Genomic DNA, 144,179 nt, shown 5'->3' with positions numbered 1-144,179 from the left:
ATGTGAGAGGGTTTTTAGAACAAAGCATATTTAAGCGTAAAAGCGATGTACATATGCAAACTAAAAACATCGGATTCCTTTCGCAATCTACTTCCAAGTGTAAAAAATCCAGCGACATTATCCAGTAAAACTAATTTTGTTAAAATAAAAAGGTTTACCGAATAAAGAGTGGGATACATAGAATAATAGATAAGTGTTGACTATAGATCAGGTTCATCATGCTCGGCACGAAAACAAAAAAGCACTCGCCAAGGCTTGTGCTTTTTGTTTTCTAGCCTCGCATGATAAACCTGATCTATAATCAACACTAACCTATATTCTCTATAATGGTATTCTACAAAGTATTTTCAAATCAGGACACTTGAGCACTTTCCGAGGGTGAACTAACTTGAAATTGTGTACTTAAGCATTGAAAAATCGCATCCGTAAACGTAAATGTTCAGAGTTTTTATAATTGGTATCTAATATAAGATAGAATAAATTGTGTTAAATTCACGCTTCTGGAGGTTTTCTTCAGAGTGTGAATCAATTTGACAATATTTTCTTGGAATACGAAATGATCATAGTTTTAAAAGTGGGTGTGCATGTTTTGCAGCGTTTGTTAAACTCCTGTACCCGGTATCAAAACTTTCTACGTCTCACATGTCACACCATGTCTATCTCATCATTTTAAACATCATTTTTCTCCTTGGACACCACAAGTAGCACAATGTTAATTGTGTGTGTTTAAAATATATTATGTAGCGGACCTAGTCAACTTTCATATCAGGTCAACGCCTCACCTTTTGGTTTTATTAAACATGTATACACCAAACATAAATAACTAAAACAATCTACACGCCTTAGAGCCTTATTGTGTGGTATGTTATATCAGGAAACATCATGCGCACAGTTTTGTCGAATCAAGGTCATAGGTCAAACTTGGTCAACCCCCTGGGGTCTCATTTTTATATAGATTTATTCAGCATTATGACTTTTTTAACAAAGGCCTACAGCTTTTATATATGGCCTATTACATAAGATAATGGAACTCTACAGTTATTTTTTCTAATCATGCCCATGAAGGCAATCTTGTTGGTATGATTCTTTTGGATTTTCAAAATGCCTTTGATACTGTAGACCACGGTATACTTTTAATAAAGATGGAAGCTTTAGGTGTCAGTAAAGATGTTTTGAGGTGGTTCTAATCGTGCCTTTCTGATCGACAACAACTGGTTGATGTTTCAGGAACGTTTTCCTCTTTTCTAATATTTCTTGTGGTGTTCCTCAGGGCTCAATCTTATGACTCCTTCTGTATTAAATCTATGTAAATGACATGTCAGTAATTAAAACAAAAACAAGCTTTTATTGTATGCTGATGATTCTGGCATCATGGTAACCGGTCAAAATAAATCTGATGTTGATAATGCCCTGGACGAGGAAATTAAGGTTGTTAGTAAATGGCTAATTGACAATAAATTGTCATTACACTAAGGTAAAACTGAGTCCATTATTTTTGGCTCTAAGCCCAAACCCAAGCCCAAATCGTTATCTAAATGTATCATGTAATGGCAAGGTTATTGAGCCAACCTCTTCTGATAATTATCGTGGTGAAACATTGCATCAAAATTTATTTTGTGATGGCTTTTTCAGGCATTAAAAAGGCAAACTCTAGATTAATATTTGTATACAGGAAACGTGAATATCTCACTTAACATACTAAGAAACTTTTTGTTATGTCACTTATTCAATGTCATGTTGACTATGCTGCTCCTGTTGGTACTATGGTTTGAACAAATCATGGATGAACAAGTTACAGGTAACTCAACATAAGTTGGTAAGGTTTGTTTTGAATCCAGACCCACGGTCGCAACTTGATACTGAGCAATTTAAACTATTAAATTGGCTCCCAGTATCCAAACGAGTTGATCAAAATATTCTTACTCAAGTATTTTAAATTGTTGCTGGTACAGCCCCGGATTATATGGTAGAGCATGTCATTCCGGTTAAGGAAACACATGGTCACAATACAATGTCCGTGAAAAAGGTTCTTTCACAATTCCCAAGTTCCGATATCAAATCCTTTGCGTCTGTGGGTTGTAAACTATGGAATGGGTTACCTCCTTCTATTACTAGTATAACTGAGTCACATAGGTTTAAGGTTGCCGTCAAAACCCACTTTTAAGTCAGATTTTATAATATTCTTTAACTTAGTAATCGGTATCATGTGTAACTTTTTTAATACATTCCGCTTCTTAATTACATTTCACTAGTCAGTTGTGATGTTAATGTTGTAATTATCTGTGATAAATTTTTATTTCCTATTACTATTGTAAATACTTAAGTCATTTATTAACTTCATATTGTATGTGCTCATTTTTACTGTGATATTCCTACAATAATGGCCACCAATTTAATTAGTATTAATGCTTAGTTTAAATCTGTGATATACTATTAAGCAACAATTAATGTCTTTCTATGTCATGCCACCATCAACAAGGACCACACTGGAAATACATGATCGCTCTCTTTTTTGTGCTATCCTTGGTACTGTGTTGCGTGACATTTTTAATTTTCATGTTTGTATTTTCATGTATTATTTTATGAATGCAACATGTTTGTTAATTGTGTTTGCACCATGATACCGATATCTATATATCTATCTATCTATCTATGAAGTGAAAACTGTCCACGCAAACAAGGGGTCTCTTAGAGAAATACATTTGTTAATTGTCTAAAAACAACAAGACCAATAAATTTAAGGGGTGTTGCTGCAGTTTTGCTGATTTTTTACATCTAATAGATTTCGTCCAAAATTTATATTTAAGATATATATACAAATACTATATGAAAAAAGAAATACAAACATAAGGTCACCGACCTTGTTTTGATTTTATTCACCATTATATAACATGAACTTTTTCAATAAAACTGAAAAAAAAACTCTAATTGCGTAAAAATAATTCATAACCTATGAAATTGGCAACATGTAGATATGATATAAGCAAAGATACATTATATACCATTTAATTAAACCACACACTACCAATAAAATGCAGTGCAGAAGTTAAATTTCAAGAAAATTATTTTTTATGATTTTATGTCACCCCAAAAAACGTCATTTTTTACTATTGTAACCACATAAATAGAATTTTGTTTCTTCTTTCTAATAGAATTCTGAGAAACTTCTCAAATATGTTCATCTGCGTATTGTCATCATAAAACACAAATAAAAAAGGGGGTCACCGAACTTTTAACAGAGACGTTTTGTTTTTACAAGCCCTACCGTATACGTCAAATTCCTTAAAATACAGCAATTAGGCGAAACCCAAGTTCCGGTACATAGAGTGTTAGAAATTTGCATAAACATAAGAAATTGTTAATAATCTTCACTGGGATCACAACAGCGTACCAAAATACATTAATAACAAGAAATATCTTTTTTAAGGTGTACGGCGCTGATTGTGGTAGGAGTTGATGAAAGGTAAAGAGTTCAATGAATGAGATCAAAGATAGCGAATGTCTTTTTCTGTGCAGTTCTTAGTGCATCACACGCAGTACGGGATGTTACGCGGAGTTTTCGCGGCTTATTTTACATTATTACATATTGCTAGTCATAAACCTATAGATACAAAACAGAAAACCAAAAGAAGAATGGAAGTGAAATTAAAACATATGAGTCAACCGGCCACACGCGAAGTATCCGTACATATTTTAAATATTTATGCGCGCGTTCTTCGAACAAACCTGTTTTAGTGGTTTGTCGGGCATTGCTATTTGATTCGATAATGAACAGTATCGAGAATCATCGCGCTCATGCTTAATAGATTAGTCAATATGGTGGAATAATTCTTGTTAAATTAAGCAAAAATAATATTTATCATGGTATTGTTGAAAACACATTAAGAATCTATTATTGACATACCATAATTATATCGCTGAATATCTTCATTTAACATATTTCTGGTCTAAAGAAAATTCCAGTTCACATAGTTCACGCGATAGCGTCTATATTATATAACGATTATTGTACTGGCCGCGAACTGACCCTGATACCTTGCGGGTTGGAATGCAATGCGATAAAGGGAGGCCACGCTTCCACTACTGGAACGACAGCTTGTTTAAACCTTTATACTTTTACATGTTAATTGTTCAATTTCGAAAACAATTTAAAATGGTTTGGCCATAACGGATATCAGGATAGGGAAAAACGATACTTTTATGAACTTAAATATCCTAGTACACAGACAGGAATATGGAAGTTATTACTAAATACAGGGAACTATACAAACAATATATAAGTCCCTGCTAAATATGAGAACATAGCCTTTAAGTACAAACGATCTGGTGCTGGTAATCCTCTGAAAATAAAAGGTGCACGCACAAACTGTATTGATGTCGAGAGTTGAGTGTACAACTGTTCTATCTATCAAGCCTTTTCATTAGAGATAAAATTGTTTCATGTTGAACTCGCAGTAAAACAGTGATACAAAGACGCGTTCAGCTTTCCAATGTTCTGGTGGTATGTTCAAATCAGCCAATTGAATACATGAATATTATTCATTTGTATCTAGCCTCGGGAAATTTTATTTGAATTTTATTGGACACTTACAAAGGTCAGATGAAGTGAAAAGCTGACTTATACAGCTACGCCGAAAAACAATATTTAATCACAAACATACGACCATACAGTATTAAACTCGCCTTAAGAATTTTTAACTTACATGTACTTGTTCACAGATTTCGGCATGTTTTAAAGTTTGTGATTAAATGCTTTAAATTGATAAATGTAAACAACAGGACTAATGAGCTCCAGTATAAAACGAGAATGAAATTATAGAAAACAAAACAGTATAAAAAAATTAACCCCACCCGGGATCGAACCACTGACAATTGTATTAAGAATCAATTCGGTCATTTCTGATGATACTGATATAAAAAATATTGAGCTGTGATAATAGCATCATTGGTGTTGCTATGAATATATCCTCGGTGAAATAAACTGCCGCAGCACCCCTTAATAGTTGACACAACAACAAATAGTCGCCCTCTAACAGTTTGTTTATATCATAGCCTTTGTCAAAAAATGTATCCGGCGGGTGGGTGTGGGAATAAAATGTTTAACATTGGCATAAACCGCATACTATTTTTAAAAAAAATTAACTCATACATAACAAAGTATTGCTATTAAGTATGTAGCACCAGGTTGTGGTCCTTAACATAGATTTTCCAAATCACTCGCATGTGTTTAAAAGGTCAGGCGCCATTACAAGGTAATCAAATGTTGACCATCTTAGCCAGTTTGTTTTATCTGTGATCACTAGCCATTTTAACGTGCGTGTGATGCCCGCGTATGGAAAGTTTGTATAATGTGTTATACAATATGTATTTTACCTATTTTTCAGGCGAAACAGGACGAGGAGTTTCAGAATACCGTGTACGTATAAAGACACGCGAAAAATAAGAACAATTATCACTTTATGCCAACAAAACATTTCGTATTGAGTGTATTGCAAACGGATGTTGAATGCGGTCGAATTGAAATGGTATATTTATATTACAGGTTAATACAGATCAAAAAAGCGGTAAGTTGAGTATTAATAAAATGTTGCATAAAGTTAAAACTTTTAAATTCTGAAATGCAAGATGCGTAATACTATTTTATGTAACCTAATTCGATACACATGTATTTGTGTATTGTTATGTTTGTTAAACGCTTAGACAAGGTATTATTAAATTGTAACAAACATAAGCCTTCTATAAAGTCACATTTCCTTGCAACCTAACTGGGTTTTGTGTGCCATTCAGTGTTATTGTGATTGTATCTATGCTATGAGATGTGATGAGTTAATGTTTATTTCAAATATAGTAGCAAAAAGGAAAATTTATTTACCTTATCAAAAGGCTGGAAATGTTAATGAGATAAACACTTCTTTGGTATAATTCGAAAAAATTATAATCATGATTTTCGTTGAAAATAAACATGTGTGCCAGACTGTTAAGGTTTATACATGGTTCCTTTGACTGTACCAGTTTCAAAATCGCTCGCTTGTTTTAAATTTGTGTTAATAATATTAGTTATTTAAGATCCTTTTTGTAACAGTTTATGTCAAGATGTAATTTCTTATGCCATTGAACTCAACGTGGTAATTATCAATTCAAATAGTTCAATCCTTTACGTTATACTTGTTGTTGGCATTTAGGCTCTAATTCATGTACACAATGATACAATGAATGTGCAGTTCATATATTAGTCACATTAACAAACCGACACTCTACCGATCAGGAATACTTTTCCTGCTAATGATGGCTATACAGTATAGTCAACGCGAAGGTTAACACTCTGATAATGTTGTCTTAAGTGCGAAGTAAAATATCCTGTACTGTATTGTTTACCAGAAGAAGGCCCATGCTCGTTACACTCAGTGGCTAGTCATGCGTATCGGTTTTGCCTGTCACCTAGCCTCAGGGTACCAATTCTCGAACAGAACCAAATCTCGATCGATTTTTATAAATTATAATATTTACTCACGGTGGAATCGTTTAATTTGAAATCGGGTCCCATTTTAAGTAAACCAAATATGAATACATTCCATAGGCAAGCTTTCAACTTGACAGCCTCGTCTTCGTAAACGCAACTGCAGACGATGATTCGTTGAACGAAGTAAAATTTTAATATTTGACCAGGTAAATGTGTGGTTAATTCAGTTAGATCATTATAAGTCCTCAAAATGTTTTGTTTTATAAGATTCTAACAATATGAGCGATGTTTTCATTCACCTTCAAGGCTTTTTACTACCTTTCACGTTGTTTACATCCATAAGGTTGCAAACAACATAGTTGTTTTATGGTAAATTCGCACTGAAGCCAACTCGTAACTCGGTAACATTCAACCACATTTATTGAGAATCATTTTATTAATAAATATAATACATCTATTTAGAGTTTCTTTTTCTTTCTTTGAGACAAATGACAAGAACAAATCAAATAAATACCCAGTCTGTGCTCTCCAAACAGCAGTTAGAGAAGTAAAAAATGGGAATGTTTGTCCAAAGTATCAACAGCGTTTGGAATACCAAAGCCCACACTGCACGATCACAGTCGGGGAAAGATAGAAGGGGTAATAAAAAAGCAAGGGATTGATCCTTCTTTAAATGAAGCCGAAGATCAGGGCCTTACTAACTATATGAAGTATATTGCCTCTAGGTGAATGTCTATCACCCTTTCTCTCATGAAATTTTTTTGAACGTGCCATAGTCAAACGTAGCGGCCGACCAACCCGTATGAATCTTGTACATGGATCCAGTAAGAAATGGTGTCGCAAGTTCTTTGCCCGCAACCCGCAATTGAAGAAAAGAAGGCCAGACCGTGCTGATTCAGGCAGGATGAATTTAAGCGCCCAAGCAGTTGCTGACTATTTTAAATTACTGTCAAGTACAATCGAGTCTCTCGGTCTTCAGAATCATCCTGATCAGATTTTCAATTGTGACGAAACTGGGAAACTGATGTCGAAGGAAAAAGTGATTGTTGTTGGTAATCAACACCCGTACCAAAGGCAAATGTTAACATCCATTGGCCATGTCACTCTCCACCTTGCAATTACAGGCGATGGAAGGTTCCTGCCACCAATGATCATATTTGCTAAAAATCTTCCCCGAGAGCTTCAACCTGTTCCTGAATCCTGGTCTGTAGTTAAATCCCCGAAAGGCTATATTGTTTGTGAAATGGCTGAAGGAATCTTTTATTCCCAACTGCGGCCGGTCAAGACCATTCCTCCTTATCATGGACAATCTTGGAGGACATCTCACTCCTGAGGCTATTGGTGTCGCAAGAACAAACCAGGTTGAACTAGTTTGTCTTCCACCCCATTCCACACACTTGCTGCAACCCTTGGATGTGAGGATTTTTCACCTTCTTGCCAAGGTGTCAGATAGACTTGGCTTCCAACTCAGCAATGTCTCCAGAGGTCAGCTACCCCTGCTCATCAAGTATGCCTTGAGCATGATGTCACAGTTTGACATTACTGAGTCCTTTCCTATTACTGGCATCATACCAGTTAACCCATCGGTCAGCAAAACATTTAAGCAGTCATTAAATTATGGGCCAAGAAACTCCTCTGCAGATGAAAGTCTGGTTGAATTTGGAATTATTCCAGCTGGGCTTAATGACATCCTTGTACCAGTACCAGATACCTCAGGTACAAGGCATAGGATTAGCGGGGCGCGACACATCACAGGAAACCAACCGTCTTCAGATGATGATGCAGAAGACATTTATTCTTCACTACAGAATAGACACAATCAAATCGACACTTCAGACACAGAACACCCAACTGATGGCATTTGTGTTGTGTGCATGACCAATCAACGAATGGCATTGGTCGGCTGTGACAAATACCCCAACTGGTTCCATTATCAATGCCTGAACTAGGAGAAAGAGACCCTTGTTTACTTGAGTATCGTCACAGGGGATCAGCGGTCATGTGGTTTCTGCAATGAAGAATAGAACTTACACATTGATAATCAAACATAAACTTTGAAAAACAGTAGAAGAAAATAGGATGTATTCAATGTGATTATAACTATAACGTAATTGTGAATAGTATGCATTCTTTTGATTAAATGAACTAAATATATTAGTAATGATTATTCACGTCAGTTGCAATGTAAATAAATATATTTTACCAGTTTATGTGCGTGTAGCAAATGTCTGATGGTTGCTTGAGTGAACGTTCGATAATTGGTTCCAAAACGGTTGCAAAATGTAAACAGAACCAACTTCATTTGACCAACGGTAAGGCCGAGTTATTAACGCTTGTTTTCTTTACGTTTTATAGTTTCAGAAAGTGAAGTATTTTACCTGAAATATCAGCTTAAATTATTTAAAAAAAACGTTAAACAGATTGACAAATTAAATAAAATCGGCAAAAAATCGTTCGAGAATTGGTACCCTGAGGCTAAATTATTATCCGTGATTGACAACGTTTAAATAATGATAATGTATTCGTAGTTGTATATTGTTTATATGGATTTTTAATTCTTCTCTTGATTGAGATTTTTAATTCTTCCCTTGATCGAGAAAATGTGCCACTTCTTTTACACATGCCAGATAGTGTAATGCTCCACATAAATTATCGACCATTCCTGCGCAAAAACGCCCGCCCGATCAAGCTCTCATATACAACAGACCAGCTTCAAACGGTCTAATACAAATAAATATGATTTACATGTTTATTATTTAGTATTTATTTGAATGTTATCAAATCATAAGTGTACAATATTATCATAACCATGATTAATGTTATACTCGAAGTTCAAGGATAAGCATACCTTTAGATGTTGGTGTTGAATTCGTTAAGTGTCAACATGAGATCCTGTTAAGTGTCAACATGTGATCCTGTTAAGTGTCAACATGTGATCTTGTTAAGTGTCAACAAGTGATCCTGTTAAGTATCAACATGTGTTCTAGTTTATTGACAATTTACAATGATTAAATCAAATTAATAATATGTGTATTTCGACTGTACAACCACGCTGTATTTATTATTGTTTCTAAATTTTAAAACCTTTTTTATTATTAAAGGCTGAGGAAGAGGACGAGTTTAGACGTCTGATGTACGTAGAATAATTGATTAATTTGTGTCGGGTATATCGGATAAATTTAGTATATGTCCATATCATTCGGTTGGTTTATGTATAATACAATAATATAAGACATTATAATGTATATGTAGTCGGCCATGCCTATTTTCAAACAGATATTTTAGGCTAAAAATTGTTTTAAATAGATGTATTGTTGTATTTATCGTTTAAAGTATGAGACGAACACAACATTTCGTGATTTGTATAACATTTTATTAAGTATATGGTCGGATATGCGATACGGCAATACATATACATCAACATGAATGTTGTATGCGGGTTGTAACTTACCTGAGCGCGAAATGCACATGGTAAGCTATGGTGGTAGCTGGCTGTACGGCGCCTCTCGTCTTGTGTCGAATAGCATATGTCGTCTTAATTTGCTTAAAACAACATCCTCTAAATCGAAAGTCAACAGATAACTTACCTTGATAGGTATTTGTATTCGGACACATTTTGTCAAATTAAAAACAAATTCCGGTCAATTACGTTTGTATATTACCAGAGCTAATATTATATTTTCAAATTGATAATTTAACAACAAATCTGCTGGTCTATATCCGCAAGGCTAGGTTTATATTTTCTATGCTTCGAAGTTTATTGGTCTTTTACAAAGTATGTTCGAATTATTCGCCGAGGTATTAAGTGCCCATGTTCTTAAAGTAAACTTATTCTATAGACGTATATAGTCAAAACATCTTGTTAAATTTGGCCCCGAAATTGGGATAACTATTTTTCTTACATGCATGTAGTGAAAACTTAAACATAACTCCTCTGAACCAACAATGTCCAGGGGTTTGGTATTTGTAATGCAAAATACAATAAAGGCTATATACCAAGTTTGTTCAAATCATATTCCTTTAGTTGAAATTGATTTTGTTGTGGGGTTAAAGTGATATTATGCGCATTTTTTCACTGTTGAATGGAGCTGAAAACAATTAACATGTCAAAAGAGTTAGTTTAAACGTGATAACGAACATTTGCATTATCTGCAACTCATCTTGCTACCAGTTGTTATAAAAATATATATTATATTCGATATGTTACGTGACTGTCCCAGTCTTCAAAACCGAGCGGAAATGTCTTCTTATTAGGATCGGAGTTAGTGTTCGTGTCGTATGAACGAATCTGCACTTAAACTAAATTTAGATTCACATTGTACATCGAATCATTTCTGTCGTCAGTTGTCAAAACGAAAGTACGGTTGATATTCAAATGCAATATTTTTCTCTTTCCGCGATATTGTTTAGTATATTGATGCTGCATTAACAAATTTGAGTGTATATGAAGTGCAAACACCAAACATAAACAACGGTTGCGATAGACACCTATAAACATAGCTTATACTGTTAGATGCGCATATCACTTTAAATTATGTTCCGTTCATATGCCTAGCGAAGACTTAACACAAATATTCAGAGCTATTGAGCTTTTATAATAAATGACGTGACTTTTTAATGTGAAAATGTGTTTTAGTAATGAACTTCCATGGAAAAAACTGTTTACAGCACAATGATAACAAAATACATTTATACTATCATAACAAAATCTTCTCTGAAACAACATGACCAAAGGTTATACATTTAACAACATAATTATGATCATGTTTGTTAATTTACAAAGTGAATGTTCACTCATTTTGAAAATATCCCTGCCAAGATCGTGCTGTCAGTTCAGATGAGCGATTAAGGGTTATTATGGCTCACAGAGAGATATCACTTTATAATATTTGTCATTTCAGGTTAAATGAGTTCAGGCAAATGAAAGCCAGTATCGCAGCTTTAAAGAAATAATAAGATGGAACCAAGGTAACGATGCATTATGAAAGGAATTGTGAATACATGAGTCATTTGCTAGTCAAAACAAGCATAGTAAGGGCTAAATGTGTTGACAACCGTTCCGGAATGTCACAAAAATTGTTTCTTTATATATACTTGCTTGAAATGTCTACGAAATAATCACATTTGATAGCTTTTTTACATTAAATAATAATTGCAAAACATGGGATCAAAAAGGGACCTTACGCTTGCAAGACAAAAGCTACCGTAAAGCTTTAAAACCTATTGTTCGTATCAAAAGGCAGTTAAGTGCCCCTTATAGTTCACCTCAATTAGGCATAATCATGTATCGGCGAAGCGTGGAAAAATAAGGTGATGTTTAAATAACCTACCACTGAATCCACAGGCGACCCATGTGTATAAATACAGTGTTGTTTAAATTGAAAGGTAGTGCGACGTATGGTGATATTTAAAATACAAAGAAGTGTCGACCAGACTTTGAAATTTCGGGTGTAATTTAAATAACATGTCACTTTCATAATGCGTAATGATTTTTTTTCCATTTAGAGGTCAGTGCTTAGAACTTCTCAGCTGTGGTCACATCAAGTTGGCACTTCTTAGGCCGTCTCATCCATGCAAAAGTCTTCATAAGTGTATATAAGTGTACATAAAGTATTTTATAAATGATGCGAACATGTGAGAATGCATATTAGTCTTGGACGCATTTTTTGCCATATATGAACATTGATAAATATCTTGGTTTTGATTTATCATGTAATATGTCTTAATTTGGATGTATGATGTGTTTTGTAATTGCATAATGTGGAAAATACCAAGAAAGTATCCATTACACATAATGAGTATTCCATGATATTTGTGTACATTACCAAGTGCGTGTGTGTAATGTTTGTGTGTCACAATCGTATTTTAAGTATGTTGCTCCCGACTACATATTTTACTTTCCATGAAATATTTTATTTCGGCTTGTACTTCAATACCTACTCTGGGCTATAGCATTTCCTGCTCAAGCGGTTTTGATAGTGTTTTTGTTTATTTTGTACTGAAAAAATATAGCTTTTTCATATGTATATAATGTTGTTTTTTTGCTTTTTTGTTAGTGAAAAATATATTGTTGCATATTCATTATTGGGATATACATTTCATGTTTGCGTTATTCATATTACAGTGTTAATAAACATTATTATGAGAAGTTATTTTTATGTAAGATGTGGCTTTTCAAATACTTAATATTTATTTTCACATTTCCACGCAAACTAAATTACCTTAAACGAGAAATCTTTATGGGTACTATAGCTGAGTTAGAATAGAATGTTTTTTTAAAGTTGACGTATTTGCGAACATGTTCAAAATGTAAATGTGATTAGTTTTTAGCGTACGTATGAATTTAAAGCATTGTTAATAATGACACAATGATATAACATACACACCGTGATTTTAGATAAATGTGTTTCGGTATAATAAATAGTTAATGTATATCTATTTGATTAAAACTAATATATGAATTTTCTTAGACTTGAATGTGACAGTAACACTTTTTTTGTCGGTTGATAGTCAACCGGGTTATTTGAAAAAGAAACACTTACCTTCAATGTTTAGCATTAAATACTCCAAGTCGGGATACCCGGTTTAATCATTTTGAACCCGGTTTAATCATGTTATGTTCGTAGTTAGTGTTATGTATTATAAGTAATGGATAAGAACTAGAATTACGTTCCTGAGAAAGTTTCGTTTTGATTATTTGCTTTATTATTATATAACTTATGTTATAAGTATGAGTGTAACGTTTGATTAATGAGATGTAACATATTAAAGGGATCTTTTCACGCTTTGGTAAATTGACAAAATTGAAAAAAGTTGTTTCAGATTCGCACATTTTCGTTTTAGTTATGATAATTGTGAGGAAACAGTAATACTGAACATTTACCATGGTCTAATATAGCCATTATATGCATCTTTTGACGATTTTAAAACCTTAAAATTATAAAGCGTTGCAACGCGAAACGATTGAATAATTTGGAGAGTTCTGTTTTTGTCGTTAAATTTTGTGAAACTACGAAGATTGCTTATATAAGGTATAAAATACGTCAAGTACGTATACTCGGCGGAATAGCTCAGTAGGCTAGAGCGTTTTTACTTCAGGACTCTGGCAGGACTCCAGGGGTCACTGGTTCGAAACCTGTTCCGGGCAATGTTCTTTTCCTTTTTTTAATTTTATTCTTGATTTTTTACTGGAGCTTTTACGATCCAATGTTTACATTTATCGATATAAAGCATTTAATGAATAAGTTAAAACATGCCAAAATCTGTGAAAAGGCCCCTTTAAGTAGTTCATAAAACACTAACTTCCATTGTATAGCATGATCAAAACATTGTCAGAAACATTAGGGGTTTAACTAACGTAATTAATTTAAGATTCTGCGTATAGTTATTTTGTGTGTTTCTTTCCGTTAACACCATGTATGCACTATTGACATGTCATCAAGCGTACGTGCGGTGTTTATACAACTGAAATGATGGTACATTTATCAAAACGAAACATCAATCAAGTGAATTACCAATGAATCTTTCCAGATGTATACAATTGAAATGCAAAAATTAAAAATCCCAACGAAACAGATCGAATCAAATTTTTGTTGACTGAAATACGCGTAGTGTTCTGATCAATATAGTGTTAATTTAAAGATATAGTAAATGAATACATAATTTAGCGAATTTAAATAAAAAACGCTTACACAAAGATATGCTTGTTTTGTAAAGATTTGTTACACACGACCCATTTAGCTTCATTTGACTATTCACACACAGTTAGTTTACACTATTTTTTTTGTTAATGTTCAATATTTTATAACATCATATAGTGTTCAAATAACAAAGTTTAATGTGCGTCTTCTGATACATTATAGAGATATAACTATCATCACATATGTCTGCATATATATATATATATATATATATATATATATATATATATATATATATATATATATATATATATATATATATATATATATATATATATATATATATAATTTGTGAAAGGCGTATATGTTATTTATGTTTAACTAACGTCTTCATGTAGTAGGTTTATTTGCAATTGTATTTTGATGTAAAAACTTGTAGAATTATATCTACAAACTATTGGTGGATTAATATCAGCATAGATATAGCGTGTTTACAATAAGAAGTGCTTATGTGTATACGTGCATTTCTGATTGAATGAACACTAACACATGAAATATTTATATAACTAAGTTGCAAAGCTGGGTTCATAGGAACAACATGTGTAGATATGTTTAAGTTTCAGAGTGCTTAAGAAATTCAAAACATTCATCGTATACACATACGACCCTAACTCAAGCTTCATGTGAGCAAATTTAAGACACGTATGGAAATTTTACATTTTTATGCCCATATTATATTGTCCTAAACGCATCCCGCGTCTGCTAACAGTGAAACATGGGTGTCTAATATCTGCTAGTTATCATACAGAGTGCGTTATATATTTTATATGTATCCATTTAACTTCTACGTTTATTGCTTTGTGAACCCTTTGCTTATTTATGTTTTTTTTTTTATTAAGAACATATTGCAACAGAAATGAGAGCATGTTTTTGTTTCTATTTAGCTAGATTTGTTTTGACTTACACAACTGCATGTTTTAGTTATGTTAAAAGATAAACCGAAAAATACGGATGTGGGCGATATGTTTGCTTTCATAAAATTGTGTTGGTCATTTTGCATGCTTAATCTTATTATATATTCTATATTTGTTTAATATGTGTTTGTTTGAAGACCCCATCTAAAACATGTAGGTATATTCAACATTGTTGGTAACGCCAACACACGCAACACTGTGATGTCATTTGGTTCATTATTACGACGTTGTTTGATGTTTAAGTGTCTTTTGTAGCCATTTATGTCGTTTACATTGGAATTAAAAGAGAACCAATTTGACGATGATGGGAATAATAGAATTTCAGAGAATTTCAGATAAATGTTGAACACAAATAAGTAAATCTTCTAGGAATACCAACCTTAATTATATTACTATATTTACTTTAACACGTTATGCCTTATGGTCAGATCTTTGAATTGTACTATAAAATGGACTTTTGACACTTTTCACGCACGTTTGCTGCACAGAGGTAACACATTGAGAATTAGTATATGCCGTCCCGTTAAGACAGCGTTCTGATTACGGGAAGTAAAGTCGAACATACTAAGGTAATTTTTCTGTATATGATAAACATATACCAAGGCGTGATTGTGTGATTAACATGAACTATCAAAAATGTAGCAAATGTTTTGTTTATTATTGTTATGTATTATATCGTTTACATTAGATGAAATTAGAAAACAGTTGTTCAAAAGTGTTTCATCTGTTTATTATAAAAGAGGTTATAAATGGATAATATGTGTAAAAATTGAATTGCATTGCATAGACCGTGCACATTTTACAATCACATATTGTGAATAACGTACATTCCTGATATCGTGTGTGTTCGGAATTACACACTTGCATGTCGTATTTGTGCGAAGATATGCAAATGTGTTAATACTATTTGCCATAATCCGATGTTGAAACAGCGGATACCCACCGATGTTGAACATCACATCTTTATGTGGCTGGGAACGAGATTTTGACCCATCTGGTCAAAAAATGACTTTTTTAGTTAGGCATATATTATGAAAGTGTTACATCTGACAAATCAAAATCTGTAATTTGAGCATCCAATTCCTACAAATGACGAAGTTATGTCATTTTTATGCCTCATGTCATAAACGCCAAAAAACGCCATTTTGAAAGAAATGACGTCTTAATTAAATAAGTATCAGTACATGTTATGTTGATCAATTCGTGTTGATAATAACTCATTTATTCACATATGTGTATGGACATAATTGATTACAAAATACATAATTAATTGTAGTATTATAAATCATAAATACTCGTGGTTGCCAGGGAAACAAAAATGTTCTTTTTTCATATTTATTACAATTTTAAAGAATTTAAGACAAAATCATAACAGCAAAAAAAAATGCCCTAGACAGATATGGGACATCATAAATATGTTTATAATTTTAAAAAAAATGTTCGCACATTTTCTTAAAATAGGTGTGTGTTCAGAAATTGAACAGTTTGTGTTGTGCATCTATACTGCCAGACATTTTTTTATTTAGCAATTCTATTTGATTCAACAATTGATAAACTTAATTAGACAAATTTAATTTAGTTACTTTACATTTGATATGGAAACAGTACATTTTCAATTGCATATACATGCTATGTGTTATCAACAATATACTTATAGTTTATATATTATTAAACTTAGTATTAGTGTTGATAGAAAACAAAATTCACTCATTTCATATGTAGAGGTTCAAAAACATGATTTTTAACTTAAACAAAATAATAGCAATCAGCAAGACCTATTTAATGGTACACATCATCATAGATTGAATGTTACACTCCACAATTTTTGTTTACCGGTAAAAATAATAGATATGTATACATAACATGACTACATATTTTTACATCACATATCTTGATGTCAATATGAACTACAACAGTATTGTGATTTTATTTTTAGAACACATACCAGGCATACAATACAATATATTTATTATACTGGAAAGAATATTTTATATTAACAACACAATATAGTGTCCATATTTTCATCTACACAATGTCCAAACTGACAGTAAGATGTAAACTTGGTAAGCTCAGGTTGCACCAGGATTGGCAAAATGCATTTTCGAAGATCTGCAATTATAAAAAATATATAAATAACTGATTACTTATAAGCAACCTTCTACGAACACATCAATAATACATCACACAATGGAGACAACATACTTGTCCACAATTTATTAAAATTATATTCAATATAACATGCAATATTTGTCAGTCTTCATCATTATTTTTATCTTTAAAATTAATCTTTGCGAAAACATCATTATTTTTATCTTTAAAATTAATCTTTGCGAAAACAGCATTACAAATTATAAATACATTAATATATTATCAAGATGAAATTATTCTTGTTTTGTACATAATTCTCTCTGAAATCTGCCTTTAATACATCATCAAAATTCAATTATGTATGCTTATATGTGTAAATATTTTTCCAAAACTGAACAAACACATTTATTTCTTCAAATCAGGCTGTTCACACTAATTTTGCCCGTTCTTAAATCAACCACATGTTAACACTCCCTTATTGAATTTACTATGCAATGTCCCTCCAGGATAAAACACTTAAAATTGAGGCATGTGAAATTAACAACTGGCCTGTAAAGTATTTCTCCTCATAGGCCAGTCTTGCCTGTAAATGGTGACGGTCTTTCGCCATGTCTGACAGACATGCACAGAGATAGTCAATGCTTTAAATTAAAACAAGAGATGTGTTCGTCAGAAACACAATGCCCCTACTGTGCCGCTTTGAAAAAAAAGATTACCTTTGACCTTGAAGGATGACCTTGACCTTGAACTACCACCACTCAAAATGTGCAGCTTCATGAAATACACATGCATGCCAAATATCAAGTTGCTATCTTCAATATTGCAAGAGTTATGGCCAACGTTAAAAAAAAAAATTCGGACGGACGGACAGACTGACATACTGACTGACTGACGGACAGTTCAACTGCTATATGCCCATACAGGGGGCATAAAAATAATACCAAGTATAATTCTTAATATTAATTACTTTATCATACATGTATTCATTGTTGTCACCAAAGTGTTGAAGACAAGGATGAACTTTGCTGGTTACATGCTCATCTCTTCCTTGGCATTACTGCTTTATCAAAAGCATAAACTGTTGTCCATCCTGTAACATAATACATTTTTCTTTAATAACATAATTTTCTGATTTTAACAAAACAGCCTTTGCATAAGATAATCCTTGTTTTATTACACATGAAAAAAACTGTTTAAAAGCTTAATACATATAAGGTAAAAATGCAGTTTTTAAGTCTTCTTTTACTTCCAATCCAGCACTCCCCCTGAATAGAAGAAGTGCTGGCGATTTTAGGCTATGGGTTGAAAACTGTACAAAGGTGCTCAGTTTGATGTTAATTTTATATTATTTACATGGTCATATCATACCTGATAATAATTAGCACATCTGTTGGTGTTCACACTGTTTCATTTCGCTGTTTTTGGCTGAAATAAATGAATGAAGATTTGCAGTATAAAACAAGAATGTAAATATTTTCGAATTGATTATGAACACAGCCATTTATATGGACATAAGCAACTAGAACATCTGACAAGAAAAGAAACATTAACATACTAATAATTATCATCAAATAGAATTAATAACACTGCTGACACATCGATTGTGTAGTCACTTCGAATCAAATTGTTATTGCTAACATGCTATTTGGTGATTGCATAAAGTTTTGCAAAGGAAATTTGAATATTGATTATACAACCCTATAGACCAGTTCATTGTTATTCATTGTTATTGTTTTGATTCTGGATTTTCGCGCATGCACTGGTAGGCAAAAGCACTGGTTACAGTAACGCATAACATTTGGATAACGACACTGGTAAAGTCAATAAATTAAAAGAAAATACGAAAAATCAAAACCTAACTAATATTTCAAAAATATAATATTTAGTGCCAAAGGAATGTATTAATACATGTTTTTGCAGCTTAAAAAATGCGTCATAAGCATCAAAGTAAAGAGTGTCTGAAGACTGAAAGACCGACAATTTGACACAACAAAAAGCTAAAAGCATTAGCCGTATACATTTTTGCAGAAAAGCTTCAATTAATTACAATAATAATACATCTTATTATAAAAGTATAATTATAAATGGCACGAAAACGCTGGTATGATAAACAAATGAGTGATAGCAAGTGCAAGGGGTGCATTGAAAATAATTAGTAACGTACTACAAAGCCCTTTTAAAAGCGAAGTGCATGACGATATTTACATGTAAAAAACACAACTTCACACGATGGAAACTGAACTGTGTTATCATGTATAATGAAAACTCGTTACTAGTGATTATGATCAAAGACCTAGAGAATATATATGTCTTTGGTATGAGTGACAATTATCTAACATTTTAACACACATATATCTATATATAGATATTTTGTAAACATTATATAACCCCGTTGCTGTCACTCATAATTTCTTGTTTTTATGATATCGTTCGTTTATTGTCGTAACATTATATCTTAATACGGAATGACGTCGTTTTAATTAACCGATACCCGCTAAATACGTTACCTGTTTTTTAAGGTAAATGTTATAATAATTCAATACTTATTTTTTTATAAATTAATCGGTCTAGCATCTTTACGGTGTACAATTTCGGATAATCTATATTGGACATGACTTTTAATTTGTTCTATATGTAACATATCTAATTTTAGAAACTGTTAAGTATGTCGGCGTTAATTATCCATCAAAATGACTGCTTAATACTACCAGAAAACATGCTGGCATCGTCATCAATTGTGTTTAATGACCAGACTGTTATCTGCCACCCAGTGTGGTTTATGACACCATGTTGTTAGTTAAGTCTAGACACTATCTGATCAAAACGAGATAATCGGTTTATCTTAAAATTGTGTAAGCTTTTGTATTCCAGTGTTTAGTTGCCCCTTTGCAAGTTAACACTGGAATACAAAGGCTTACACGATTTTAAGATTGATTCAAACAATCAAATGAAAAATATTGCTTTAAATTTATTTTAATGTTTATTTAAGGTATCAACGTGTTTTTTTCCCAGACCACGGAGCGTATATTGTCATCTAGAGTCCGTGCCCAGATAGATACATACGTACCATTATGGTTAATTTGTATATGTTGCATATTTGAAATTGATATATTTATTGATTGTTTTCAATCTTATTTGTTTCAGTAAAGTAAAACAACTTATTGGCATGTTGAAAAATACAATCTTTATATACACGATCACGCTCTATTTCTCCCCATTGATTGTGTCTTTCTTTTGCCTACCAATGCAGTCCGGATGTAAACACGCAGGTGCGCGTGTTTCAAAGTTTGTCTGCTGTCAACTGATCAACTGTTAAATAATTATCTTAAAGTACATACAGTGATAGAAGAATGCTGAAAGGGTAATATATGGACACAATTTTAAACGAAATGTCATTTCTTTCATTATAGAAAAGTTCAACAACAACTGTTAAATTGAGAAGTGTTTTAGATTTTGACAACTTTCGGGTAAAACACACACACTTGACATAGCAATATCGTCTAAATTCTTCATTGTGACACCCACAAGGCCACAACGGTTCATACACACACCATGATTGATGGAAGAGAATCAGTTTACAAACAATTTTGCAACTTGTTATATAAAAAAAATCAAAACGTAAGAAAAACGCACCTTTAAAAAAGCAGGAAGTTTATGAGAAAATGAACAATGTCTTACTGTGCCCTACTGTATTGATTGAATGTTAAATAATCTAAGGTTAATTTAAACCATATAAAAACCAAAAGAAAATACGGAAAAGTTTCATTACCTTAACTTAATTACCTTGGTTTAGGTTATTCTTCAAAATAAACTATTGTTTTATCTCAAGAAGTGTTTTGACAAAGTACGCGAAAAGGTCATCACAAGTTAAAGTCATAATTCTCGGAAACGACGTCAGCGCCAATTGGGTCAAAATCTCATTCCTAAACACATTTAACGTTTTACTCGTGGTGTATTGTCGTGGCATAGTGCTTAATTTAAACATTTTTTCAACTCATATATAAGCTTATTTTTGTGTTTGGTTCATGAAGGGACATGTTCACAGATTGACAAACGAAACAGTTTAAATGTTCAACAAATATAGCTTTAAAATTGAAAATTTAAAGTATGTATAGATGAGAGAAACGACACTACTAAAAACAGTGTTTCGTTAAAAACATAAGCAATCCTAAGTTGACATTGCTTCACTTAAAAATAACGCGAACCGATGGATTGATGGGGCGTGCGTTTCTTTTGTCCTCGTTAATAAGTATAATTTATGCATACATTGTACATTTGACAATCTATACATCGACATAGCTGAACGATTAACGAGTTCAAATCTAATCCGAAAATGTGAAAGTTCGATAGAAACAACATCTTTTCTCTTTCGTTATGTTTTCGTTTTCATTTCACATCATTCAAAGTGTCACGCCAAAGCTTTGAATCACACAGATACAAAACTCTGTGACCTAGTCCCGTTAATCAAATATAATCTTTTTAGACTGTATTTGTAAGTAGTATTTTGAGACTTAAATATAAATATATAATGTATGGTTCTAGGTTCAGTATGCAACAAATATATATACAAAACCTCTGGAAGGGGAATATCGATCATATATGCTTATCGGGTAAGCAAGCGAATTATACACTTGTTTCAACATTCGAGTGATAGTAATAACTAAATAATTTTACCAACAAAGCTGGTGCGAGCGCGAAAAGTACTAGTTGTATTAAAACTTCTTTAAAAAATGCGATATGATTCAGTGTTTGTTTTAATCCGACCAATTAGAACCGGATATCCAAACATGAGTTCGATATACGTATATATTCTCTTAACGATAATTGCAATACACAAATAATGATATAATTATTTTCAGAAAAAGAAAGATCACAATTGATTTTGTATGTATTTCAAATGGTGTCGATCTGCTTCTTTAGATCTGTTTACCAAATGTTTGTATATTGATAAAAACTGTAAATCATTTATATTTTTGAAGAAAAGAAAATATCAACAAGTATAAAAATCCCAGTCTTTGAAATTGATAATGTCGTTAATATGCCTAAAATTGCTTAAAAAAAACGCATAACGCAAAATGGCGGTGTTTAAATATGTTAGTATCTGTTCGAAAGTCTCAATATATCATACTGTTAAAATACTATATGAACGTATAATATGTTCAGCATTTACATTATTATAGCAATAAATATGGAAACAATGTTTGTGTTGTTTTTGTTTTTTTATATTTAAAGTGATATGTGCATGTGACACTTAAACGGCGTTGTGTTTCTGTTTTATTTAACAAAATGAATTGATTTTAGATAAATGTAGATTTATATATTTACGCAAATTAAATATAAGTGTAGGTGATTAAGGATCGAGCATGGCTTCAATTTTCAAAATCCCGTATGAATTCTGAATTCGTCTTATTGTCGATTACTTTGTCACTTAAATGATAAATTATATTTGAATGAGTAATTTTAATCATGTTTCCATAATTTAAATATGCGAACTTATAAGCCCATTTATCCATTAATTGTCATGTATGTATCAACTTTGCTGCGTTTAACCTAATTAAATAAAAGAGCAAGTGATCAATCTCAAACCGGGTTGTTGCATGCGATCAATACGTATTAACCCTAAAATGCATAATTATCCAGTAAACGGTATAACTAAATATGAATATCTAACTGTGATACGAAGTAAGTTCTGCGATTACTGAATAAGCTTTACCTAATTTCGTGTATGAAGTTCGTTCTTTTATGTTACGTATTACGTTATCTTACAACAACAATTCACACATCTTACGCACTTGTCAGTTGAGAAGTCATATTAGTTTTGGACACTTCTCTCAAGATGGTTGCAACAGTGCCGGAAATCGTTGATCTATATATTAAATTAAAAGGTAATAATTTAGACTATAATTACTGGGCTTTTTCATTTTTCAAGAACAGGGCCTGACATTTCATTTTGGATAATAAAGTTTCGACATAAGTGCGGATTATTTATGTATAATATACGGTAATTGTACATATGCTTTATTACTTATATGGCATTTAAACAAAATAATCGCCTTTAATACAATGCAACATTTTGATTTTATATTTTAACACGTCTTTGAACAAAAATGTTTTCGTTTGAGAGTAAAGCGTTCAAGTATGCAATATTCAAAAGGGAAAGACAAACTTCACTTACAACTGATTTCAACTACAACAGGCTGACTAACGACCCTCTTGTTAGATACTTGCTTTTGGCAGTGCAATTGTAACTTCCGGCCTCATCTCTATGTACAGAACCCACTATTAGACAACTGGTGTTGCTCACTTCCATTCATGACTTTCTTAACGAGTTCGTACATGGGTATGGTTGACAGTCGGCAAACCCTCGTAAATCAGACACTGTATGTCCTCAGTCTGAGAGTAATGTAGAGACGAAAGAGTGACACCGAGTCTGGACCATCTGTTCAGCGCTAAAATGTACACCTTTTTTCTTTCCTTCATTAATTAAAGGTTTTTTACTAAACGAAACGTCAATAACATTCAATACGTTTTTGTATAAATGCATGTTCTTTTGTAAACGTAGTATGAAAAGAAGCTTACATATGTACAATACCGAGCGAGAACGAACGACAAGTACATGTAGCGATGGGACATTTATGATATTATTCGTTCTTATGTCGTTGGAGTATTGCTTCTCTTCAAAACCGCTTACGAAGCAATACGACATAACGAAATCTGTCATAAATTGTATATCAAATATGGCGCGGATGTTTGCCATTCTGCTGTCGTTTTGGCGCGTTTCAAGCGGCCAAGATACCAGGCCGACTAATCAGTGGCGCCAAAATGCCGGAAAAGTGTTCACAAGAACGAGAAATGTATATGTCGTGTTGTAATTATAGTCGGTTAGATTTGATCGAACGAACAATCAGTTTTCGTAGCGGCACATTAATGTTTTCTCTAGTGTGCTACACTGTTTGTGGGTTGGCAATGCGCCACATCACTGAACATTTTATAGTGCGAAATTTAACAAGGTTCTTATACCTCCTACGTGAATTATTACGTAATTATTATCATTATTACTGTTACTATTATTATTATTATTATTATTATTATTATTATTATTATTTCATACGTTATATTTATACATATATTAAATCATTTATTGTTTAAACAATGGCAGAGTGACGTGGCCAGGGGACAAGCAGCGTTAATAATCATTTCCTGTTACGTCATTTCGATGGCGTCGGTTGGAGTTAGAGAGCCAGACTGGGTTACACTAGGTACGAAAAGACGATCATTTTACGTTACATGTGAAACGGATGTAAGCCTTTAAAGCGCTCACCATTTTGTAGATCATAAGCCGAAAGTATCATTGACTCGCATTTCTTACATTCTTTGAACTTCAAAACTTGTTTTGACCCTAGGTCCCTGCTGCTGAAAAAATGCGGGAATAATATATTTTCTTAGGCTACCCGAGCTACCTAGAAAAACAACACTTTCTTTTGGTTTCATTAATAGCTTTGCAATTAGGAGCGCATATTGACGGTATTTCTGCAAAGAAGTCTAATAAATAAAATTACATGTCACCTTCTTACAAACATATATGCATCTTATATAAATGCTATCTTGTTATGTATTTTTCTGATAATGCGCATGCGTAGAACGATACTGCATGTATTTTTCATCTATAGCGGTTTAACTTCTACCGGCACTGAATTCTAAAACTGTCTTGGATAGAACCTTTTCCTATTAAGCGTTTACGAGATATTCTAGTCAAGCAACCATTTATAATATAATAGAAAAAAACAACACATTTTTACCGTCTTTAAAAGGAAATATCATTTAAATTATGGTGGTCTCCGGTTCGGAGCAACATTTGCATTGTTTATAAGTCGTTAAACATTTAATTGTTTCCTTATATATAGGAAGATCAATGAAACCATATTAAACTTAAAATGGCGCGGCAAAGGCCGACGCGTATCCCCACACTGCATAGATGTTATATTAAAAGGCAATTTTGGGTGGGCAAGGCCTATGTTGTAGGGGCCCCGGGGTGGGTAATGTGGACATTGATGGTCGAGATAGACCGTGTTGTTATAAGAGATGCTCAGTATTAATTTGAAGTCAATTGGTGAATAAATGAAGAAGTTATGTTTGAACAAAACTTTGGGTTCGCGTGGTCTATGTAGGCGGGGCACCAGGGTTGGTAATGTGGCCATGCAAAGCTGTGATTGACCGTTTTGTCATAAGAGAAGTTCAGTATTAATTAGAAATGAATCGGTGTAGAAATGAAGAAGTACTAGTAACATTCATTTCTGGGTGGGTGTGGTCTAAGTGGGCAGGGCCCTGGGGTGGGTAATGTGGACATGGCTGGTCGAGATAGATTGTGTTGTCATAAGAGATGTTCAGTATTAATTAGAAGTAAATTTGTGAATTAATGAAGAGGTTATGTAAAAACAAAAATTTTGGTGGGCGTGGTCTATGTGGGCGGGTTGCCCCAGGGTTGGTAATGGGGTCATGCATAGTTGAGATGTTCAGTATAAAATTGAAGTATATGAAGAAGTTAATGTAAAATAACCTAAAAAAATGAGTGAAAATCTCTGACCGAGCCCCACCCCAACCCCCATAACTTTTTACCCAGGGGTCAGATCAAAATTCCTAATAGTGCACTGTCGCACACATGCTCATAGCTACCACGTGTGTAAGTTTCAAGGTTCTAGTGGTAATATTGTAGGAGGAGATAGTAGCCACGAGCGACGCGTATCCCCAGGCCGCATGTTGTTAGTAAAAGAGTGAAAATCTCTTACCCGGCCCTATCCAAACCCCCATAACTTTTGACCCAGGGGTCAGATCTAAATTCCAAATAGTGAACTTTCGCACAAACCGCCGTATTGGCTTTGATTTTCATTATGCAGAAATAGCTTCGGGGCTTTGACAACCAAACTGGCTTGGATTTTAAATTTGATGAAATAGCTCGGGGTCTTGACCACCAAACTGGCATGGATTTTAATTATGCTGAAATAGCTTGGAGTCTTGATCCCCAAACTGGCTTGGACTTTTATAATGCTGAAATAGCTCGGGTTCTTGACCCCCAAACTGGCTTTTGTACCCAAATTTTGTTCGTACCCAAATTTTTTGGGCATAATTTTATCGTACCCGAAATTGTCGTACCCACATTTTCTCGTACCCAATACGAAAACAATTTGGGTACGAACAATAATAAGTTACGTAAAAAAATTGGGTACAACAAATTTTGGGTACGATTTTTTTATTAGAAAAGATGGGGTACCTGTAAGTATACCGGGGTACCCAAAAGTATCATTTGAAAATCGGTGTACGTTGAATTATACTTCAAAGTACCCGGGGTACGGGGAAGTAGAACCCGTGGGGAACTTGACCCATTCAGCTTAATTTCACCGGTGAAAATAACAATTCGTTTATTTTCACTGCTGTTATTTCACTGCAGAAACGTCATATTTTATCATTAGGTATAAAAGAAATATAAATACAAGTTATATTAACACAATTTTTTGTCAGTATCGAATTATCGGTGTTGTCATCAATTCTTCAATACATTGTAAACATACATAAGCTGGTTGTGTTTTGTTAAGTTGCATTTAATTTAAAAAATATCAGTACTATGTTTGATACTGAAACTCGACTTGAAACAAATAAGGACACCGAGAGATATAATAATCTTGGCTCTGGTTTGTGGCGTCGTTCGACTACATAGGTATACATTGAACAAACGCAGTAGAGGAACATGCTCCGATGTTACCTACCAATAGTTTCATTTTACTGAAGAAATTGAGAAATTATGTTGCTATAATGTATAAGTTTATGTTAATCATGTAAGTCATGGGGCGTGGTCGGTTTTGACCCCATTGGCGTGGTGTGACTTTTTTGTCGGGTACCAAAGATAAAAACCTAGAGATATGATGTAAATACACTTTATTGGACCTAAAAATGATGGTACATTCCAAATATGAAAGCCACGGGTTTTCCGGTTTCACACAAATATATTTGAAATTACTTCAATATATGAGTGAATGTAAAATTGATGATACAAGGGGCTTGGCCAGTTTTAACTCAAGGTAGACAATCTGGACTAAGTTTGTAGAGGACCTCTAGAAGATTCTTCATATCAAATATGAAATACCTTGAGCTTTATCGTGTCGGACACGAAGATTTAAAATTCATTTCAGTGTAAACTCCATGGACTTAAATTGAACAAACTTGGCAGAAGAACACAATGCGATCTTACATACCAAATATAAAACATCCGGGTCTTGTGGTTTCAGAGGAGATTTGTTAAAAAATTTAAAAACACTCTTTTTGGAGCTCATGCTTTTATTAATTTATTCAACAAACTGGAATGGTTTCAACAATTTAAACAATTTTCATAGGCATACAACATAACTTTGTACTGTCGCAAAATACTGCAAATGTAATTTAATGAAGAAGATGGCATTTGAAGAAAAACAGGGATGATGAAAGCCGACTGCACAATTCGGTCATGTTCGGCGTCACATATGATTTAATTCGAGACAACTTGTCACTGTCGGAATCAACATTGACTAACGCGTCTAAACTGTGCAAAGCCAAACAAGCAAGTGACAAAATAAAATAAAACACCGGAAAAAGTCCCGAAACATAAGTAATACTTTTGTCTGAAAACATATTCAATCATATGTCATAAAAAAAAATACCATCATTAAATGATAACATTTTTTTGCATTACATGTGTATATACAGTGTATTCATTTTCAGTTTAAATTGATAAATAATGCATATTATATGTATGTATGTGCATTAACGCTAAAGAAAAAGCCACGAATACAAAGCGATAGACTGTATGAACGGCACATAGTATGGGCTCGAAACAAAAAACAAAACATTTACCACTTAGAAAAATATTTTATTTTTCAGATTTGTTTTTTGATTAAATGAATATTTTGATATTTCGCCAAAATGGTTTTTGCCAAGTCCGTTCATCATTGCCCTGATAACATATTAGAAAGAACATAAAATAAAAACTATTTAACTATTTAGCGTATTGCGCGTTAGTTTGCCTGGGAGTGGGTATGGCCCTGCAAGGGCCACTTTCGGACAAAAAAGAATTATCCACAAAAAGCGACCTAATGCACGGCTGACCAGCCGTCGACTGCCTATCGGGCAAAACTAGTTTCGGCCGAGACTTTTAATTAGGATCGGACGTGAATGCAGCATATTTAGCCTATTTCTCGTATGCATCGTGACCAGCCGTCAACTGCCGGTCTGGCTGACCTAGTTTTGGCCGGGACTTAATTAGGGTCGGAGTCAGGTGTAGCCTATTTAGCGTATTACGCGTTATTTTGCCTGTGAGTGGGTATGCCTTTTTAAGTGCCCCTTTCGGACGAACAAAAGTTTTCCCCCGGAAGTGACCTTGTGCACGCTGACCAGCCGTCGACGGCCTATCGGGCTGAACTAGTTTCGGCCGGATTTTTAAGTAAGGGTCGGCCGTGCATGCAGCCTATTTAGCTTATTTCTCGCATGCGTCATGTTCCAGTGAGCGGGTATGCCCCTCTAAGGGCCCCTTTCGGACACACAAGAGTTATTCCCAGGAAGCGACCTAGTGCACTCTGACCCGCCGTTGACTGCCTGTCGGAATGACCTAGTTTTGGCCGGGACTTTTAATTTATGGATGGGAATGTCCGCCAGTCCATTCATGTTGCCAAATGACAATTACATATTGCTATATGACAATTGCATTTTGCATTATTTTATTTGTAACAAAATAACTGCGTCTTTCTTGCGTCTTTATGCTTGTTTCTCTCAGTTAGTGAAATATTGATTGCATACTTCGTTATGATATTTACTCAATGTATGTTAATCATGTATTTTTGCGAGTAAATGACAAATAAATTATTTCTGTTAAAATGTTCATGTGGCTATCTTCTTGTTGCTGAACTACATAGTAATTCTAGAAAAGGCATATTGATTGTAAGTTCTACGAAGCGAAATGAATAAGCATACTGCAGCAGCTAAAATGAAGTGAGCCGAATGCCGAATGCATTAAGACGAATGCATTAGTAATACTGAATATATATACGACGGAGAACTAGAGTTTTCTGTAGTTTTCGGTAGTTTTCGTAAAAGGTTAACATTAAGAACGGGGTTGTGTTATATATTTACTTGATAAATTACTCTACCGCGTTGTTTCGAACGTATTTTCCACTGTTCCTTTCAAGGTTAAGTGTACTTGTTTATTATACTTGTTTATAAGGGAAATTTCATACGAATGTAATCCCCATTGTGAACGTTGAGTTGTCATTTGGTTTGTGCTTAAGGTCTAATTGATGTTAATTGACGTAATCGTGTTTTCATTTACACGTCAAACGTACCACTGAAAATACGTCCCATAGTATCATTGTGACAAAGATGAGTTACGATGATCAAAACGTCTAACTTTTGGATTGTTTAAATTTAACTTTTAATTTCATACTGTTTTCATCGCATGTCTTCGTAACACTGTCTTATCTAATCAAATCGTATATAGGTTGGTAAAATCCTATCTTATTCAAATGATTCATCTTAATTGTTTTTTTACTATCGATAGTTTATCATCAACACGGCATAGAAATGTATATAATTAATATGGAAAGCAATGTTAGAAAATAAGTATGCACAGTTACCTCATTTACAAACAAAAAAAAATATGTTTTCCGGAATTGTCATTTCAATTGTTTATATTTCTGATACTTTTTATAATATTATCAATATATGTTGACCATCTTACACCTATTGCTGTATATTGTGTACAAGATTACTTTGCATCGGTACCAGTTGACCAAAAAATAGGTATAAGTTGACCAAAATGGTTTGAGTTGACCACAGTACGGTTTAAACTGTTATGTAACAGGTGTCGTCAAACATACACCTTTTGATGAAGATTTTTCTTGTATAGACTTAACTGGTAGATCGATCTTGTTTGTATGTGCATCTAAAATGTGTAGATCAGTGACCCAGTTAATGTTTACGGTTTGTAACTCAGGGGTCTTGGATTCGATCCTCACATGCGGCGCTGATTTATTGCATGGGAGTTTCCTCTGGCAAGACTGCAGAGCCCTAGCCTAGTACGGGCATAAAAACCATACAAATACACATATCAAGATGTTAGTAGATGTAGGATAATGTGGGGTCGAATGAAGATTGCCCAAAAAGATGGTACTTAGATAATCAAAGCAGATTCTGTGAAAAAAATATAGAAACTTAGATCAGCAATACAATTTTGTAAATAAAAAATTATGTACATGAATACAGTTGCAGATATAAGCCAACAGCAAATAGCAGCTGCTCTTTTAAGGCATGCAGGCAGCAAATTTGTTGAATGTCAACACAAGTGACAGGAGTACACAATACCAGCACCTTCACCTGTAACCTCTGTCAGTAGCACTAGAGATGCAAAGGCAGGTGTTGCACCTGACAGTAAAAGTAAAAGAAGGAGACATGGACATGCGAATACAGGAACTGTGGCAGTGTCAGCACTGGACTATTATACCAAGGTGTAATCAGCTAGGCATCACTTACAAGGGCTGTGCAAGATATTTCGGAACTACATTTTATACCACACTAATTCTATTTTAATGTAAAGATTTCTAATGTTTCATAATATTCATGCATATACATCATATTTTACTGTGCAAACTTAAAGAAGTCATTTATTATTGAATACTTCCACATTATTGTTTACAGAACCTTCATGTACTTTCAATTTGTTCTGGAAACCCACTACATACATGTAATTAATGATGAGGAAAAACAACCTTTGAGCAGCTAAATCTACAAAGTTGTATGGTTTGAGTTCCATAGTTTAGGATATTTCAAACACTTTTGAATTAACAAAATAAATTCCCCTTTTCCCTGTACCCTTCCTTTTTCCACTCGGGAAAAAAAAATCTGCAATACAGACAATCAGTCCACAACACGGCACTTAAAAGTTTTGTATACAAATTAACATGTGTATCGAGTTGAGTCATGTCCAAACTGCAAAGGCAATACCAGTTACTCTGCCGGAATCCGTTATAGAATTAAAATGTTGTTTTGCCCTTACATCCAAGGCCAATAACTATTGTAAGTTATCAGTTATAAAATTGCATATACTCTACGTTTCTTAAAAAGTGCTAAGCTCTTGCATAAGTCAAGCTAAATGATTTCAACACCAACAAAACAAATGTATTGCATTGAATACCCTGCTGTAAATGCAAGTCCCTGGCTACAACTAATGACCACCTGTTGAAGGAGCTAGACGAGTCCCAGGAGAGATACCAGCACAGAGGTTAATCAGATTAATTGGAGCAACAAGCAGCTGAAGAAAACCCTTGAGGAACCAGTCTAAATGTTCTGTTAACAATATTAGAGTGTTCTATGTGTTTTATTGCTATGGATTTTTACTAATTTGTATCGAATATCCGAAGTGGTATTCTTTTAGGATTAAGAAAAAATAATGTCAACCTTAATAAGAAATAGTCTGCTAGTTAGAACATATTGAACTGTGTATTCAATCATGCAGCAATTTGTTGTTTTCCGTTTGAGCATTTGGCATGCTTAAGCTCAACATAATATTAGATGAATCGATTTATTTCACATTATTTTCATTATCTTGCGATGATTTTACAAGCATCTTGTTCACACATCTTGTTAATTGGTAAGAAGATATGTTATTGCTAGATTAAAATGGTGTAGTTTTAAGCTAAAATATCTTGCCTTTCTATTGTGTTGTGCTTACATTTAGACATTAGTTATGTTTTTGTACAGGGAACAACCTAGGTTAAGTAGACTTGGTATTTAGTAAAATTGAGCCGTGTTCTGGTGAAAATTTCTTTATGCATGTGCGTAAAGTGTCGTCCCAGATAAGCTTATGTGGTCCACAAATGTTTATCTGGCCAGGACAACACTTTCGGCCTAGACTGGATTTTCTTTTTGAAAATACTTTCTTTGAACGAAAAATATCATTAAAGTGATATTATGCGCATCTCACAGTATATGCTATATTAATAAGGTATCCATTGCAACCGTTGTTTATTTTTGGTGTTTTCACTTCATATTCACTTATATTTGTTAATGCAGCATCATCATACTTAAACAATATCCCGGAAAGAGAAAAATAATGCATTTGAATATCAACCGTACTTTCGTTTTAACAGCTGACGACATAAATGATTCGATAAATGATGTGAATCTAAATTTAGTTTTAGTGCAGATTTCATACGACACAAAGACACAATTTTGTTTTACGGATCATTTTAATTTCCTGCAATGATATCTATTCATACGACACACGAACACTCACTCCGATCCTAATAAAAAGACAGTTCCGCTCGGCTTAGAGGAATGGGAAAGTCATGTAAAATATCGAATATAATATATATTTTTATAAACAACTGGTAGAAAGATGAGTTGATATCTACCTGATATAACGTTGCCTGATATATTTTGGAGTTACGTGGCATTTGCAATAAAGTCAACAATTTCTATCTACATGAATCAGATTAAACACAATAAACAATTTGATACAAAGAACGTACCTATTTTATTATAGTTTAAAGTCATAAATCACAAAATGTTTTTTTAAATCACTACAGCCCGCATTAAAGAAGTTAAAAGACGTAATCAATGGGACAATAAATCTTAAATATCGATTCAGTCATTGCACTCGCAAGTGTTGCACAGAAAGTCAAGACAAATGATAACTGTATCCTAATCCTCGAGATTTTAAGCATACGATTTAACAATCTTATGTCAATACTGACACCATCATCAAAATGTTAATTTCAATACATATCTCCATAATGGCGTCTCCAAACTATTCGGTGAAGTGTGTTCTTCGATTAAATTTGTCGCTGCAGTCCATTCCTGATCATGAATTCAAGACGTTTATCTTCCCATTCGTAGTGCAAACAACATTTATTCTCAATACGATTTTAGAATAAGCGATTATTCGTGTCGTCTTTTCGAACGCCGTTGTCACATGTATGTCAACGTGTAAACGCCGGATCAGCAGAATCAGCGGGATCCGTAAATTTTAAATATAAAAAATGGATTGTTTTACAGATATTTAGGGAAATACGGTATGATAAACAGAAAAACAGTTAACTGTCCCATCGTTTTGTAATGTTTCTCGCTCGGCACAAAGAAAATAACGGCTCGGAAAGCCTCGCCGTTATATTATTCTAAGCCTCGCCTGATATTTTACAAAACGATGGGACAGTAACCTGTTTCTCTCTCTATATATATATATATATACAAACGTATTGTTATGCCATTCTAACGACATATACAGTTTTTCTAGTGTCATGCAATTGTGGTTAGGTTGTGCAATTACCCCGTAATTTATACTCTTCTGCTCCATCTCCGGTTGTCGCAATTAAAAACATGTGTGGACGTCTGTAAAGACAAATACATGTTCAACGTATTAGATATCGAACGTTTTAATTCGGTCAGTGGTTAAACATTAAGGCACTCTCTCGAGTTGCACTTGGTATATGATTATCTCAAATTGACTTCATTAATATAATATGAATCTATCCCATCGCAGATACTATGTATTTGGATATTTAGCTATAACCTTGGTTAAAACGACGTTTCAATAATTGTGAATCAGTAACTACACACGACTATCCAAAATGGTGTTTAAATTGGACACTCGCAGAGTTTTATATATTATCAATGCAGTTTGCAATGAGCCTTGAACATGCTTCTTCGTCAATGCTGATTCAAAATGATGTTGCCGTCGTGACACTAAACTACACTAGCATTGACGGTCGTCAATTTCGACCGTTTTTAAATTGTGTAGAAACATTTACACAAAAATATTTATATAAAAACAAATATGTGCTATTCTTCAAACACCACATGCGAGCTTAGTTGTGAATTAAGGAAACTAGATACAAAATGAAATTTGTTTACTTTATTGATGTGTGATATGGTATTGTTTTGCATGAATTTTATCACACATTCTATTAACGAATGTCACATAAAGAACGACTTTATACTAACCATTCAGTATGTTGTTGCCGGGGAGTTTGATTGTGCACAATAATACGATAATGCATTATGGAAATGTAGTGAGGTTATTCGAAATACGCGTTACTGCATAAAGCTGTCGTGATAAATAAAACTAATTTATTCTGCCATGATTCTGAGTCGTTTGTTAAGTATTTTGTCGTTGAGTAACACTGAATTATAGTAAGGCGATTCAAACTGATCGTATTGTACTTAACCAAAATGATCCAATGTTATTTACATAGCAAGGACTGACACTATCCAATAAATCATAATGATATCCATATTTGTAAATGTTGATGTTCTGAATGTAAAAAAACATCTTCGTTTAATGCAAAAGCAATAAAAACAGTTCGATTCGACTTAATTATTTATTATGTAACACGATGAAAATCGATAGTATAACAACGATCGTATAAACTTAAGCTTTATACTATCGCTATTATTAGTCTAAGATCAGATTTGTTTTTTCCCAAAATTGGACAATATGTTTTGTCAGTAATGGAAAAAGGGAGCAAATAATAGGATAAATAGACCACACGCTAACATGGTTGTAAGCCTCGCATGATAAACTTGATCTTTATCCAAAACTCACTTAATATTCTAACACTGCCATTGTAATGCTTAAAGATGTAACCAACATGTTACATCTTTTAATAGGACGTTTCAAACTCTGACATAGTACAATAATTAGTGCGTTGTCCAATGTTCCTGAATTGCAGTTACATTGGACATCGCACTAATTCTTATACTTCTTTAGAATTTAAAACGTCCAATTTAAAGTCGTAACATGTTGGTTGCATCTTAGAGAGTTACAGTGTTTACGTAAGTAACAAGATACACTTACTGCGCACGAACTTATGGTTGTTTTCTAAGACTATTTTAACAAAGCAACGGTATAATGGTGTTTTGCGCTTCAAAAAACAATTTTGCATATTGTATAAACACGCTATGTCTAAGAATCTGCCGGACGCACACACGTTCATTTTTTATAGACAACTTTGCATTAATTTAATAATGTTTAGATATAGTCGTTTAAAATCGAAACTTATTTTATTTGTATTAAACAACCACAATCAAAAGACGCATGTCTTTAAAATTTCAAACGGTTCGTCCTAGCAAGTAATACTTTTAAATATGTGTATTGACTTTCAAGGCATTTATTATATGTATTACTGTTCTAATGATACGAAGTTCAAATACAGTGACTTATCAACAAGAACATAACATAAAAACTAAGCTGTGGCTATCTTTTTATTAAATCAGTAATTTAGAACACTTACACAGTTGTATTACATTATCGAAATTGTTGTTTGCATTTGGAGAAAAATATATACATATAATAAACTATACAGTTTGACAAAATATAAGTGTTATTTTATATACAAGTACAGAAAATACGGTTAAACGGCGAAACCTTATAACATTTCTTTGGATCATTTTAACACTTGAACGCATTAAACTTCTGTTCATGTATTTGGTGTTTTATTCGCTCATAATAATACAAGCAAATACAAAAAAGGCTGATCGTCTTTAAAATTCTAAGAAAATGGACATATCTTTATATATTAAATAATATAATGTACAATTGAATAAATATTGAATACACGGAACCGGTAAAGGTTTAAAAACTTATCACAATTAAATAGTCAAGACGGAGATCAATGTTATTAACTTTATTTACAATTTAATTACACATGTTTTGTTTGTTTTCTTGTCCTGCTCATTCTGTACCGTCATTCTAGAGTTTTATTTTTATCAACGTTCGATCTGTTTTGACAAATATGCGTGTGTTATCGTTGGCTACTGAACATGCACACGTCATTTCATGAAACCATTTCAAAACAAACCATATGATGTTTCATATACAATTACCAACGAAGACATCCCATGAATGATTTATTTGCAGAAGGATATAGACATTATCAAACGTCATTCAAACGTTCGATCAAATTGTAGGACATATTTTATCATTCTTACATAATTTGCAATGGCATTTTGTCATAACCCCCATTTTGTGCCCATTGGTTATACTATTCTGACGTAAATTTTTTAATAACATTTGTCATAATTATAAAATGCATATTGCTTTTACAATAAATAAATATATATATATAAAGTATCGAATGTATAAATGCCAAAGATAGCTGAAATAGGAATTGCACTTACAAATGTTGATCCTGCTAGCTCAATTCTAGAGTTAGATTCACATTATGGCCAAATACATTTTGATAGGAGTGCGAAATTATATTTAAGTTTATTATCGCTCAAGCTCTGATTCAGGTAGGTCCATTGCGCAATTACTACAGATACTGTGTACTGGAAGTAAGTTTTGGTAACTGACAACCGTGCATTTACTTAAATAATGTTAGCAACATCCACACAGCTAACAGAAACGAGATGTTGATAATTGAACTTTAACTGAGAAATTGTAGCTCAGAGGTAAACATTTGATATTATTAGAAATAAATGCTTACCAAACATGCACATGGTAGTTTACATATGAGAAAATAAATACGTAATGCATGAGCGTTAATATTTGATGCAACACTATAGTGTATGGCAGTCAGGTATAGCCTATCCGGTACCTGGGATCGCAGAACTATTAAGGACATGTCAACGTGGCTGAATAATATTTAAGCCGATGCAACTGTGCCAGTATATGCTGGTTGTATAGGTTTATTCAGCTCGTATACAATGTTATGCTTATCTCCAAAAAATCATATACAAGGTATATAGATATACACTTTTGCCAAAGTAAGTTAACTCTTCATAAAATAAATTCTAATGCACACGTTATTTTATTTATACGAACATATATATATATATATATATATATATATATATATATATATATATATATATATAACATATAGTAGTATATATTGAATATAATAAGTAAATGCAAAACTTTGATGTTAACAGCTTTTGATGTTTACTGTTAACTCGTTTTCGTTTTATCGACACTATACATTATTATTAATATAGAGGTTCACATTAACTAAGAATTTAAAGAAGTTCTAGTTGTATTTTATGTTTCAATTGCATTTCTCAATCGTGTATGTTGTATTTTAGTCACACATCAATATAGTATATGTATTCTTACTGGATGTATTGGCGAGTTATCCATATACTTTAGACATAAGCACATGTTTTTTTCTCGAGTGCATACATTTTCTTATACCGTGTATGCATATTTGTGCGTGAATCATTGACATTCCACTGATCTATTTAAAATTAGGACAACCATACTCGTTTGTATCATTATAATCTCGGTCGTGCGTTTTAAATTATTTTACGATACGAATGGAAGTATGAAAGGGTGACAGGTACAAGGATCAATAGGTTGAGTCATGGATAATTTTGCATATAAATCATGTGTTCCATTTCGGTAAAGTGCCTGCAATTAAATGTGCTACTGTACATAGCATATACACAGCGAAATTGTATCGTTTTGATGTATCTTATTGTCTCGCAAAACTTGAAATTGTGTATATAATATTTAACTGCATAATTGCTTATTCAATCAATTACGGATATTACAAATTCACATTACTCAACAATGCTTCTCTTACATACTATATTCTCATGGAAACAGATAAAGTTGCAAAACTTGCATCACAGTTTTATTGTATGTTTTGACTTTCACTTTTTTCTCTTTTTTTTGTTTTCGTTACTTTGACGTATTCTTATGTGTTGGCATTTGTTTAATTGTTTTTGCGATGAACTATACAAATTGGACTTGCAAATAAACTGTATTTTTTCTGTTCTGATGTAGAAGATCTCCTCGTTATTCGCATCTTCTGGTGCATTCTAGACTGTCTTATAACAAACGGTTGTTTAAAAACATGTGATACTTGCGTTAATGTATCAACTGCATTGATGCCTCTAATTTAGTGGAAACTGTCTGATACGGAAGTACTATTTACGCGGATTATGCGATATTAATGGTCCACTGTATGCTACACTTTCCATTACTTAATTGAAAGCGTAAACCCTGCTATTTATCCCGATACCTCTTATTCTTGATAATAAAAAGTGATTTTAATTTTATTAAATGTTTTTAGCCAAGCTACAATTGCTAGTTTATATCAATCGTAAACCAAGCACTGTGTTAAACGTACATAAGAGCGCCGAACCTCAAACGCCCAGACTTAATCATTAAGCATCACGCTTAAAACATATTACTTTCATAGCATGGATGGTCACATAAAAAACAAGTCCACAAATTCCAATACGATAATATTGCAATATAATCACTCGTTTGTTTAATAGGCACTAAATCCTAATAATGCAAACGTTCTTGTGTATGATGAAAGAAAGAATTTTAAGACTAATTTAAAACCTCTTACTGTTATCAATGCCTTAGAACATACGCGCATAAATTACTTGTTTAAGATAATACTTTTACATCCCAATAAATAAGGGTAGTTATCAAATTCAATTATACTTGCCGAACAAGAATAAAGCTGCTCACATAACGTCTACTCGAACTATTTATAACGCCATAACTAACACGATTTAACTAGAAAACTAATTATAGATACATAATCAATAAGCAACACCCACACAATATATGTATACATTTAAAACAAATAAACATGACCAACTTCTCAAAGCACATACTACAGATTACTCCGAAACATATTCATTACAAAAATAAATACAATATACCATATTCATACATTAAAACAAATATTGTTTTGATTTGCATTCATCTTCCAGATGGAATCAATAACGTTGCATTTTCGACATATTGGAAACCTTTTCTATACAAAAAATATATCCTTTATATGCCAAAAAGTATATATAGGGATACATCCAACTATAGTTTTCATTAAACGATTTGAAATAAAACAATAATGACATTTACTTACAGTTGCGGGTAATGTTCAAACAAACTTCACATTTATATAGGTATCACCATCGAATATATGTTCGGTTACTGCGCCCTTCTGAAAAGCACATTAAAGCCACACACGTTAAAATGAAAGTTAATTTAAGTATTAATAAGAAAAATATTTTATCTATGCCAATTATAATATATCTGGTGGTTACAAGGTAAAAATCCGTCTATTTTGCGCTTTAAAACTTCAAAATAATTGCGTTTATTGAAATGAACGTATACGTCTAGAAATCCTTCTTTCGGTTTTAAAAGCGGTACCGTTTGAAAAATAATAAAGTACTTGCTAACTAGGCTATATATTTAATTTTATATATGCCAAATAGAATACATATGGTGGTAACAAGGTAGAAATTAGTATTTTTGCGCTTTAAAACTTAACAATAATCGCGTTTGTCGAAACGGACGTTAACGTATAGAAATCCTTCTTTCGGTTTTAAAATTTAAAAAAAAATACTGGCTAACTAGGCTATAAATTAAATTTTATCTATGCCAATTAGATTATGGTTATAACAAGATAAAAATACTTATTTTTTGCGCTTTAAAACTTAAAAATAATCGCGTTTGTTGAAATTAGCGTATACCTATAGAAATCCTACTTTCGGTATAAAACTTTAAAAATAAATAAATTATTTGCTAACTATGCTAAAGATTTAATGACAATTTTGCACACTTTCAAATTGCATCTATTGATTAACATGTATTTTATTTCAAGGTGTGATGCTTTAACTTACATTTCGTCTGTGCCACTTGAGAGCGTTGAAAATCGTTATTGCGGTTAATCCAGATTAAGTAATACTGTCTAGGAATAATACCGATTGTTCGGATTTAGGATTAAGTTGACACCGAAATTATACGAAAAACAGTAACAACTAAAAATACTAGTAAATGAACATCTTATCATAAACATTTAATAAGCATAAATAGTGAGGCTATTTTAGACATTATTCGTTTCAAATCACAATTATTTGCATTGACCACTTCAATAACCCCAACTTAAGTATGTATGTTATGCTCAATATGTTATCGTATGTACATGTATTGATTTGCATTATATAGGAAAATTATCAGTGTTATTAAATATCTAAACAATGGACAATTGTGTATCTCCTGGTAATACATCTTGAGTGTTAATACTTATGTACATGACTCAACTGGAGAAACATTAAATGCTTCTGCAAATTACTTTACCCATGTTTATTACCAACAGAACGTTCAAATAATGCACTCGAAACACAATTAACGTCATAAGTACCCAATAAGTTCGGCAAATATGTTGAATATAAATACGAATAACATTCTGTTATTCAAAAAATATATCACGTGGTAGCGAAACTACGGTTTTGGGAAGTAGCAACAGCGCACTCGCTTATTTATAGCGTATCCTGCAGCATTCAATCTTCGTACGTAATAATCATTTTTGATTGCCATATGAATACGTTTACTAACAAGAACTTTCAGATTGAAAGTACATTATACAGAAGTGTGCTGTATTTGGGGTTGATATCATTCAGACAAATAACTTAGTTGCGCCAGCAGAGAAAATATCCTATAAATACGGAGTCAATTATTTCTAAATATGCCTGCTAAAATCAGATGTGGACATTTAAAGACCTGACTTTTGGTCATTCGCGCAAAGGTCTGAAGTAAGTATATATGGTTATAAAACCATATGCACTGCTTGAATCACCGTGTTATAAGCTTCCTGATATTGGGAATCACTTGATATATATAGGCTATTGTAGAGAGTACAGGACATCATCATTTAATTTATGTCAATGTTTTTGAAGGACTTATTTTCGTCTGAGTTATCTGGTCGTCTAATTTTACACATGCGTTTATTATAGATCGCGGATACAATCATGACCTGATCTGATAAGGATCATTAGCCATTGGCATAATACATTGTGACACAGTATTGTTTTACAGTCCCATCCCCGAAACTGGGTTTAACAGCATCATTTGTTAATAATCCGTCAATCGAATAGCAAGCAATCATTTTTCTTCTAAGTCTGTTTTTGAGTAGAGGCTGCCTTCACAGATCTTCAGCCGTCGATATAATAGATACACGTGAATATCGATGTATTTCTATGCCTTGTCGACGATGAATGTTGTATGTCATATTGTTTTGATGAAAAAGAAAATCGAAAACATACCAGAATTACTATCCGAATAATTACACTGTAACCTGATGTTCTGATATCCGAATATTTTTGTATTACTTTATATTTGTAACGTGTGTTCATAAAAATCACCGTCATGTTTTATGCATGTAATAATTCAGAAAGGAAATATTATTAAATTATTTATGCACACATGTGAATATGGGTTATTTTTAGACACATCATGCGCTTACCAACATGCAAATATGCACACACTAATGAGTCATGAACGTTTTTTAAATATATGTTTGATATTCAAATAAGCACACTAAATGATGCAGCTGCTGCGTGGGCACAGGGGTTAAATAGGAAAGTCTGAGCTACTAATTTCATTTGATCTGACAAATATTTATTCGATGTAATGATAAACGACGTCATCACTTGACATTTGAAATGCAACACATGCAGAGCGATAATATCGTTTAACATTGCAAGAGTTACGTATTATGGGTTGAATTTACTTAGTCATATCTCCTTCCGAAATATAAATAACACAAATACTTTAAACATAGTTTGGTATTGTTCTTTTATCGCTTCATGAATGTACGTGTAAGACGAAAGTGTGTGCAATAAGCAAACTATTTTCATCCATTTTCTCGATTTGTTATATATGCTTTTTAAGATTGAATTATTAAAATTATTTATGTTTGACAAACTATCAAAATTGATAGAAAAGTTTACTTTAATCAAATAAGATATTTGATTTATACATCCATGTACATTTGGGCCATTATATTGTTACTAATCAAACAATTAAAAGAAGTTGACGCACATGAAAAGATTGTGATCTATGCCCCGAGAAAGTATAGGGAAATGGATTTGTATAATATAATTACAAATAAATTGAGACATCGCCTTTGATTTATTAATATTGTCAAGTTTCCCAAATATAAATCACTGGAAGTGATAATATTACTGCAATTAGATTTACTGAAAATAGACATTAACTCTTAATTATTGTTAACACATATGCTGCAAATATGTGCATTATGCGCATAATATAAATGTATCGTAAGAGCCTTCAAGGGGATATTCATTTGCACATACTTGAAACAGATTAATATAGCTTTAAAACCGATTATTTACCACATGTAGCGTAAAATCTCATTCGTTTTAGGTATATAGACACCTGCTATCTAGCATTTCTATCACTAGCTCAGATTCTTGAGAACAGATAACAAGGTAAGTCTTCTTTTTAACATACTTTACATAGTATAATGATGTTGTGTTATCATGGTTGTATGTCGAATAACCGACAGGAAGGGTAAAGATGCGAACGAACAAAGAACGTGTCATTTAATGTTAAGCACCTACACTACACATCGTGGGTAATTCGACAACAAAGTATGATAGTAAATGTATTCATCGGTATTTCAATTCTAACACGATCTTCGTGAATTAACTTTGGTGTATTGAATGTTTATTTAGATAGTAAAAAAATCGAAAGTAGCTGAACTATATTGAGTATAGTATATAATATAAAGAATAGTATATAGAGTATTTAATATTTAGTATTAAGTTATATAGTAGAATATTGTAATAATGAAATAAACACGATACAAAATAATTCACATATGTAGCATTGTTATTGTGTTGAGCTAAGACTTGTCTTCATTGTAAGGTGAAACTTTGGAAGATGACAACGGGACCTAAAAGGTTCGGCTACTCTGTAATTGTAGGTACAATGATGTGCTAAGCAACCTCATTTCTGCTCCTGGTGACGTTCTGCGGAACGGTGTCCTGTCTTTGGTATCCGTATGGGCCTGTCAAATCCACTTCATATCCTACTCAGCGACCTTGTTATGGCGTGAAGTGCCCTTGCACCTACTGCAAATATGGACAATTCACACCGCCAGGAAAATGCTGCCCGCAGTGCAAAGAAGGTATCGACATAAATATTTATGTCTTTTAATTAAAGCTAAATGATAAGAATACTACCCTTTCTTATCAAACATTTTTATTAGCTTTATGCACAATACAAACATTCCGCGTATCAGTGGATAAATGGTGCTATATAATATGTAGATGCAGTCCAGTGTCTTTTAACCGAAAAACGTTTGCAATGGCGTACTGCATTTGGTGTATATTTGCATTTATTGTTGTGGCTTTACTCTTTCCCGGGGGCTTGACAACGCCCCTTGACGATTACGTTTATAGGGAGGACCCGACATACAAATATGACGTCATACACACTTACCCAGGGGAGGGTTACACTATGTACATTGTCAATATGACGTCACAGACGTGGAAACCAGGTGATTACTTATCGTCTGTCATTAAATATTAAGAATAAAGAATGTATGTTGGACATAATAAATGCAACTTGGAACACAACAATGAGCCCGAGAGTACAATGTCGTTTTTATCCCTCATTTGGCTTTTATAAAAGGTAAACACATTCATATAATAATATATTTTTAGTAGCGTGTTCTTTTTACACTTGAATGTCGCCTTTTCAAACACAGTTTATTTATCGTTAAATCACATATATGTTGCAGCCGAACAAAAAAATCTATTATTTCCTCACTTCGAATTCCTTATCTCTTAGTCGTGTTTCAGATCTTCAGAGCCAGCCGGTGTGGTGGCACTACCTTGCTGTTACAGTCCCGGATTAGATCCTTATCAAGGGAGCTGGGTTCCTTTACATAAGCCTAGGGTCAAATGAAAATGAGTGAGCCATTAAAGTGCCTGCTACATTTTGATTTTCATAGTCCTATTATATTCATTCATAACATAAAATATATGACATATTATATGTGTTTCGTCAAAGTTAGCGATATGTCATAATATTGGTTATCGCAATAGAACTGTGTACAAGGTGTACACGCTGTTCAATGTTTTTCGAGTATTAATGATGTACATGTGTATTTTAATTTTAGGCTTTCATTTCATGCGAATATCTACGCAACATCCGACTGGACCGGGGCTCTACCGGCAATAGTGAGCCTTGGGCTTAAGTATTTGCCAGTGGATGATATTCGTTCATGTCGGATAAGCAACAATTATATGCCCCTATTGAAAAGTCGAAAATAAAACAACAACAACATCAAGACTAATGCATCACATGATATAACCTAACATACATCAAGGTAGCTCTGAAGTAATCAATTTGATTCAACACACATGATTTATTCCCCCCTCCTCCCCCAATATGCACATTTTTACATATCAATAATACAAGTAATAGTATTACTGTGCATTTCAAGTCATGCATAGATATGCATCGAAGCTCTTTCGACAAATAAAGTCTGGCTCTTAACTGTGACAAGGTCGCAAATATTTTAGGACGAACATGCATCTGTGATTATGGGATTATTAAACATTCGTGATAAAGGTTAACATGTTGTGTTTGTTGTTGTTGTGATTTGAGCAATACTTTATTTTCTCCATATAGTAATACTTGCATGCATGCTATATACACAGCTGGTCATGCATATGTACTTACAACTATATTAACATAGCAACTGAAGTATAATAAAAGCGTTTAACGTGTGAACATGTATATCTTGTTTCTATAAATAATATGCACAAAAGAAAGATGAAAAAATTGCTGAATTGCATTAAGTATATACTACAATTATAATGCAGACTTAACAAAATACGGATGTGATGAACAATATTTATAAAAGAAGTTATGATTAATAATGTAGTTGTTAAAGATGTCGTAATATTTTAAACAAGCGACCATTGTTTCAATTATTCTTCTGTTTTGATTGTAGTTTTGTATGTTTAAAATGTTTCATTAATGCTATTTACAAGTTAAAAGTTTTCAGGAATTCTATTGTCCTTCTCACAATCAAAAATATACAGGTTAATTTCAAGAAATACGATTGGTATATCAGTCATTTTTGAATATCCATAATTTCTTTTATACCTAATGATAAAATATGGCATTGTAGTGAAATAACAGCAGTAAAAATAAACAAATTGTTATTTTCACCGGTGAAAATGACAAATATTCGGAACTACTTTATTATATTTTTAGATTATCATATCAAGATTTACTTCAAGATTTATATATATATTTTATGAGCACGAGTGAATTAAAAACGATATTCAATCGAATCCAACAAATGTTCTTTTTTTTTTTTCACTGTTTATTTACATTTTAAAAGAGTTTAACCGGAGAATTTCGCTGGTATAATGGCGTCATTTTGTTTATTGAAATGTTTTGAAGCACGCCACGGGAGAAATGGTAACTTTTCAGCGAAAGGGAAACAGCTGTTAATTATTTTATTGAAAAAGGGTCATACAAGAAACAGAAAATGTGTACATGTCAGTGTTAGATCGTTTGTTATTTCACTCGTGATCATAGAGAAATTATATATTTTTTATGATCACTCGTGAAATAACAAACAAACGTACACTGACATAAACTAATATCCTCTATATTATCACTGTATAGTATTGGCAGCCGTTAAATATAAAATACATAGTTTTTTTTAAGAAATCGAGCCAATTTTTTTTCAGGTGTAAACATATTTTATCGGCATACAATTAACCAGTGTTAAAATTGTCTTACAATATCTTATCGATTTATTAAGTGAATAACAATTTCAGTCGCCTGACACTTAGCTCTTAAGCACATTTTAGTTTCATGTGTTTTCCAAAAGAAAATATATCTATCATAGTTAATCCACCCTCATTATATTCTTTCAAAATTACAGGAGATTTAAATTTACTTGGTCCTAGCCTAATGAAGAAATACTCTAATTGATTTATATGTTTCATGGTGTATATTTTTTATATTTGTTATATTTTCCAGTGGTGTAATATTTCTACGATTCCCATGACTTGTTGAACTTTTTATACATTCAATTTTGTTTTTATTTTTTATAACCATGTTTTGAAAGTTAATATGAAAAATTATCCCAAGATTTTTAAAAGCAGTAGCTCCCCATTTTAGTGTTTATTAATCTTTTATGGATCTAGAACTGAACTTCATAGAACATATAAAAGTTAAATTGGCTTTGTCATAGTTATTTGTAGGTCAAGATTATCTTGAACATTCGTTAAGCATTTCTAACTTACAATTATGGGATGATTCTGATCTGTCAATGATAAGAGAAGCATCATCGGCAAATGAAGATATTTTATATGCTTTGTCTTTTTTTTTTTTTTTTTATTTATTTGCTTTTCCTTATGTTATAGCAAGAATTACTTAACTTATGATAAAAATGTAAGCACGATTCGGGCCTCATTGGCAGCAATCCTTAAAAAAAAACAGGATATGTTTGACAATAATCCATATAGGTGTATTAAGGCCATACAATGCAAGATTATGGTTATCCATTTTTTTTTAAATAGGTCCGAAATTTGCAAAAAAAAAAACACATAAAAGATTGTGTTTACGAAATTGAAAGAAAAGGGTATCGAACGCCTTTTGGAAATCAAGCGTCATAATTTATCTAGGTATATTATTATTTTTAGTTTATTTTGTAAGTATCCTTTTTGTTTTTACCGATACGATTTATTAAACGAAACAAGTTTTATCTTTCAAGATTAAAATATCAAGTTCTGTTTTAAATCAATTTGCAACGGATCCGAATGTTATTTGTAAACAACATTTTATACTGTGAATTAGCTAAGATTTTTCAGATGACGCCTCTGTTGTTTTCTATTGGAATGAAAATTACAATTACATGTATTGTGTTATGGACAAGGATTTCGTTTTTTAAGCATAATTTATTCTTCTTACAAAAAAGTGACCTAACTTCTTCCAAAATACTTTAAATAATTCAGCAGTGGATCCATAAGAGTTTGGACTTTTGTTATGTTTATTTTTTTTATATACTTCTTTTAAATCAAGCATTCTTTCTTTTGAGTAACTTAAACTTTATTCAATGTTGGTATTTTTACATGAGATCAAACAGCGTTGATGTCATAGTTAATTGCGTTGTCGCTCTTTTCGTGAATTTCTTTATAGAGTAGGACAGCTTCGTTTACACTATCATTTTGATCTTGCAATTAAGCTCCGTTTTCAAGTTCAATAAAATGTATCGAGTATTTATATAACGATTTTAATCGAGCGAGCAAAAGTATTTGGACGCTTTTCCCTTCATTTTCAATCCATTTAGCACTAGTCCAAAAAGGCACCCTTTACGTTTATTTCTCTCACTGTTTCTAATTCATTGAGTATGTCAGGGAGTTTGTCTGATTTACTTTCATGTAATGATTGTTGAAGTCAATTACTTCCCTTTATTTTAAGATTCATGATTTTTGTTCAATTAAGCTTCATATGATGAGAATGAAATAGTTCTTTCTCTAATTTCCCTGAGAAATGTTAAAATCTTTCTCGAATTTGCATGAGTAATGTTATAAAGGTAAAAATGTTTATCACGGTAAACACATGTATACTTGTAAATAATTCTTTTCATATATTTTTTGTACAATCCATTCTAGAACATGCACCATTACTTTCGCTCATTGGGCGGCTGGACATTTGCTTTCGAAGATTATTACGCGGAAAATTTAACACAAGATCTCGACAGCCCTTACATCAAGGACATGGCGGCCATTAACGGCCACCGGAAAAACTTTGCGAAACCGAAATTTCGCAAACTTAAGTACCCTTTTTCTTAAAGATTTGCTACTTTGAGACATAGTATGCGATAAAAGTCTTATCGTTGATTAATAATTGGTTATTTTCACTCAAAAAACGCGTTTTCTTCACTATGAAATTTATAAGCAAAGTTGGGGTTCCCATGGGATTTTTGCATTTTCCCATGGGATTTTCGATTTTCCCATGGGATTTTTTCTCCCATGGGATTTTTTTTCTCCCATAATTTGCAAATGGGAGAAAAATCCCATGGGATTTTGAACATTTTAAAAAACGTGTTTTATTTGCGTTTGCAAGTATTTTAACGTTATTTAAGGACTGTATATTGGTTTTATGCCAATTATATATATAAATATATAATAATAAAAAAATCCCATTTTTAAATGGGAGAAAAAAAATCCCATGGGATTTTTTCTTATTTTGAGAGATTTATTCATGAAACTTTTAGAAACATCATATTTTATGAAATGATGAACAACTACGATATTTTAATGCGTTTAGTCGTGTTTAAAAAAAAACAAAAAATCCCATGGGATTTTTAAATCCCATGGGATTTTTTATCCCATGGGATTTTTTTCCAATGGGATTTTTCAGTTTCGTAAGCCGAATAAGTTTCTTAATGCGAAAAACAACAATAAAGGAAATAATAATTATAATTTTGAATAATAAATTGAATAATATAAATAACATGAATATTTTTAAAATGAGTTACAATTAAAGGTTTATGCTAGTAGAACTTATCATTTCTTGTTCGAGCAGATGGTTGAGTCCAATTGGTGAGTATGCCAGCTTAGAACCAGTATAAATGCATCGCAGACAGACAACGCTGTCATACTGTACACACCGCTGAGTAACAATCTTTATTGCATTTCATTTTGCAACAGAAAATGAACTCCGTAGTATAATTGATCTTATATATGCCCTCTGCTTTTGAAAGCGTGCAACACATTAACATAACAATAAGTCCATGCCAAAAACTATGTGCAAATTCCATTCAAAGCTATATACACATTATAAAGGTCAGATGACCCGCGTCATGCGAAAATGGGCCTTATGTCATATGCGGCCAAAGTTGGTCCATCCTAGCTTGTCCAACCGCGCAGTCTGGTCAGGTTCTACGCTGACTGATATATCAAGTCAAGCCATGATTCGTGGTCTCATATCCAAACTCGGTAGCTCCTGTGCGAAACTTTTACCTGAAACGACGGCACCGAGACGGGCGCTCGAACTTTGCGGATGCGCGTTATATGTTATATATAATAGCGCGATGTGTTTTTTCTTGCCTCAAATTAGTAAGCCCAATCAGCGTTTTATTGTGTTCTTTGCTTCTACTATTAACAAGAACTTCAACCGATACGAACATGAATTTTATTTTAATATGTTTATTTAATGCTCGGAAATCTCATTGTATATTTAGACTACTACTTATAAAACAAAGTCGGGTTTTCAACATCTGTTTTCGGCATATAAATTGTTATTCCAGATTTTACGCACTTTACTGTACAAAATACCGTTAGGGCCACCGTGGTTACTCATTAAAATCCAGAGGGCGAGAATGCGAGAACGCGAAAGTACGATGACGACAGTGCGACAATACGATGGCGACAATGCGTTCGTACGATTGCGAAAACGCGCTAGTACGATGACGACAATGCGACAGTGCGACAATACAATGGCGGCAGTACGATAGTACGGGGGCGACAATGCGATAGTCATATTGTACTTTCGCCGTGGTATCATCGCAATGTCGCCATCGTTCTATCGCATTGTCGCCATCGTATTGTCGCACTGTCGCCATCGCATTTTCGAATTGCCGCCATCATACTATCGCGTTATCGCATTGGCACCATCGTACTATCGCACTGTCGGCTATCGCCATCGTATTGTCGCACTGTCGTCATCGTATTTTCGCACTGTCGTCATCGTATTATCGCACTATCGAACTGTAGTATTGTCGCCATCGTACTATCTCACTGTCGCCATCGTATTGTCGCACTGTCGTCATCGCACTGTCTGATTGTCGTCATCGTATTATCGCGTTCTCGCATTGTCGCCATCGTACTATCGCATTGTCGCCATCGTATTGTCACCCTGTCATCATCGTATTGTCACATTGTCGCCATCGTACTATCGCGTTCTCGCGTTCTCGCCCTCTGGATTTTAATGTGTAACCACGATGGCACTAACGGTATTCCGCAATACTGCTAAAGCACAGTATGATTAGGTCACTCCCAATGCTCAAATCTCTATGTCTATTTTAGTAACAACACATGTCTATGGAAGGATATTTAGGTAAAAGTAACATCATTCGTGGTGAATATTTACATTATGACTAATGCTTATTCTAATTTGCTTTATGACAATTCCAACATGCTTGTTGTCTATTCGTTTATACTTGATGATTGCTGCAACATTACATCATTCATGATGAATATTTACATTATGCGTGATGTTTATTCTAACATGCTTCATGACAGTTCCAACATGCTTGTTCTCTATCGGTTATACTTGATGATTGTTTCAACATGCTTGGTGACTATCCAATGTTTGTGTGTTCATTATTCCTGAAACCAGTCATAATCGGTTTTGCCACTAAGCGTCATTAACAACGGCAGTTAGCAACAGGCAGTAAGCAGAATGCAAGTTACTAAATTATGACAACAGGTGGCGCGCGTTTATTTTCCGTATGTTGAATAAATTACTTTTCGGAAAAAAAAAGCGAAAACATCCGAATCATTTTGACTAGTAAACTGAATAAGCTGAATTAGTTCCCTTCGTTATATAATCTCCATTAAACTAAATACGTTCATTATTGCCATGAAGACCAGTAGGTTTACACAATAAATTGACTGCCGTGAATGTTTTTGATATTTGTAAGATGCAATTGGCACTCAAGAAATTATACATGTATTTAATTAAGGACATAACGGGGCTGATGTGTTGGAATTGTGGCCCTTCCCTAGTCCAAATAATTACGGTAGACGTAATCTACCGATGTGCATTGCATATCGACCTCATATTTATAAAGTAGCCCAAACCCCCATTGCCACAGACCTGTGCGTGAAACTTTCAGATTTCTCTAGTCTGTTTACCATGCTATAATTACAATTTCTATAAACACATATTTATCATTTTATGACTATATAATGTCTGTGGTATAAAGAGAAACCTGAAAGTTACAAGTACTCGTGTCTAGTACTGAACAACTATTGTACTCCTCGTTGAGAAAACAACTACTTCATCTACATGTATTAAAATATCATAAAACATAATTTTCAATCAAGTTGGAAAAAATCAATAAATAAATGTCATATAAACAGGTTTGTCATGAACGTTGACGTCGCTCTTGGTTACCAGAAAAATTCCCACGCACGGATTTCAACCGTCATTGTTTACAATCAATTAAGTACATAAGTACTTGAATTTGTATAGTGTTTTTTAAAAGTATCCAGCTACAGGTGGTAAGCGTGTGGCTATAATACTAATTAGTGAAAACATATTTTGGAATGATAAGTAATCATATTATAACGAAAAATCAACTTTTCTTAAAAAAAAATAAGTTAAATATATATTCAACAAGGTATCCAACTCGAAATCATCCGAAAACGGGATGCATCGTTTTAAACAGCCATTACTTCATCAATTTTGCAGCGATTTTCACGATCTTGGTCTTATTCAACGCAGAAATAAATTTCCTTTCTGGAAATGTATATGTCTTGCAATATTTTTACAAATACTGGGTCAACTTTTAAGAAATAACACGATACACAACTCGCGTGACCCAGCTGTGATCGATCAGACAGTATTCATGACTGAAATCTTCACGGGGAAAAGGGCATTTTCCCTGCAAAGTTCACGAACCTCGATACCATAATTCAATAAAACGTATGAAAAAAACATTCTTACCGTGCTTGCCGTAGCATTATGCATCAAAACTAACTGTCCAGCGCATTTTCAAACCTTTGTTTACATACATTTCAACCAACTGACATTTTAAACACAAGAGTGATTTCATTGCTCCAATGCGGAGTTGTGTCTTTACAACTGGAGATTTCATTCATAAATACGGTCTGATCGATCACAATTGGGTCAAGCGAATTATGTATAGCTTTATTTCTTAAAATTTGACCCAGCATGTGTAGAAATATAACAATATATATACATTTCCTAAAAGGAAATTCATTTCTGCGTTGAATAAGACCGGGTCATGAAAATCGCTGCAAAATTAATTTAGTAATGGCTGCTCAAAACGATGCACCCCGTTTTCGGATGATTTCGAGTTGGATACCTTGTTATATATAAAACGATAGTGATTTTTTTTTATAGAAAATTTGATTTTTCGTTTTAATATGATTATTTATCATTCAAAAAGATGTTTTCACTAATTATTATCATAGCCACACGCTAACCACCTGTGTGTCCAGCACGTGTGCCGGGAGAACAGGGCTTAATGTATTTTTTGTTAAACTCTATAATATTTATATCCAATCTGTATGAAAAAATGTCGGTGAACATTATTCCGGTGTTAATTTTTGAAAATATTGAGGCATTCGTTAATTATGGATCTAAAACGGAACATTAATCCGCAAAAAAAACACCGGGCATATTGCATATTAGATCGGACACATGAAATTATTTCGAAAGAAAGCAATAAGAGTTTCAATTCTACATGAGTAAGTCTCGCTGTGCACGATTACGCTCTTACTGCTCGTATATATTTGACTCTTGGCAAATACCTAGTGTTTTATTTTGCTTAATCTAAATTGTGTCATGCATCTATATGTACTTAAAGCAGCATGACCAACAGCTCTTTCATATGTGAAAGAGATTGACACGAAATACCTACCCATCTATAATAAAGTTTATATGTGCACTTCAATATTATAGTTTTATAGCATGTTATGTGGTGCAATATAAAAGTACTCTAGTAAATTTGAAATTATGTAATCGATTTCCTCTCAACATACATGCAAAGTTCCAGATAACTTTTTCAGCAAAATCTTGGTTTACACTCTATAATAATCCAGCCTTAAAGTCTGTTATTAATTCTTTTTTTTTCAGGTAAATATAATTTTTGGCACATCCGCATTAAGGTTTATAGTCTAAGAAGAGTTCATGACAATTGCCGGGTAAGCAGACTTTTTGCGATAAAAGGACCAGATAACGGAAAACGTTCGGCTTTTCGACTGTTGTAAAGATGGTCTGTTATTCATAATAACGTTAAAGTGCTGTTGATTTCATAATTGTAATGAGGGCCTAGACGAGTGGGAACTCATTGATAAAATGTTTACATTATATGCATTGATATTGAGTTTTACGCATGATCACAAATTTTGAATTCTTATTTTATTTTTCCAATGTGTAACCGTACGCACAGAATTTAAGTCTACTTTTTTACTAAATTTAATTCAATTTTTTACGACTTTAAGCGTCTTATCTGGAGCTCTGCATACATGCATTAGTAGCATATATTGAAATATATCCATAGACTTTCTTTGGTTATTGAAGGTAAATTACTGTACAAAAATTATGGTTAGTCATTAACCAAAAAAAAGTTAAGTCTACAAACACGCGGTTAATTTCGGTTCAGTAGCAAATATCTTACAAAGGTGCGCAACTTCTCCTAGAGTCCGTGCGTATTCGAACGAATCTGTCCCTACGCCTCCAACTCCCTTTAAATCTCATCGGACGTACATTGATCTCAAAATCTATCCTTGACGACTCAAATCATATTTCCTGAATAGTTTGGCCTATTGACGTCCCTGTAATTATAACAATGGTCTTTTGGATAAACAACGCTAAGTTGTTGCAATATAATAACCGTTTAAAATAGTTACCGGTTTTCATTTAATAAAATGATTAAGTCATATTCGAGCTTTCAGCGATTGCCAATATTTTGCTTTTGTTTCTCATAAGCATATGGTGCTTGGTATCTGCTATTGACTCCTATGTAGATTGCAAATATTACATAACCCTTACAGCGGCCGAGCGCAGATATCTGCACTTGGCCGCTAAAAAGAAAAATCTTTGCGCATTAATTTAATTCAAATCTCATTATCATTATCAAAATCATCATCATCGTTGTCGTCGTCACTACTACCACCACCATCATCATCATCATCTTCTTCTTCTTCTTCTTCCTCCTCCTCATCATCATCATCATTAACAACAACAGCAACACCAACTTAACATCATCATCAAACAACAATAAACATCGGTAGCATACAATGTGCTTCATCAACCATACATAATTATATGCGTTAAAACACCATAATAGAACAGCATGAATGAAGCTGTCTATTACTCTTTTATATTTCCTATACCAATATTTTTTTTTCGTTAATAGAAGGACTAGTTGAAATCTTCTATAAAAGCCCTCCCCCCCCCCAAATAAAAAAAATAAAAATAAAAAATAATAACCCTAGCAAACAACAATAAACATAGGTTAGTTAGTATACACTGTGCTTTAGCAACCATGCATAATGAATGTTTATGACTTCGGACCGTTGTGATCAAATTTAAAAAAGCAAGATGGTATGTATGCGGCACACAACACATAGATAATTATAGTTTTATACCTTAAACGTAGTTCATCAAAATAAAGATAAGTTATTATCTATGTAATACTTAATTTAGGTTTATAACGTATGCATATTTGTCTAAAACTTGTGAAATGTGATTCGTAAGCCGACGACAACAGTATCATTCGGACCCTTCTCCCCACCTAACAATCGAGATTAAACACCTGTGGAGATCCCGATCTTATCAATGAATAAACCGGTTCAATGGTGTCAAGTCAAATAAAACATACTATTACTATCCAAATAAATATCTATCAAAAAATGTAAATTGATATACCTACTTAACTAAAACTAAACGATTAGCAAGAAAAATTTATATAAAGAAGAAGCAGGCAAAGTAGACAAATTAATTGTAATATATGTTTTCTCAGTCTCCCACTGTTGAACAATATAAATAGTATTTATCGCCACCCCAAAAGGGATCTTTATCACACGTTTGGCTCAACTAATATATAATTGTGACAGGACAAACTGTCAACAAATACCTTGTTAATGTTTTATACATAACTCCAATCAAAGGTTAACTTCCAAGGAAACTGCGGCATGTTAAAACTGTTGATTATGACAAAATGTTGTTTAGTACAAATCAGTACAATAGCGTCTGTTATGTGGCCTATACTAATCCAGTTAAATAAAACTTTAATCGCAGAAAAGTTTAGATTCTTTACACCTTTAAGAAAATATATATAACAGTTCTTTCCTGTTTTAACAAAATGATACATTTAAAAATAAATTATGAAGCATCGCTAGCAATAGTAGAAAGAGAAGTAGAAGGAGAATTATTATCATTAGTAGCAGTAGCAGCAGCAGCAGCAGTAGCAGCAGCAGCAGCAGCAGTAGCAGTAGCAGAATCAGTAGCAGTAGCAGTAGCAGTAGCAGTAGCAGTAGCACTAGCAGTAGCAGTAGAAGTAGCAGTAGAAGTAGCAGTAGCAGTAGCCGTATCAGTAGCCGTATCAGTAGCAGTAACAGTAGCAGTAGCAACAGCAGCAGAAGCAGCAGAAGCAGCAGCAGCAGCAGTAGCAGTAGCACTATCAGTAGCAGCAGCAGCAGCGGCAGTGGCAGCGGCAGTGGCAGTAGCAGTGGCAGTAGCAGTAGCAGTAGTACTAGCAGTAGCAGCAGCAGCAGCACTGGCAGCGGCAGTGGCAGCGGCAGTGGCAGTGGCAGCGGCAGTGGCAGTGGCAGCGGCAGTGGCAGCGGCAGTGGCAGTGGCAGTGGCAGCGGCAGCGGCAGCAGTAGCAGTAGCAGTAAGAGTAGCCGAAGCAGTAGCAGTAGCGGCTTTTTGCTTTTTTGTTTTAGAAGTGTTTGTCGTATAAGAAGAACGCAAGGAAGACAAATTAATTGTAACATGTGTTATCTTAGTCTCCGTTGTAGTAGTATTTGTTGTATCTACACAGCCATTTTTCAGTCACCTGAGAGACATGTTTTTATAAAAGATTTAATTGTGGACCAATACATCGTGTATTAATATCAGTGTACCCACTGGGACACCACATGGGGCGAGGATTAACAGATAAACTAGGCCTTCAATTAATTATGCGCCTAGAGGCAAACAATACTATAACTTACTGATAATTTTAGGATTGGGATGTGTTTGTATCTTATTTGAAATTAGCTAGCTTAATTCAAAAACTAATTATAGCCTCAATATTATCACAAGAACATATTTATTGTGCAATATATAATCATATCTCCATCACAATATGCCAGAGCGTTAGTATTTATTGTGCATACATATCCTACAGCAACATTTACAAAACTTATTACAAACCAACCACTCAAGCTTTAATTAAGACTGATTTCAATTTATATTATGACATACATTAAAGATCACTGTCAATTAATTAAAAAATAGCTTGATGCTTCGTACTCAGCGATTTAAATAAAAGAAACGTTGCGTACACATTAATTGGGGTTAATAAAAAAAATCTGCAATTAAAATAATCAAATTTAAATAATACTAGCTTTAGTTTAAAATTTTCGCTCAAAAAATGTATCAGTTATATCAGTTACAAGGGAATCGATTTGTTTAATCTCCGCAATCCAATAATAATTATGGTGTTTGTATGACAAATTAATAGCTATTCGTCATTGAATGTATGATACTCATAAAAATATTGAAACAATAACCACAACAACAACAACATATGTGATTATGTATATATCTTCTTCAGATACTCTGTGTCATACTTTCAAAATTATCCTCATAAGATTCATAATAATAAAATAAACACTATTGCAATCTTAGTAAAAACCAACTTAGCCGTTATGCTAATGATTTTATGTTCAGTATGCGTGTACATTTCAATATTATATAACAACAAGTGTTCACAAATACCTATGTTTAATAAATATTAAAAACATGAGAACCAATGAAGGTATTGCATTTTAATAGACTAGTTTTACCGTGTGTGTACATTCATATAAAATCATTTGAAAATCACACTTGAGATAATGTCTTTAGGTTTTGCTATTTCTAATCGATTTAAACACCATAAAACCACCGTATTTTCTCTTACATTCTAAATTTTCTAACATTTCCTTTTTAAGCCAAAATATTTATGTTTTCATGATTCTAAATTTTCGGACATACGGATTTTCGTACAGTCAGCTAAACAGCGCTATTTTATCAGATTTTGGCCCTGTTTTTGCTTATCTGATGACCCTTCGGTCATGCATTTTTACAACCGGATTAAAGTAATAAAACAGAATCATGCCTAAGGGCAATCGACCATTACATTTGCGTACTTGGGTAAATTACCTTGTAAACCTCTAATAAGCAATGGTTCCTTCCAACAGCGTTTGAAATGATATCGTATTAAGAAAGCCAAACGTTTATTGTTTTTACTTTTTATATATTATTTCAGTTGATTGCAAAGCTGTTAAGTTGTATTTTTAAAGTAAAGAACGAAGGGAACAACACAATAAAATTATGTACACTGATGTATTATTTCTACTTCAATTAAATAATTGACAAACAAACATAACACACTTGTCTCTAAATATTTTTCGTATTTAAATTTTCCAACACGAAAAACAATATCTTTAAGTGAACGGAAACTTATAATTATTACGGCATATAGTAAAAGCAGAGTTGTCTGAACCATAAGTAAAATAAAAAATAAAAAATGACACAGCTTATTTTTCCCTCAAGTGTTAATGATAATATGGATAAACAATTAAAAATACATAAAGTCAATTGTGTTGATTACTCGTTATTGAAATATTGCAATGCCAATTATAAGACATCTGATTAAAAACAAAATGTATGGTGGAATACCTAATCTGGAAATACAAACTAATGATACTATTAATGCAACAACAACAATCACATCTTTTCAAGCGCAATCAGAAAACTGCTACAGCTTTGTATTAACAAACATAAATATGTTTGTGCTTATAGATTTAGATAAACTTCAAATCTTTAAGCGTGCTATGAATTGAATATAATTTATATTTAAAAGTTTTGCTACTCTGTTGATAACTAGCAACAGCAAAAAGGAAGATACCATTTTTTATCATCTAATTTTATTTATATTTCATTGTTTATTTGTTTATGATCACAAGGATTGTTTGGATAACAGAGTGTGTCTAGATATACCGGTACCCTTAAAAATATTTTTATGAATTGCAATGAAGCGTAGAAATTAAACAGGCCCTAATACAGACACCATTTTTATCGGAATGCGATTATAGTTTCAATAGCAACTCGTAACGCTTTTTGGATTGAATGTGTAATGAATACTTTTAGCGACAAATTGACTTGGTCAAATACTGCATTTTAAACGGATAAATAAATTGAAACCATTTATTTTCAATATTATCAACATTATTATTTAGTTATTAATACATTAAGCAGCAAACTCTATTAATCAAAAAGATTTGATATAACATCCGAATTCACTGCAAAAATGAGCTGAGCGATAGGTTTTACGGTTGTTGAAATTGTTTATGATGAGAATGACGATGACGACGATGATGACGATGACGACGACGAGGAGGAGAACAACGACGATAACAATGACGATGATGATGATGATGATGACACTGATGATGATGATCACGACGATGGCGACCATAACGATGTTGTTGGTGATAGTGACGATAATGCTGCTGCTGTTGCTGATGACGATGCTGCTGCTGATGATGCGGTGGAGGCGGAGGAGCAGGACGAGGACGAGGGCGACGACGACGAAGACGACGACGACGACGACGATGATGATGATGATGATGATGATGATGATGATGATGATGACGATGATGATGACGATGATGATGATGACGATGATGATGACGATGATGATGATGATGATGATGATGATGTTGATGATGATGATGATGATGATGATGATGATGATGATAATGATGATGATGATAATGATGAGATGATGACTATGTTGATGATGATGATGATGATAACGATGAAAACGATGATGTTGATGAAAATAACGATACTGTAAGTAGTAAATTAACTCATTAATTGTTATTATAATACACAAGCACATGCTAATGGATCTGTATCCGCAAGGCGGTCAAATGAAAACTCACTTTGTATAAATATGAAAAATTGAATCAAAATATCATAATGCGGAGTGTTAAAATGTGTTCAAATCTAGCGAAATTGTTGCAGTACTTTTCTACCGAAACCAATGCTTAGTCCAGTTATTTAAAAAATAATTTCAAAATACCACGATAAACGTCAATTGGCTAACAAATACATTTGTAAGTTTTACCTTACTCAAAAACAGTATTTATTGAAGACAGGGCGTCAACAATGTCCGAGTTTCTTCAACGTAGCTTAAGTACCTAAAGTACCTTTCCGTTTGATTTATCGCAGGATCCTGGGTCCGCACCCACAGTCTTTTAAAGTGTCTGCATTAAAAAAGATAATAATTGTTGTTTGTAATAATCTTTGACAGCTCATCAAAACATGTAAATCCTCAATTCGGAGAGTTTCAGTATGATTTCATTTATTTAAAAAATAAAGACGGTTAACATATTTTATACGCACATATATAAGTAGCTATACGCCATATAACATAGGACATAATGTATATTATAACTCAAAGCGCTGAAGGCACTGAAGTTGTTCGCTGTTGTCGTCCTTGATTAGCTTGTTCGCATTGCATATGCTTATCATTGTGCACAGGCTAATCTTATTTGACGTGCATTAAGCCTCGTTTTCCATGAAAGCAGCCAATATGTGCATATTTTAATGATAAACACTAGACTGGCCAATGGCGTTTACAAGCTGGTATATACATTCACTGCTAGAGCAGAATCATTTGTCGTCTGCTGCAGACAGGCAGTGGTAATCGTTCCTAGCAGAGTGAGTTGTGGTTCTTGCCGTACTTAAGTCTTCTAAGCACCTACTGATTTGCATTTATTACCCATTCTCTTGAAACGCCGACTAATAAAGTGCGATAAACCGCCTTTAAGCACTTGGCACATTAACAAATAAGAACATTCCACACCTAACCGAGAACCGACGTCTTTAATCGCGAAACTATTACCAGAAATTGAATACCGCCAGAAACAACAATGAGCTCACTTCGATTAAATATAAATACACTATATTCATTGCGCCCTAAGCAATCAAACATATCAACCGAAAATACCAGCGAATACAGTATTATATATGACATCGGTCTTATATATCGCCTCAGACATGCGAGAGCGCCACGATGAGTGAAGAGTGTGTGTATGAGAGTTTGTTTACAGGTCCTACTGGCCTCTTCACGAGATTTGTGTAGCCCGACCTGAATGTAAATGAAATGGATGTAGTAACAGTTATATGAACACGATATATCCGTACCAATATCCATGTGAGCACATACTAATAATAATTAATTTTTTAATCGCCATTAGCTTGAAAATAAACGTAAATAGATACAACAAAGACCAATTCGGAGACTTTAAATTTTTTAAATTACCTCCCCTGCAATAGAAAATATATATGGAGACTCGCATTCTATGGAATATCAAAATCTCAATATATCTTTCTCCGAAATTTTTTTCTGGTAAAAATCATCTTAAATTTAGCTGTATATTCCTAAGTAATTAATTAAACAAGAGTTATAAAAAAGGCATCGCAAAAAATATCGCGTTTTATTTGAATAAGTTACCTCCCTTAAGCCTATCGGAATATCAAAAATACGTATATAAACAAAACGCGTTCCTTGCATAAGTGATAATAAAGCGCGTGCCCGTGCCACTCGTCCTCCAAATACTTACTAAATATAGTACAACGTATCTACAATCATTGCGACTAACTCAAACCTCAGTAAATACGTAACCAGGATAAATATACGTTTAGGTAATTAAGATATAAAACATACATATACAAATTTACATGTTCCCTGTCTGCCGAACCCGATCCATGGCCTATAGCCACTAGAGGTTCCTATGTACCTATGTAGCCGGATTGCGCCCTCAGAGCGCCCAACACCGACACAGATCACGCTACTCTCCGGTCAAACACAATACTACATATGACTGCTGCCTTTGTCACCATATTATCAGAATCATTAACGTGCAAAACGGAAACTTTCAACTGTCCTTTCACTTCATACATAAGCCATTGCCGATCTTCAATGATCGCTTATTTCCGAGAGATGCATTTTATTTTTTTCAAACTTCGAATTTTGATATATGTTTAACTTATTCATTTAGATTACATTATTTTCACTATAAATATTGACTTTGATCCAATTATCATCTGAAAAATACGATTTCGCGATTTCTTCAAAGATCGAGCGAGCCTTTTTACCTGTTTACTTATACATATCTAATTTAAGGATACAGATGTGAAGTTGTCGTGGCCGAGTGGGTAAGGCGATGAATTAGAAATGTTTTGGGATTTTCCCGCGCAGGTTCGATTCCTGCCGACATCGCATACTTTTTGCGACGCGTTTTATTTCTTTTCTAACGTAATTTGATTTAATATAGCACATAAGCTATGTTTATTGTTAAATATGTTGAAAATTGTATGCACATCCTTCAATTTTAAAATTAAAACAACGTTATGGCTAAATTGATTAATTTACTGCTGAAAATACGAATGATGCATGTTGCATTTTTATTTTTATTTAAAAAAGTACACGGTAAATTTGTCTATTTTTTTGTATTTTTGCTGTATATAGTGTTTCTATAAAAACTTAGTTTAAAATATAACTTAAATGATACTATTTTGAATTTTATGACACTTTGTTTTTAACCGACCCAATTTTTACTTGGCTGAAATCACTTACATTTCATGGCGCTATTCCATAGATTAAAATTTGTAAAAAATAAATGTCTGTAAAAGAATACTTATTTCATCTTGTTTAAACTTTAAACACCTTTACTGCATCTGTACACACCAACTGCATGCCCATATTTGGAAATTTGAATGAATTATGGAACTTTTATATACCCCAGGGGTGAAAATAAACTGGACAAAAGCCGAGCGTGAGGGTGGTTTTGAAAAAATCGGTTTATTTTTTTTTAGCATGGAAAGCCTACCTACAAATTTGCATGTAGTTTAGTGAAATGATGCTGATTAGGAAAATAATTAATTAAATTATATTTGGATATGTGCCCATTAGAGGTGCGCAAGCTTAAAAAGGTAGAATTACCGAAATTCCCGTTCTTACACGTTGTAGCATGGATCGGGTATTGAACACGATACACGTGTGTATTAGCACCCTACTGTAGTCCCGGCGGGGTTATCAACTGCACCAATACACCGGTAAGCAACCAGGGGAATATCATATGAAAAAAGAACTATCATGCATGTTTGATTTGTTAAAGTGTGTCACAAAATTTCCCTAACTGCCGATGTCGGCTATAATTTCGGTATAAACATGCAAAGAAATTAACATATATATAATGTTATTGCCGGTATGTTATTGGACATTTTGTATGTCAAATGTTCATTATTTGTATTAAAATTAAGACGATGCTTATTCGCCAGAAAGCGTTTATTTCAAATTCATAACAAGCAATAATCATACATAATACCAAAATATAAAACTAACAAAATGACAACACTCTCGCTTAACGCAACGTTCAGAAGCACGCGCACTTAACAAAATTATTGCAACTAATGCAAGATGTAATTAATATGTGACTACATGTACTTGCTATACAACCAGTATCATGCGAAAATTGATCTTATTTAATTGTGGTTCCCTCTTTGAATTAATGTTGCCTGTCGACTTTTAGAATAATGTGTCAGTAAGAAATGTATTGCTTGCTCTACAACCAGCATCATGCGAAAATGGATCTTATTTAATTGTAAATCCCTCTTTGAACTTAAGTTGTCAGTCGACTTTTAGAATAATGTGTCAGTAATAAATGTTTTTCTTCAGTTTCACATGTTTTTCTAAGAAAATTTAGTGAAAGATGCAAATGTGTCTTATTTTAATTTTATCCATGTCTTAAATGTCGCTTATTTATATAAGATAAAATGATATACTGCCAGTGTCATGCAAAAAAGGATCTAATTTCTTAATATCCACATTCACGCTTTGTTCTTTATTAGCACCGTCTTTAATTAGGCTCTATTTAAAGTACAGATTACTGTGAACTTAATAATTGTGCAACGGTGATGTTGATCCATTATCGTTGTTAATTTAAAATGTAGACAACAAGTTAGCAATTAATGAAATCAGTTATTTTGGAAGTAAATCTAATTTTTTCTGTACAGTAGCCAGGTGGATGTGTATTGAGCGGATAAGATAGGGATCACCACAACTAGTTTCTAATACACAGTATAGACTTCCCCTATTATTGTATTTGTTATTTTCCTGACTGGAATAAATAAAGTGTTAAAGATCATTTCATGTGAAAAGCAGGATTTCTGACATAATAATACACAATTTCATGGAACAATGAATATATTGGCGCGATGGAACACAATTTATAAATCAAGCTGACAGTATAGTATCAGTTTTTAATTATGTGTAATTTAATTCGCATCTCTCCCTTAACTCGTTCAATGACACGTGAACTTATATCAATTATAAAACATCACGTGCATCATTAAATATTTTTTTTTAATTATGAAAACATATTATATGTTCTACATGGTTTTGTTTAGTTTTTTTTCTCAACCAGAGAGACATTATAAAACATTGTTATATATAAAGCGCTTTACTTTTCTACATTACATAAAGATATATCGATTTTTTTGTTAAGTGTACGTGCTTGACATATTTATAAAAAGGCAGTGTTCATTTTTGTAATAAAATCGAAAATTGACATTTAATTTGATGCAATCTACATTGTTTATCGGCCAAGCGCAGTATTCCGCTCTCGGCGGCCGATGGTGTATTGCAATATATACAATGAAAAGCTGGGTTTCTGACATAATTTCAATCTTTTTGTTGACGCGGAAGTGCTTTTTGGTGGCCAAAAATACTATTGTTCCCTTTATTTAAACCTAAATCAGTATTTTTTTTACACCTGAAGGTTTGTACAGCGGGGATTTCGGTACCGGCGCGGGTTTATGTGCTTGTTAAGAATTACCGAAATCCCCGCTAAGAGGCAACATATGCTGATTTATGCTTTGATTAAACATTGATAACTAAATTGCAAAAGTGTATAGCATATTGTAAATAAGGTAGTACGATATCATTTGTTTCATCAGATTTGTTTGGAAAATACTTTCTGAAGACTTATTATTACTATGTCATGTTATATTTACATATACTTTTGTGTAACCAATGTTTTAAATGTACATTTTACCTTTTTTACATTCGTTTACACATTTTTCACATTAATAAACTATTTAATAATGGAAAAAATATTCTGATAAGAGTGTTTAAATGATTAACACTAATATGATTGTGGACAAATCAACATTAATGCAAAGCCAAAACCCAAACATAATGACATATAGACCCTTTAAGGCGTAATATGGGGGATTGGCGTAAACATGGGTGATTTCGGCTCTGGGCGTACGAATGTAGCAGTACCGAAATCCCCGCTAATTATTTTCCAAAAGAAGTAACCGAATGGGAGATAATACATGTTACTGGTTGCTAATGAAAAAAAACACTATAATAATTTTGTTGACACTTGAAGGTTTGTACAGCAGGATTTCGGTACCGGCGCGCGTTTAAGTTCTAGTGTAGAATTACCGAAATCCCCACTGAGAGGCAACTTAATGCTGTCAAGAGTGCTTAATAATTAAAATTAATATAATTTTTTTGCACCTTAACATTCATGTGAAGTCAAAAACCATTCATACCGATGACCTATTGACCCTTTAAGGCGTAAATATGGGGATTTCGGTACTAGGCGGGCGAATGTAGAATTACCGAAATCCCCTTTTCATCATCGCACATTAGTGTAACATAAATTTTAACACAATATATGTAGGGAAACTCATATGATTCGCGTAATGTGAAAATGATTATTATGCTATAATTCGACCACGAAACTTGACGTGACTTAATACCGGACATTTTGGAATGGAGCTACGCTGGCCGTATTTGACATAAGACCCATTTTCGCATATTATCTTATCAATGCTTATATGAATTTGATTGCTATAATCTAATGCGTATTCGACACGGAATTATTGTCAAGGTTTTTCATTTTGTCAATATTTATCATAGCAGGGGACATTGCTGACATCAATATGGATACTGTTTTCATTTTCTGTCGAAAAATGATATGACTTATTATCAAGATTATTTTATAGAACGGTAGCGTTCTCTAAACAAGTGAGATTTATTTGTACTGGTAAATTGCTCTTATACTCACCATTCGGACTCGACGATCGGCTCGAATAAAAATGTTAGTCGCTTAAAAGTACAAATTCATCATATTGAGCACGATTATTATTATTATTATTATTATTATTATTATTATTATTATTATTATTATTATATAGCTTTTAGAAACTTATACCTTAAAAAAAATCCAATTGGAAAAAAATCCCATGGGAAAAAAAAATCCCATGGGACAAAAAAATCCCATGGGAAAAAAAATCCCATGGGATTTTTTTTATTTTTTTTAAACACGATTTAACGCGTTGAAATCGCGAGAAATGCTCATCATTTGTTAAAAGGTAGTGTTTCTGAAGGTTACATGAATGAATCTCTAAAAATCAGAAAAAAATCCCATGGGATTTTTTTTTCCCATAAAAAAATGGGATTTTTTTTCTATCAAAGTAAATTGAACGAAAATAAGCACAAATGCTTTAACAATGCTTAAAATCGATAACTAAGCACAAACGAACGTGTTTTATGTTTTTGAAAATCCCATGGGATTTTTTCTCCCATAAAAAAAGCTGGAGAAAAATCCCATGGGAGAAACCAAAATTCCCATGGGATAATGAAAAATCCCATGGGAAAATACAAAAATCCCATGGGAACCCCAACTTTGCAAATAAAGTTCATAGTGAAGAAAACGCATTTAACAAGCAAAAATAACCAATTATTAATCACAAGTTAGACTTTTATCTTATACTTTATCACAAATAAGCAAACCTTCAAGAAAAAGGGTACTTAAGTTTGCGAAATTTCGGTTTCGCAAAGTTTTTCCGGTGGCCGTTCATTGTGGACCCCGTATGTAAGCGCACCTCGCAATATGTAGTATATACGGAATACCGTTAGTGACATCGTGGTTACACATTAAAATCCAGAGGGCGCCAATGCGATAGTACGAAAGTACGATGGCGACAATGCGATCGTATGATGGCAAAAATGTGATAGTACGATGGCGACAATGCGACAACGCGATAGTACGATGGCGACAACGCGATAGTCATATCGTACTCTCGCTATCGTATCATCGCATTGTCGCCGTCGTACTATCGCGTTATCGTACTGTCGTCATCGTATTATCGCATTGTTACCATCGTACTATCGCACTGGCGCCATCGTTTTGTCGCACTGTCGTCATCGTATTATCGCATTGTCGCCATCGTACTATCGCATTGTCGCATTGTCGCAATTGTACTATCGCACTGTCGCCATCGTAATGTCGCACTGTCGTCATCGTATTATCGCACTATCGCATAGTCGCATTGTCGACATCGTACTATCGCATTGTCGCCATCGTACTATCGCGTTATCGCATTGTCACCATCGTACTACTGCATTGTCACAATCGTACTATCGCCCTATCTCATTGTCGCCCTCTGGATTTTAATGTGTAACCACGATGGCCTTAACGGTATTCCGTAAGCATAAGTCACATTTCAGTTAAGTCGTACGAAAATTAAAAACAAAAGTACCTTGTACATTCAGTTGTGGTTACAGTTTTAAAAATGCGTTGAGATGGACTGCCTGAAAACAGTAATTTTGCATTGCAAAAAAGAAAGAAAATATCTATTATTAATTAAACCATCGATGCTTACGACATCATTTTGTTACAAACTTTTAATTACTACTCCTAAACTGTAGTATGTTCCTTAACTGTCGGCTGTTGATGTTAATAAGAAGGGATTCCATTAAAACTTGTTCTTTTTTCATTTTAACGTGCCTCAAAAAGTTTCAATACCGCTGATCATGTGTTTCTGTATTGATATTAAATTGTATTATTGTCCTTTTTATTGCTTTTTAATTTGAATCGGGATTTTATGAGGTTAATGTTAATTAATTAAGAATTGTGTGGCTGACTCCGGGCTAAGTGCGAGGAAAACAAGCCATTACTCGCTTTAACCCCACACGATTTTAGAATGCCAGAGTGATAAAAAATAAACAGTCATTGATTTGATAGTTGATTTGCCTTTGATGTGTTTTTAGCCTACACGGATTGCTACGTAGACAAGCCCAAGTACATTATAACTGATGGTGGTGACCAGTTTTTCATGCCAGACAATTCCAGATTCTATTTTGATATGCTAAAAGGAGAGAAGTACTTCAGGTGTGTAGAAAATATCACTGTATTGTTGCTAACCACAACACACACTTTACTGGTTGTAATTATAAACATTCAATGATATTTTTCATGTGTGAAAACTTTTAAAACGTATGACAAAGTGTAGTAGGTATCAACCAATTACTTTTGTTTGATTCGTTTGACTTTTCCAATTCATGTATAGCCATGAAACAAAGGTGAGTATTTGTTTTATTGCATTGGTACTAGTATTCTGTTAGTTAAGAGAATCACCAGATCATGTGTATTTAATTGTAACCGATAATATGCGTCGTGTTGTGAGAAAACTTGGCATAATGCATGTGTGTAAAGTGTCGTCCCAGATTAGCCTGTGCATTTATGACATTTTTCGTTTAAATGAAGTCTCTTCTAAGCAAAATCCAATTTAGGCGAACTGCACAGGCTAATCTGGGACGACACTTTACGCACATGCATTATGCCCAGTTTTCTCAGAACGCGACTCATGTTATTCATGCAACAGGATGGTGCCTAACACTGATCACAGTCTGGACCCTTTTGATCTCAGCATCATGATTGGAATCAGAGCTTTCTACCTGTCCGTCATGAACGTACGTATAGTGTCTGGACTACGTATGCATGCAAGGGTATTACATGCATTTCCAAATCCTAAATTTTGCCTTTGAATGTTGCCAAGGCGATATGAACCCTTTTTACATTCATAACTCTTAAAGTGATAAAAATACTGAATTCTGTCTCACAAATGTCTATCATTTTATTTTGAAGAAGTTTGTATTTACATATATTGGTCATAACATATTGAGCTAACAAGTTAAATTAAACATCCTAAAAAGAACTCTGAAATGCGAGTTTCCTGATTTCTTTTCCTCATGAACTATACCATATGATATTACTTTTATGTAAATTTTTATTGTGACACTTTTTTTGATAGAACAGCCCTCTTCCAAAAATGAACTGGCAACTTGAAACGGTTTCAAACGTTTTTCAAACGTTTTTCATCCCAGACGGTGGTGCTGCAGCGCTTTCCAGGCGTTCAAAAAACTGTTCGAATGTCGTGTATATTTTGTAATATTCAAAGATATAAGATGACGTTTTTTTACAATGGCATATTTTGCTTTGTTTAATTACCTACGATCGGTCTTTATAGCCGTGAATACTTTGAATTTTATTGACATGAAAAACTTAGAGACACGTGATGAAAAATCCGATTTATTATTGCATTACTCGCCATGTTTGTTATGTGTGATGTTTTATGAACTGCGTTAAGATTATATTGGTACAGCAGGTTGTACAAACTGAGCAAAACGTGTAATGTACGTAAATGTATTTAGCAATTCAACTTGATGTTGTCTTTAACTTTCAGACGTCCTCAGGCGGAAAAATCAGCCTCGTGACCGAAATTCAACCTGCCACCGTGGTTTGTTACCATGCAACCACCTCGGACGGAAAACGGTACGAGTACAAACACACAGCTCGTTGTGAACATTGCTTTAAGGATGAAATTAACTGCACATGTAAGATTGTGTATGACTTGTAAAAAATAATGTCCATGCCTCCTTTACAACTCTAGCATATGTTCGACTTACATAGATAGCGACAGTCAGACCCGAATACCATTATTGTAGCAAACGTTGATTAAGAATTTTAACATGATTCATATAGAACCTACTGTAAACAAAGCATAGCGTTATCGTTTTAAACTTTTCATTAAGAATCGCAAAAACAAGTCCAGAATGTTTGGACTTTTTAATTATAAATCCCATTTAATATCACACATATTTATCAAATCATAATGAAATTAATTTTTTGAATATTGTAAAAAAAAATCGAGTAAGCATAGAATTAATTTCCTTGAAAAGAATGCTTTTCGAACACATTCAAAAAACGTAATAAATATGATTAAACTACGAATACGCGTGGTTATGTTTGTAAACATTATTAAAATGTTTACAGTGTAAAATTTCCGCATCTGACATTGGAAAAATGATTTGTTTGATATATGATATGATATGTTTACGTTTCAGCAAGGACTTTCGAATTTTCCGTTTGGACAACTCGAGTCAACCGGTGCCAAACCCTGTACCTTGGTTCACGGCAGACGTCAAGCAAACCGTGTGTAGTTATGTTTTACTAAGTAATTATGCGCGCGAGTATACGCGCAAATGTTTTTCTTCCGTTAATAGTTAAGTCTGCACGGAATTTATACAGTGTAACGGTAAGCTTTATTTTATATAAAAACACCGTTTTAGTTTTTGCTTATTTATTACGATGTATATTTCTTTTTCCACAGAGTTCGCTGAGCTGGGAGGTGGAGCTACCCAATCCTCCTGTCGGCTGGACTGCATTCTTTATACAGGTACCCTTAGTTGTCAATAGGTTCATGCCTTCTTCAAGAACACTTGATCATACTGTAATGTACACTTTTGCAAGAACCTCTTTCTGAAGACGTTTAAGTTAAGTTAGTGAAAGTAATGTTTGCTAAATTATCGTCTTTCATTCTTGTCGATATTAATTATAGGATCTTAAAAGAATAACATCAGTAGATCTAAAGACACATCAAATTAACTTATCGTTGCATTCATATTTAAGTCATGTCTATTTGAACTCATAATATATATACGTGCACTTGTAAACGAGTAAATGTACTTTATGGCATTATTTGAATGTTGATTGATTTTTATTAAAGCCATAGACTTTCGATGCAATCTTGCTTCAATATATATGTTTATACCCAAGGTGACGTTCGCTGGCCTCGCCGACTCGGTGCTCGAATTTTCCACCCAAACTCTCATTATACCGGACACGTACCCCTTCCCGGACTGCCATGGCGCCGCTTGCAGAGGGACGCTCGTGTAGACCAGATCTGCTATTGCCTGGACCATTCTCCGCTTATTGACATACGCTCATGATTAATGTATCTGCAAGGCATTGTTGGTTTGCACGAATAAACTACGAAGTATGAAGAAATGACTTGTCGACGTTTAATTTACTTGTTTAATGTAAAATAATTCAAAGTTTGTCAGAAATGTTTATTCAAAGGTTATTAAATTGTTCTATTGTATGTCTTTCCTGAATAACTGACTCACTTGCAGCAGTATTTGTTCATATTTAAAGAACATCGTCTGTACTTGAGCAAACATGTTCAGATATACATGTCCTGTTTAAATAAAATAAACACATAAGAATATTAATATTTTAATAGAATGTCACTCATAACACACGTACTTTCAGTGACAACAGGGAAATCAAAAGACCATACTAGCATCATTCCTAATTTGTAAATCATAGAACTTTTAAATAGTTACACACAGTACACATTACGTGTTATTCCTTAATGAAATTGTTTTAAAATCAATATATTTATATCATTAAATAAAGAAACTACACCAACACTATATAAATGAATTTAAAAGATGTCAACCTCAATTATTTCAAGTTCACAATCCGAAGTGTACGATGGCGCTATTTCAGCGAAAATGTACGATTGATACAATAATGCCTTTATTATCTTAATAAGTCAAATAAGGTCTAATTTACTTCACAGACTTTGAAAAAGAAATCGACTCACTCGAGCATTCCGTTAGGAGAAGATTGGAGAAAATCTAATTTAATGGGTGAAACTTTTTTATACCGACCTGAGTAGTCTTGTTATAAACAATGGCCTCTTTTTATTGTTTTAATACCGAAAATGGTGTAAGAACGGGATACCCAGTCTCAGCGTCAGTATTTATTATCTGTTTAGAATAATTGTCACAATATATACTATCTTATCCAAACATGAATGGTTAAGCTATTGAACCAGCCGCAAAATTTAACAGTTATTATTCGCCGATGACTCAACAATTATTTAGCAATAATAATTCTAGCTTATAGAACAACTTGATAGAATCACGTATCCTGTGTAGAAATATATCAAGTATTAAACTAAACAAATCAAAATGCATGTGCTAAAAGAAGGTAATTATAGGCATACAAGCATTCATCTAATAAATAAAGGAATTTCTATTGGGCATTAAATGAAGCGTCAACGTTAGGCATTACATTCAAGGACAATGAAAATAAAACAATCTCGAAGAAAACAAATTATCCAATTAACAGGAATTTAAAAACTGCATGCAACGCCGAAAACTACCCCAATCGGAAACCCCCTGTATTCAAAACGCTAACTACGAAATTTGTATACTTTCCAAACGGTCTACAAAACCCAGACAATTAAACAATTGATGACATAAAAAGCTATGTTTCACTTATGGTATGGCAAACCCGACAAAGTAAAACTAATATAATAAATACAATATGTAGAGCGTGTTCGTATCGAACTGACTGGCTTACATTCTTTCATAAGTCAATTTAATGCAGCTGGGTAAAATGTATGTTAGATACCACAAATCACAGTAAATGGACATTGTTTGGTCGGACAATACTTCTGGTGGCTCCTTTATTTCAGACTGTTACATTAGTGAGTGTAATGTAAATTTAATAATTCTTTCATAATTGATATCGCAAAAAAATAGTATATATCTTATATTTCTCTCGGCTTGGAGCCAAGTCACAAATAGTTTATTAGAAAACAACATTAGTAAAACAGGAATATTAAATAATAAACACATCATCACAAATTATGGCATAGTTTTATAATGGTTTGAACAAGTATGTCAATCAACTCTTTGATCACCGATTAAACTATTTGTACTCCTTGCATAACATATGCTACGTTTATGAAATACAAACAATAAATTTCCAGATGCTTTACAAATTAATAAACAGTATACCATCACATATAACATCTAAATATAAACACACAAATCACACCAACCATTAAACTCGCATTTCTGGAAAAAAATCGCGGAAACAAAAAACAAACTAACAATTATACAGAATACAAATTGAAAACAATGTTATCGAATCGTCCTAATCCAAGTAAACTGGAAAAAAAAATATTCCAAGAGCATAAGCTAAATTGGGAAGACATAGTTCGTTTGTCTTACAAAAAATGAAATCTACCTCACTCTTAGGAACTTTGCAACTGCATACAATACAGTTAATTATCACGACCAATAACAACTACATACAATGCAGTCAATTATCACGACCAAGGACAACTACATACAATACAGTCAATTATCACGACCAATAACAACTACATACAATACAGTCAATTATCACGACCAATAACAACTACATACAATACAGTCAATTATCACGACCAATAACAACTACATACAATACAGTCAATTATCACGACCAATAACAACTACATACAATAAAGTTAATTATCACGACCAATAACAACTACATACAATACAGTTAATTATCAAGGCCAATAAATATCTTTAAACTTATATGATCGAACAGAAACTTATGTGAAATCTGCGGTGAAATTTTCGAAACTATACCAATACATTTTTGGATTGAAGACATAGCCAACCTATTTTTAATTCGTTGACATCCCGTCTTGAACAACAAAATTGCATGTCGCATTCTCTACAGTTAATTTCGAAATAAACTAATTAAATCAAAACAAAACGGTATTTTCGTGTTGTGCATTGTATTATTATATTAATTAAATATTTTATCTTCAACCTGGAATACAGGATACACATTTTTAATTTCAATTGTATTATTCATGGGCTATAACTATCAAAACAAATTGAGAAACACAAGTTCGCAATAATGATAGATTGCATATTTTTTAAACCAAAATTAAATCGCAGTAAAAGGTGTATAGTGCTGATTTATTATATGCTATTCACCTTTGGTTATCTTATAAAATTATTAATTCTATATAGCAAAACACACACTGCTGTCACTGATATCAATGTTACAAATAAAGTTCTACAGACATTACAAGGAACTTTTTGGTATATGTTGGTAGTATACCTGTTTGCAGATAACATGAATTTAATATACAATATATGTTTTTAAATGAATAAAAAACTTAATGAACAACATCTCTAGATGTACACACTCGTTATCCATGCCTGCGTCGTTAGTATATAATAGTACAAATCGTTAGGTTCAAACTATAAGTCAAAACTATACTTTTGATGCCAAATGTACGCCATCAAAGTTCAAGTCAGGATCAAGATAATAACTTAGAAATATTATTTGTTTTGTCAATTATTAATCGCTTAATAAAAAACAATATGAATTTGATTTGCTGTATTCATCCATAGGATGCGTATTTTGTAGGAATAACTATTTGACTAATAAGATCTGAAAAGGCTGTGCACAGTAGACTTTCGCTATTCTCGCTATGTCATCCATCCATACAATAAATACGCATTGTCTATGCAGTCCTATTGCAATATCCAAACGTAGCCTCTAAGTAGCATTGACACAAAGACATGAACATGACCCGCCTTCAGACTGGAAGCTGTGCTCTGAAAATATATAACGGCGTTGCAAAATCGACAAGAAAGTCCCAACTCGTACTCCCAACTCAGCAATCTATCAAATTTTCAAATGGCCAATGTTCTGGAAAATCGGTACGCTTTAAAATATCAGTACAACTAAAAAATACTAGTCAGATAATGATAACAACAAATTGTTATCAACATTTCTCCGTTAATATACGCACCGGCCAAGTGGTCGTTGTAGTAGCCGCTGTTGTTGTCGTGACGGGGGAGGCGGTGGTTGTGTTTGGGACCACAAAATTATCTGAAAAAAAGTATCGACGAAGGTAATGGTGTGGCGAACCTGTATTTAATATATTTACTTTAGGATATGCTTTTTAATTCACCGAATCTGCTCCCAATAACAATTAAAAAATAATTTCGAATGTATTACTACATTTAGAATTTTGGAATTCAATTTGATTTTTAGCTAGTTTCTTGAATTAAGTAAAAGTAAAAACACACATGTTTCTCAGCTACCCGACATTTATTAGTCGTGTATGTTCCATAATCTAAAATCTAATGAATAGTAAAAGGGACATCACTGTATTATACTTAACTATATCCGTAAGAGTTGTCTTTATATATGAATATGCTTTACAGTTTGTTAAAACACTTGTAGCTTGGACATTACTGAATAAACATGTAGCCGCATACGCCTAACGTTGTATTAATTACACCGGCTAGACTACAACATGGTGTCAGAAGTGAACAAACTTTGAAACAACCAATAGAATTTTGATTTTAATACAATCATCTATTTCCAGGATTTTATTAATTTGTGCTAATTGTGACATTCTGCTCATTTTAAAAAGACGGAAAGTGGAAACAATATAGGCCAAACTCCGAGGATGGACTGGGACAATGCGGACTTACACCAAGCATTTAAATCGTGCAAATAACTGTGATTTCATGTTCAATGGTCCGTTAAAAAGAAAAGACGAAGAAACCAAATGTAATTATTTAATGTTATGAGTTGGCAAAAAAGGACGTTCAATTTATAGTACATGGACATTAACTAATGACCAGAAGAAAGACTTGCAACATCATTTTGATCAATTTGAACAATATTGCAAACCCAACTCTAACAAAATTTACTCAAGATATGTTTTTAAGACCAGAATACAAAAGGATGGAGGAACATACGAACAGTTTGCTACAGATTCGAGATTAGTAATCAATGATTGTGATTTCCCTGATGGAATTATAGATGAAATGATACGGGACCATACCATAATGAGATACTTAACAGAAATTACGCGAAGGAATGATCAGTGAAGGTAATGATCTAACACTTCAGAAATGTCTCGATATTGCCAGAACATACGAGCTGACGAAGAGCCAGATGAAGTCCATGAACAACAGTGGCATACATGCTGTCGCCAGTGGATCAAAACGGCCAAAAAGAACCGAATCCAAGCCAAAACGGAAGGGCCGTATAAGCCTAAGTACACGAACAGAGGAAAATGTACAAACTGTGGTGGTAGTTGACATAACACACGAGAACTTTGCGCGGCAAAAAGCAATGACAACAGCACAAGATCTAAACTTAGAGCCAAAATTAATGAGGTAAATTACTTTTCTGACTCAGATCAAAGTGACACCAATGATCAATATTTTATCAATTTGGTTGATTATGATAAGCAAAAGAATCAAGCTCATGTTAAACTCAATGTTAGTCCACAAGAAACAAAAATAATGTTCAAAATTGACTCCGATATCATTCCATTACATAAATTTGCAGCGTTAGGGATTAAAGGTCAACTTAAAAACACTAACATCAAACTATCAGCTTACAATGAAACATTTCTTAAGGTTCATGGCATGATTCGTCTCCAGTGTTGCTACGACGGTTAACAGTTATATCAGGACCTGTACATTGCACACAGCCCCTCCAGTCCCATATTAGGTTAAGACACATGCATGTCTTTGAATCTAATCACATGTGTGTCAGAAATTGAACCTAAACATTTTAACACAAAAGACACAGTTGTATCTAAATACTCTGATGTATTTACTGGTCTAGGGACTCTTCCAGGGGAATCTGACATTTGCATAAAACCCAATGCTGTTCCAGTTAATCACACACCTAGACGTGTTCCTGTAGCAATCAAATACAGACTCAAAAAAGAGTTAAACAAAATGGTTAAGGATGGTGAATTAACCAAAGTTACGGAACCGTCCGAATGGGTCAACAGTTTGGTCACTGTTGAAAAACCCAGTGGTACTTTGCGGGTGTGTATTGACCCAAAATACCTCAATGACGCTATTATGAGACCGCACTATCCATCAAAATCGATTGACGACATTTTGCCTGACCTGACTGGCGCTTAAGTGTTTTCAAAATTTGATGCACGTACAGGCTACTGGTCTGTCAAATTGAACAAAGTCATCTTTCTTAACAGTGTTCAATACTCCATTTGGGAGATATATGTATCTGAGACTACCATATGGGATAAACTGCGCACAGGACATTTTTGTTCGGAAAATGGACGAATGTCTTGAAGGTATACAGGGCATCGATGTCATTGTAGACGATATTGTTTGTTTTGGACGTAGAAGACTAGAACATGACAAGAATCTCGAACTATTGATGGACAGGTGTCGACAAGTTGGTATTAAGCTCAATGCCGACAAAACTGAAGTCGGACAGACAGAAATTCCATTCTTTGGTACTGACAGAAAATGGACTGAAAATTGATCCTTCAAAAGAAAGGGCAATTCAGGAAATGTCATCTCCATAGCCAAAGTCTGAACTTGAGACAATACTTGGAATGGTAAACTATTGGCAAAGATTTGCACCAAGTCTTGCTGAAATGACTAATCCACTGAGACAATTGTTGAAAAAGGAAAGTATTTTCCGGTGGGACCCGGAGCATGAAACTGCCTTAAACAAATGTTGTGTTGCAAGTTGATGTATCACAAAATGGACTTGGTTGCGTTTTACTTCAAAACGATAAACCTGTTTGCTTTTCCTCAAAAGCATTGACGGAGTCAGAACGAAACTATGCCCAAATCACAAAAAAAACTCTAAGCTGTATTATTTAGCATGACAAAGTTTCATCAAATGACATACGGACGACACGTAGTAATCCAAAGTGACCATAAACCACTTGTTAGCATAACACGGAAAAGTTTGCTAGCAGCTCCGCCAAGACTGCTGAAAATGTTATTACAATTGACCAAATATTACTATGAAATAGTGCATATACCTGGAAAACAGATTCCAGTAGCAGACACGCTAAGTCGCAATTTCTTCCCGGACGAACAGACTGAGGTTTGTCAAGACATGGACTCATATGTACATATGATTATGAAAAATATTGCTATGCGTGATCAGAAAATCCAACTGATTAAAAGCAAAAATTGAATCTGACTCTGAAATGCAGTCACTAAACCAAATCATTCTAAATGGTTGGCCTGAAAAACGACAGGAATGTTCAAAATGTTTGCTACCATATTGGAATTTTAGAGATGAATTTGCATTCATTGATGGTTTATTGCTCAAGGGAAGCAATGTTATTATTCCGAGGGAACTCAGACAGTTGATGTTGGGCAAAATACATGACTCACACCTAAGAGTTGAGTAGTGCACACAAGGGGCACGAAGTGTTATGTTTTGGCCCAATATGACAAAAGACATTAAAGACAAAGTTTTCAATTGTCCTATTTGTCTAGAGCACCGAAACAGTATCACAAAGGAACCTATGATTCAAAATCAAATTTCTAAAGGACCATGGCAGGTTGTTGCCACTGACAAATTTCACTAGAATGATTGCAACTATGTTGTAATAGTCGATCTCTACAGAAGATGTTTTGAATGTAGTTTGCTGAACAATATGAAAAGTGAGACAGTGATACACAAACTAAAGGGTCATTTTGCCACACATTTTATTCCCTTAACAGTGATAAGTGACAATGCAGGTCAATATACTAGGAATTTGACAAATTTCGGAAAGATTGGGATTTTGAACATGTCACATCATCTCCATTACGCTCCCAGGGCAGAGATGTATTCAGACAATCAAGCAAATTCTCACAAAATCTTTACAAGCAAATCGAGATCTTTATCTTGCAATTCTCGAGTACAGAAATTCTCCGCTTGCTTGTGGACAATCACCTGTTCAATTACTCATGGGTAGGCAAACAAGATCCATATTTCCAGTAACATAAAAACATCAGGATCAAAAAGTAAAATACAACAAACAGATCAAAGATAAGATGTCAAAATCACAAAATATTTAAAAGGCAAGATACGACAAACACGCAAAATCACTTAAACATTTATCACAGGGAGAAACTGTCAGAATCCAACAAGCAAAATTTTTGGGGGATTTCGGTACTCGGCGGGCGAATGTAGAATTACCGAAATCCCCGCTATAGGTCATTATTTTTCAACAGAAGTTTCCAAACGCGAGATTGTTGTTACGGTTATGTCTGTATCAGTGATTTCTACTATAAGAAAGGACTATAAGTATATTTTTTTTTACACTTGAAGGTTTGTAAAGCGAGGATTCCGATACCGGCGCGCGTTTTAGTTCTTGTGTAGAATTACCGAAATCCCCGCTAAGAGGCAACGTATGCTGTCAAGAGTGCTTAATAATTAATATTATATATAATATCATTATTTGCACATTAACATTTATGCAATGCCAAAGAAAACAATCATACCGATGACATATTGACCCTTTAAGGCGTAAATATGGGGGATTTCGGTACACGGCTGGCGAATGTAGAATTACCGAATACAATTCTTTAATTTTCAACCGAACTAAGTTTACCAAAGGGGAGATTGTTGTTACGTTTTTGTCTGTATCACTGATTTCTACTGTAAGAAAGCACTATATAATGTTTTTTTTACACTTGAATGTTTGTACAGCGGGGATTTCGGTACCGGTGCGCGTTTAAGTTCTTGTGTAGAATTACCGAAATCCCCGCTAAGAGGAAACGTATGCTGTCAATAGTGCTTAATAATTAATATAAATATTATTATTTTCTCATTTACATTTATGCGATGCCAAAAAAAAACAATCATACCGATGACATATTTACCCTTTAAGGCGTAAATATGGCGGCTTTCGGTACTCGGTGGGCGAATGTAGAATTACCGAAATCCCCGCTATAAGTCATTATTTTTCAACAGAAGTTACCAAAGAGGAGATTGTTGTTACGTTTTTGTCTGTATCACTGATTTCTACTGTATCACTGATTTCTACTGTAAGAAAGCACTATAATGATTTTTTTTTTACACTTGAAGGTTTATACAGCGGGAATTTCGGTACCGGCGCGCGTTTATGTTCTTGTGTAGAATTACCGAAATCCCCGCTAAGAGGCAACGTATACTGTCAAGTGTGCTTAATAATATAGATTAATATCATTTTTTTGCACGTTAATATTCAAGCGAAGCCAACAACCAATCATACAAATGACATTTTTGACCCTTGCAAATGTAAATATGGGGGATTTCGGTAGCCGGTGGGAGAACGTAGAATTACCGCAATCCCCGCTACAAGTCATTATTTTTAAACAAGTGGGATATTGTTGTTAAGTTTTTGTTTGTACCGCTGCTTTCTTAAATCACAAAAGCCCCCAGATGATTTTTGACACTTGAAAGTCTTTACAGCGGGGATTTCGGTACCTGATCGTGCTTGTGCAAATATGCACTATGAATTCACACTCGGAATCCCAATAATAATGTTTATATTTAAGTTTTTCACTACCAAATCTAGATAAAAACAATGTTTCATCAGTGAATTCAGTGTATTTTGCAATGTTCTATCTTAATATCCGCAGTATTTTGATAAATAATTAATATAAATAGGGATTTCGGGGGATTTCGGTAATTACGGGGATTTCGGTATTTCTACACACCGGTTGGAAACCTGCTATTGTAAAAAAACAAATACATGACAGGTAATATATTGTTGAAACTGAAGATGGTGGTTTTTATAGACGAAATCATGGCCATTTGTTAATAACAAATGAAAAACCATTGCATATTTTCGATCCACAATCACTACATATCAGTGACAATCCCAACAATATCCCAAATAATGACATACAACAACAACAACAACAACAACAGCAACAACAACAACAACAAGCATCGGTACCAACAGATAGTAGCAGCCTAATACAGGCAGGGAAATAATATGTCACTAGATCGGGCAGAACAGTCAAGCCACCTCAGAGAATATACATGTGAAATAACTGTAATTTGATTTTATAATGTGTATGTTTAATATTGTATATGCATGTTTTTGTCACAATATACTAGTTCTTGTATTTTATATACGCAAGCCATAATATTCTCATGCTGCAATTATTTTTGTGACGGTATAAAAGTGTTAAGAAATTGGGTAAATTAACGTGTGTTATTTGTCAAGTTTCAATGTATTTCTTATACCGCAAATAGAAGGATAGACAATTGATGTAACGTTATTCCGGCGTTTATTCCGTTTTGCAAATTAAATTCTAAATCATTAATAAATAACAAAAACTGATCGGCGATGTTATTTCTCCTTGCAATAGGCCGACATTGCTACTAAAAAGGTCCGAAAGTGAGCCCATGTGTTTCACCGTGTCTATTTTTGATACTTAATAAATTGTGACAATAGATCCAACCGGATCCAATCTAACCCTAACCCTTACCCTTTACGGCAAACCTTAGTGGTATCCAATATTACAAAAAACGGTATACTTTCTAGACTCTACGGTGTTTTACTTGAAGTTTGACCTCGCTATACATAGAGCGGATAAGTGAAATTAACTTGCTGTCGATTGCCGATAAAATCATTTTATGCCATAGCTGTCCGCGATTTATAAGGTCGTAGGCCTTCCGGTAATCGTCATAAAAGCAGCAAAGTTTGTTTTTGCTATGTATTTGATTTTCTATTAAATTATTAAGAATAAAAAATTGCATCGACTTGTAGTTGACAAGTGCTTTCATATTTCGTATTGCTTACGACAGTATTGAACTGTTCATTCTTAATTTGTTTCTTTATTTCTATTATATATTCTTTGTTTTACCTTTTGGATTAAACTATGTTTCTATATAGGGATAATAAACGAGGGCATGATCATCTGTGGGCGCTCGAAAAATCCGTTCCTACCCGGATTATTCGAGCGCCCGCAGATGATCATGTCCGAGAAAAAGTGTATTTTTGCAATTATTGCATAAACAAATCGCAAATACCAAATACATTAAAATAACATTGAAAACAATTTGTCTTGTTCATTCGACATCGACAAAATATTTCGATTATTTCATATGACGTCATATGGTTCAAGGTTGTGTTGTACATATGCCTCACTCGGTCATCATCAGAAATGACGAGGCAGTATTAGATTTTAAATGTGTTTAAACAGTGGATTTATGCAAATTTTAAATGCAGCCGCGCAAAGTAAGAAATGAGGAATTATCTTGGAATTTACTTGTCGTGACGGTTAAATATATCGGAATAAGTCATTGCTTTCATAGATCATTAGATGTTTCTTTCGTATACAGGTCTATCTTATTTCGTTCCAACAAATTTTTTCTAGAAATTTATACTGCCAATATATTGTATTTCGAGCATACAGCAGGAACGTTGAAGGTACATGAACACTTACATTTACAGCATAGTCTTTTGAAAGTGTTGAGTAAATAACCTTAACTTCATTGACGTTGACAATAAAATAAAGCTGTTGTCAAGAGAGCGCAGATGGTATAATTTGAATAGTGGATTTAAATATTCATTGCCTTTATCCCTGCATGAATGAGGAAACTGGTGCTTATTCAGTTCCACATTTATGCTTGGAAAGTCGTCGGAGGCTGTTCATAATAACTTGATTAAATTCACTAAGAAGAACTCAAAAAACATGAAGGGAAGAAACTGCGCGTGGACCAGTTTATGGATATGAAAAACACATAACAGGACTTGAACGGCACGTGAATCGCCTTGTTAATACACGATTTATCCCGTTCAAGCCCTCCTTTTGCCAAGTTTCTGCACCCCGCAAGAAGGCATTATAGATAGAGTTTATGCAATAATACAATTTCGCGATTGATTCACGGCCCCACGATGGTTATACATTATATGATAATAGGGAACAAAAAGTGTTTGACTTTCTAGTGCAAATGACTATTGAGGGGAGACCTGAAAAACTCGATTTTGTTGTTCGATCAGGTTTTTACGAAAGTTCATTTCGCACAGTTCTGAATTTATTTAGAATAGTTATTAATAAAGTTTGATAGTTTATTTCACAAGTTTCAAAAGGTCAAAAAAAACATGAGGACAACATATTTACAAGCAATAAATGACAAGACAGCGCACACAAAGTATATGATAATAAACATATAGGTTGAGATAGTGCAAAAAAAGAAAACAAAAACTTTCAATATATGAGAACAGGATTAAAAAGGGTAGATAAAAACTTATAAGTACAAAAGTGGAGATCTTTTACAACCAACTTATTAAACAGAAAAGCATGTGCTAAAAGTGTACTCGTAATTATGTGATTGGTCATGTTATTGATAGTTTGATAGTTTGTTTTCACAAGTTCCAAAGGGTAAAAAACCCATGAGGACAACCTATTTACAAGCTAAAAACTTCAAGACAGCGCATACAATTTATATGATAATAAACATATAGGTGGAGATAGTGCAAGAGACGTTTCAATATATAAAAACAAGATGACAAAAGTTAGATAGAAATTATGAGTAGAAAGTGGAGATATTATTCAACAAACTTATTAAACAGATAAGCATCTGTTTAAATTGTACCCGTAGTATGTGATTGAGCATGCTATTGATATAAGTACTGTTTTCTCAACTCAAAAGAATAGAATATATAAGTGCCAAAGTTTCTAAGTACTTTTTTGTTTATTGTTTGAAGTAATTGTATGAACTTATGCATACTTGATCTTGTGCGAAAAAACTTTGGTATATATTTATCTCGTAAATCTTTATATAAATCGCATTCCATAATAGAATGGTATTCACCTTCAAGTTTATCACAAAAGGAGCATGTTCTATTTTCAACTGGTGTAACTACCGGTTTATTCCATCGGCCAGATGCAATATGTAATCTATGTGATGACACACGTAATTTGGTTATACAAATGCGATTTTTTTTAATGTTAACAAGTTTAAGATATTCTTGGAATTCAAAAGATTAAATGTTATTATAAAATAGGGCCCAACTGGAGTCATTTAATCGGCTTGACAAGTTTTGCACAAATGTGTCTTTAAGACACTGATTGACAGTCGACAAGAAAAGTTTTACATTTCCGACGCCTTGCATTATCCATACATCCTGAAATCCCTAAGAACACAAAAGTGCTTTAACTCGTGAGCACCAATTTGTCTTGTTTTTGGTTATTTTCAAAGTCGTTTTTCAGCAAATTGTAAACTTTTTTGGCAAATTTGTTTTCATTGCATTGCAATAGTTTTATCCCGTATTTGATTATGTTAAAATGTCTAATATTCTGCATGGAAACCCTCCCAAGCTCACCATATACAAAATCATTTTGCGTGCTTGTCTTAACGCATAGAGTATTTTTGCAAAATTGTAAATGTATACGTTCAATAGCTTGGCCTTTGTTAAATCTCCAGACTTCGCTACCATAATTTAAAATAGGAACAATAAGTTTTTCAAATAAGTCTAACCTGTGTTTGACAGTGACATCTTTTAATTTGTATAAATATTTATTCATTTTAAAAAAAGCTTTAAGTACTTGCCCAGATAGGGTGTTTTGTGCTTCATTAAATGGGCCACCGGTTGTAAAAACTATTCCTCAATATGTAAATGTGTTAACAATTTCTATATCGTTATGTTTATATGTAAATGATAGGTTTTGATAATTTCTTCCACCTTTACTGAAAATCATTACTTTCGTTTTTGACGTTTTAACAATGAGTTTCCATAGGTTACAGTATTGTTCAAGTAAATTAAGACTAGTTTGCAGTTATTGGCTGCTGTTTGCAAAAATTACAATCATCAGCATATAGAATTAGAAACATTTTGAACATGTTCACTGCAATACCCGGTAAGCCTCTGTGAAGGTAGATGACTTGTATATCGATTAAAAACATGGAAAACAGAAACGGGCTTAAACATTCACCCTGTCGTACCCCGAGCATGCATGGAAAACTTTCACTGAATATATTACAATATTAAACACGTGATTTAGTTGAGACATACAGGGGGCGTATAATATTTAAAATCCTACCTCTAATTCCAAATTTTATAAGTTTCAACCACAGGTTATCTCTTGTAACATAGTCGAATGCCTTCGAAAAATCTATAAAGGCACAGTATAGTTTTTTACCTAAGATATGAGACCATGCAACACAAAAATATTGTCTACTGTGCTCATTTTTGGCCTAAATCCTGACTGTGCCTCAATGTACACATTATATTTTCGGACCAACTTGACAAGCGTACATTCAAAATTCGTGTAAATAATTTACCTAAAGTGCTCAGTAGTGTTTTGCCTCTTTAATTATTAGCATCATTCACATTTCCCTTTTTATGTAGAGGCATTACATATCCTTCTGACCATGAGTTTGGGAAATATCCAATTTCAAATTTTTTATAAAACAATGATTCTAACAAAGGAAGTAACACAACTTTACCATAAATGAAACATTCATTTAGGAAATTATCTTGCCCGCCACATCTTTTAGTTTTTAAATTATTAATATCTTTTAAAATTTCATCGTTCCTAATACAAACATTTAGCTCATCAAACATACTTGTTAGCTCATCGCGCTAGTATCTTTCAATAAAATACAGAACATCTTCATCAGGTGTGAAGAAATGTGTTTCTGGGTTAATAACAGCTTTGAAGTACGTCTCAAAATCAGTCAAAGGTACTGTCGATGATTTAACATTGGCACAGCCCTTCAACATATTACAATACAATACTCTTTCGCCTTTTGTAGCGAGCATTTGTTAATTCAGTTGTTTTATTTTTATCATATTCATACCTACATTTACGTAAACATGTTTTATATTGACGTCTTGCTGTAACCACATTTATTCTTTTTGCATCCGATTTATTTGTACGGTGTAAATATTTAGCATATGATAAAACGTATCCCTTTTTATAAAACATTCTTCGTTAAACCATTTATTAGTAAATGTATGTTTTTTATCAGATGTTTTACTTGGTTTGACATTACTAAGATTTCGCTTAAACAAGGGAGACATAACGTTATCCATACACAGCTTAAATTCACTTATACATGTGGTTATGTCTTCTGGATTTCCAGCGCATCATAATGAACGGCTAATATTTTCCAGCTGATTGCGTACAAGGACCGATGATATGCTATTTTCAAAACTAGTTTTTTTTCCTATAGTCCCATTTATATACATAATCTTTCCCACAAGTACATCAATTTAAATCATTGTCATCCGGAATCGATTCTTTTCGGTACATATTAATTCCAAAAGTCATTGAACAGGGTTCATTTAGTATGTTTGTTCATTGACATGAACATAATTTATAACCGGGAATAATTCCGGTGAACAAATAACACAATCAACTTTGCTTGAGCCTTTATACCCAACAAATGTACATGTACGTATATTTTTATAGGCACCCATTCGACCATTAACTATAGCTCGATTGGTCATTGTCGGCTCGGGTACTACTTACATGTACCCCGGGTACTCTTAAGTTTACTTAAATGTACCCCGGGTACGGTAAATATACTAAAACGTACCCGGGAATTATAACGCTAAATCAATCGTTGTCGGCTATTTTTTTTAATTATGTTCATATTTATGTCAATTTTCTGTTTAATGGCCTCTATATTATCGAAACTCATACTCAACAAGAGATGTGTTTGTCAGACTCACAATGCCCCCCTTCACAATGCGCCGCTTTGAAGCCATATATTTGATCTTTGACCTTGATTGATGACCTTGACCTTTCACCACTTAAAATGTGCAGCTTCATGAGATTCACATGCATGCGAAATATGAATTTGCTATCTTCAATATTGCAAAAGTTATGGCCAATGTTCAAGTTTTCGGAAGGACGCAGACTGACGGACTGACGGAGAGTTCAACTGATATATGCCATCCTACCGTGGGCATAAAACGCATGTTGATGCAGTTTTTTTAAGAGAAATTTGTTTAAGATAAACAATATCGTTTTACGGTAATCGGTAGCGTAGTTTACGACATCGGAATTTGGGCGGGAATATAAGCCGGGTACAGTCACGGTCTAATATCGACCGGGTACGTTTAAGTATATTAACCGTACCCGGGGTACATGTAAGTATACATGTAAGTAAGAAGTATCCGAGCCAACAATGATCAGTCGAGTATTACTGAGCTTAACTATACGTTATCCTGAAGATTATACATAAATCCAATAGTTGATACCCATTGTTATTATTGCGGCCATTATCTTGTGCGTAACGTTTAATTTCTACATCAGCAATATAATCGTCAGGTACAAAATCTAGATTCGAGTTATTTGTATCATTTACAACATAGTCTGGTGAGTCAGATGTGCGTGAAAGTCTCCAGCAAGTAAAATATAACAATTGCCTCGACACTTCGCATCAATTTCTGTAATACAAGCTGTCAGTCTATTAAAACTATTGTTATCGATCATTGTTAGCGACTACTATCATCCGGTATAACATAGCATACAAAAACATAGATATTTTTCTAACACCAAAGTGTTTTTTGAGATTTTTATGCATATAATGCTTGTACAAATTAGTGTCGTTTCACATACGAATTTATTTCGTAGATAAATGACAATACCACCTGAAGAACGATTACTGCCCTTCTTATTTTCTATTCTGTTCAAAACATAATACTCGAAGTTCTCAACATGTAGATCGGAGTTTATATTTGTCCAAGTTTCTGTTGTACAACATCATTATTTTCAAAAACTGTTTTTAATTCAACTGAGCAAAGCTTATTAGTTCTCCGTGTAATTAAACCCTGTACATTAAGAACAACTCACCGAAGCGTAGCCTTCTCCACATTGTTCTAATTTATTGGTCTTTTTATAGCTTGCGGGATAAACACGGTGTTATCTTTTCCTGGTTTCCCGGTTTTTCCGGCTTGTATGGCAAGAGGTTCGACGCATAATTCCAAGAAACCAGGTTTCTCATGAGAACCTAGGTTCTCTTGAAAACCTAGGTTCTCATGTGAAAACTTAGGTTCTTGAAGCCATGTGCAATTTTCAAGCGAGAACCAAGGTTCTTATTCTGAAACCTAGTTTCTTGGGATTATGCGTCGAACCGCTTGCCATAAACTTGAATGACCAAAGACTATGGCAAGCGGTTCGACGCATAATCCCAAGAAACTAGGTTTCTCATGAGAACCTAGGTTCTCAGAATGAGAACCTAGGGTCTCGCTTGAAGATTGCACATGGCTTCAAGAACCCAAGTTTTCAAATGAGAACCTAGGTTTTCATGAGAACCTAGGTTCTCATTTGCAAACCTAGGTTCTCATGAGAACCTAGGTTCTCATTCTGAGAACCTTGGTTCTCACGAGAAACTTAGTCTCTTGCGATTCGACGCATAATCCCAAGAAACTAGGTTTCTCATGAGAACCTAGATTCTCAGAATGAGAACCTAGGTTCTGGCTTGAAGATTGCACATGGCTTCAAGAAACCAAGTTTCAGAAAAGACTTCCGATTACTGCGTGGCACACCTGGCGGTCTTAGCAATCCACAACCTCATCCGGTGCTATGGAAACGAACGTACGCCACACCCACCGTGAGTGACGCCTTAAACGTGTATTAACGTGAATGTTGTGACTGTTACAGGTCGCAAATGTAAAGTTATTCATAATAAACCTACAAACTTGAGCCGTAATTGCATTAACTAATCTTTATCAACAGTGACTTTTATTGTCTTGATAATCTCTTAATTGGGATTTCCACAAAAGTACATTCAATAATAATATCCCTAAAAACGCTTAGGTGAACTTTTGTTTATAACATAATGATGAAACGTGTTCGCTAATGTGCTATTTTCTCGGAGTGTAAAACTATTATTTACATTAATTATATATGAAACACTCAAACATACGTTTCCTGAAACATTTCATTCTAGGCTCTACCAAAATAGTTATCGTGTTTCAGAGCGCCTTGAGCTGTGAGGTGGAGTTTACAAACCCATCGACCGGATGAACAGCATTTTTCATACAGGTAACGTGACAACGATCTCGTTGTATTATGTTTAGTTTAACTGCATTATTTATTGTTGATGTACCTGATATTGTTTGTTAAAAATCTTGAGGTTTTATTACATTATTAATTGTGTATTGCATACGTTTGGAGTTGAAAATGATACGCTTTGCATTGTGTTTTACCCATTGTAGTGGACTGCGTATGGTGTGCCATCTTACTTTACAGGCCACATTCCAAGGCATCGATGGTGCGGTGCTCGAGATAACGACCCAGACGCTGGTCATTCCGGACACTTACATGTATCCAGACTGCCATGGTGATGATTGTCGTGGGACGCTCGTATAGGCGCGTAAATTCACTTCCGGTTTCAACAACATTCCATGAATTCAATCATGTATATTCGATGTTTATTATGAAGTTTTGACATTGTGCAATACGTTTAATGAATGTGTTAGAACATATGCGTAAAATGTTTCACTTTTTATGATATTATACCTGCGTTATTCTAGTCGCTAAATGTATAAGTGTATGTGACATATTACTTTTACTTTTGATTGTTTGGAATGATGATATTAATATGTGTTACAAAAAAAACTACTTGAATAACTCACATGAGTTTCTTTCATTAATCCTACAATCATGCGCCTTTTCGACTTTTTTGTTGGCACTTACTTATTATATGCTGCGGAATTGTCAACTCCATAAAATAACAAAGAAACCACGTGTTGTAACAGTTATTTCATATGCGTTTTCGTAAAAGTTAAATGTTTCGTTACAAAAAACATCCCTTATTTTGAGCGGTTGCTGATTCAACTAACCCCCTTAACGGCTTTTGGCAGGTGTATTACCCAGACAAAATACAATGCATTTGTGTATACTTAGTAAAAAAATATTGATAAGCAACCCTATGGTCAAAGCAAAAAAGTCTTTGTGTGCGAAAAAAATCGTCCTACAAAAAATATGCGTATACCAAGTAAATGGCGAACTGAACTTAAGATTGCGATTTTCAATTAGTTACAATTGTAGGGAGTTGGGGTGGGTTAGACAAATATTGTGTTTATCAACAGGTCTGTTTAATGCTTTATCATTGTATTCCTTCTGAATGACTGAAGCGAATCACTATCGTTTTCAGTATAAATGGGCTGATCATTTTATAATCTTAAACGTTTTTTGTTTGCTGGTGTCAGTGTTTATTATGATGGCTATTCGCAAACTCTTCAAAGACGTTTTATCACACTATATGATAGCTGTCAAGAGAAGCTAAATAATGCTTTATTAATTAAGGAAAGGTGAATATATTTTGAAAATCCACGGAGCTTCTCTCAAAACACACACTTATATAGAGCATAATTTTTGCAAAACGCCTTAAACAAATAACGGAACAAAATGACCATGAACCATCGACGCTGCAATAATAAAAGGATACATTAGCCTTGGCTGATCTATCGATTAGATCCATAATTAATCAATTATACCGTTATAAGACAACATTAAGCAATGATGCCATACATAAAACTTACTAATTAAAGGAATACCTTGCTAATTGTCTAGATATATATGCACATCTGAAATAAGCCGACCAACAAGATCCGCTGGTAAAGCGCTGGTCTACAAACCAGAGCAAAAAACCAGAGCATCACAGGCGCAATTGTACGGGTGTTGGATATGCAATGTGTGTTTTTTGCCATTGTAAATCTACCCGTTAAATGCGTACGGCGAATGTTTATATTATTGCGTTTAGTATTGAGAAACCAGCGTACACAGGAAACGTGGGATTAAGATTCCGTACCGCCGTTGTTTGTATAGGTCCCTGCGCCGTTGTATGACTCAACTACTGCTTAAAACGGAGAGCAATAACAACCAAACATATAATATTATACAACTTTTTAAAACGGCAACTAATTGTTCGTATCTGGCAATATTTTTCACCTCCGGTGGAACTGTAGACCAGATGCAAATATAACATGACATGCTTATTACGCAAAGCTTTTGGACCCATTTCCGAAACTCGTGCACAGTCAAATGCAGTCCAATCTGCAAAAACACTGAACGTGCCGAGACTTCTGTGAAAAAAAATTCTTTAGTATAATTTTCATCTTTTGATCCGGAGAGGGACTAAATCGTCAAAAAGCAATGCTTTGAACTTCATTTCAGTTTCAAGGAACTGCCACAGATGCCTTGTTCAGGAGGTCTGCAAACTAAAGCTCTTTACCAATAACTATGGTTCCTTCTCCTGTATGAAAATTGATCATAAGCCAAGGTTAGGTAAACTTAAACTTATTAGTGCCAAGGTCAGTACTTGTTCTCAAAACCTTATGACATGACATAGATCAGGGACCTATTTGTTTGTATAGGTCCCTGCATAGATTTAATCCGTCGCATCTCGTGATACGGCGATAATTTTTACGTCACACACTGATACCATCTAATGGTACCATCAAATGAACAAACATGCCACAACTAAACAGTATATGTCCACTTGTTTTAATATTTATATATTCCCAATTATATGTACACTCTAAAAGGGTTTATTATTATGACCGAATGGTATTTAATTCGAAAATGAAATGTATTAGATCATAAGGTGTATTTAGGTCACCGATTATAATGACAATAACTGTAATATTATTTTTTGTAATCGCTAAATCATATACTGAATATGTTAAAAAGGTATTTTATAGTTTCATTTTAAATCAGTACCTTTGCGTGCTGTTATAAAATTCACATACTTAGTTACAAGTATGCATTCTTTCGAAGATATAACTTGTTCTTGTGTTACATATTCATTATTAAACAGGGGTGTATGTAACATTTGAATATTGGGACGGCGAACATTTTACTCGCTCATATGGACACAGGATGTCGCGATGATTTTGCTTTTTTAGTTCATTCAATTTGTTGCTGGTGTTTAACCATAGTAATTAATAAAAACTGAAAAAAACATTATTGCACTTGATAAATCTTGTAGTCAGTAAAAAGTGAATAATTTCGTTAACAATTGTGCGTGTTTTAATTCATCAGTCGCACTACTACATTTCTATGCACTTACATATTAAATTTCTTTAGAATGTTTGTTTTCTATTTTATGATATGAAATTATCAACCAAGAAAAGCGTGTATTACACTTCATGGCGTTGTTCCAGCGCACTTGGTTCACAACATATATGATCCGTGCTCTGTGAAAAAGGGGTTTTATGCATGTGCCTAAAGTGTCGTCCCAGATTAGCCTGTGCAGTCCGCACAGGCTAATCAGGGACGACACTTTCCGCCTAAACTTGATTTTGCTAAGAAGGGACTTTCGTGAAACGAAAAATATCATAAAAGTGGAAAATGTCGTCCCTGATAAGCCTGTGCATTAAACTCCTTTTTCAAAGAGCACGGCTCATATGATTGAAATAATTCACATTATGAGAATACTAAAAATAAAAACACAAACAATCCTCGCGCTTTTATTGAAAAGTTTATATATATTGTATTTTATACAAAACCAACACAACAAACACATAACAACAGCTTACCTAATTGTAATTTTCCAAGGGTTACTTAGTTTCGATTGGTCATTGTCGGCTCGGGTACTACTTACATGTACACCGGGTACTCTTTAGTATACTTACATGAACCCCGGGTACGGTAAATATTCTAAAACGTACCCGGTAATTTTAACGCTAAATCGGTCGTATTCGGCTTTTTTTTAAATTAATTATGTTCACATTTATGTCAATTTTCTGTTAAATTTCATCTATATTATGGAAACTCATACTCAAAAAGCTCGTGCTGCAGTTTAAAACAAAAAAGAGAAGTTTGTTTAAAAAATAAACAATATCGTTTAAACGGTAATCGGTAGCGCGTTTTACGACATCGGATTTTGGGCGGGAATAAAACTCGGGTACAGTCTCATATCTACCGGGTACGTAAAGGTATCTTTACCGTACCCGGGGTACATGTAAGTATACTTAAGAGTATCCGGGTACATGTAAGTAGTACCCGAGACGACAATGATCAATCGAGGCTTAGTAATTCTTAAAACAAAGTAACTATCTCGTGGTAATCAACCAAACACAATACACACATTTTGAAAAACAGGACATTATCCGATTTGTATAAATCCGATTTTGTTTGCCTCCTTTTGTCAGTCGTTTTTGATCTTTCGCTTAACAGTATGTATTTTTATTGATTGATTCACCGCAACAACACACATTTGGGAACTGCTATTCCGAGCGTCGCAAAAGTACGTCATGTTTAAGAAAGTTATAATACATGAAATAATGAAAAAATGCAACACCAATATCCCATAAGTCTGAGATCACCGCTTTGACATGTCAACGCACAGTATTCCCAAAATACTTTTTTTTTCAAACAAGTCTTTTATTTTCTTCGTAAGATATTACAAGCATACATACATAACATGCATACAAGCAGTCAAGGATATATTATAAAAAGTATTTTACGAACATGTATTAGAGGGTCAATAAATTCCATAACTCAGCGCAATATTTGCTTACTCGGATATTTCGACTATATCACGTAGTCTTCATCAGCGATGTGCTGGTCAGTTGAGCGAGTCACGTGACGTAGGATGGTCACGTGACACGAGGAGAGAATTGTACACAGGCGGAAGTTCCAGCCCCTCGTCCCGGTTAAGCGACGGTCTTCGTTGTTTGATGTTAATGGCCTCTTTGACCTGCCGTTTTATGTGCGAGTCATCAGATGCTAGTATTTTGGTGTTGTTTGGATCAATCTTATGTCCTATGTGGGAGCAATGTTCATATATGGCCGAGTTAGATCTGGCTACATGTTCTTTCAGTCTTATGTCCAATGATCTTCCTGTTTCACCTATGTAATCGTTTTTGCATTGTTCACACTGTATGTAATAAACCACCCCACACTTTTTTAATTTGTCTGTCTTATCTTTAACGTGAGTTAATTGTTGTCTGATATAGTTATATGGTCGATGGTACATGTTGACACCATATTTCTTGAATGTTCTGTGCAGAGCTTCTGACGTTTAGGTACTGGTCGGTGTGTGTTGGTTTTCGGGAAACAATAACCTTGGTGGAACCGTCGTCGTTCACGTGAACACAAGTGTCCAAAAAGGGTATCTTACCATCTTCCTCTTGTTCTGATGTAAACTTGATGTGTTCATCTATAGAGTTATGTACAATTCTCTCCTCGTGTCACGTGACCACCCTACGTCACAACTCGCTCAACTGACCAGCACATCGCTGATGAAGACTATGTAATATAGTCGAAATATCCGAGTAAGCAAATATTGCTCTGAGTTATGGAATTTATTGACACATACATTCAATTTACAATTTATACGGTTTAATATTTCTTGCACTATACCACCCAATTTTCTCATACATATTATAAGACTTTCGAAGTTATGTATATATTTTGTCTGTAATTTATTACAAATTCGAAAGGTGAATTAATTGCTTAATTGCATAATGTAAGATACATTAAAAATGTAGACGTTACAAAATATTTGGTTTAACAATATTTATGGTCTCTAAATAATGTGTTATGTATGATTAGTGTTGTCATTAAGGGAGATGTCGACAAGTATTTTTATAAGGGACCAGTCTCTTAATGCATCATCTGTTTTAAGTGTGGTTTTATATATTTCAAAATTGTGCTTCATGCTATTCACAAGTCCAAACGTTGAGGGGATTGTGTTTTTCTTCTGTCAATGAAAAATATACCGTATTATTTCTAGACACAGAATGTTTACATCGTTCATTTTTGGGGTCGTGATTCCAAGTATTAGATCTTGACATGTAATATCAATATTTTCACTTGGTCTTCTTCTATTAATAGTTTCAACAACATACTTAACACTTTCTTGGGAATACGGACAGTACCAGAACAAGTGTACAATATTTTCTACTTCATTATTACAAAAAGTACATAGATTATTGGCAGCAATTCTCTTTTTTAAAATAAGAGATTTTGTTCCTAAGATTCTGTGGACTATTCTGCACTGGAACCATCTAATATATGTATCTTTAGTTAGGTTGAAAACGTGTTCATGTGTTTTTCCAGTCAATATTAAAAAATTCTGAATTCCATTTTGTTTGACATGCTGGAATGTAATTTTTTTTATTAACGTTTTTATAAATATGTTTATCTTCTTTTGGACTGCTTACTATTTTCTTCATATATGTTGGTAATATAGGCCCTTGAATTTTATTGTCAAAATTCAACATATCTTCAAAATGTTCTATATATTTACCAATATTGTAAATTAATCCTTGGTATAATAAAAAAATTACGTTTGTTCCGACATGTTCGTCCAAAGATTCTTTGGAAATAAAGCAATTTCTTTCTGTCATAACATCTCTCACAAAACGAATACCTCTTTTATATAGACTTTTAATATAAATATGACTGTTGTTAATTTTAAAATTATGATTGTAAAATAGATGCATGTCCAGAATATCATTACAACTTATTACAAGCTTTTCAATATACAAAACATAGTGTTTAAGAACATCAAGCTAACATTTGTTTTTCAGGTGTAAACATATTTTCTCTGCATACATTTTGCTAGTATTAAACATAGTTTTAAAATCTATACTCGATTCAATTAGTGTATAACAATTACCCTCGCCTGACAATAATCTTTTAAGCCATGTTATTTTCATGTACTTTTCAAAAGAAAAATTATCTATCATATCAAGCCCATCTTCATTGTATTTCTTAACAATAACACTAGCTTTTATTTTGTTTGGTCCGGCCCAAATGAAGTCATAAAATTGTTGATTAATTGTTTTCATGGTGTCTATTCTTGGTGTTGGTAGTGATACAAATAAGTGAGTAAGTAAAGGTAGAAGCAAGGATTTGACAATAGTTATCTTTCCAAGCGGTGTTATATTTTTACGGTTCCAATGACTAAGTGTGCTTTTTATACTTTCAATTTTGTTTTCGAAATGTATCATTATCATGTTTTCTAAGTTAACATCAAACAAAATCCCAAGGACCTTAAAAGTAAAAGCTCCCCATGTCAGTTTGTATTTGGTTTTTATTGATCGTGTACTATATTTCATAGAACCTATCCAAATTAAATTAGTTTTTTCATAGTAAATGTTAAGTCCAGGATATCTTGAATATTCAAAAAGCACATCTAACGTACAATTAAGGGATGATTCTGACCCGTCAAGAAGTAGAGATGTATCATCTGCAAATTGAGATATTTTATATTTTATGTCTTTTATTGTAATTCTTTTATTTCATTGTTTGTCCTTATTTTAATGGCAAGAATTTCTGCACATATAATGAAAATGTAAGCACTGATGCGGTCTCCTTGACGACAGCCCCTCTCTATACAGAAAGTGTTAGACAAAAATCCATTTATTTGTATTGAGGCCGTAGTATTATGCAAAAACATAGATATCCATTTTTGAAACATTGGCCCAAAATTAAAAAAGCTAATTCCTGTTTCTATAAACTTAAAAGACAAGGTATCGAATGTTTTTTCAAAATCGATTGTCATTAGTAGTCCAGGTAAATTATTATATTCAGCATATTTCAATATATCATAAAGTAATCTAGTGTTTTCGCAAATAAATCGACCTTTTATGAAACCAGTTTGATCTTTAGAGGTTAAAATATCAAGTACTATTTTTAACCTATTTGCAATTGAGCCTGATGCTAGTTTGTATACTACATTTAATAACGTTAATGGTCGCAGGTTTTTCAAATAACATCTCGGCTTGCTTTCTTTTGGAATGCAAGTTATAATGCCATGCTTTTGTGTTATTGACAAGGAATTAATCATAAAAGCATAATTTATACTTCTAACTATGAAGTGACCTAATTTATTCCAAAACACCTTAAAAAATTCAGCAGTGAATACATCCGAGCCTGGACTTTTGTCATGTTTCATATTTTTAAATGTTGTTAATACTTCTTTAATATTAAGCAGTCCTTCTAATGAATCCAAATGAACATTACTCAATTTTGGTATATATCCATTTGATAAATAAGTTTTTATATCATATTCAATTTTGTTTTCATTTTTTTGTATAGTGTTTAATTGAATGCAACAGCTTCATTTAAAATATCATTTTGATCATTTAACTTAGCACCATTTTGTAATTCAATAAAAGGTATCGATTTGTTTGTATAATGGTTTGAATCAAGCGAGCAATAGTATTTAGAGGGATTTTCACCATCTTCGATCCATTTAGCTCTAGAACGAATACATGCCCCTTTAAGCTTATTATCCCGAACATTTTCTAATTCATTTTGTAAGTCAAGAAGTTGGTCTGCATTAGTTTCATTTAATGATTTTTTAAGTATATTAATCTCTTTAATTAGATTCGATTCATGGTTTCTGTTGAGTTTAGTTTTAGATGATGAATAAGAAATAGTTAGTTATTAGGCCCGTATAGTGAGCATAACGTAAACTGGTGTGTCATATATGTCACATTCAATAAAAGATAGTTACCAAGTGAGTCATTTTCAATTTTATTTACTGTGATTGGTAAGTATTTTCTGAACAAAAACCTCTTGAATTTGATTGCCCGAAACTGAAGTTACAGTCACCGTCCCATTCTGAGTATATTTTAGTTCTCATATCATGAGTAAAATGACAGTCTTGGAGACAATAAATATGTGCTTTTTTTGTTTTAAAAAATCAAATACATCTCTACGTTTTTTACTGTTATTGAGACCTCTACAGTTGTAAGATATGAATTTTAGATTATCCATTTATATAAAGGCATGGTGAAAGGCATGGTAACATATATATTACTAAACAGGTATCTAGGTAGACAATTTCTATTTCTTTTTTTAACTTCTGCATAAATTATTACGATGCGAGCAATTCAGCAAATTAAACATAAACATACAACGCAACAGAAACAAAATGTACAAAAGGAGTTTTGACAAAAGAGGATTGATTGTGGCAACAATCATATATATAGGCTTATTTACATCTAAATACATGATTTTACAACATATATTTTACATATTATTGTATTTGGGGTATATCATTTTCTCAAGTCCGAAGTTGAACGTACAGTTAAAGTTCACAAGACAAGACATTATATTGTTACATATAAATGCTATGAAGCATATGGTATTGTCTTAGATCTTAATTAAGTTAAACTGATATATCAGCCGAGATACCAAAAAAGTTGTTTTTTTACAAGTCCTAATTATAATGCACAAAAACTGAATACAAACTGAAAAAAAGTTCACGTGACAATACTTTTGTTGTTAAATATAAATGCTTATAAGCATATGGTATTTGTTTTAGATCTTAATTAAATAAAAACTGAAAATAATAGCACTTATGTTGGATATGGACAGTCTTGATTTATCAGGACGTCTAAAATGTTAAACATGTATTTAGGCTTGTAAAACACATATGTGTGAATACTCTCAAATAAAAAGAACAATACATCCACATATATAATAGGAATTTACATCAACCTTAATATGGCCATAAATTATATTCATATCTTAACAAAAAGTATATATCTCTAATTTTCAAGCATACATAGATCAAATATACACGAAGAACGGGTATGTAAATTCCTCAATCATATATACTAAGGATCATTAATAATATAAGAACAGCAGTACAGTAATGTACATATCAGGTATAATGTGCAACAACATCAAGTGAGTAAGAACACTACAGTTTTGATAATTGACATTTCCATGTATATACATGTATTTTAGAAAAAATTGTTCAGCCTGAATATACTAAGGTGAGAAATATTCATGCCGAGATTTAATTTTTTTATTATTATTTTTACTAAAAAAGTCTAGACATTTTATAAACAATAACTTTCTTATCTTTATCACATGTTGGAATTTATTATTCCAAGTTCGCTATTATGTAAAGAGAAATAAGAATGATTTATAGTGATACTTTAGTAAAAAATTACCATCTGTTCAATGACATAAACAGATATATTTTTGCATTTAAATTGCAACATTTTTGACAAGGTTGTATTTTTCTTTAATTATTGTTTTGTTTTGACTTTGGTATATTTTCATTTTTCGCATTTACGAATGCTTAAGAAATGATGGATTAAATAAGAGTAGAAAGTGACTATAGTAAACATGTATGGTTTTGAGCATTCTCAAAAGAGTACAGACTATAAACACTACGTACGAATTAAGTACAGACTATCTAAGCAATAAGAATGACATACAATGACCGGTGTATAAACAATAGCATAAACGTTACATAAAAGGTACAAGATAGTTTATTATTTGTAGTTGTAATTTACAATTGTACAAAGGTATAATTATATTTTTCACAAGTAATGACCTCTTAAGTTAAACCGGGTAAGGACTATACCTATCTATTTGACCAAAGATTATATCCTGAGGCTAAATATAGATACTGGTTTTCTAAAGCCAACGTTTAACTCTATAGTCTGTTTTCAATATTAATGCTTGTCGTTGTATACAATTACTTAAGAAGGTTGTTTACTTTTAGGATACAATTAATCAATTATTTATAATTAAATTTAATTCCTTAATGTGAAAAAGGGTTCTTTTTTCTCTACTTTGTTTTAAACTGTACTCGATAGTTCTTCTAAAATGTTTACTTCAACAAATTATTTGTTTTAGATGTGAATTTCTGTTAAGTATGCACAAATATTGTTTAAAAAAAACACAACAAAACAAAACAAATTGCACTGGTTACTAAACTGATCATGAGACATACATGTACAGTCTACTCTCGTTATCTCGACATCGGATATCTCGATTTTCTCGATAAATCGAAGTAAGCCCAATGTTCCAACTTTTTTCGTTCTTTATCGATATTAATAAACAGCGCATATTTCGATTTTCGTTATGTCGAATAATTCGATATCTCGATATAACAATTTGTCCCGAGTCCCGATTGTACATGTATTTACTGTGGTTTATCTCTAAGTGCGAATAACTGTCCTAGTGTCGGCAAAGGTGAGACATTTTTCTTTGATACTTCACGTTCCCGCTTCGTCCGGCTGCTCCCGATAGGTAGATAATTGATCCGTCAATTGCATCAATGACCACACGTTTGTAATGTTGTTAGCCATTAACGGTTGCGTAAGGCCTGTCACTTTATAACCTGTGGGTTTAAAAACAAGGTATATTTTCGTCTCATTTTTACTTTCAAAACGCCAAATCGGATATCTCGAACTCTCCTTATCTCGATATTTTTTCTTGTTCCCGCCTACTTCGAGATAAAGAGAGTAGACTGTAATTGTTATTAAAAAAAATGTATATACTATACTTTAATGATTCATATGTAAATAGGGACATACCATGTTTTCTTATCACTGTGTTCATTTATCATAGAAATGTTCATAGTTTTCTCTATTGTCCGCTCACACCTGATCTTCTGTATCGCCTGAACTCTTCTTTTACATTGTTTACATTATCATAAACGTTGAATTTGATTGTTTCATCCGCAACAGTTTGTGCGTACACGGATCCGTTGAAATACCAAGCGCTACTTAAGTCTGGGTGTAGATGGAGCCTGTTGATAAGCCCCTGATTCGCCTTGGTGACGTCATCAACCAGTTTGTAATCACCATTCTTCATGGGGGCCCTTTTTCGCGTAATGTTGAACTTTGCCGTATTGTTCCTTAACTTTATAAAAACTGGCCTGGTGTGTCCCCTTTTTGTAGGAATGCGGTGGATGGCAACTATATCAGTAAGCAGTAGGTCAACCCCTGCTTGGTTCTTTAGGATTGAGGTTACTTCTTTGGTGATTGAGTCCTCGGTTTCCTCTCTATTTTCTTGTATATTTAATATATTTTTATTTTATTTTTCATTGAAAATTGTTCATTATAATTTGCTTTCATGCGGGCCAGTTTGCTAAGTTCATAGTTTTTTTCTATTTGCACGTGCATTGATTTGTCGTTGGTATTTGTTTTGTCTTCTAGAATTTGTATCTTGTCTTTGAGATTTTTGTTGTGATAATCCAATGAATCTAATTTAGCTTGCATTTCAACAAGTATTTCACTGACTAATTGTTCATCTTTATCATTAATGTTTTGCGTAATTTTGTTCATTAAAGTTGTAACAGTGTTTGGAATCAGTTGCTAAACTTCTTCCTTTTTCAACATACCCTTGAGATCATCCCTCAAACTTGTAATTGTATCGGTCATTGCTTGTAGTTGTGTTTGAATGAGTTGAAATTCTTCCATGCTGGAGTTGCTAGCTTTACTATCCGGGCGAGATTTTTTGTGTTAATTGACAAGTACAGTTATTTTCATTCTATTTTGTTTTGATAGTCCAGCAATTATTCTGCAGTACAGTTATGTTTATCCTAGTTTGTTCTGATAGCCCAGCAATTAGTCTTGCACAGCTTTTACTCCAGGTATAATCAAGGTGAAACACAGGTACACAGGTATTCAGGGATTTTCTCAAGATGGTATCAGGTGAAAAAAAATTCAACCATCACTCAACTAATGTACAGTCTTTTGAAATTGAAACGTTCAAATAATTCCGTTTATTCCATTATATTTTCCACTTTTACCACTAGATGCACAGTTCATTTATGCACATGTTGTGTTAAATTTTAGTACTACTTAACCACTATAGACATGTATTTTTGATGTAAAATTAGAGAGCAAATTTATCAGCACATCACTCCAGTGATGACCTTGACCCTCAAGATACTTAATCTTCTTACCGTTCAGGTTTACACAGGTGGCTACATGTTGACATATACCAGGTGTCTCTTCACATTCATCGATATCGAGGTCACACGTGGCGTTCATGCTGTCTGTAGTCCGCGTCCAACCTTCGTCACAAATGCATCTGAATACAGCATTTGCATCATTTAATTTATTTAAAGGAAAAATTATTAATGTTTTGTATTCAGCTGATTCATTTATACTTAACATGAAACAGTATATGTATATCGTGTACACACGTTCCGTGACTTACATTTAAATTATATAGCAAACAAAGGATGCCTTCAATAGTAGTAATAACAATTCACATTTTTTTATTTGTAATACCAACTATGAGGGGTAACTTAATCGCAATGCGAGTTATGTTGTACTTTCTAGTGCTGTGAAGATATGTATGTAAGAAATGCTAGCTGACATAGATGAAACTCATACGAAGTATATCTTTAAAATTGATCAAATATGATGTATATGTGTACTAAGCAGGAGCTAAAACACACCACGGACTAAACGTTGCATACTTTTTGACGATGCTGGAACAGCGTCGTCCAAGGTTTCATAACCAGTAGAAAAAATTCTCACAATGGCGGCCTATGTAACAGACCGAGCCAGTCCGATTGAGATAACTCGATTTTTCAGTTACTTCCCTTTTGCATACGCCACTGCGTAGGAGCATTGCTAACATTCTCCTAGCAGAGTTGTCGTTCGTGTTACAACATTCAACAATGGCGCCTTAATGAGAGTCTATTTTGAAGCTGTCATTTTGGATATATGAATTATGTATTCACTAAATCTCCGCTTATGACAACTATAGTTGGAATTCGAAGGATATATACTCGATGTGAATGAAGGACTTTCTGGATCGTAACAGCTTGACAAGGCAAAACTGGCATACTGATTACTGGTATTTTTAGTTATCAATATAAGTCACATTGTGCTTTATAAATTGTATTCGAGCATTTTGCGACATATTGAATGACTATGATACCCGATATCAACATTTCATCGGGGATTTGCAGATCACCAAGCGGTCCTGAGATTCAACATTGATTTCAAACTCTTTACTGGTTAGTACTCTTTCTTAGTGTTAGTACTTTTTATCATTTTAAATTTAAATGAACTGTGTCACAGTAAAAGAGACATTAAGGCGATTGTGGCCAGTTTGAATCTAGATCAGCCAGCAGTCGCTTGAAAGCTGTTTGCTTAAAAGCGTTTTTCTGACAATAACAAATAATTTAATTGGATACTGATTTGACTGCGCTTTTCCTGTGACCTGGCTCAAATAACAGAATTGTCATTAATCAAATTATTTATTTCGAACATAAATCAATTGTTTTTCTTGTCCCTCGGGATCAATGACTCCAGCACTTTCTTGTTGAGACTGCTAAAGGCGATGCTAGGGGGCGTGAGAGATGTTGCACCTTCCAGTATCGCTCGATTGTTCATTGTCGTCTCGGGTACTACGTACATGTACCCCGGGTACTCTTAAGTATACTTACATGTATCCCGGGTACGGTAAATATACTAAAATGTACCCGGGAAATTTAACCTTAAATCAGTCGTTGTCGACTATTTTTTTGTAATAATTATATATACGCATTTATGTCAATTTTCTGTAGAATGGCCTCTATATTATCCGAACACATACTCAAAAATCATGTTGATGCAATGTTTTTTGAAGAGAAGTGTGTTTAAGATGATCGGTTGCGCCGACATCGGATTTTGGGCGCGAATACAACTCGGGTACAGTCTAATATGGACCGAGTACAATTTCGTTTATTTACCGTACCTGGGGTACATGTAAGTATACTTAGAGTACCCAGGGTACATGTAAGTATACTTAAGAGTACCCGGGGTACATGTAAGTAGTACCAGAGCCGACAATGACCAATCAAGCTCCATTATCCCTCATGAACCGACTCAAAAAACCGAGTCGGCAATATTTGACTTAATTTTTGGTTTTGTTGCTCTCGAGGGATCGAAAATTTCAGAATCTTCCTAAAAGCCCTACGGGTTTGATCCCCAGAAGCAACATTGAAAACTAGCATTCTTTGTTATCTAAAAGGTTGCTAAATTGATTTACAATGATAATGTGAATTTTCTCTCACATGATGTTCATCAGTCATATTATATAAAAACTTACAGCAGTAGTAAACAACTGGACAATAATTAATGAACGCATCTTTCATTTGTCTTTGACACTTAGATTTAAATATGTGACTGGACTTTACCAGCACTCTTGTAACAGAGCTAAAGTTTTAATGTACCATTGAAGATCGCCTAAATCCAGATTTGCTATTATAGACGTGTGGAAAGTTTTAAGGGTGTGACAAGTAAGCAAAAATTGGTCATTACCCAGAGGCCACAACTGATCTATGACTGTATTAAAACAAGAAAAATCAGTGCCTGATTTAGATTACCTTAGATAGTTCAATAAAAACTAATTTCATAAGCCTGGTAACAGTTTAACGGTAATGCTACCAATGTGTCACACCAGGGCCTTGAATTTGAAATCTAGGGTATGCATGGTCATATCTTCATGAAATCAGGACACACAATTGTATTTTAAGTCCTTAATTGACCTGGCTATAGTTCTCAGTTTATTATAAGCTCAATCAGTATATTTATATCATTATTTATGCTTTGTGTATTGTAAACACATACACAATCATGCAGTTACATGATAGCAATAAATAATATCAAAGCTACCCATACTATAAAGGTCATTGACAAAGCCTATGGTCAAAATGTGAACACATTGAGTGTAATCGTCCTCTAGTGCCAGCAATAACAACACGTTGACAGGTTGTCATTTTTGACAGTTCTACTTTCACTTTCATTTTGTGATATCAAACTATTAACAATTATGTGGCTGAGAAAAATATCGCCTTTGCTTTTTGACGATGCTGGAACAGCGTCATCCAAGGTTTTATAACCAGTAGAAAAAATTCTCACAATGGCGACCTATGTAAAAGACCGAGCCAGTCCGATTGAGATAACTCGATTTTTCAGTTACTTCCCTTTTGCATTAGCCACTGCGTAGGAGATTGATCGTCATTGATTACATTCTCCTAGCAGAGTTGTCGTTCGTGTTTCAACATTCAACAATGGCCGCCCCCATGCGAGTCTCGAGTCAAAACTTTCTTACCGCATAAATTGGCTTGTTTCGCTTTTTAGTAGCTGTCATTTATGATATATGAATTATTTATTCACTAAATCTCCGCTAATGACAACAAAGGATGGCATTCGAAGGATATATTCAATGTGAATGAAGCACTTTCTGGATCTCGACAGTTTGACAAGGCAAAACTGGCATACTGATGATACTGGTATTTTTAGTTATCAATTTAAGTCACATTTTGCTTTATAAATTTTGTTTAACCATTTTGCGACTTATTGAATGGCTATGATACCCGATATCAACATGTCATATGGGATTTGCATATCACCAAGCTGTCCTGAAATACAACATTGAATACAAACTCTTAACTCAAATTACTGGTAAGTATGAATTCTTTATTCTTTCTATTTAAGTAGTTGATGTCATTACAGTCCAAATAATTAGACGTAATTTACCGTTTAGTCCATGTATATTGACCTCATATTTATAGGAGTAGATATTATATTAAAAGGGGCCTTTTCACAGATTTTGACATGCTTTGAAGTAAGTCATTAAATGCTTTATATTGATAAATGTAAACATTGGATATTAAAAGCTCTAGTTAAAAATCCAGAATAAAATTCTTTTATAAAAAGTAGTCCGCAGCAGGGCTCGAACCAGTGACCCCCTTAGTCCTGGAGTAAAAACGCATTAGCCTGCTCGACTATTCTGACAAGTATAAATGGTTGACGTATTTTATCTTCGCAAATTATAACCAATCTTCGTAGTTTCACACAATTAAACAACAACAACATAACTCTCCAAATTATTCAATCGTTTCGCGTTGCAACGCTTTATAATTGTTAAATCGTTAAATGATGCATATAATGGCTATATTAGACCATGGTAAATGTTCAGTAATACTGTTTCCTAAAAATAACATAACTAAACTGAAAATGTGCAAATCCGATACACATTTTTTCAATTTTTGTCAATTTACCAAAGCGTGAAAAGATCCCTTTAAAGTTAAATGAATCATATCCCAGTAAAAGAGACATTGAGGCGATTGTGGCCAGTTTAGATCCAGTTCAGCCTGCAGTTGCTTGAAAGCTGTTTGCTTAAGAGTACTCCTATAAATATGAGGTCGATTTACATTATTAAGCGGGGTAGCTTACGTCTAATTATTTGGACTAGCTTAAGAGCGGTTTCTGACAATGACAAATAGTTTAATTGGATACATATTAGACTGCCCTTTTCCTGTGACCTGGCTAATTAAATTCAGAAGCCTGGTAACAGTTTAACGTTAATGTTACCAATGTGTCAGACCAGGGCCTGGATTTTGAAATCTAGGACATGCATGGTCAGCAGATGTCATTAAAGATTATATATTTTTTCAAACACATACAAATGCATACAAATATAAATAGTAAAATGCACCAAGTCAGAAGGCATTTGACTTCGGCTGGTGCCTTGGCACACCAGGTGTTTCGGTTGCAATAGTTTGATGGACTCACTACTTGGATGTGTAGTTACATTATTTACAGTATATCAAACAGTATTTAGCATGAACCAATGATTTTTTCAAACATAAATTATTGCTGTAAAATGCTTGAAGGAATAATATTTAAGGTTTAAGAAGGCATTTTCTTTTTGTTTTAAAGGATATCTTTGAAAATTATATTTTTCATGATTTTTTTGGCAACAAGAAGTAATACATTTTTAAAAAATGTGATTAATAAACATTTGTTATTGATGAAAAATGATTGCAAAAATAATATCTAAGGTCATATAAAGCATTTTTATGCACCCTTCGAAGAAGAGGGGGTTTATTGCTTTGCACATGTCGGTCGGTCTGTCGCTCCGTCCACCAGGTGGTTTTCCGGATGATAACTCAAGATCGCTTGGGCCTAGAATTATGAAACTTCATAGGTACATTGATCATGACTCGCAGATGACCCCTATTGATTTTCAGGTCACTAGGTCAAAGGTCAAGGTCACATTGACAAAAAACATATTCACACAATAGCTGTCACTACAACGGAGAGCCCATATGGGGGGCATGCATGTTTTACAAACAGCCCTTGTTTATTTTATTTTAATAGGTTGTTAAGAAGTTTCCCCGATAATGGGAATTTCTGTATTTTGCTGTTTACTGAGAATTATCCCCGATAATGGGAAATCCGTAATTTTCTATTTTCCCGATAGTGAGAACAATATAAACGCCAAAATACCCGCATTTGGTATGAACATTTATTAACGATCTTCAATATAAAACAATTCATGTCTCTCTCTAGTTTATCACTAAGTAACGACGTCACGTCTTTAACGTTACGTCACAAATCGACGTCCCGTCATGGAACCAATCCGCTGGTACCAATTAAACGTTCAAATCTAATGTCCATAGGTTACTCTGAAAATTCTATTTTTCATGATTTTTTTTTGCAACAAGGTGTTATGAAATTTTAAAATGTTACGGGATTTTTAGACCCAAACTGTACTATGATAATACTATGATGCACTTCGCCAAAACATTTATAATTATATTGTTTATTCTTGAAAATGTATTTCCCATATTCACTAAAAATAACACTTTTGATCAGAAAACTCATATATAATGATGTTTACTTTTATTTTCAAGAATCATAATGCCTCTTTTGAGTTGTATTTAGCCAAAAGTTCTTGTCAGCCACTTAAGGGATATATGTTGCCTTTCTTTTACTAAATGCAAAATAATTCTACACTTTGAGACATTCATAAAATATTTTATGTCTTTACAACACCGACAGGCTAATAAATTTATATATCAAGTACTTCCATACTAACAGGACAATTCTAGGCGGGCAACCTAGCAACCTTGATTTGTTCATATCTTCCTATCAATATGTTATATTTGTTATGAGTCATTTGTTCGGAGAACATTTAATGTTTGTTATAACTTTTAAATAATTCAATGTTCAAAGTGATATTGTTATTGACCGATAAACCAACATACTGTTTAAAAGGGAATAATATATTAATTATTTGCATTTTATCTTACATAAGAAATATTTGCCTAAATGTTTTTCAAACTATAGAGAAATCTATATACAATTAATAATTGACGACGTTTAACAAAAAAAAGAAATAGTAAAATGGTTTCCGGATGATAACTCAAGAACGCTTATGCATAGGATCATGAAACTTCATAGGTACATTGATCATGACTCGAAGATGACCCCTATTAATTTTCAGGTCACTAGGTCAAAGGTCTAGGTCACAGTGACCCAAAATAGTAAAATGGTTTCAGGATGATAACTCAAGAACGCTAATGTTAGGATCATGAAACTTGATAGGTAGATTGATCATGACTCGCAGTTGACCACTATTGATTTTCAGGTCACTATATCAAACGTCAAGGTCACGGTGACATGAAATAGTAAAATGGTTTCCTGATAAAAACTCAAGAACACTTATGCCTAGGATCATGTAACTTCATGTGTACATTGATCATGACGCGCATATGACCACTATTGATTTTGAGGTCACTAGGTCAAGGTCACGGTGATCCGAAATAGTTAAATGGTTTCCGGATGATAACTCAAGAACGCTTATGCCTAGGATCATGAAACTTCATAGGTTTATTGATAATGACTGGCAGATGAACCCTATTGATTTTCAGGTCACTAGGTCAAAGGTCAAGTTTACATTGACCCGAAATAGTAAAATGGTTTCCGGATGGTAACTCAGAACGCTTATGCCTAGGATCATGAAATTTCATAGATACATTGATCATGACTCGCATAAATTATGACCCCATTTGAGGTCACTAGTTCAAAAGTCAAGGTCACGGTGACCCGAAATAGTTAAATGGTTTCCGGATGATAACTCAAGAACGCTTATGCCTAGGATCATGAAACTTCATAAATACATTAATCATGACTCGCAGATGATCCCTATTTTTATTTCAGGTCACTATGTCAAAGGTCAAGGTCACGGTGACCCGAAATAGTAAAATGGTTTCAGGATGATAACTCAAGAACGTTTATGCCTAGGATCATGAAACTATATAGGTACATTGATCATGACTCGCAGATGACCCCAAATGATTTTCCTGCACTATGTCGAAGGTCAAGGTCACAGTGACTCAACTTTGAAAAATGGTTTCCAAATGATAAGTCAAGAATGCTTACGCCTATGATCGTGAAACTTCTTAGGTACATTGATCATGACTCGCAGATGACCCCTATTAAGTTATAGGTCACTAGGTCAAAGGTCAAGGTCACGGTGACTTGACTCAGTAAAATGGTTTCCGGATGATAACACAAGAAAGCTTACGCCTAGGATCATGAAACTTCATAGGTACATTGATAATGACTCGCAGATGACCCCTATTGATGTTCAGGTCATTAGGTCAAAGGCCAAGGTCACAGTGAGTCAAAACAGTTAAATGATTTCCGGATGATAACTCAAGAATGCTTACGTCTAGGATCATGAAAATTCATAGGTACATTGCTCATGACTTGCAGATTACCCCTATTGATGTTTAGGTCACTAGATCAAAGGTCAAGGTCAAAGTGACTCAAAGCAGTAAAATAGTATCCAGATGATATCTCAAAAATGCTTACGCCTAGGACCATTAAACTTTATAGGTACATTGATCATGACTGGTATATAACCCTTATTGATTTTCATATCACTTGGTCAAAGGTCAAGGTCACAGTGACTCATAACAGTAAAAAAGTTTCCTGATGATAACTCAAGAAAAGCAAGGCCTAGGATCATGGAACTTCATAGGTAAATTGATCATGACTGGCAGATAATCCCTATTGATTTTCAGGTTACTAGGTCAAATGTCAAGGTCACAGTTACAAAAAATGTATTCACACAATGGATACCACTACAACTGACAGCCCATATGGGGGGCATGCATGTTTTACAAACAGCCCTTGTTTGTTTTATGTTGGTAAATGTTCATCTCTGTCAATGCTAGGTTAAGTTTGAAAGTAGGTCATATGTGGTCCAAACTAGGTCAACAAACCAAATCACAGAAAAGGTTAGTGAACACTCCATAGGTCACATTTTCTTCCAGATCTTCATGAAAATTGGACAGATTTGAATGTTATCTCGATGAAAAAAAGTTTCAGTTTGAAAGTTGGTAGTTTGTCAAAAACTAGGTCATTAGGTTAAAATATAGAAAACTTCCTTAACCTTTCTACAGGTCACATTATCTTCCTGATTTTCATGAAAAATGCTTACAATGATCTTAATCAAATCAAAAGCTGAATTTGCAAGTTGGTCCTGGCAGGCTAAAGCTAGGTTACAACTTAGTCTAATCATACACAAGTTTTTGACACTATAGAAGGAGTTTTGGGTGAGCGATACAGGTCTATCTTGTTTTAGAACAGCCTGTCGTAAGAAAGGGAAGGTATTGTATTTGTTTCAAAAGTAACATTTTATTGTTATTGGAAGTAACAGCAATTATATGATGTCATAGTTTGGGTTATTTTGTTCACTTGTTATGATGTGACAAGGTGAGCTTTTGTTATCACTCTTTGTTGTATTTTATCCAAAGTTTATTGTGAACACATAAGATAATTTGGGTCCACCTCTTTGCCAGATTCGTATGAAACTAGTCACCTCTATGTCATTTTTGTTTTCATATTTTATCAAAAATTAGGGAACTAGGTCAAATATAAGAAAAGGTCTGTTAATACTTTAGTGGTCACATTCTCTCTCTGATCCACTTGTAAATTGGTTAGAACATTATTTTAAATGATTTCAAAGTCAAGCATGAAAGTAGCATATTTAACATTTAGGTCACAAGGTCTAGTCTCAGTGATTAACAGGTCACGTTCCAAAGTGGGTCATGTGCTTCCAAGCAGTTGATCAATAACTAAAATCATTAAAATCCATATAAAAACTTACATTTTTTACCTGATCTTCATGGCAGTTGATCAGAATGTTCAAATACATAACAGTAGGATCTTGGTTACAAGACTCTACTAGATCGGATAGACGCAAATAGTTTGTTCATACTCACAATGCCTTTTTTTCTAGATCTTCATAAAAAATTAGTTAACACCACTAGGAAACAATCAGATTCAGGTGAGCCACATTGTGCTGTTAAAGCTATCTATGTATAGTATAGATTGTTACAAAACCGTGTTTATCAATAAAAATAAATGAAAAAAATGGCTTTCTAAAACGTGTAGTCTTGGATGATATATTCATCAATTTGTAATTAACGACAATCTTTTGAGAAGAAAAACAAAGTTTGATTATTATTATACCCCAACATACTGTGATTGGGGGCTAGCACAGGAATTCTCAATTATGTTCCTCGAAAAATAATGGGTTAGCATATTGTTGCTGTTTTATCCAGTTGTCTGGACCATTTCTCCCAAAAGAATTTTAAGTTCAAATATGAGATATTTAGGTAAATAAATTTCATTGAACTGATTGAATGGATGCAGTGTCCAAGAACGAAAATGATTGCACCACAACCATTAACTATTGGCCTGCGGATAAATGACAAGCAATAAAAATTACACAATTGCGGTGATGTAGATTAACTTAAATGGATGCTTATTTATGTTATGCTTACCGGTGATTTATACAGAAATATCAGTGAAAAAAACTGGTATTTCACTTTTTTAAACAGTAAAAAAATAACAGTGAAAATATCGATATTTTTCGCTTTTTTTCTGGGAAAATCGATATGCCACCGAATCCAACAAATATCTTTTGTATATCCATCCTCTTCAAAAGCATCGTCAAACCAGTACTTTCAGTACTTTGATTAAGATGACAGTCATATTTCGCGTCAGTGAGGAATAACGCTCCCACAACCGCGTATTTTTTCATGACATAGTTTGTTTATAAGGAAGATAGCCCTCGATACGAACTTAGCAAAAAGAGCTGTAAAATCGAAATGGAAATGTCCAGTAGGCAAGTTTTAAGTGTATATGGGTTTGACTTCTACATATATGCTTGTGCTGATATATGTATCGCTAAGTCACACAGGTACCGGCAAATGTTCTATATTTGGAATAATTTGCTTTCATTAAATATCCTGAACGGTCTGTGCACTGATATAGAGACCGGAGATGCTTACCAGTTGCTGCATTGTAAGGGTTGTTAAGGTGTCCACGATAAATGCGAATATGTCAAGAGATAATAATGTGACTGAAATGAATGCCGATTTTTTTTCTATTGTGATGGTTGTCTCTCGTAAACACCAATACCTTTAAGGCATATTAAATAATGTGTCATGAAAAGCATATAGACAATCCTGTCCAATCACTGTGCGAAATCTCAAAAAAGTCCTTAAATACAATTAACAATACTTTAAGCCCATAGTTCATTACATATTTTGTCTATTTTCTATGAAAAATAAAACCCCGGAAACAATGTTAATAGAGGAATATTTGTAACACACTTGTTTTAGCCTCAAGACTATATAACATCATTGCAGCAACAAGGAGTCATAATGTATCATCATAAGAGTTCAAAGTAAGTGCAATTAGTTGTACAATATGTATATGCATGCCTTGCCAATAAATGAATGTTTTTCGACTATTTTTTCCACATTATTAAGCGAAGAACACATTTTACACTATATATATTAAAACGACGCGTGTTAAAATATAATACAATTACCTTACTGAATTGTAACTTAGGGAAAAACGCGTTTTAAACGAACAATTTAAGTAAACAAATCCTGATCAATCTAGTGATTTACAAATAAAGTAAACATGTAACCAATAAAGCAATCTATCCAATAAAAAGTTTTTTTAATTAATACGAGAGCGTTTCAAATAAGCCGTAAGCTTGCTATGCAATCGAGCTTAAATCAATAGGTTTAAAGGGGCCTTTTCACGTTATGATCAATTGACAAAATTGAAAAAAGTTGTTTCAGATTCGCAAATTTTTGTTTTAGTTATATTTGTTTGGAAATAGAAATACTGAACATTTAACATGCTATAAAACAGCCATTATATGCATCCTTTGACGATTTAAAAACCCGAAAATTATAAAGCGTTGCAACGCGTAACGAATTATTAATTTGGAGAGTTTTGTTATTGTCGTTATATTTTATGGAACTACGAGGATTGCTTATATTAAGTATAAAATACATGTGGCTTTGTATCCGGAAGAATGGCCGAGTGGTCTAAGTGGTATACCTTTTACTCAAGGACTCCAGAGGTCAGTGGTTCGAGCCCTGCTGATGGTAACCTTTTTTTAAATTTTATTCTTGTTTTTTTTACTTGAGCTTTTTATAACCAATGTTAACATTATTCAATATAAAGCAATTAATGACAAACTTCTAAACATGCCGAAATAAAACACAATAATTGTATTTAATTAATAGTTTGTAAAAATATAACCGTTCGTGAAAAATACTTATACAATCAAGTTTTCTAATTTTATTTAATATTTAACAACAAATAACATTTTATAAGTATTACATAACACATGTCAGTAAACCATTATGTATCTTTACGGCGGTTGTTTCCGGTATAAATCAACACAACCGATATTATGCTATTGCTAAACGTCCGGTACACTCAATCACTTATGTTAATACTATGTATCATCAAAGTAAGCACACATTAAATGTCTACGCTAATATCCATATATTTTAATACTATTTACCCGTATTGTATTCATACCAGTATTTTTTTAAAACGGCCGGTATTTCATGTCTCCGCGTCCGCGTTCCGTGTCCGTGTGTCAGTGTCCGCATTCCGTATACGGATATGGAGTATTTATTCCATGCATCCGCTTATTATTTTAGCCTGTCCGTGTAAAAAGCTCACTCCAAACGTGGTGGTACTTGAATTTCGATGTCGTTATTAGAAGAACACACATTTTTAGGATGACTTCTAAGGCAGTACTTCATGTCAGTAGACGGAAACGCAGACATAGGTACTGGACACGTGCTATTAATTAATGACAATTAGCATAATGCTGGGTTGGTGTAACAGCACGTTTAATAGTCCACAAAATGCTATCTATCAAATCCTGTTAATCAAAAATATACATTCATACATATTTATACACGTACATATACCACCTTGGAATAAAGCTATTTTACACAATAAGATAATCCTGATATTTATTTCGATATCATGTTAGGTTTTACTTGGACTATGATAATTGTATTATAATCGTTCGTATTATACAGCTTTACACGATTAAAAGAAGATGACAGCAACACCGCAATTAGGCAATTACCAAGCAGGTTCAGGAGTTGAGAGTTTGAGCTAGTTTATTGAAGGAGCCTCACTGCCTCATTTGTGTGTCTGCATACTGCCTGACTTTTATTTGTCAGAAGTCTTATACATCGTAATGTTTGACTGCTTACGGAAGGCCATATTTTAACACTATACTATCATTTACTTTATCCCACCTGTGTGATCTTTTTGTTTTGGTTTCGTAGTGCAACTTAACAAAATAAATCAACTCTAAGGTAAGTCATAAGAAATTGCAGCATAAGCTGCAAGTCGTTGACCCAACTGTACCTTTCGCGACAATGTTTAGTTTGATATCTTAGTATTCATCACGCTTGCTCCGTTCTGACTACTGCTGGTCGTCAACGTTTCATCGTTTCTGTCTTGCTAGTGTTGTTTCTAATTGTTAGTGCTGGCTCGAAATGAATTCTACAAAGATATTCGCACCAGCTAGATATTTCATGTGAATTTAATTACCCATGCATGCGACACTTAATTCAACTTAGCTTGATGCTTGCTGTGCGCGTGTTACTTTCGACAGATATGTTTCATAAATAAATGTGTCAAACCGGTTTTACAATATATTCTCTAATAAATGTGTACATGTGTAGAGAAACGGAATTGCGTTTCACTTAAATTGAAATACGGTAGAATACCATTATATACAGAACGCCGATGATCATTTTTGTACTAACGATCCACTCAATTAGATATATTTCTCTCAGTATTTACATTCCCGGGATGGTTAACGGGATACTATCGAAGCTCAAAATATGTTGACATGTTACAAGTTGGCCACCGCCAAAAACTCCCGACAGCTCTAATCTGCAAGCCCAAGTCTGAGGATATACTTTCCCGCGTCATCAGGTTAGAGTGTGACTTTATTGGTTCATCCAAGCTCTTGTTGAGTATCTCTCAGGATGTCTTTAGTTCTTCTAACGACATCAGGTAAGATTGTGGCTACTAAAAGCTTAATGAAGCTAAGTGCGCGGTGAGTATCTCTCAGGAAGTCTGAGAGTTTCCGACGGGCCTCTCAACAATATCTCGACGGGCTGAGACATAGTCGGTATGTAGATTTCACACGATTAATACATGTTTCTTTGCCAATTAATATTTGTTCTAAATTTACGGTTTAACCAGCATTGGCCGACTCAAAAACCTGTGCGTTCCTCTAAGTTGCTCCTTGATGTGCCTCTTCATTCCCTTTAAATTGACTTGTGATTTGCTCCATACTAACACGGCCTTACAGACTTCATCCAGGTACTGTTAATGAAGTTTTAAAATATATAAACAAATATCTTACCTAGATCTGCTATTTCTGTCGAAGTATTCGCGTTATGTATAGTCGATATCAGCCACTATTATTTTGTACTTTTGTTACGTATGTGTCAAAGTTCAGGATTTTGTAGTTTTTATCTAATAATCATATGCTTGTTATACAAATATGATGAAAATATCTGATTTCCTGAAACATTGATAACTAACACGGTTCATTGGCAGATACCCAGACATTGTCATGATTATAAACTTGTAATTGACAATAACGATTGTGAAAGACGGAAAATTCAGTTGACACCGAATATCACTATAAAAGCAACTGACATAGTTGTGAAGGATCGTTGTTTCACAGTCCTATCACCAAAACTGTGGTGTGAAAGCACTATCCGTTATTAATCCGTCGATCGAACAGCAAACAAGCATTTTTCTTACAAGTCTGTTTATGAGTAAAGGCTGCCTTCACAGATCTTCAGCCGTCAATATAATAGATGCACGTGAACATCAATGTATTTCTTTGCCTTATCGACGTGGAATGTTGATATGTTATAATGTTTTGCTGAAAAAAAAATCGGAAAAATAACCAGAGTTGTCCATGCACACATGTGGTTATTGGTTATTTTTGGACATATCATGCGCTTACCAACATGCAAACATGCAAACACTAATGAGTCATGAACGTTTTTTTTTAATCTATGTTTGATATTCATATTCAAATAAAGCACACTAAATGATGCAGCTGCTGCGTCGACCCAGGGGTTAAATAAAAAGTGTGAGCTTCTCATTGCATTTGATCTGATAAATATTAATTCGATGTAATGATGCGATAAACGACGTAATCACTTGACATTTGAAATGCAACACATGCAAAACGAAAATATCGCTCAACATTGCAAAATGTACTTTTATGGGTTGAATTAAATTAGTCATATCTCCATTCGAAATTAAATGAACACTGATCAATCTTAGGCACATATTTCTTTTGATTAATATTTTCCAAGGTACGATCAATATAACATTCACAGCGCTTTAATTCGTGACATAATGTAAACACTTTTTTCATAAGCTTTTGCACAATTCGTTTAAGTATATGTATCCGTTATGCCACATTCTAGCATGCACTATTATATTAGTGGGAAACTTTGGAGTCTCATTAAACATACAGCCATATTCAAAATGTTTGCATATGCATAATAGGCTTATATATTGCAAAAAGAAGAAGGTTTTTTATCAAACACACATGTCTATGGCAATCGGGTAAAGCAATCAAGAAAGCAAATCAAAGGACTTGAACAACTTGTACGAGGACTTGAATATGTTATTAAATAACATATCACAAATACCGTCAACACACTTTGTTAGTGTTCTTTTATCGCTTCATGAATGTACTTATAACACGAATGTGTGTGCAATAAGGAAACTATGTTCGATCATTTTTCTCGATTTATTATCTATGCTTTATAATATTGAATTATTAAAATATTTGATGTTTGACAAACTATCAAAATTGAAAGAGAAGTTCATTTTAATCAAATGAGATTTTTTATTTATACATCCATGTACATTTGGGCCATTATATTGTCACTCATCATACAAATAAAAGAAGTTGACGCACATGAAAAGATTGTGATCTATGTCCCGAGAAAGTATAGGAACATGGATTTGTATAATATAATTACAAATAAATTTAGATTTTGCCTTTTTATTATTTAATAACACCAAGTTTCCCAAAAATAAATAATTTGACGTAATAGTATTAGACGGAACACAAACAGTAAGCTTCCGCAGGATCCATCACTGCAACGTAATAGCAATAACTTACTTTAAATACAGGAATGTTTTGTTTTGATGAAGTTTATCTCCTGGTGTTCTCCATACAGTTTCAATATTCACGTATATTTTTCGTTTACAATAATGTGCATAATTATTTGCCAAGTTAATTATGAATACGCAAGTAATTAAAACACGGATATCCATAATCTTACCTGCTGTTAGATTTACTGAAAATAGACATTATCTCTTAATTCTTGATTTCACATATGTTGCAAATTTAAGCACTATACGCATTATTTAAAAGTATCGTATGGGACTTCAAGGGATATTAATTTGCACATACTGCAAACAGATTAATATAGCTTAAAAACCGATTATATACCAAAATTAGCGTAAATTCTCATTCATTTTAGTTATATAAACACATGCATTATATGATTCCTATCAGTAGCTCAGATTCTTGAGAACAGATAACAAGGTAAGTCTTCTTTTTAACATACTTTACATGGTATAATGAATTTTTGTTATCATAGTTTGTTGTCGAATAACCGACAGGAAGGGTAAAGATGCGAAAGAGCAAAGAACGTGTCATTTAATGTCAAGCACCTACACTACACATCGTGGGTTATTCGACAACAAAGTATGATATTAAATTTATTTATCGGTATTTCAATTCTAACACGATCTTTAGTGAATTCACTTTGGTGCATTAAATTTTCATTTTACTTGTAAATAATCGAAAGAAGCTGAACTAAATTGAGGTTTTTTCGTTCTTGATAATGTCGATACTTGTCCTTATATACCAACATTTACATTGGACAAGAGCGCGAATTTTCTTTTCTGAATATTAGGAATGTATTTCTTCATTTTTCTTTGACTGATAAATCAGATGAGTATTGTATGGCGTAGATTTCTCTCTGTATCTAGAATATTGGGACATTAACACTTTTTTGTTTCTCTATCTAAGTATGATCTGACTCTTAAAAATGGTAGGGGAAAAAATCAAAAAGGAAAGTGGTATAGTATATATTATATACATGCGGCGTATATAGTATATAGCATTTTGTATATAATCTATAGTATATAGTATATATATTATATATAGTATATTATATATAGTATAGAGTATTTAGTATTTAGTTACATAGTAGAGTATTGTAATAATGCAATAAAAACGATACAAAATGATAATTCACGTATGTAGCAATCTTATTGTGTTGAGCTAAGACTTGTCTTCACTTTAAGGTGTACACTTTAGAAGACAACAACGTGTCCTAAAAGGTTCGGCTACTCTGTACTTGTAGGTAAAATGATGTGCTCAGCAACCTCATTTCTGCTCCTGGTGACGTTCTGCGGAACGGTGTCCTGTCTTTGGTATCCGTGGCCTGGCAAAAAAGGTTTTGACATGAACGTTCTAATAATCTGTATCATAACAAATAAAGTACCGATACGACATAGAACATTTTATGTCGCAAGTATTGTGCTCTGTTAAATTAAATGTATATCTGCACATAGGAAAGCACAGTATCTCAGGTGACATCAATTCTCGTCTTGGTGTATTTTAATTAATAAAATACGTGAATAAATAAAGGGGACTAAGCGACACTACCATAACGTATATGTAAAATGCACGTGCTTGTTATATGTTGCAAGAAACATCGTCGCTGACTTCGTTGCGACAACACGTTTGTTTGGGCATTGTTGCGATTTTCCGCGATTACACCATGCTTAAGATGCTTACTGCTTTAACATGCTCTACTATATAAAAAATACAGATGCAGGACATTTTTTAAATATATATTTACTTGTTTTAAAAACACAACCATCGGGAACGATTGCCTATATATTTTTTTCTCCGCAATTCTTCTCTAAATATCTTTTTCGTTTAAATTTTAGACGACCATTGCCCATGCAAAAAAGACTATGACTGTAAGTACGTTGTGTGCGACAACCCATGGGAGAAAGTTGAGTGCCACGATGACTGGTCTTCCCCAACGGGACGCTCGTGCCATTGTCACAAACCATACGAGTGCTGGGAAGACTACGACTGCATTAGAGAGTGCGGTCCAGGAGCCACGTGTGACGACAGGGCATGTCATGGCCCGTGGTGCGATCATACGTAAACAAACGTTTACAGGCAGCCATACTGCATTTAGCTTTAATTAAAAGGCATGCATATGGATACACTAATTATTTATTTTCTTGGAGAGTAATGTGAAATTAAGTAATAACCAGCATTTTTAAATTAATTTAAATGTTTGTGTCTGTGTGTGGGTTTGTGTGTGTGTGTGTGAAATAAATCAAGCAACATAGATTAAATCGTACTTGTTTTTCTCTGTCTGCCACGTGGTTTTACTTAAAAGTGTTGGGATACAATCTTGTTACAATCCCATAAACGTTCCGGAATCTTTTGACTGAGACGTTGTTTTATCAAATGACATAATTGACTACGTCTGTGCAGACGGAAATAATCAGTGCTTTTTTTTTTTATTGCGCAATGGATTATGAAAGGTATACAAGTTATGATAAAATGTATTTGTTCGTTTTCAACATGATAACGAAAATTTACTTACGTAAACATTCATAACCATTACCATTCTGACGTATAATCATCATAGAAGACTATGGACAACAACACCTTCTAAAAAAATGAACAAATTGCACATGGTCCAACACGGCTCTACTGATCATTGCTGGCTAAGATAATACCAAGAAGGAAACCGGGTACTCATAAGTATTCTACAAAGTACCCAGTGTACGGAATATATACTAGAAAGTACCCTTGGAAATTATTGGGTGCCTTAAAGTGTATTTTTCGTACCCGGGATACAATGGAGTAAACTAAACAGTACCTGTCTTACTTTTAGCATTACCTTATCCGGCAACAAACCATGAAAGCGAACACTATTGGTCATTGTCGACTCAGGTACCTTTTTAAATACCCAAGGTACTCTTAAATAGAATGCAAAGTATCGAAAGATAATGAGTTTTAACGCATGCGACAACTCATGGTTAAAATATGCGATTAATTGCAACGAAAACGCAAACAACACGTCGACATAACTTCGCATTTAGGAAAACGTTTGCAAATAAAGGGTGTGTGCGATGTAATTATCGTTGGCCAAATCGGCGCAAGAATCCTTTATGACTATAAACATTATATTATGCGAATAAGAAACATTCAAAAATACAATATTATAATACAAACAGTAGACACAATGGCGTCTGTTTAATATCATGTTTACATATATTTAGTTTAAGTTTATTTAACCTTAAAGCATTTTATTGAATAATCTTTAGTTGATGCCTACACACTTTATATAGACATACGTATTTTGTAATTGGATGCTCTAATTTAAAATGAATATAAGGGGTCGTGTTGGTTATATTTATAAATAAATAAATTAATTAATAAAAACATAAATGAATGAATAAATAGATAAATAAATTAATTAATAAATACATAAATAAATAATAAATAAATAATACAAATAAATACAAATAAATAAATTAATAAAAATAAATAAATAAATCAGTTACAACATTGTATAATTTGTGTTACTCTTGATCACACTAGTCGGTGTATTGGTCTTCAATTTTAGGAGTTATTGCATTTGACTTAACGCTATTCAAACAAACATTTCAAAATGTGCTTAGACAAGATTCTCCATTTTAAATGGGATGTTTAACATTTCGGAACATAACATACTTAGTATTTACACAAATTATATTTCTTTCGTTTTTCGTGTAGAACTATATTTTATGAAATGTCAGAGAATATTCGTGGTTTTCTGGAAGTAAGTTCAAGTTTGGGAGCAACGTGTATGCTGGGTATTAAGTTGGCAAAATACACACTCCAATACATAAGCGCAGGGTTGATTAAATTGTAAGCGTTAAAATTCATATGTGCACCTTAAGGTATATGTCGTTTTTGCCTTTTAAATTTTGCATACCAATGCCGTTTCCTTCAAAAACTAATATGTGCAATTCGAAATGGAATACGTGAAACTACGAAGACCTTCTTCAAATTCTGCATATCCCTGACACAGTCCTGATCAAACCTTTTGGGAGATTCGTTAATTGCACATCACGTAAACCGTTTTAACCAAGCTATTTGAAAGGGCCTTCTTCACCAGTAATACGTCTTGTTTAATGATTTGACTGTGGAAATTACGCTATTTGTATACATGTTATTGCTGAATTCTTTCAAATTATTTAAATCATATACTTGTAAACCCATGTCAAAACATTTGTCTTAACCAGCAAGTTATCAATCATAATGGTGCTGTTGATATTATAACAGGAATACTTTCCCATAACTAAGGCATTGTCTATTTCTAAGGGAGATACACTTACATAGATCAATCCATTTCGTTAAGTTGGAGTTATGTCAAATCCCCATTTAATTCTAGCTATTAAGGTATCTATCACCTGGTTGCTAAACTGGATAACGTTCATTCATGTGTTATATTCGATATATGTGGTTTTACTGATGTGTCGGAATGCAAATCACTAGCGCCCACACCCCCAACAATATTTAACGTAATCCTCTTAGCAAGAAACATATATGCATTAATATTATTCTAAAATGGCGATCTTTCGTCAATAACATAGCACATAAAAAGGAATATTTCAATTGATTGATACATAAATGCTAAACAAATCTGTACCATACCATTACGTCACAAAACATTTTGGAAACATATGCGTATGTGCATCTCACTAACTCCCCTGTTCCTCTTGCCATAACAGTGTCTGTATTACTAATTTAGATGTATCCGCTTTGTTCCGTATATACTAACCTTTTTTGGCGTATTCTTGATTGTAAATAAATTATCTTTTTTTTTCTATGAAGAAAAATAAATCCGACACGTGCGTTTTACAAATACTGAGTCATTTCGGTTATAATGCAACATGAAAACATAAATTGTGAGTCAATATGATATTGACTCACAATTAGTTAAAGTCAATGGTTATGTTTAACAAGTGATATGAGAAATAATGACATTAACATTACATTCACAACATAACTGTGGTGTTGTAGCAGCTGCATGATGTTTCCCTAATCGTCGTAATGCCCACGTAGCGCGATGCCCTGTGGGACGAGGAACCGTATGCTGCGTAGGATTTGCAGCAGCTCAGCTGGTTCCGGTTGTTGGCCTTCTCCTTAGCGTGCCCCGCTGACAGCGTCTCTCCCGCGTCACGCGTAGTGGTTGGAAGCGTCACAAGTCGCTCGGCCGCCTCCTTGTGGCACTCGCTGCGTACGTTCAGAAATTCACGGGACCCTGTTTCCAGTTAGAGAAGCCGTCACTGATGAAGCTGCCGTCCACCTTTGTGTTGCCGATCTTGCCCGTCTTTTTTTACCGCCATGCAGAGATTGCAGAACGCAAGTATATATACTCAAAATTGTTTGAAGTGGCAGCTACCATTGAATTAAAGCGATCAATTAAAATTAAAAGAATAGCCTGTCCTTAATCAAAACACCGACAGTGCAATCACGGAAAAGAACAATAAAACAATTTACGCAATGACATTTACTCGGGCCCCTGGTTTATGACACCTAACAAGGGATATTGACAAATCAATATTGGCAACCTCGGGGCAGACGGAGAGGGGACACATGGCTTCTGCACTGACGGCGCGTGATTACAAAAATACTGGTTTTGGGGCGGCACTTTTTTGGGAGTTTACGTTTTATTTATATAACGACAAGTAGCCGAAATATTGGGGAGGCGGCCGCCGCCCCTGCCGCCACATTACCTACGCCCCTGATATCCTATAATAATATGTGGGCCGAATTTTTTTCACAGGCGGGATTCAGGTCTCAAATAAGCACTCTTGATAATACTGTATTTCATGGACTCAAATCTAACAGTTTAAATTATGGTAAACTGTACCAAGATGTTATAGATTTTACCAAAGTATGTGACTAAGTTGTCCATAATAACTTATGATTAATATTGATACAGTTAGGTATTCTAGTCTTATACTGGTGAGAATATTTTTGTGATTGTTAAAGTCGTTATAAGAAATAAATATCGCGAAAAAAGAAAAATTTTGAGTCAAAAAAATATATCGAAAATTTAAAAAATAGCAAATCTAGGGATTTTTGGAAATATTTTATCAAAAAGAAAAAGGATCATGTCGATGCCGCTATATGTTTGGACGATTTTTATAGATTCTTTTTAAACTTAGAACAAGATATTTTTCAGTTGCCCAACGAAACTGTAGAAACTTTTTGTACGAATCACGATTTTAAAGCAAATGCCGATTATAATGACGAATTAGATTTTCCTATATCAATTGATGAAGTTAAGAAAGCAATCAAAAGATTAAAACGAAATAAGGCATATGGTATAGACTGTTTACTAAATGAGTATTTTATTGAATGTAGTGATATTCTCTCGCCATATATTTGTAAAATATTCAATGCGATATTAGTGTCGGGTGTTTTTCCGGAAAGTTGGGCGGATGGAATTATTATTCCACTGTTCAAAAAAGGCGATCGTTGTTCTGTTGCAAATTACAGAGGTATCACTTTATTAAGTTGTTTTTCAAAGTTATTTACGACTATATTGAATGTAAGAATTACGTCATTTTGTGAAAAATATAACGGTTACCTCATTTCCGATGCACAGTTTGGTTTTCGTAAAGGTTTGTCCACTACGGATGCCATATTTTCCTTATTGTCTGTTGTCCAACATTTAAATACCAACAAACGGCTATATGTTACATGTATTGATCTTAAAAAATGCTTTGACAGTATATATCGAAATGCACTTTGGTATAAATTATACAATGCTGATATACGTGGTAAAGTTTTGCTTATTATTAAAAATATGTATTCACATGTCAAATCACGTGTTAAGCATTGTAATAGTCTTTCTGAATACTTCGAATATTCTGTCGGCTTAAGACAAGGCGAGGTTGTCTCCCCTTTGCTAGTGTCTCTTTTTTAGAGGACTAAGAAATGTTTTTACAAAATAATGCAAATGCTTGTATTGAGTTGTATGATATTGTTTTCTGGTTTTACTTTTTGCTGATGATATGGTGATTTTAGGCAAAACGCCCCAAGAATTACAAGCACACTTAAATAATTTAGCAATTTATTGCGATAAGTGGAGTTTAGAAGTCAATAGTTCAAAAACTAAAATTATGGTATTCAGAAAACGTGGTGCACTACGTGAGGACGAGCGATAGTCTTATAAAAACGAACCAATAGAAATTGTTGATCAATTTAATTAACTCGGCTGTGTTTTTAAATATACTGGGAATTTTGCTTCAAATAATGAGTTCTTAATTGGTAAATCTTTAAAAGCTTTAAATATTTTGTCACATAATCTAAAAAAATATCCTTTCAGTCCAAAATCATGTTGTGAATTGTTCGATGCTTTTGTAGGTTCTACACTTAATTATGCGTCCGAAGTTTGGGGTTTCACCAAGTCAAAAGATATTGAACGTGTGCATTTAAAATTTTGTAAAGCAATACTAAATGTAAGGAAATCAACTGCATCTGTAGGAGTATACGGCGACTTGGGGCGATACCCTTTATATATATCCAGGTATACGAGGATAATATCGTATTGGTGTAAGATTTTGCAGAGCGATAATATAATTATTTCATCTTTGTATCATAGAGCTTTAGAAGATTGTAAACTAGGTCACTCTAACTGGGTGTCCTGTGTTAAGAAACTTCTAGATGATTTTGGGTTTTCTGGCGTATTTTTAAACCCATAAAATGAATGTAGTTCTTTTCATTTCATATTTAAGGAGCGGGTTATAAGTAATTGTATTCAAGAATGGCAAGGGTTATTACTGCGTAGTCCAGTTTTAACAGATTACGCTCATTACAAAACTAACTTTGCCTATGAAAAATACCTTGATATATTGCCTGTTAACCTGAGGACATTTGTTGAACGCTTTAGGATTTGTGCACACTTATTAAGAATTCATACGGGCCGTTATGGCTCTAGTAATATACCAAGAAACGAAAGATATTGTTTGTATTGTGGTAGTCGCGATCTAGAAGACGTGTACCATTTTATATGTATTTGTTCATGTTACATTACTGTACATTCATGTTACATTCCTTGATAGAAAATTGTACGTTAGACCTTCAGTATATAAATTCAATTCGTTAATGGGATCTGTTAACGAATCTGTTCTTTAAAATGTTGCAAACTATATCAAATATGCACTAGATATCAGACAATCTGTTACCGCGTAATACATGTACATCACTCTCCATGTGTATGTTACGTAGTCTGTACACTGTATTTGAATCAATATTTGCTTTTTTGTTAAAAACATTACCTAAAACATTACCTAAACAAGCTGACCACTGATTTATTGTATTAAATCACATTATTTTCTAGATTATGTACTCTGTACCGATCTCGAATAAAATGTTTGTCTTGTCTTGTCTTGTTGAAGAAAGTTCGTTTTCATCTTCATGTCCGATGTATTTAAATGACTTGTAGAATTGTATAATAAAGGAATACGGGGCATTCAAATTAATGTATATATATATAGTTTATTAAATTTTCATCAGCATGGTTGCATACAATCACAGATATACCAAGACTTTAAAAACATAAAACACAATCGAGTTACAGGAGACTAGTTAATCTTTACATCACAGAAATATTAATTATTTAAAACTTATTAAAAGGGGGCTAACTCGGAAGCTCACATTGTATCCTTTGTAATTAGCACTTCCAAGTTATAAAACATACTAATAACACAATTATATATCAACTAAAGTTTACACATAAAACCTAGATTGTTTCGCTAATCTGATCGGTAGATACTGCAATCAAGTGTCAAGAATAAAACACTGAATTGAAAAAAGGTGCAAATGCACACTGAAACGAAAAAAGGTGGTAAGAAATCATTATCCCCTATGATAAGATCATAAAAAAACTGAATTGCCATAACATTCTAGTATAGAATAAAATGTAGTACTAAGATAACCAAAAATACTTGGCATCACATTATGTACATAGTCTAAAAGGACTGTATACGATAAAAAAACAATAATCTGTTTACAACTATTTACACAGTTTATTTGAATCAAATTGAAACCAAACGGCTAGTAATCTTTACCACTAAATGCCATTGAATATTATTTAATTTATGTAAGATTGTCGTCTTTGTAGTATTAAGAAACAGGTTTTGGCTAAAATTCTAACCATTTTATTATCAGTAAAAAGCAATTTAATTTTATCACCATTGCTTAAAGTCATAAAATCAGGTGCAGACACTTAAGCTTTATCAAACAGGGTATTTCTTAAATCCCAGTACAAAGTGTCAAGTAAAACACGGCTTTCATTTTCAATAACACTTTCATTATTGGCATTACAAAATGGACAAAAACTTTTATCCAAAGGCAGACCTTCATATCGCCCTGTTTCAATACGCAGCAGAGCAACACCACTCCTAAATTTACACAATGCTGATCTGTGAACTTTTGGTATAATTATGCTACAATATTTCTCAACACTATATTCACGTTTAAATGTACAATTGGTTAGTAACTTATTTCAACCTCTGACAGACGGACCATAAATAGCATTTATCTTGTTGAACCAATCATTTTTAAATTATAACATCATGCTTCTTCAATGTGCTTAACAATAGCATGCTTAGCTATATGTATAGACATGTCACACTATTGTCTTAGATTATAATGATCCAAATGTTTACGAACAAAATAAAACCAATTTTTACAATTATCAGATCTACTGTTAGTCCAGAGTGCTATGCGTTTATTAATCCTAGAGGAGTAAGTTGTCGATAACCTTCCCCAATAATTTACTATAACTTTCCATTGTCTAAAAGAAGCAGGATCCAACCCATGTCACCCGACACTGCCAAATTGGGCGTATACTTTCATACTCCCAGAAAATCTCATAGCTCTATTATGAACAGATGCAATGCACGAAAAGGATTTATACCCCCAAATAAATGCACCATAACTAATGACGGGCCAAACAACCGAATTATAAAGCTTCGTAAACACATTATAAGGAACTCCTCCGATAAGTTTAACTTTGGCTATGAGTAAACCTAATGCACGACTAGGACTCTGAGCTACCATCTTTGCTGTAACATTGAGATCTAGATGTTCATTTAAAGGGACTGTCAACCACGACGACGAAGAAAAGAAAAGTTGTAAAATACCGTATTTTTTACAATTATTACTTTATATTGATTAAAATATCACGACTGGTGTATTACATTACTTGAAAAAAGTTGTTAAGTTTTCATATTTTTAGTATATTCGGTAATACATTTTACTGGGTATGTCTACCAGGTAACTGCCAGTTAACTATAAATAACGCCAGTAGATTAATCATCATCGTCACGTGGTTAACCCAGGAATGCAAATTGTGCATGCGTAGTGAATTGTATATATTTTATATACTAAATGATAAATCTACTTGCGTTATTTATAATGTGTATATCGTTATGTCACCTATTTTCGCGATGTACTTGCGATTTCACATCGCAAAGTTTTATAACCGAATATACTGAAAATATAAACTTTTTTGCAAGTAATGTAATATACCAGTCGTGATATTTTAATCAAAATAAACTAATAATTAATATAAAAAAAATACGGTATTGTACAACTTTTCTTTTCTTCGTCGTCGTGGTTGACAGTCCCTTTAATAGTAAACAAGGATATTTGTAATTACTAGCATACTCTAAAACATGATTTCCCATCTAAAAACAGTATTAGATCTTGTAACAGATTGCGTACGAAATTGGATGACATTACTGTTATTAACATTTATAGACATATCATTTCGTCCACACCAATCGTTTAAGCCATTTAACAAAGTTTGAATATTCTGTTCATTATCCGCTATTAATATAAAGAAGTGAAACTCCAGCTGCTGGAGCAGTATTGAATTCTTATTATAAACAATTAGTTGGTCCTTTCTTTAAGGCAAGTGACCGATTGCCCAAACAGTACAAAACAGCACAAAACAACACAATACAAAACAACATAAACACATATAAGAATTAAGCTGGGTTCACCGCCTTGGAACGGTCAATGCAAAGCATTGGGGGTTTAAACCGGTTTTAGAGCGCTCAACCTCACACTTGGCCCAGCAATATTCATGATACATTTAAGTGTAAATTAAATTTAACCTCAAAGCATTGTAACTCAAATTAAACAATAATAAAAGGGAATAAAAACGCATTAAATGTAATTACTCTTTAATTACTCAATGGTAGGAAAGATACCAGGGCAACAGAGTTATAACTTTTTGAAGAACGATGAACTGAAACTACGAACACATGTCAACTACATTCCTTCTTTATAGAAAAAGATTTTAGAATATAGCGTCATGAAGTTAATATTTCAGATCATCGTCGCGCAAATACAGGAAGAAGCAGCAATAATGGGTGTAAAAATTCCATATTACATAGCTTGGTCGTTTATGTGACTGCTAAAAAATAAATCAAACAAGAAACGCCTGTCAGAGAGAAAATATAATTAAAATTGAATGCTTTAATCCCAATGACCTATGCATGTAGATTAAAACAGTTAAAGTATGTAGTATGAAGAAATAAAAAAGCGATGACGTCACAATAATCAATGTAGCCAGGAACAGAGAAAAAGTATCGTATAGCGTAATTTATAAGCGAAGACACGATGACGCGAACAAAATCCAGGGGCAGTACTGTAATATAAAAATAAAAATATTAAAGGGGCGGTACTGTAAAATTGAATTACCAAAAAAAAACAGCTTAGGTGATTAAATATTTAAGAATCAAACATATAAAATGGTAATTCCATTAATTATACCAAATTTTAAGAGAAGAAAGATATAGTGAATCGAAAACCAATAAGCATGTGTTTTTAAGTACATTAACACAATATCCTTTTGATAAAAATGAGTTTATTAAATTGAAATGTTTAATATAAAGATTTTCTTTAATATATTTTAATTTGCGAACACGCTTCAAAACATCTCCATAAAATGATGGGTGGGAAATTCCATTAGTTAAATGCTATTTTAAAGAAACGTTATATTTAGAAATTAAATCACCATACTTTGAGTGAAATTTAGCGAATTTACTTTTAAGGTTATGATACAAAAAACCTTGTTAAGCAATTTCTGTATTAATATAAGATTACGATCATTAAAATCTTTAATACATGAACATGCTCTGGCATAACGTACCAACTGCGAAATGTAAATACCATAGGATGGACATTTCAGGTTGTTGCCATCTAAGAACAGAACATTCACAATTTCAAAGTCAATATCAAGACAATATCGTCTGCATGAAGTAGAATACATATAATATCATTGTTTATCTGAACTCCAATATTAAAGGAATTAAAGTATACAACAAGGTCATTTATGAATAGATTGAATACAATCGGTGACAAAATACAGCCTTGCCGTAACCCAGACTTAACATCGAACCAATCAGTTTTATGTGAATTAACTCTTACACAAGAAGAAACAGAGCTATAGATAGACTTAACTGCATTTAACATTTGTCCACATATACCAACATTTTCCAATTTTTTGCCATTGTTTATTTCTATTTATAGAGTAAAACGCTTTTCGAATATCAATGCATGCAGTATAAGTGGAGAGTTTATATGTCTAACGTGTTTCTATAATACTAGTTAAGGATGATACATGATCTATAGTACCTCGTTTCTTTCTAAAGCCATTTTGCTCGTCCACTAATATGTCATTACTCTCAACATATGAACTAAGCCTATTATTAAGAATTCTTCAGTAGACCTATAGATTGATGATGCCAGAGCAATACCAAGGTATGAAAGCGGATCTCTAGGATCTGATGCAGAATACTTGGGGATAGGGTTAATTATACATTTTCCACATAAAGATGGTACAATACCATTATTGAGGCAAAGATTAAACAATACATGTAAGAAGTACATTGCATAATCATTTTACAGAACCTCAGAAGGTATTTCATCAACACCACATGCTTTGCCACATTTTGATTGCAATATTGCTTTCTTGCCTTCATCTAACGTAATCGATCCATTAAATGTCTGTAGAGCACTATTAACAGTGCAAGAATATACATCATTAATATTTACAGGAACAAACATATCATCTCTATTTTCATTTACAAAAAGGGTGCTAAATCTTTCCTCCATTTACTTAAAACATCCTCAATAAAGGAAGACACATTATCATTTTCTAAAATAACTTGCTCCGGAATAAGTTTTTTCTTTGCATTACTCACACCAATTTAACTTATGGACTTCCAAAAATTATTTGGATCAACATTACATTCATCTAGTAATTTTACCTGTAAATTATACCAATACGCACGCTTTGATTTCTGAACTTCGCTATCAAAAAGTTAACGTATTTTAACATAATCTGCTTTAAAAACTGTCTTCAAGTTACACGGACAGCAATTTAACCATTTTTTCTCTGCAACACAAAGTTTAGACCAAAGGTCAGAAAGTGTCTCATTCCACCATAGTTTACCAGGCCTGTGTTTCCTGAAATTACATGACATATCATCTTTCACAATTTAATTCGGAATAAAGGTGAACATTTCTTTCTTATCTATTTCACACCAATCACGATACACCTCATCCATATTAACAATAGAGTCATGATTACTTTTTAATTTAACAATTATTCTATTTATATCATCTAAAACTGCCTGATCACTCATAAAATTTCCTGGAACCTTCTTTAAGTAAAATTTGGCATATCAATTTTCATTGTTTTCATACGTCCGAGCATCTATATTATCCAAACTCGTAATAATATTCCAGGAAAGTAATGAGTGGTCAGAAATACTAGCAGGTGCAATATTTGAAATGTTACCAACTGAAGTTATCATATAAGTAGTCAAATGTACAGTAAAATCAGTAAATTAACATAAAATTTCATGAGTTGTTACACAGTAATCTACAACAGATGCTCCATTCACTGATATAGAGGTAAAATTCTGATCACAGGTACTACGCCCATTTAAAATGCACAAATTGGTATTGATAAGAAAGTCTATAAACAGTTCACCATAGCTGTTCGTGGCAAAATCTATGATTTTGCGTTGTGGCACGTCATCCACTCCAACAATAAAATTATTTAAATTACCACAACGGCCGTTAAAGTCACCGCATATATAAATTAAACCATCATTTTGGTACTGATAAACACATGTTAACAAATGATTATAAAATGTGCCCACATCAAAATGATGAGAAGAATGTTCAGGGAGAAGGTACCATACACATGGCATAAGAATTTTATTAAGTTTCAGCCATAATATATCTTCATGACTCTTATCAAGTACTGATACATCATATAAAGCTAACAAGTTGTTATTAATTAGAAATCCAACGCCCCTAGATCCGTAACATTTTACGGTTTAAACCAAACCAGGGAAACGTTTCAATATTTAAAACTTGATTACTAACCAAGTGAGTTTCTGCTATAGCTAAAATATCAAATTGCTTATTTACAAAACAATAAAAAACGTATATTAAAATATTCAGAGTCTGGATTCACATTCCAACCACGGACATTCCAAAACCCGGCCTTCATCTATCTCTGTGCACGGTTATTTCCTCGTCCGCCACGGTATCTACCTCTGTTGTTACCTTTACCCTATCGTTGCAAGCCAAAATTTTCCTGAGATTAAGAGTCACTAGGCCTATCAAGGCCATTTCCCGCCCGCCCCCCCCCCTGCCTGTCACTGAACGGGTTATTACCCCGCCTGTCATTGTAGGAATCGCCATCATTCCTAGATGTTTGGCCCTCCCGCCTGTCATTATTTGATGTATCACTACGGGACTCTTTTTTAACCACTCGCGAACCCCTTATCACCAAATCATTCTTCTTCAAAACTCCTAGCATGGTTCGGGAATTGTCCGACATTCTGCGCTCAGACAATGATACGTGGTGATTGATGAAAACTTCCCTTTATTGTTGGTTGTTGTCAAGTGTACTCTTCTGTTGCATAATTTGTGCGCTTGTCCTCGTGTGATTTAAATCTCGCCATTACCATACCTGGCTTTGTAGAGTCCCGATTCTTTTTTCGTTCAGACTTATCACAAACTGTTCCTGTTACTTTAAAGCCATCTTTGATTAGCGCATTTACTTTGTTTACAGTTCTTTCAGATGTTGATTCAGGAAGATAACGGATCACAACATTTAAAGAGATATCATCACAGTTTGTTGTTTTTGCAGACCCACAGTTATTTGACACTTCTTTCAGTTGGTCATTAATGTTTTGTATTTCCGCTGCTACTTCAGCATGTATGTCGCGTTTAACATTGTCTATTATTACCTTCACTTCTTTCCTTAACTTCGACATTTCGGTTGAGACTCTCTTACCAAGTAATTGCGCTACCTTTGAAGAGTGTCGTCCCAGATTAGCCTTTGTAGTCCGCACAGGCTAATCATGACGACACTCTCCGCCTGAACTTGGTTTTTTTCTAACAAGAGACTTTCTGTAAAAAAACAATATCATACAAGCAGACTGCACAGGCTAATCTGCGACGACACTTTACGTACATTCATTAAATTCCCTTTTCACAGAGCACGGCCCATGTTTTTTAGAAAATATTATGCAATTTAAACCGGGGTTATGTACCTATTGTGCAATGTAGAGCACATATGCAGATGGTAGATCATAATAATCACGTATATTAAAGTACCCTAAGTAAAACATTACATGTTTTCTGTATTATATAAGCCCACCGATAGTATCCAGTTTTCATCTTATTTAGGCGGATGAATTATTTCGCTATACGATTAAATGTGTTTGTCTTCAACCGATAATGCAGTGTCACACGATTATTTGACAGTTCCTGATTATTTTGTCTTGATTCCTTGTAAGCATCTTGTCATTTATACAGCTAACGCATCATATAATACGAGTTTAATGACACATCAGCTGCTTTATAATTATATAATAGTATGCGTTACTAATTGCACGATATCACAGATCAGATAAAAAATATTAATCCGATGTTATTCGGCGTAAATCGGCGCCTTTGCTTTGATGTTATAATTATCAATGGAAATGTCATTCCGCAGTTTGGACACATCTTAGTTACATTCTCATCTAAAAGTTTAACGATCATTAACAGACAAACCTATATTTACGTGATTTCAATACTACTCCTTAATAACATTGATTCAATGTGATGACCATCATCTCCAAACTTACGGCATTTCCTGTTGTTAACCATTAAGTGTACTAATATATCTTTTGTAATTATGTGATAATCGGCCAAAGAGCATGGTCTTTATATAAAACACAGTAGTGTAAATTTTTTGATGTAAACCGTCTTACACTGTCAATAAACATAAATTATTCACATTTTAGACATCGATTCTTGATCACAGCGGCATGTAAGGATAGTGTACTTTTATAATATTAATCTCCGGATAATGCTCTTAAAGTTCACAAAACTACTATATAATCGTGTAAACAACACCATTTTAAATAGCATATAAGTATGACTGCATTTCTTCAATAAAAATAACGAAACGGTATCGAAAAATATATTTCCAATATTACACTTTGTAATAAAACTATATCATGTTTATATGTCTTTTGAATTAAATGAAACTTTATCCGTTTCATATATGCATGGATATTACTGGAATAAAATTGGTTTGAATCAAAACTATTTCAAGTTTAATTTTGTGTGAATATTTCGTTATATGGAGCAACCATAAAAACAACGCTGACGTGTGACTTCATGAATTAAATTCATAATAAATTAAAACAGACACATTATTAAACAAACAACTACATAATTGAAGTTTGTATGCCATACCAAACAGTTAATGAAGCTCGTGTTAAACGTGTGTATGCACGATTTTGTCAACTCTTTATGAATTTATATAAAATGTGTAAAAAAACTTATTATAAATATCTTTCAATATAAATTAAAATAAAAGTTAAGAAGACCATGTGTCGAAAAATGTGTAATAAGCCAGATATTAAATACTGAAATCGAAAATCTATGTTAAGACGAATTTGCCAGCATGCATGTACGATGTGAATCTTAATTAAGTTTTATTGCAGATTCGTTCATACGACACAAAGGCACAATTTTGTTTAACGGATCTGATTTATTTCCTGCAACGATATCTATTCATACGACACAAGAAGAAGAAGAATGATTCGGTTATTGTAGGAAAATATGTAAGAAATATCTTCGTCACACTAGGCTCGGGAAGCTAATTTGCAGCATTCTATAAAATTCTTCTTCAATATATATATATTTCTTGCCTATTTTGTGTTATTGTAACATATCAATATATTACAATTTTACAAAAAAACAAATCGTGCATACCCACTTTTAAGACAAATATATTCAATAACTGAATAGAAAAATACAAATTGATTAAACAAATAAACACAATGGTATTTATGGTATATATAACCTGAACGTTTATTAAAAATATACCCAACACATTTGATCGCAGAAAACTGCAATCATTGAGCTTGTGTTCCACTTAGACAATAACACAGAGCAGATCTGTGCCGGACGTCTGTAATCGGCCCGCTGTCGACATAACGACCCGGTGGCCTTTAGCCCGAGGGCCATTATACGGCTAGGACAGATTTTATACGTCCGACCCAGCTCTGCCGTGTGTTATTGTCTAAATATAACATATCATACTATTGTTGGTCCTTCACTAAAATTCATACAGAACCAGCTTTCCGTACTTTTATTTTCTTTCAATTCAATCGATTACGCAATTAATGACGTATCTGATTACGTAATTGCAATGACGAAACAAGCTAGACTCTCAGGATGTTTGGACAACAGTTCGGACGTAGAGGGTTTTTAATTTTACAGTTAAATATTTTTTAAGCATGGAACTATTTCAAAACGTATTTCGGATTTTGTGTTTGTCATAATTGGGAGCTAAATACAATTAGCTATTGTTATCGCTTAGAAAGTCGATTTCGTGTTTTTGGTGACAGTGTTTAGCATTCGATACAATCGTGTAAAAAAGTGTTATTAAAAATCAATATTGATAAACGGATGAAATAACAAAAACTGGAATTAAAAAACTTTCGTTATTATTATAAAAACCGGATTTAAATTGTCATCGAGGTAAGTGTGTTTTTTGCTATAAATTGTGCTATTTGACGAATCTTGTTAATGCACAAATAGAGGCATCAATTAAATTTACAGATGAGTTTCAGTTTAAATCGATATTTGGATTATCCAAATTGTTTGCTACGTGTTATTATATTTATGTTTGATTCTTTCGTTGAGTTGTGGCTTAATTTTATTGATCACCATTGCCTTAGACTAAATGTGGACGCCATTTTGTTCAGCATAAGCCGCGCGATCCCATTCTTTTCTGATATGAAAAATCGACCCAACTCAGAGGGCTGATATAATTTATATTGGACCGCCAGATACGAATATCGGCCCGCTCGCGACGGCATTGTGTTACTATTTATAGAAACGATATGTGATATAGCACAAATAGAGACATCAATTAAATGTACAGATGAGTTTCATTTTCAATCGATATTTGTATTATCAAAATTGTGTGCTGCGTGTCATTATAATCATGTTCGATTCTTTCGTTAATTTGTGGCTTAATTTTATTGCTCGCCGTTGGCGAAGGCTGAATGAGGACGCTATTTTGTTCAGTATAAGCCGCGCAATCCCATTCTTTTCTGATGTGAAAAATCTGCCCGGCTCAGCGTGCCTATAGCATTTATGTTGACCCGATACTGTAGATAAGAATAACGGCCCGCTCGCGACGTCATTCTGTAACTATTTATAGTAACGATTGGTGACATATATTGTTTTATCCGCCTCTGTTGCAAACATTGACCAAATAAAGCAGGGTCGAATAAATTTTCCTATCTCCGGTCGACAGGAAGAAGTGTATTCCTACGCACGCTGTGACGATTAACATGTTCTAATATTTGACCTTTGAAATTTATTGGGACGCATCATGAATGTTATCGATATATTATATATCATCCTTTTTTTCTTCTGTAAAATATAGGCCTATTACCCAACCAGCTTTCCGTATTTATCATTTTCATTTTCTTGATTACACAATTTATGATGTATCTAGTGTGACGTCATTTCTTAGAAGAAACATACTATCTAGTTTCTCTCAGTATTTTAGGGACAACAATTTTGACATGGTGGTTTTAACAGTATTTTTTTGTAAATATTTTTAAAGCATCGAACGAATCATAACGTATTCGGATTGTGTGTTTGCCATTCATAATTGTTAACTTCGATAGGAATAAAATAATTCGTTTATGCAGGAATTCGATTTCGTAAATCAGGTTTTGGGTCAGAGTGGTTAGCATTCGATATAAACGCTATAAAAATAGTGTGGTTTAAAATACATTTCGATAATAGGGATGGAAAAACAGAAAATGGATTTCGACAAAGGGATGGAAGATTAGAAAATGGATGAGTATATCGTTGAACATAAATGTATTGTTATAAGCAATGGATTAAAGTTGTCATGAAGGTAAATACAATTTATTTTTTGTTTTGTTGCTGCAACAGTGGAACTATTTTTTGCGTGACACAATCGGTAGTTATTCGGTCGTCTGGAATGCTGTGTACATGCAGGAGGCTCGACGAGAATAATTATATTGTATTGTCAATTTATAATTTGTCTTTGTTAAAATGTGTCATCGGCATGAAGCTCGCCCTATTTTCATTTTCTAAGCCTCACCGGATAAACTTTCTCCATCTCGGCATCAACCATGTATTCTCTATATTAAAATCAATACGACACCAGACCAAGATCCACTTTAAAAAATTATTAAATCTTTGTGTTAATTTATTAGCACGCTTAGCTTAGGTATTGTTGACTTGTTGAACATCTGTGTCTGGTATGAATATATAAATGTCTTACGCCAGTACCCGAATTTGCACAATTTAAGAAATAAATGACAACAATGACACACTTAGTTTAATGGAGTAAGTAATAAGACGTTCTGCGTAAATAATCGCCGATAAAGGTGTTAACATAACACACAACGTTTTTATTTAATTCATTATTTGTAAAAATAAACATGTCTGTATTAATCATTATATCATACTTATGAAATAACACATGTGAATAAAACAGTATGTAAACTTTTGCAACGGCTGTTTCCAAGACAAATGCACACATCGTTTATGTTGTTACTAAAAGTCCGGTAAACTTCAACCTGTATGATAATACTCACATACATACATGTATATTCCAAGTTATTTACAATTATTTATCAACGCTATTAACGCATATTCGATTTTCAAAGGTTTAATATGATTAACTCACATTTTTTAATATTGTTTTAAATACTTTTAATGGTCAGATGGGCAAGAAAATATTTCTCTTAAAGAGGCCTTTTCACGTTTTGGTAAATTGACACAATTAAAAAAAGTTGTTTCAGATTCGCAAATTTTCGTTTTAGTTATGATATTTGTGAGGAAACAAAAACGCGAAACGATTGAAAAATTTGGAGAGTTCTGTTGTCTTTTTATTTTGTAAAACTACGGAAATTGCTTATATAAAGTATAAAATACGTCTGTTATGCATACGTGGCAGAATGACCGAGCGGTCTAGTTGGTTTTTACTCTAGGACTCAAGGGGTCAGTTGTTCGAGCTCTGCTGAGGGTTACTTTTTTTCTCTTTTTTAAATTGTATTCTTGATATTTTTACTGAAGCTTTTTAGATCCAATGGTTACATTTATCAATATAAAGCATTTAATGACAAACTTCAAAGGCCCCTTTAAGTCGTTATAATTAAATGGCTAACACGTGATAGAATCGTGACAGAATCGCATATTCCCATGATTTTGTAGAAAATTAAAAAAAAAAGAAAAAAGAACGGTTTCCGGAACAAATAAGGATCGAATTAATCTCAAATCGATACTTTTAGAATAAATAAATAAAACGTGCAAGATATTTTGCTCTTAATGAACAATTGATATCTTTTGTGCCGGAAGGGATGTGAAATGTTATAACTTAACTTTTAATAGACCACACAATTTCGATCTATCAAATCATCTCAATTAGTAATATGCATACATACCTATACACACGTATATTTGAATACAGATATATTACAAAGTTAGACAACCCCGATATTTAATTCTCTAATATTTGCAGATTGACTTGGACTATGATAACTAATTTTACTGTACTATAAAAGTGTCGTATTATGCAGCCTAATACCATTTACTGAAGATGGGAGCAACACCGCAAATAAACAAATACCAAGCAGTTCGAGAAGTTTAGCTCTGGGGAAATTTACTGAAGGAGCCTTTCTTCCTCATGTGTGTGCCTGTTTTCGTCCAAGCTTTTTATCTATCAGAAGTCGTAAACATGTATTTACAAAGTAGTGATTGCTAAAGAATCGTATGGGTTTCTGTAGTTAAGTTGGAGGGATGGCCAAAGAATGGCCCGGATGTGAGTTTCTTTTCCTCGCTCGTAATATTTAACTACTTACGGACATATTTTTTACGCTATAATATTATTTACCTTATTCTAGCTTTGTCATCTGTATGTATTGGTTACCCAGTGCGTTTTTCACGATCAAACAACTCTAAAGAAAGTGAAAGTCATTGCTGGATGAGCTGTTAGTCTTTGCTTAGTTCTACTTTTCAGGATTATATGTAGTTTGATATCTTAGTATTCATCACGCTTTCTCCGGTCTTACTACTGTTGGAAGTGACCGTTGCATTGTTTCTATCTGGTGTTGATTCTAACTGTAATTGAGTACTCAAAATAAATACTACAAATGTATTCGCATCTCCTCGATTTCCCTTTGAATTTATATATCCGCGCTGCTCTTAATTCAACGTAGCTTGATGCTTTTTGTACGCGATTAACTTTCGAACGATATTTTCAACATAAAATATGCTAGACTGAGTTTAAAATATGTTCACTTATCAGGCGATCGATAAATAATTACAACCGTTTTTCTGAAACGTATTTATATTCTTTACCTCCACATTCTAAATATGGTCACAGCACTCTAATGTCACACATTTATAATGCTAATATAATTTGTTTGTATACGTGTAGAGATACGGATTTGCGTTTCACTTAAATTGAAACACGGTCAAATCCTTATCCAGGAATCGCCGACGATCATGTTTGTACTAATGATCAACTCAAGTTCATACATTTCTTTCAGTATTTACATTACCTGGACGGATAACGGTATTCCACTGAAGATGGTCCATCTGTGCTGGAAATATGTGGACTTGTCCTCAAGGGTACCTGACATCTCCGATCTGCATGGTCAAATCTGATAATATTCTGTCTCGCGTCATCTTGTTGAGTATCGGTCAATAGGTCTTAGGATCATCTTCGGATCATGTTCGCCTGAAAACATGTTATTGTATGTGTATAGGGAGAAGAACTATATAAGACATTGTCTTTCGTTCTAATCCTATTCAAACAGTTTCATTGTATAAATGTTACATGTAATGCTATGTAATAACAAATAGTATTGCTTGAAATAAATATGTTTAAATTAATAGGTCTTAGGGGTTTTCTTTCCCGCGTCATGAGGTAAGAGTGTTGTTTATATTGGCTCAATCAAGCTCAATAAGTGATGAACATTTGTCGGGAGGCCTGGGTGCTTCTTACGGGCCACTCAACAGTATCTTGACGGGCTGAGACATTGTCGGTTCGTAGTTTCCAATCGCTGAACACTTCTTTCATTGTCAGTGAGTTTATTTCGGAAAGTGTTACAGTCACAACAGCGTTGACCGCCTGACCAATCTATGCGATACCCGGTGGTATTTTTGTCTGCCTCGTCAATCCCTTTTATGGACTTGTACTTTGCCCCATTCTTATGTATCCTTTCTTATGGCAGAAAACTAGATATCATCAGGATAATTAAGCTGTAATTGACAATAAATATTGTGAAAGACGGAAACTGCAATTGCTTACTTCATGTCCCCGAAGTAATATCACTACATTAGCCATTGACATAATAAATTGTGACACCGTATTGGTTTACAGTCTCATCACCGAAACTGGAGTCTGACAGCACCATATGTTATTAATCCGAAGATCGAACAGCAAACAAGCATTTTTTTTTACAAGTCTGTGTTTGTGCAGAGGCTGCCTGCATACATCTTCAGCGTGTGTCGATAAAATCAACGCACGTGAACATCAATGTATTTTTATGTCTTATCGACGAGGAATGTTGTTATGTTATATTGCTTCGGGGGTAACTGAATTAGCAGCCGACTACCTACCCAGAAACCTGATGTTCTGATATCCGAATGGTAGTGCATTAATTCATATTTTAGACTGTGTTTATTAAATTATATGTATGTATTATGTGTAGCGTTATTCGATCTGATCAATGACGCTAACATATAGACAACGTTTTCATTGATATTTATTTTGTTCCTTGAATCTTAACACAAATACTTTCAAAAGTCCAGAAATATTATAATCAACAAGATACTAGCTAAACCGTTAACGGGCTTCGCCCTTGATAATTAGAAATTATGAAACTACATCCCTGCTTGTATAGTGTGTACTGCCTTAATAATGCAAAAGTGACAGTTTATATACCCATTTTACATTAGACGCTTGTATGTAATATAAGGAAAAGTCCAGCTTATTAATTAAAGAGTTTGATTAATACGTGACATTCTGGCCAAAGCAATTGAAAACATGGGGAAGATGGCTGGGTACATTAATACGTAACTTGTAATAAGGCCGGCCACACCATGAAATAGTTAAGTTTGTAAATAAATTACCATCTCAAATGTTAAGTAGAATTAGGCTATAACGTCACATACCTTATTTTCATCAAAAAAGATGTTTGTACTTCATGGTATAAAAATCTTTAACAATTAACAATTAAATATCACTGATACAATAATTTGTCTATACATATCGTGATTAAAAAATGTGGAAATAATATATTTGTTTGACGGATGTATGTGCAAAATAAACAAGTGTGGATATTGTTAAACAATGAAAACGTCAATGTCAATGAACTGGAATAATATCAAAGGTCCAATGATGTTGATCCAATGTCGGCTGTACCGTCAGGTGTTGTTCCTTGTACATGGAAGATGTTGTCCGGTAGTGAAGTCATGCGTTGTTCATGATACATAAAAGGTGTTGTTTGGATGTACAGTCATGCGTTGCTTGTTCCCTATCGATGATGTTGGCCGACTGTGATATCAGGCTTTAAATATGGCCAAAACAAGATGTTGTTCACGTCGAATGCGATGGCATGGTTGTTGTTGTTTTTGATCCAACTTCATCGTTGTTCTTGGAACATGAAGATCTTCGCTTGGTCACGATGCTTGTAATGTGTTAATTATGGCAGCTTCCAAGATGGCTTAGGCGCTGGATATAAAAAGTTGTTTCCAGATGCGTTATCCACGCACGTCAAATAGTTGAACCGCTGCATTAACTCCATAGTGTGTAACGTCACAAGTATTTTGTCCAGTTGCTTCACTTTTTGTTCTTCGAAATTTTCTGGCGTTGTTTTTTTTTCTAGCAAAATGAAACGTTATGAACTTTGTTTCTGTTGTTGTTGAATCTGTTCCAGCATAAAGAACACTGCGAAAGTGGACGCAGTGATGTCCCCATGCTGTTATGATTTTCCTGAAGTACTGTCTTTAATCGTCGTGGAAGGCGTTGTTTCGCGATGTCCATAATTCATATGCGTTGTGTTGAGTTTTTCTATGTAACAGTTATTATAATGATGGCAAACATTTATCAATATACCCTTAAGTTGTTCTTAAATATCATCATGACAACTAAATAGAATGTCTAAGTATATACAATCTTATTTACATCAATTAATATTGAAACACTTTTAAGAAAATACATTACATCTTGATATCTTGACATTTTACGTACATGCAAGGAGTAAATTTTAGTCCTGTATTTGCATTTAATGTTGCATTTAGCAAAATTTATCATGACCTACTTTATTTTTTTATACCGTGATTTCATAAATGTTATGAATTACAATCAACTACACTTACTTGGTGGTGAGACAGACAGTTATCTTTTTATATACAATCATTATAATAATATCATTACTGCTATGCCTATCAGTCGGCATATCTCAAGTTCCGGTCTTATTCTCTAATCATAGTATTCAAAAAAATCTTATGCAATATCAAATCTTCTGTCCACAGCGTAACATGCTTCAGTGGTACAGGATAAATTCTCAATTAAAAATTTATGAACCCTTTAGACGTTACATCTACCACAGAAATTTAATGCGTGCATATCGTTAGATTTTAACTGCGCTATACGCGACAGAAACGCATTAAATTCTGAGTTCAAATTACTCAAGACCGTTACTACACATTACCACACATTTAACAAGACCTTAAATATAAACACTAAACAAGTAATAATGATGATGAATATATACCTACACCATATTTACATTATTATTTTTTTGTACTTTTATTGTCTGTCTCACAGATTGACTTTCCTATTTTCTTCTTTTTGTATACCTTATTTCTTCCCCAAAATAGTCTAATTCTGAAAATGTCAAGAACTATGTAGAATTTTTTTAATATCCGCATTATTGTGTTAGTTTCTAATTTTCTTATTCTAATAATGCATAAAACAACATTATCCAAGTATTCTGATTAATGTGTACGTGTCTAAATATTCATTTATGTGCTGGTCCTTAATGATGTAAAATTCTGATACTTTCTCATTTTTATTCATACCTTCTTACTTCCTATATTTAAATACACAATTAACGTAAAATTCTTCAAAAATCCTTAATGACTTATATAATGACCTATACTTTATTTATTCTATAATGTCAACATTTATTTAACATTCTTCAAATATTCTTATTTGATCTCACGTTCAAATTACAAAAATATGCTGAGAAAATGTGTCCGTAAATACATTGTAATTATTATTAATCTTGTAATGCCTAATAATGAAAAAAATGTCTAAACTTATTGTTTATTTGTTTTGAATGAATTTAATATCTTTATTTCCATTATACATTTCGCGGCGTAAAATTCGGATACTTTTTAATGTTTGTATGTTCCTAATTTAACGGAAATTAAAATCAATTTACCAATCAAAGATACATTTTACACATTCGTATATCCGTATTGTAATTGTTATTTGTTACGTACATAACAATTTACAATTTTTCTAAACAATTTTGCAAAGATTTTTTGTCATGATGCGTTCAAATTTCCATATATAACTTTATAAATTGTCCTCAATCTGATTGAAATCATTAAAATAAACGAACCACTATTTCATCAAAGTTTTCTCTTTTCCATGGCCAGTGATCATTCGTACAGCTGTACTTCCGGTTCGAATCCTAGGTCAAAACAGCGACCATTAAAGTATGTGTAGCGTTATTCAATCTGAACAATGACGCTAACACATAGATAAAGTTTCCATTTTATTTTGTTCCATAAATATTTATTCATAAACTTTCCAAAATCCAGATCCAAATCCAATAGTTGATCACAAGCTTCAAGCGAACCCCTAAGCGGGGCTTCGCCCAATACAGCAAGAAAAAGCGTAAATACATCTTTGCCTGTGTTCGTGGTACTGCCCATTAATGCAGAAAGTGGCAGTTTATATACACATTTAACATTAGACGCTAGTGTGTAATATAAAGGAAAGTCCAGCCTATTAAGGAAAGAGTTTGATTAATACATGACATTCTGGCCTAAGAAATTGACAACATGGGGAAGATGGCTGGGTACATTAATACCTTACTTGTAATAAGGCCGGCCACACCATGAAATAGTTAAGTTTGTAAATAAATGACCATCTCAAATGTTAAGTAGGTTTAGGCTATAACGTCACATATGAATGCACATATTCATCAAGGAAATATTATTCCATTGTTCGTGCACACCTGTGGTTATTGTTGTTGTTTTTTCGGAAATAGTATGCGCTTACCAACATGCAAACATGCAAACACTAATGAGGCATGAACGTTTATTTTTAATTTATGGTTTACATTCCAATAAGCACAATACATGATGCAGCTGTAACGTCGACATAAGGCTTTGCTAGAAAAGTCTGTGCTACTGAGTGCATTCCATTCGAAAAATATTTATTCGATGTCAGCATGCGATAAACGACGTATTCACTAGATCTTTGAAATGCAACACATGCAGAATGTTAATATCGCTTAACATTGTAAAAATACGTAATATGAGTTGAGTTTACCTAGTCATATCTTCATTTGAAATCAGATACTCACTGATCGAAATAAAATACATTTTTTATACATTCATGCTTTAGAAGGAAAGCCTAATATAACACTCACAGTGATTAGATTCGTTGAATCGCACTTATTTTTCATTAGTTGTATTACGAGTCGTTTTAGTATATTTATACACTAGCATGCACTTTTATGTTAGTGGAACACGTTGGAGTCTCATTAAACATATGATCATGTTCAACATGTTTGCACTTTTATCCGCAATGTGCCGTGCTATTATTAGATTTACTGAAAATAGACATTATCTCTTAATACATGATTACGCATATGCTGCAAATATGTGTATTATACGCATAGTTCCAATTAAGCGTAAGAGCCTTCAATGTGAAATTCATTTGCACATGCTTGAAATAGATAAATACAGCTTATTAACCGAAAATATACCAAATTAAGCGTTAAATCTCATTCGTTTAAGGTATATAAAGGCCTGCATTCTCGCTTTTTTAGTATCAGAAGCGTAGATTCTTGAGAACATATACTAAGGTAAGTCTTTATTTTAACATGTTTTAACATATGTATGATAAAATTGTTCTATCATAGTGTGTTGCCGACTTACCGACGAGAAGGAGTAGAGGTGCGAAAGAGCGAAGCAAGTGGGATTTAATATCAAGCATACCTTCAGTACTTACCGTTGGTTATTCAACAACAAAGTATGAGATAAATTATATTACTCTGTATTTTGATTCTCGCACAATCGTTTCTGATTAAATTTGGGTTTATTAAATGTTCATCAAGGTGGAAACAATCGAACATCACAAAACTATATTTATAGTTATTCATTGTCGATACTATCGACACTTGTCCTAATACACCAATACTAATTAATAACATTTCAGCCGAAGAAAACGAATTTTCTTTTATGAACATTTGTGATATATTATTTGACATACTGTATTTATTTGCTACCTTTTCCTTGACTGACAAATTGTATGGCGCAGATTTTGTATGTACCAAGAATATCGGCACATATACATATTTTTTGTTTCGCTATCTAAGTATGACTAACTCTCAAAATGTCTAGGGCGGAACAATCTTATGTCGAGTGTTATAGAATAGTGCATAAAGAATAAAGTACACAATATAAACTATAAAGTTTAAAGTATATAGTATATAGTAGA

The 144,179-nt window shown here is 33.5% G+C and overlaps 2 long non-coding RNA genes across 4 annotated transcripts in view; both read left to right on the top strand.

Moving 5' to 3' along the window:
• Positions 1-42,407: 42,407 nt before the first annotated feature.
• LOC127842386 (uncharacterized) lies at positions 42,408-118,091 on the top strand. 2 transcript variants are annotated; one of them, XR_008031591.1, is made up of 3 exons: positions 42,408-42,431; positions 117,105-117,197; positions 117,697-118,091. It is a non-coding gene; the product is annotated as an uncharacterized LOC127842386 (long non-coding RNA). The 2 variants fall into 2 exon arrangements; XR_008031590.1 differs by lacking the exon at positions 42,408-42,431 and adding an exon at positions 116,248-116,278.
• A 15,685-nt stretch (positions 118,092-133,776) lies between these two features.
• The window catches only part of LOC127842839 (uncharacterized), a 12,689-nt gene continuing 2,286 nt past the window's right edge, over positions 133,777-144,179 (top strand). Inside the window, exons 1-2 of one of the 2 annotated variants that reach the window (XR_008031905.1) lie at positions 133,777-133,915; positions 143,602-143,711. This is a non-coding gene — a long non-coding RNA (uncharacterized LOC127842839). Of the gene's footprint in view, positions 133,916-143,414; positions 143,545-143,601; positions 143,712-144,179 lie in introns of those variants that run through there. The other variant, XR_008031906.1, reaches the window with a different exon arrangement.

The sequence above is a fragment of the Dreissena polymorpha genome, chromosome 8 (genome assembly GCF_020536995.1).
Source record: "Dreissena polymorpha isolate Duluth1 chromosome 8, UMN_Dpol_1.0, whole genome shotgun sequence".
Taxonomy (NCBI): Eukaryota; Metazoa; Mollusca; class Bivalvia; order Myida; family Dreissenidae; genus Dreissena; species Dreissena polymorpha.
Note: the sequence above shows the minus strand (reverse complement) of the source record. Positions and strands in the feature narration are given on the sequence as shown.